The sequence below is a fragment of the Natator depressus genome, chromosome 2 (assembly GCF_965152275.1).
Source record: "Natator depressus isolate rNatDep1 chromosome 2, rNatDep2.hap1, whole genome shotgun sequence".
NCBI lineage: Eukaryota > Metazoa > Chordata > Testudines > Cheloniidae > Natator > Natator depressus.
The window spans coordinates 193,604,175-193,731,707 of record NC_134235.1 but is presented as its reverse complement, the minus strand read 5'-3'; the positions used below and the strand labels follow the sequence as shown (position 1 = coordinate 193,731,707).

Here is a 127,533-nt window from a genome sequence, read left to right as displayed (position 1 = left end):
GTATAGGTATATTCTGTATTCTATTTACAATAGTGTACAGGTATATTCTGTCACACCAAGCTTCACCAATGACTGGTAACTTGGAGGCTGGGTAAAATCTCCACTGCGTTTCTTTCTGTATCATGGACCTCACTATAGTTCCCATATATCATGGAGATGATGTGCTTCAGTCAGCATGGCAAACTGTACAATAAATAACAGTTTCAGAGTAGCAGCTGTGTTAGTCTGTATTCGCAAAAAGAAAAGGAGTACTTGTGGCACCTTAGAGACTAACCAATTTATTTGAGCATAAGCTTTCGTGAGTTAATGCATCCGATGAAGTGAGCTGTAGCTTACAAAAGCTTATGCTCAAATAAATTTGTTAGTCTCTAAGGTGCCACAAGTACTCCTTTTCTTTTTAATAAATAACAGTGTGATCATTGGAAGGACTCCAGGAAAAGTTATTGTGTGTTTATAATTGCTGACTCAGCATGTTTGAGAAAGAACTTGGTCACCCTTCCGTAACATGCCAACTCTTATAGTTGCACAGTTGCATCACTGAGTGAACCTAATTGTCAGATACCTGGGTTTTAATTTTGTGGCTTCTTTGGTGTTAAGATTTTTCATCTCTGAGTCATGACATCCATGTACTGGTGTGTGTAGCTGGTGAACTGAAGGCTACATTCACCTCTCAGTGTGCATGCATAACTCTCCTTACCTTTTAATGAAGACTATTAACATAAGAATGGCCATACTGGGTCAGACCAAAGGTCCATCTAGCCCAGTGTCCTGTCTTCTGACAGTGGTTAATGCCAGGTGCCCCAGAAGGAATGAACAGAACAGGAAATCATCAAGTGATCCATTTCCTGTTGCCCATTTCCCAGCTTTTGGCAAACAGAGGCTAGGGACACCATCCCTGTCCATCCTAGCTAATAGCCATTGATGGACCTATCCTCCCTGAATTTATCTAGTTCTTTTTTGAACCCTGTTATAGTCTTGGCCTTCACAACATCCTCTGGCAAGGAGTTTCACAGGTTGACTGTGTGTTGTGTGAAAAAATACTTCCTTTGTTTACCCCCTTTTCCAGATCATTTATGAATATGTTGAATAGGACTGGTCCCAGAACAGACCCTTGGGGGACATCACTATTTACCTCTCTCCATTCTGAAAACTGACATTTATACCTACCCTTTCTTTCCTATCTTTTAACCAGTTACCAATCCATGAGAGTACCTTGCCTCTTATCCCATGACAGCTTACTCTGCATAAGAGCCTTTGGTGAGGGACCTTGTCAAAGGCTTTTTGATAGCTTTGCCAAGACAGAGAGAAGAATATATCAGGTCTGGAAGGCAGTGGATGAGGCTAAGCCTCCTTCCCTCTCCAAAAAGCTTCTAGAACATTCCCACACATTTTCAGAATTTTATATAACATATATAACATAATTATAATATACTATAATATATGCATGTGTGTATGTGTGTGTATATATATATATCATTATAGTATATTATAATTATATAATAAAATATGAATATTTAATTTCTAGAAGACTGCAATAGAGTAATAATATCATGCTTCCTTCATCTTCCAAAGCCTGTCCATGCTCTTAGAATGATTAATAACATGGAGGCTTATGCAGTGATGAGCTGCCAAAATCTTAACAACCGGTTCCCTATAAAAAGTTCTGATTTAAGGGATGTGCCCCAGTATGTATTTTTTGTACCAACAGGGTTACCATACGTCTGTATTTTCCCGGGAGGAATTCCTCCCAGACGGCGATTTAAGAACCAAAAAGCCAGAGCTGTCCAGGAAAATACGGATGTATGTTAACCCTGCCTAAAGTTCTTTTTTAAAAAGATGGGCCTGAACTAGAAATGAGCTCCGTGTCACATGTGTGGGTCCCCGCCACTCCCTGGGGGTGTGCTAGGGTGACCAGATGTCCCAATTTTATAGGGACAGTCCCGATTTTGGGGTCTTTTTCTTATATAGGCTCCTATTACCCCCCACCCCTGTCCTGATTTTTCACACTTGCTGTCTGGTCACCCTAGGGTGTGCACAGGTGTGGGTCCCAGCTGCTCCCTGCCCCCCTCATTGAAGCAGGTGTGCAGGGTTACTGCCCTGGGAACTGCAGGGCACCAGTGGACGTGGGGCCTGCTGCAGACAGGAGCGTGGGGCAGGGCTAGCTGGAGGCAGGGGGTGCAGGGCGGGCTGCGGGCAGGGCAGAGAGTGCGGAGCTGGCTGAAGACAAGAAGGTGCGGGGTTGGCTGGAGGCAAGGAGGTGTGGGGCTGGCTGTGGGCAGGGCAGGGGGTGGGGAGCTGTCTGGAGACAGGAGGGTGCGGGGTTGGCTGGAGACAGGGCAGGGGCTGACTGGAGGTAGGGGCTGGCTGCGGGCAGGGCAGGGGGTGCGGCAGGGGCTGGCTGCTGGCAGGGCAGGGGGTGCGTGCGGCAGGGGCTGGCTGGATACAGGGCAGGGGTGTGGCAGGGGCTGGCTGGAGACAGGGCAGGGGGTGCAGGGCTGGCTGGAGACAGGGCAGGGGTGCGTGCAGCAGGGGCTGGCTGGATACAGGGCAGGGGTGTGGCAGGGGCTGGCTGGAGACAGGGCAGGGGGTGCAGGGCTGGCTGGAGACAGGGCAGGGGGTGGGTGCGGCAGGGGCTGGCTGCGGGCAGGGCAGGGGGTGCGGGGGTGGCTGGAGACAGGGGCTGGCTGCAGGCAGGGGGTGCAGCAGGGGCTGGCTGCAGGCAGGGCAGGGGGTGCGGGGGTGGCTGGAGACAGGGGTGTGTGCGGCAGGGGCTGGCTGCAGGCAAGGGGTGAGGGGGTGGCTGGAGATGAGGGCTGGCTGCAGGCAGGGGGTGCGGGGGTAGCTGGAGGCAGGGCAGGGAGTGCGGCAGGGGCTGGCTGCAGGCAGGGGGTGCAGGGGTGGCTGGAGGCAGGGGCTGGCTGCGGGCAGGGTGGTGGGTACTCACGGAGAGAGTGGCTAGGAGCAGCCCGAGCAGCAGGACACAGCCCAGGCTCAGCAGAGCAACCGGGGACCCACCAGGCAGCAGCAGGAGCCCCAGGGCCAGGGGTCGGGGGAGCAGCAGCAGCAACAGGGCTCGTGCTCAGGGCCAGGCAGCAGCCCAAATGGCTCCCACAGCGCAGCGCCCCCGGCGGCTGGAGGAGGAATTACATCACTTCCCGGCCGGAGCCCATCAAAGACTCAGCGCCCCCTGCAGGGAAGCGGGTTAACAACCGGTTCTAAAACTGCTTCAAAATTTAACAACAGGTTCGCGCAAACCAGTGCAAAGCAGCTCCAGCTCACCACTGGGCTTATGTATATACTAATGAGCTTCTTTCTATTTTAGGGTTTTCTATAGTGTACCATCATCATAATATCTAAGGCACTTTTCTTTGTTTCACTTTGCAGTTCTTTAACCCTGAGAGTAAGATAACACTCTAGATTAGTCAAGAGATGTCAAAGCATGTCCTTTGAGAGATGCTAAAAATTATCATGCTGGACTTTGGGGAAATGGGAAATAGATCTACAGTAAATAAGATTAATTAATATCTTGACTATAAGAACGGCCATACTGGGTCAGACCAAAGGTCCATCTAGCCCAGTATCCTGTCTTCTGACAGTGGCCAATGCTAGGTGCCCCAGAGGGAATGAACAGAACGGGTAATCATCAAGTGATCCATCCCCTGTCGCCCATTCCCAGCTTCTGGCAAACAGAGGCTAGGGACACCATCCTTGCCTATCCTGGCCAATAGCCATTGATGGACCTATCCTATAGCATGGTGATGGTAATACAAAGCATTATTAAATAAGCTGGTCACTGTCTAAAAATAATTGATGTGCTTTCTTAGAAATGATTAAAATATAAATGGAAAGATTAGATTAAATTCAAAATATTCAGTGCAATTATGTTCAACTTAAAAGGGCTCTAGCAGAGGCTCACTGCTAACAAATGTTAAGACAGATCACATCGCTGTCATGTACAAAACATTCTAATGGTATCTTTGTTTTACAAATGGAGACATATGTTCTTTACATTCAGTGCGCTAGTGCGTCATGATCCATTGCAATCCTATTATCATTACAAGTGGGGTTTCTTTCATTAACAAACTTTAATACTGTTTCCCAAAACCAAAGATCTAAGATATTTGCTAGAAAACAAAAACATTACTGACCCACCTCAAGAAATAAGAGCCTGCTTCCTACATAATTTAATTTTAAAACTATTTCTGTAGCTTAAACTGGTTAACCCCCCAACCCCACCCTCCAGAAACAAAACCTGGCATATGAAACATTATTTTTCCTAGACTGAAAACTTCTAGTTTTTGCAGAATGCAATGTAAACAACCAGAGAGGAAAACTGGGGTCTATAGTGGAAGGTACTCTTGCTGATACTGACTTGTGAGTAACCCATTGAGTTTTGCTTCTCCATTAAATTCTGTTAAATCTTGTCATTTTTTGTGTTTTATAGTGTTATCGACATTTTAGTTACTAATGCTTTTTGCTGAGTTTGAATATCTTTAATCTATCAGTTTACCAAAAGCTATTTGCTTTTACCAAATAGCTTGATTTTCTTGACATAATGTATTTTCAGTTATACGGTTACAATCTTCTGTTTGAATTAAAACCAAATATAGACGTGTTTTAGATAAGAGGGGAATTACAGTACATGTAGAAAAAGATTAAGCTCAAAATATTCAGTGCAATTATGAATGGATGTAAGATAACCATAAATTGAACAACAGCTTCATTATAAAGCTAAATATCAAAATTAAGCTTAAAACACAAATATAAAATCCAAACAATCAAAATATTTGCTTGCATTCCAAAGGTGGGTTCTCAAGTTTTTTATAGAAATCACAATGCGTGGGTTTGTGATTTTGCTGGAGCCTGCTTGATTTTGACTTGACTTGCCACTTTGCCATTCCTAATCCCCACATCCCAGGATGGGAGTCTGCCAAATTCTGTTGCTCTGGCTTCTTGTTGTTAGTCCTGTCTAGGCCCCCAGATCACTGCAGTGCCTGATCCTCTGGCTTCCAACATATTAATGGCCCTGAGTATTTTACTTCATTGTTTTGTATTATCTTTCAGGCTGGGCTGAGCATTGAACAATACGGTAGGTTGGGCTCACTTTTTGGCCCTGTCTGCCATTGCTAACACTGGCTCAGCTCCATCCATGTTCAACAGTGTTGGGAGTTTCAATGCAAACAGCCACCAGCATTAAGCATCATATCATCTAACACCCCTCAGAGCAGGCCTACTCAGCACAGTGCTTAAAACAGCAGTGTCAAGCAGTGACCCATCTAGACTAGGGCCTCAACCTTGCTAGCACTGATTGTGCTGGACCAATGTCCATATCATTGGGAAAGATTATAAAAATATCCCTGGTATAGATAGGATCTTGTTCTGTCCCAGCAGTTTAATAGGCTTTATCAATGGAAGTACCTTAAAAAGTACAGTGACTGCAATAGCTTGATGAGCTGGGACAGTTCCAGAGATCTTTAGAGATGTATTTGAGATCTCTAACTGAAGTTTATGGGGAAAATGTATCAGAAGTCACCAGTCTATAAGGTGCTTCTTGGTCCTCAATATGCTAGCCAGTAGTAGTATAGGTTTTTTCTAAGGTTTCACTACAGTTTTACAAGCTACCAGGTCATTTGTAGGACATATTGCCAGAATTTAAACATTTTGCTCCTTTAACTTTTAAGCTTGAAGATAAAATGGCAATAGTTGTCTTGTCAGTCTATTAATACCAAATATAGTGATTTAACAATAGCTTTAGTTAGCCTGATGCAATTGTCCATAACTTTTTATATAGGAAAATAGGATATAGGGAGAGCCAAATTAGAAGTAGAAATTTAAGACTATTGGATATTAGAGGAAATCCATGATGTTGAACCAATGCTAGGAATGACGGATTTATTTAAAAACTAATTGTATTTAATACATTTTGACGTGTAGCAAATTGGAAACCCTGTTAAACATTGAAAAAGAATATAGATTCTTAACATACGATGTATATCAGTTTAGTTTAGGCAACCCTAGTGTCAGAGATAATCCATCTCAGAAGTGCATGATGGATGTCTGATGTTGAGTGTTTGACTGTTTCTTCTAGGTACTTTGTATTTCAAGTTTGAAGAGAGGAATCCACACTTCCCTGAACTGTTGACTCCTGCTAGAGGATCTTCTCTCACAAGTAAGAGTATTTAGAAAAAGCTCTTACCCCAGAACCCGCTACACAGAGAAAGAAAAGATATTTGCTGGTGTTTAAGCAGTATAGTGAAAATAGACCAACTGGGAGAACAGGAGAAAAATGAGAGAGAGGTTGCCTTTGAAGATCTTTACTAAGGAAACTGCCCTGGTCAGCTGAAGAAACCTGAAATACGATGCAGAGGGAAGATACTGCGGGAGAAAGAGAGAAAGCTGCAAAAGCTTCTTGGAGTTTTCAGGACTATAAAACTGTGCTGCTGAGAAATTCAGTATAGATAGCAGAGGTTATTGTGAGAGAGGAGTGGTCTGCTAGGCCACAGAGTTCCAAAGCTGTAGCCTGGAACAGAACAATGTGACTGTAGATAACACAGCATCTGAGAATTTAAGGGAGCCTAGGGTAGCATCTCAAATTTGATGTTTTGTTTGGTTGTATATTGTATTTTGTTGTCTGTAATAAGAAGTCACCACAGTGTGAGAACTAGACCATGCGGTTCAGAGGCTAGGTCATCAGATCAGTTTCTGCTCCTGCTGCTACCACTAACATGCTGTGTGAATTTGCTTAAATCACTTCTACCTGTGACTCAGTTTCCTCATCTGTAAAATAGGGGTGATACTTACCTGCATTTGTAAAGTGCTAGATGAGAGTTGATGGTGTTCCTTTCATTATCTGTCTAGTTAGCATACAATCCCTGCTCCATCATTTTGATTGCAGGACTTAAGTAAAGATATTGTGACTTCGTTTCTGCCACGTCAACAATGACTATTTTTATTCTCTCAACCTCACTCACAGTTTAGATTCTGAGCTTTGACTAGACCCTTCGCTCCTAACCCTATCTTAACATGGGGCTGTACAATTCCAATATGGAAGCTGGTCCACATTAATGATCTATTAATACATTAACTGAACATATGTCAGGAGACAATAACATTGCCACAAATGAGGGCGGGGACAGAGATGGGGGGACTCCTGGTAGCTGACTGTCATCATCACTGGCCTTCAAGGGAATTTGTGTTGGTTTTCATTTCATGTTGTCAGACCTTTCCTGATCGGTGTTTCCAGGTTTCAGCAATGGTACATACAGTCTGAGTGCCTGTTTTCATGTCATTGTACTGAGGAGACAAACATAGTTTCTTTTCAGTGTTCTGTATTTCCTGATGTTCAGAATTTGGAGTATATTTCATTCTGAAGCAATGTGTGAAAAATCTTTTTCTGTTGCCTAATATGTAAAGGCAACAAAACATTATTCAGGATCAGCGGGGGTCATTTCCACTTTAGAGGATCACTTGCTTCTCTGTGTGAGCATTTAAGGACACATCTACATGACAAATTTACATCAGAATAACTACATCCCTCAGGGATGTGAAAAATCCACCCCCGAGTGACGTTGTTATACTGACCTAACCCCTAGTGTAGACAGCGCTATTTCAACAGGAGCGTGTCTCCCATCAACATAACTACCGCCTTTCGTGGAGGTGGATTAACCATGCCAATGGGAGAAGCTCTCCTTCGGGTGTAGCAGCATCTTCGCTGAAGTGCTACAGTGGCACAGCTACACTGGTGCACCGCTGCAGTGCTGTATGTGTAGACAAGCCCTAATATGTGTTAAGATCTGTTCCCTTGATTCCTGTATGCCTGAGTTTTCTCCCTGGTGAAAATTACTCAAAATAGTTAAAACCAAAGCTGACAGTAAAGAGTTACAAAGCAATCTCACTAAACTGGGTGATTGGGGGACAAAATGGCAGATGAAATTCAATGTTAATAAATGCAAATGAATGTATAGTGGAAAAAATAATCCCAGCTATTCATACAAAATGATAGTCTAAATGAGCTGTTAACACTCAACAAAGAGAGTCATTGTGGATAGTCCTCTGAAAAATATGAAGTGGCAGTCAAAAAAGCTAACAGAATGTTAGGAACCATTAGGAAAGGTATACATAGTAAATCAGAAAATATCATAATGCCCCTATTTAAATTCATGGTACATGTACACCTTGAATACCGCATGCAGTTCTGGTCGCCCCATCTCAAAAAAGATACATTAGAATTGGAAAAGGTACAGGGAAGGGCAACAAAAATGATTAGGGGTATAGAACAACTTGGAGGGATTAACAAGATTTAGGCTGTCCATCTTAGAAATGAGACAGCTTAGGGTGGATGTGATAGAAGTCTACAAAATCATGCATGGTATGGAGAAAGTGAATAAGGTAGTGTTATTTACCCCTTCACATAACACAAGAGCCAGGGGTCAGCCAATTAAATTAATAAGCAGCGTGTTTTAAAACAAACAAAAAGAAGTACCTCTTCACACAATGCACAGTCAACCTAAGTATAAGTGGGTTAAAAAATAATTAGATAACCTCATGGAGGATAGGTCCATCAATGGCTATTAGCCAACATGGTCAGGAATGCAACCCTATGCGGGTGTCCCTAAACCTTCAACTGACAGAAGCTGGGTCTGGGTGACAGGAAATGGATCACTGAAAATTGCCCTGTTCTGTTCATTCCCTCTGAAGCATCTGGTACTGGCCACTGTCGGAGACTGGGTAGATGGACCATTGGTCTGACCCAGTGTGGTGATTCTTATCTTCTTATTGCCTGCAATGGGCTCCCTTCACGTAAAGTGCCCCTGGCTTTTAATCAGAGCCCTGCAAAATCTGCAGATATCCGCTTTAAATCTGCGGATATCCACATTGGCGGATGCGGCTATCCGTGGACCATGTTTGCGGATTGTGGATCAGATGCGGATATCCTAGGAACTTACAGCAATGCAAGATATTACTTGTTATTTCTTTGGTGGCCACAAGTGACTGGCAATTCCACAGCCCAACATTGTTAATATTGTATTTTAACACAAAAAAACATATATTATTATGATCGGCTATAAAGAGAGAGGTCATACCAATAAGGCAAATATTATCCAAGAGAGAGGGACTTTCCATTCAGGTTGCTCATGTAAGTCTTTGAGTAGCAATGGCATTTAAAATTGCCATATGTTACAAGTATTAATTTGGCAATTTTTGTGCTTATCAGAAGAACCTGTTTGAAAAGATTACTTTGTTACATTTCTGTGATGCTTTGGAGGCAGTGTGGGTACGCCATGTAGCTACATATTCATTTTTGTACACAATTACACAGAATTCTGTAATAGGTTGAGGTCCTACACATATTATGGTTTGGCCTTGCAGCATTGGAACCTGTATTTTTTTTTCTTTCTGTTCACACCCCAAACTCTTAAAAAGCCACGTAAGTGGTGACTTCCATCTACACATGGCCTAACAATTTCCCCATTTAACTCAACCAAGAACACACACCACAGGCGTCACAAATTGATACCCATACTTTTGAAGCACTTCATAGCATGGAACCTTTTTACCTTACAATATTTTAAGTCCACTCCAGCATAAGGTTTTGTCACGGAATCATTGATGAAAGAAAGCAAGTGCTGTCACAGGGAGAAGCTGGCATTTAAGTAAAAAAAAATAAAATCCTTTTTAATAAAAATTGATCTGCACTGAAATGGAGATCAGAAAAAGAGATCATTTAAAAGAATTTATTTGCTAAAGAGTTCAAACTATTCTGCTTACAAAGGGTGCTTCAGGGACACAAGAGGGAGTTCAATATAATTTTTGTATTTTACTTGTATTTAATCTTTGAGTTTCCCTCATCAAGTCTTTCCTAAAATTAAGTATTTCAACTGATGGCTATTGCTATAATCAAAATGAATGTAGTACCTGAGTTGCAGAAGTATTGTTGATTAACGAGGACTACAATGTTTTAAATCTCCTCACTTCATTCAAACATTTTAATAGTGCACATTAACTGCTGCATTGCTTTGAGTTGATGGCTTTATTGAGCTATCCATAGCCACTGTTTTTAATCTGAGATGGTCTGGCCAACCCAGAGTCCAAAACTGTGTGTGAAAATTGAGTAGGCATTACTTTCATCTTACTAATATTAAATTTGATCCACTATCTGCTTACCCAATTACCAAATATGGGTAGGGTTTTCTTGAATTCCTAATAAACCTCTCTTTTGATACTGAAAAGAGAAGACTGTGTATCAATTTCTGACTTATAATAACAACCCTATCAAGGCAGCAAAGATTCCATAGTAGTAAGAGTTTTATTGTCCAGTATCACTAGATTGTCTTTTCTTGCTTACTGACATCTAGTAGAATAGATAGCCAGGAACATTCTCTGTGCTTGTTTTAGCCTCAAATCTCATAACTAAGATCTGGTAGAAACTGACTAAATGTACATGGTTACAACACTGCAAACAATTTTGTCAATTAATTTTGCACTCGCTGAGTCTTCACATTTATTTTTCTGTAAAAATAAGTAAATCTTTGGGGTTTTTTAAGAGCTCCAAAATTTCAAATTAGGTTGTGAAATCCACATCTCACTATACATTTTATTCTTGAGATTATTCAAAAAATTTTACAGAAGTACCAAGGCAGCCATTTTGGCTAACAATCACAATGATATAAATCTTAAAACTTTTGTGGGGGGAGAAGGCTACTCCTCTTACTAATGCCCCTTGAGAAAAAGCTATGTTAAATATGGACTAAATGCAGGGCTAAGAGGCAATAGGTTCCAAATTCAGAGTTACTAACTCCTGTGATTGCAAGTCTCTTTAAGGTTGTTTAAAAACAATTCATGACATCAGGGAAAGCTGAGGATTTTCTTGTAACTCAACATTAACCCCCAGTGTGTGCCCTTTGTGAGTGACACCGCACTGCTCTTGCTCGCCAGGGGAATGGAGACCTGCAGAGGAGTATGCAGTCTTCTGCGGATTATGTCTGCCTCCATAAATGAAGGAGGTTGTGAGGCTTTGCTCCCTCCAACATACACTTGGTCCTCCAAATCCATTCTGTTATGGGTCTGTTTGATAGGAAACTGTGATTTTTGGTTGCCTGAGCATTATCCTGCAGTAAAGGAATATTTCTGCTTTTTATTAGTTACTGATATAGGGATGCTTCCTCACTTCTATATCACCAGTAATCTTTTGTGTTACAAAACATTGCAAACCCTATTCAATCTTCCTTATAATAAGCCCTGATTCAGTGCCATCAAAGTCAATGGGAGCTTTGCCATTGACTTCAATGGGAGTTGAAGCCCATAATTTACAGAGAAATGGTCTTGTAACATGTCCACAAATTTAATCAATGTATTTCTCCTCTTTATTGTGTATTGCTTTGAGATCCTCATACCTACTAGTTTTCCTTATACCTTTGTAATTCTTGCTGCTCCTGCTGTTCAAGCAGAATGTAGAATATTCTACTATCAGTTTATTCCCTCTTCTTTTGCATATTTTCAATTGATTCTACTTGATAATTAGTTCTTTCAAAGTCTCCTATCTTCTGTACAAACCCTTTTTCTATATGGACTATTTCCTTACCGTTTAGCTCTGTCTTATCTTGTATTCCTCACTATTAGAACTTTTTTTTTCTTTGAAGCTACAGGTTCATCAAGCCATGATGTCACATTGTACTAGGTGAGTGCATGGGAGTATATGTGTGTATATTAATATTGTTCTGATATGTGCAATTCTGTGCATTTCATTTGTGTTGAGTTGTTCAAGTGTTCTCTACATAGGGAGTGCAGAGTATCTCTTCCTAATCCCCTACAAATAATCAGTTTAAATCCTGAAGTCTCTTCTTAGTTTGCATAACTGCATAGGTAATAAGGTAGTCCATCACTTTTTAAAATCCAACAAAGTCCCTCAGATGTTTGTTGATTGTGGGGTGGGGGTGGGGGCGGGGGCGGGGAGGAGGAGACAGTTACACAATCTCTTAATAGTTCATGGAGGCTGTTGAAACCAAGCATGCACTCTCTAGTGGCTCATTATACTGCATCCACAGCACTCCCAGGCCACGACAGGCCCTGGGGCTAGACCAGGACTGAAAATGGAAGTTTGATCTCCTGGATAGTAGTGTCGGTTGTGTTTGGGGCAAAAAGTTAAAAACTGAATTCTATGGTCTGAAAATTTTAATGCATCAAGGGGGAAAAAAAGCACCTCATGTACTTCTAGCACCAAATCTGGTGCATGTGACTCAGACTGACACAAGATAATAGCTTCTTAAAAAGTGATTATGATCTATCAGCTCAGTAAACAACTTAATAAAAAGGGGATAAATATGGATTTATATAGTACAAAAATATGTATAACAAACTAGGCATTTTCCAGCATAAAAATTATTTGTTTTTACTCAATTTTAAATCTCTATTTTACATGATAGATCATAACAGAATTTCTAGGTACATGTTGAACATGACTTTCACATAAATGTATTTACCCAGTATACTAGTATACTCCAAAATATGTTTATTACTTAGACCAATACACGCATATTTCTAGGCCATCTTAAAAACTGCCTTCATATTTATCCAAAGCTCCTGTTCTGGTGTATCATGTAAAATAATACTGTAACTTTTAAAATGCCTAAATAGTATGTAGATTTAACCACAGGAGATGTTATGGGCTAATATTATCCTTTTTACAAGTCTTTTAAAATTGAAAACAACATAACACATGCTGCCTACCAGACCATTAAGTGCAAATTTTAACTCCAAATAACAGCAGGGATTGTGAAACAAACCAGCCCAGAAATTCAAAGTTAAAACTGCTGTATGTTCCTCACTCAGTTTGCTTTCCCATAATTATTTCCCCCTCTCACTATGAAGTAAGTTTAGGATGGAGCATCAATTGTAACTCTGAATACCTTAATTTCCATGTTTGTGTTTTGGATGAAACACGTTTTTACTTTGACATTTCCATATTTGCTATAAGTTTACACAAGAATAAAACCTTCAAAATTCCAATGTTTCTTTATGGTCCATAGTATAAAAATTATTATTTTCATGATGGCCAAATTAAAACGGGCAAATGGGAAATAAAATGCCAGCAGTATGAACCATGGTAATTGACAATCAAGTCCTCACATTGTATCCACAGCATATTTTATACAATAAATCCCTGTTGCCAATAGCATTTCTCCTCTGTTTAAGTTCTCAGAGACCAATGAGTTTTATAATTATCTCCAAACAATTTTCTCCAGAGTTACTTAAGCTCTCTCTAAACAGCTGGGTGTGCTGCCATGCAATATCACCATCCCCTCCACTTAGTTCAGCTTCCAAAATAACTTCTGTTGCATCAGAGAAATCTGAATAGGAGCGAAGAATTTTATCTGTTGGGGGAGAAAAAAAACCCCAAACAATTAAAGTTCTGCCACAGATAATTTATATTGCTAGAATACATGTTCAAGAGGCAATTTATAATGAACATTAAAGTGTCTGACTTGCAGATAATCAAATATATCTTCTAATTCAAATGGTGGAAAAAGTCCACTGCAAATTATTATTTATTATTTGTATTGTGGTAGTCTCCAGAGGCTCCAGTCACGACTGGGTGCCCCATTCTGCTACATGATGTATGAATATAAAGACAATCCCTGCTTTGAAGAGCCCATATATATCCTGTATCCACATCAGGTTTTGCTAGATCCTAATTTTATTTTCCCCAAATATGGAAAAATGTGGCAGGTGAGAGCTGTATATTGATTGTTCTCACATATTTCCTTATCCTTGGCAAAAAGCTTGAGTGGGAAAAGGTTAAAATGCAACTGCATTTTAACTTTCTTTATTGCTTACGTTGTTTCTCTAACCTCCACTTCCCAGCATACTAGTGCATTGCATTTGCATTAGCACGTATACCTCATGATTTAAAAAATAAAATCAATCAGATTTCACACTTACCTCCAGTCAGATCAACTTGTGCTATGTTGGAGCGCAATCTCCACCTTATTCTTCCACTGTGAAATGTCTGACTGTTCGTTCTAATGGAAATGTTGTCTATTTTTAGACCAACTGACCCACACTCAAACTTCCAGCAGATGTAAGAAGAGGATGACCCTTCTTTTCGGGCTAAATAAACCTAAATGGAAAAACATCATGGTTAAGGTATTGAAAGATGGATGCTGAGCCCAGATCAAATGAAATGTCTTTATAAGGGCACTAAACCTTCGCGTAAAAAAACTTAGTCTTTATTAAGTCATTGAAAAATAAGTTTGTACACAATAAAACTTTGCACAGAATCTCCTTCTAATACCTTATTCCTGTTTTTACAGTGATATTGGGTAGCTGTACATTTTCAGTGGAGTTTACTTCATTGAAATAGTAGGGGAAGATCTTTAATGTGCTGCGTGGTATTTTAGCGACATAGACACATACTGTTTTAAGTATGTAGGCTTCTGCTTTTAAGTAACTACAATGGGCCAGATTTTCCATCCTGTTTTGGCTCCTTTGCCCTTCTATGGTAGCACAAATGGGATGGGAAAGCTTGTGTAACAAATAAAGAGATGTGTGGGACTCCTCAACTGGTGCAGCTGGCTTTGTGCCACCCTTTCTAGGCCTTGGCATGCCAGCAGTCAGAGAGGGGATGACTAGAGTCCACTACACTCCAGCAACCCCAATCACTGTAATGATCTTTTGGGGCCATCAGCAGCTTAGAGTACACCTGAAGTTTTCTGCCTATATTACATAGCCTCCTTATTTGTGCCTACCTGTTTATACTGCTACCCTTTACTGAAGGAATGGCAAGCAGTCTGAATCTAGAAGGATAAAATCCAGTTTACATTCTCACCCGAGTGCAATTTTTTTGGAAGATGGTTAGTGTAGACTGTAAGAAAGAACCTGAGGATACAAGGTTTTAAAAATCTGATGATTTTAGATGAGCAGGTTCTTATGTTGCTCCTTACATTGTGCTTATTAGCACCATGTGCTGCAGATGGTTCTGGGGGAATTTGGCCTATTAAATTCTAGTTTTCTTCAGCTAGTTGGGTCTAATTCTATGAAGTTTTACCTCAGGGACATGTTTGTTTACAGCACTGCAGTATAAAAATAAGGTGGTGACTACTGCTAATCAGGATACTAGCTAGAGGATCAGCAAATCCACTTTACCTGCATCAGTTTGCCTTTCTTATCTTTCTGCTTTGCACTGCAGTTCTTCTCTACAGCTTGTGGACTGAGATCCATAGTTAGCTTTAGGGTAAAAAACAGTTACCTGCCTTTTGTAACTGTTGTTCTTTGAGATGTGTTTCACATTTCCATTCCGATGTAGGTGTGCGAGTGCACCGAGCACAGCTGTCAGAGATTTTTCCCCTAGTGGTATCCGTCGGCTTGGCGCTGGTGCCCCGTGGTACAGCGCACTCATAGAGCCGGTATAAGGGGCCCCCACCAAGCCTGGGGAGGTCTATCTTTGACTTTGTTCATCACTTCCCACATGTTGTAATCGTAACGACCCAGCAATACCTGCTGGTTCACTATCCCCAACTGGAGTCCCCCCATCAAATAGACCTTCCTACCCAGAAGGTCCATTTTCCTGGGCTCCTTTGGATTGGGGGTAAATCTTATCTGACCTTGGTGGTCCTTTTTGTTAGCAGCCGCCACAATGAGGGACCCAAGAGGGGGATGAGAGAACAAGAACTCACAGCCTTTTGCGGGCACAAAGTATTTTCCTTCTGTTCTCTTTGCTGTGGGTGGAATGGAAGCAGGAGTCTGCCAAGTGGCCTTAATAGGTCCCAAAATGGATTTGTGTAAGAGCAGGGCCACCTTCGTAGGGGCTGTGGCCGACAGAATGTCTAGGAACCCATCTGATGGTTCCTTAATGACCTCTGCCTGCCAGGGTTAGAGGCCACCCACTTTAACAAGTCTTGGTGGGCCCTTACATCGTCCTGTGGGGGGGAGAGCCCCTTGAGCATGAGCTCGTCCTCTTGAGATGATGAGGAAGAGATGTGCACTGCCATAGTGTCTACTGCAGCCTGTTCCCGAGGCACAAGAACTTGGGTACTGGTACTGGTTCCAGTACTGGCATCAGTACCAGGGAGTATCCCTGCTTGGGCGCCGGTGCTGGGACCTACTCCGGCATCAGGACCGGTACAGGGGGTTGGCTCCAGAGTTTACCTGTGCGCCCCTGGTGCCACAACAGTCTCAGAGTGCACTAAGTAGGAGCACCGTGAGCTGGTCCCTTGGCCTGGGGGAAGACCCCACAGGTTCCAAAAGCCCTATTGTAGGAATGCCAGACGCCATGGGCCCAGCGCCTTGGGTCATCCATGCTCCCGGCACTCCCAATGATAGCATTGTCTGTGGAGACTGACACAGAGTCTCCTTTCAGTGCCAGTGTCTTGAATAGTTGGATCCCGAGTCTGAACTTGATGAAGATGACGATGTGTAGGTGGAGGACTGTGGTGACCATGGCGGGGCCGATCCCCCCGGTGCTGGAGATCGGTGCTGTGGAGACATCTCTGATGAAGCAATGAAGGGGGTTTCCCCCTGGAGGTTGGTCTTGAAACTGGCTTAAAGGTAGTTGATGCCGCTGTGCCACAGAGTGGTGCCACTGGTGCCGCGTCCTATCTCCCATCTGGGCTCGGTATCGACAAAGTCATCAGCTCATTAGCAGCTGCATAGGCTTCTGAGGTTGAAGGCACTGCAAACTGGTCTGCCCAGTGCCAACCACCTGGTTGGTTGAGCACTACTGGGGTCTGTGGTGCCGGTGCTTCTGCCAGTGGTTGCCGCAGTGCTGGGGAGGGAGAGCAGCCCAGCACGGATCTCACTCTATCCCGATCTGCTCACTTGTCTCCCTTCAGTGCCAGCAAGCAAGTCTTCTCCGGTGGCCTCAATGTTTCTTCTTCCGTACCAGTGAGGAGGACCAGTGCCGAGAGCTCTTAGCCATCAGCGGAGCACTTTGTACTGACGCCGAAATATTCGATGCCAAGTCTGATCTCTGCTCTGTCTCAGCGCCGCCTCCATAAGTAGGACTTTCAACCTTGCTGCTCTGTCTTTCTGTGTGTGTGCTTAAATTCCTAGAAGATGTTACAGCGCTCTTTCCTGTGACCCACTCCCAAACACTTGAGACAACTCAAGTGAGGGTAACTAGTAGGCACAGGCTTGCCACACGAAGAGCACTATTTAAACCCTGGTGCCCGAGGCATGCCCCAGTACCGGGGGGTCAGAGCACCTCTCCGGGTACGGAGAGGAGTCCCAGTCCTATACTATGACTACTTAAATGTACTGAAACTACTAAACTATCAAAATCTAACTATTTACAATGAAAAATAGTGGAAACCACTAAAACACTTAGCTCAAGATAAAGAGGGGAAGTTCCAACAGCTGAACAGGCAGTCAGAAGGGACCGAGGAGCGCGGGCTCAGCGGGGGCCCCTTATACCGGCACTATGCGTGTGTGACGCCAGCATCAAGCCGACAAATACCACTAGGGGAAAAATCTCTGACAGTTGTGATCAGTGTGCTTGCACACTTAAATCAGAGTGAACATGTGCAAAACATCTCAAAGAAGAACTTTACCTTTTGGGTCGCCTTTGTTGGTTTCCTCTCCCTTCATTCCAAATTAAAGGATGAACTTTTTTTTTTTTTTTTTTTTTTTAATGAAGGCTTCTCTTTTTCCACTGCATGCATCCGATGCAGTGAGCTGTAGCTCACGAAAGCTTGTGCTCAAATACATTGGTTAGTCTCTAACGTGCCACAAGTCCTCCTTTTCTTTCTGGACAGCTCTTTAGCTGGACTCCAACTTCTTAAGTGGTACATCTGCTTAAGTTAAAAGACTGAACATTCCACAAGGTGGCGTTCTATAGAAGTGCCATGTCACAGCTACAAGCCTGATGGGTATCTGCTGTCAGTTTTCCTACCCACCCCCAAATTCTTCCAACTTCATGGAAGAGCTGCTTACTGCTGGTAAACTCTTCTTGCTCAGTCACACATCAGTGCTCCCTGCTCCACTTGTTACATATACCCAGAGTAGAGAGCTGAGCAAAAGAGCAGATATATGTATTTGAACAGAGCACTCCCCTGATTAGTGGCTAGTTTTTTTTTACCTGGACCATATGTTTCTTGCAAAAATGGGAAGTCTGATCATATGAGTACCTGAAGGTGTGAGGTACAACCACAGTGTTAGCAGACGTGGGAAGGCTGGGGAGTGCCCAGTCTGATCTCTTACCCTTCCCTGTTCTTCTTTCCTCCATTATCCCACTCTGTTGCATCTTCTTTTACCCTTCATCTTACCCTCTAGCTGTTTCCCTCCTTTCCTCTTTGTGCACTTCCCCATCCTGTTCTTCCATGGTGCTCTGACAGGCTGTTGTATACTGGGCCAGCACAGCAAATTTCAGAGTGAAATTAACTTCTCTGGTAAGCTTAATTTTCCATTGTGGAGAGGAGGCAAAGCCTGGCCTAAGTTGGTGGTATGACTGGACAGAGGGAGCTGTCAGGCTAACAAGATGTTAGGGAGAGCAAAACAATAGTCACTAATATAGAATGCTCAGCTCCATACTTGGTGGCTGTTTGCTAGTAAATGTCTCCTTCCCCAGTTTAGCCTTAACTTCCTCTTCCTCTTTAGATTTGGAGTGCATGATCCTTCCGTTGCTCAGTGTGTCAGCAGATGGGAAGGGTTTAGGCAGGGTCTTCAATAATCTGAGTAACTGACAGCTTTTTCCCTTCTTGCAGATGGAGTGTAATGTTTAGCATAAGGAATTTCTTCCTTTTTGTCTGTGTGATGAAGAGATATGATATACTACAAAGCTATTTCACCACGGCTGAAAAAACAATTTAGACTCTTTGGAAAGAAGTATTCCTTATTAATACATGTAGTATTGTGTGTGTCCATGTGAACACAGGGAGAAGGTAGGTCTTAAACTTTAGTGCTCCAGCAGGGTTCTTGTTATCTGCAGAGAAGTCAGTCATCCCATTCTGAAAGGCAAGCTGACTTTATTTCCAATTTCTCATATCAGTTAACAATCTTATCTGAAGCAGGACAGTAAAATTTGGCAACTCCAACTGAATCCTTAAGCATTAAGAGAAATGTGATGCAAAATATGCTTAGTAATTTTAGACTTTAATAGCTAGAGGATATTAATAATCTAGAAAATTCTACAGAAATTTATTTAATTGCAGTCCTTACCATTTTCCAATCCGTTTCAACCTTTCTCCATAGAGACTCAGTCTTCCACACACCTTCCTCCCAGCCAGTGATTTTTTCATTATTATTGGAAAGTCGTGTATAGCTGTCTTCCACTATATTGTAACTGAGGTGGAAGAGTTTAGAGGTCTTCTCTTTCCCAGATGGAATAAAAATGACTTCTTTTCTCCTCTGAACAAAACCAAAAACTATACATTGGTGTTTTGCGATGTATTTGAAGGGATCATGCTAATTTTATTTTTTCTTTTTTGTTTAGCATAAACATCTGGCAAATATATATATTTGATAAAGTAGATCACCAGGCCCTTAGCTATTCTATAAGCAGTACACCAAAGAGGTCCACAGTTCTTTATGAAAAACTGTATAGTAGCCAATTAAAAAATACTAGAATGTTTTTTTCCATTGAAAAATGTTTGCCCCAACTTAGAAATTTTACATTACTTTGCTAGAATAAATATAAATCTTTCACAGAGAAAGGGGAAGTAATGTATTCTAAAATAACTGAAACCATGAGTCTGTCTACAGTAAATAGTAGTTTACAAAAGATTTTTCATGCTCATGTATGACATGGGGCTGCAGGAATTAGGTGTGTTAAACAGATTTAACACACTGAGAAAAAAGCAAATTATTAAGCTATATTAAGAGAGCAAGCATAGCTCAATGACTAATGGTGAAAGCTGCAGCTAACTATAGCAATTTACAGAACAATGTCTTTCTAAATCTGATAGGGAAATAAAAATAAAGATCGGCTTTCAAAATTAAGAGTAAGTGTGAATTTGATAAAGATAATCGGAAAACAAGGGAAAATGGAGTATATGCACTTAAAAATTGATTTCTAATCATCCTTCATATCACGAGATTCAGTAAGACAGAAATAAAGTCCCCTAAAATATGTATAGTTGAAATAAACTCTAGTATCTCAAATCTGAACATTGCTATGAAATCCATTAGTTCCATTTAACTAGCTCTAATTCAGTATTTAGATTGTCATCCTCTTTACATCAAATGACAAGATCACTAGAAAAGGATGTGCAAAATGTCAGGAATAATTGATACCTTTGTGTACTGGCCTATCTAGAGTGGTTGTTTTTAGGAAATTGTTTCTCCGCATAAGGAATTAAGAACATTAAAAACTCCATTTAGCCAAGAACCTTGAGGTGAGGGGGGATTATGTAAACATTAATTAATCTTACTTTGTGGGAGTTGCAGTTACACATTCACAGTGGGCCTTGATTTACATTTTATTCACAAAAAAAAGTTGGTAGAAAATTGCTCTCCAGCTTAATTAGATTCCCCAGAATTCTTGAGGAAATTGTCAACAACTTAATGTGTTGATTTCCCAAACACCTTAATTTCAGTTTTCTTAAATTTCCTGCTTTTGTTATGTTGTAGCTTTAATCAAAAGAATGTCAGTCATTAGCCTATAATTAAGAGACAAACAATTTAGACACCCCCCCCCCCCCCAAATGATCACCACTTGACAAATTAAATACCTCTGAACCAATTTCACCTCTGGCTACTCTCCAAGCCTTTGAACCAGATATCCTTCCACCAAGTTCACCAGGTTTAGGAGTTTTGGGAGAAATGAACTCAACAAGCTCCACAATTATCCTCTCCAGGAGCTCTCTCTTTCTGCTTTCTGACAAGGATTGTTGTCTCTGTAATAATAATTTAAAAAGTGCAAAAAACCTCAAAGAAAAAATAATCTTTCAGATTAGTTCCAACTGTATCTCAGCCCTGGAATGACACCATAAGGAAATAAACATGAAAGAATCTAGATTTAAACTGATTGTTAAAATATTAAACTGGGATCACGTGCATTAATATGCCTCAATCCTAATTGTATAGTTATTGCATGGCACTGTGCGTGACTTTAAAAAATGTTTGAGTGCCTTAACTGCATATGTCCATACCTTAATCTGTTTGGGTTTCTTTTAAGGTAAACTCTAACTGAATTTCATGGTATTATAATGCATGTTTTTTGCATCATTAAAACATCCTTGTAATGTATTGTATTCTAAATTACTGATATGTAGTGTCAATCTTAATGTATTTTTTTTGTCTGGGAATAGAAAAAAGGCATGATTATTGGGTCAAGCCTTTCTTCTACACCGTGGACTGTTCCAGTTACCAGCAGTCTTGGTTTGGTGAATAAGTCTAAGCATAAAAATCACATAAAGGCTGAAAGAGTAGATTCACAATGATGCATGCCATTACAAATGCAGTATGAGTTGCATATTTTTAAGAAGCAATAGAATTGAGTAAAATCATGCCTTTACACTTCAAGATAAATCAAGTGAGCCTAAAGAAGTCTGGTATGTAGAAAAAGAATTATTATATAACCTACTTTTACCATATGATTAAAAAGGGTGGGTTTTCTTCAGAAAATGTCTTTAAAATGCTTTTGACTGAGAGTCCATTTTTGTCTCAATGATTTCCATATCAAATATGCTAAGCTGACATTTAACACTTCTTATTTCTTCACGGACAGTCCTGCAAGCAGCCTGAGAGTTGAGTCAGGCTGAGTTCTTCTCTCACAGCCAGTAAAAAAACTTCTGCAAAATGAATTAGGCCCTCTCTTACAGCTATACAACCTTATGGTATTAAAATTATGGTCTCATTGAAGTTGTGCAAGTCAACTGTTTGCACAGGTATAATTGATTGAAATTTGACTTATCTGTTGATACACAAGAGAGAACAGAATCCAGCTCACTTTCTCTGCAGAGCCAACAGGAGTAAAAGGTAATAATTTCCTTTTCCCTAATCAAAGTAAGGAAATATGACTGACTATGCAGAGAACCGACTGGTATAACTAGGTGACACTTTTACACAGTTACTTCACAGAGGAGAACTGCACTTTAAGAATTCTCAGCTGACAAAAATGCTATGCTGTGATTGGTCCTGAAGTGGTCTTATGTAAAATCACAAAGAATGTATAAATAGCAATATTTAATTTTTTTGTAGTACACAGAGACCTTTATCAGGACTGGGCTCCATTGTCCAAGGAATTTACATAGTCTGTTTCCAATACATGTCATTTTAACAAATCAGTTGAGGTAAAGCTACGTACCAGTTTATTAAGCCTCTCTATGGTTTCACGCAATGCTGCTTCTTTGACTTGTGTCCTTCTAGAAAGTAATTCTTCGTGTTTACAGGAATATCTCCAGGTGACATCAACAACCTCAAGTATAAGTTGCAGAAGTTAAAAAAATACATATATATTCTGCCTCTTAAATATGTGTATTTTCAATAGACAATGTGATCAAGAGATTGTCTTCCCTTACAATAATCTATTGCAGATCCCATTAAAATGGTATACTTTGCACAGCTTCTTTCTCAAGGCAAATTTGTATTTTTATTTCATAGCATATTATTATCCCTACCCCTACCTCATCCTTGGAGAATGCAATTACATAGGAGAGCTTCTTTCCCCAGCCAATCTCATAGAGAAGAGGTTTATCACAGACAGTTTCACAAGGGTCACAATGAAGCCATCTCTGCTGGGATGAAGAATATACCTCAGTCCACACATGATCTGCATGAGAGACAGGCCGAGGAAAACACTGAATGTTTTTTAGATGGGTTTTCTGTTCTTACAGTTTGAGATATTTAAACTCTTCCAAATCAATTAAATGGGGAGCATAACATTACTCCTGAGGGCATTCTGAGCCAAAACATTAAATTCTGTGCCAAAAAAATTTAAAATTCTGTGCACAATATTTTAAAATTCTGCAAGTTTTATTTGTCAATAAATAAATGCAGAGGCTCCAGCATGGCAGTGGGGAGTACAGGCCACTGGCTGCACAAAGGTGGGAGATCACCCTGCAGCCTCCCCACCCCCTACCCTGGAGACATGGACTCAGTGGTGACCCTGACACAGCACAAGGCCTGGGCCTGCCCCGGAAACACCCTGGGGCCCTGCCCCTCTGCGTGAGGCACACCAGGTTCTTTTGCGTGCCGAGACGTGGGTGGGATCAACCAGGCAGGATCCAAGTGTGGAGGGGCTCAGTGTGGGGGGATCCAGGTGTGGGATGAAAGGATTCTGTGTGGGATAATCTGGGTGCAGGCAGCTCAGTGGGGGATCTAGGTGTGGGGGGATCTGGATACACAGAGTCTCATGGGGGGGTTCCAGGTGCAGGGGCAATGGGACTCAGCAGGAGCTTCTGGGTGAAAGTGGTTGGGGCTAGTAGAGGGGTCTGGGTGTGGGGATCTCATCAGGAGGTCTGGGTACTGGGGAAGTGGGGCTTGGTGGGGCAGGGGTCAGGGTGCAGTTAATTGGGGGTCAGTGGCATGGGGGTGTGGATGTGTGGGGTGGGGGTGGGGGTGGGGCTCTTCAGGGTGCAGGTTTGAGTGCAGGGAGCTCAGTCGGGAGTGATCTGGGTGCAGGGGTGGGGGTTCAGAGGCAGGGGGTCTGGGTGCAGGAGGGCTCCAGATGCAGGGGTTGAGGGTCCATGAGGTGAGGTTTGGATATGGAGGGCTAGGGGGATTCTGGGTGTGTGGTGTGAGGCATGGTGGGGGTGTCTGGGTGTGAGAGGTTTGGATGCATGGGGGTTGGGTGGATTGGGGAGCAGCTCCCTGTACAATGACCCCTCCCCTGCAGCTGAGCGATGGGGGCAGGAAGCAGGGAAGGATGCTGAGCTTCATGCAACTGGGGGAGAATTCTGAGGGTGAGTCTGACACAGCCCCAGCCACTTTTTCCAGGGGAAGAGGAAATCCCATCCTCTCCTGCCTCTAGCCCAGCTGGGACTAGCAGCTGATCCCGGCTCAGGGTAGGAGCCACTGGCTGGGGTGTCCCCAACCCTGTGGTGATTTACCTCTCCACTGGCTGCTCTGGACGCCTGAAACAATGTACCTGTGCAGCTAGGGAGTGGTGCGTGACTGCTCTTGTAGCTTCCCTTTGCTTCCCTGTCAGAATGTCATTTTTCTGCAGGGAAGCAAAGAAATCTGCGGGGGACATGAATTCTGCACACACACAGTGGCACAGAATTCCCCCAGGAGTAATAACATGGAACTGCGTAGAGGGAAGAATGCATTTTCTGTTTATATGCCTTCAGACACATCTCCTTTTAAATGTGAAAGCACAAACAATGAATTCTGCTTATTTTCATTGAAAGTAGGAGAACCTGAATGTAATATGTAATGTAAGATATAAAGATTTCATCATGTTGAAAACAGCAGCCTTACCTCATTTGTAGAATATTTCATATAAGCAGACAAAATGGAAATTTAACCTAGATTTTGTTCATAAGATACTGTGAAACTTCAGCGGTTACCAGTTAGCTAACATAAACACACAGATCCAATGATTTTGTAAGTCCCATTTTTATGCATGCTTATACTAAGTTTAAGGTGTTCTAGAGCACTGATACCTGTTGAATCCCAGACATATCTAGCTTCAAATCCTATAGCTCTGCAGCACAGTGTAAAACAGTTAGCCCACTCTCCACAACGCCCACGTCTTGTTTCCAGAAGTTTCTCAGGATTATTATACCTAAAAAAATTAAACATTATTCATTGTAAATTATGTGCTTTGTACCAGTTAATGGACTTTAACAGGAATATATATTTTCCCCTTCCAAATCTTTGAACCATTATACAGTAGAACCTCAGAGTTATGTACACGAGAGTTATGAAATGACTGGTCAACCACACACCTCATTTGGAACTGGAAGTATGCAATCAGGCAGCAGCAGAGACAAAAAGAAAAATACAGTACAATACTGTATTGAACGTAAACTACTAGAAATAAAGAAAAGTTTTAAATTTTTTTGGACAAGGTAAGGAAACTGTTTCTGTGTTTGTTTCATTTAAATTAAGATGGTTAAAAGCAGCATTCTTCTTCTGCGTAGTAAAGTTTCAAAGTCGTACTAAGTCAATGTTCAGTTGTAAACTTTTGAAAGAACAACCATAACATTTTGCTCAGAGTTCATAATTCTGAGGTTCTACTGTAGTCCTCCCATCTGTTCTCAGTGCCATTGACTTCACACTAGTTGCTGAAGATGATTGTTGCACTGGACAAAATTAACATTTGGATGACCATCTCCTTGCTTCTAAGAGAGCTAAAATTCTTATTTTAAAAAACTTGTTCTTATTTTAAAAAACTCAACTTAAGTAGGATTTGTGTACCCTAACCTCATTGACAGATGTCAGCACAATTCTGAAATTAGTACATATCTGCTGCTACAGTCAGCAGAAGTATGCCCTCTTTTGTGGGCTCCCCAAGAAAGTGCAATGGTTTATTTGTTTCTTTTTAAAAGCCACTTTGATAATGGCATATATATTAATTAAAATAATTATATACAGAAAATGTACTTGGTAAGATCAGTCAAAGATACTCAGTATAAAAACAGGGCCCTCTTTTTAAATGCAATAATTTTTTTTAAATTAAGCATTCTAGGCTGATTGGTGATAAAATATAAATATCGGCGCCCACAACAATCCCATGGTACTCTTTAAAATGATCTATGTATGTATTACAGTAGGGTTTTCAATCTATGTAAAACAAAATACAAGCAACGGTCTCCCAGTAATTCACAGAATACACAAATACAAAGTAGCATTTTAGAAAATCCAAGGTTATGCTTACCTTGGAAATCTATTGCTGAACTGGCACTGGTTACAGTGATGATTTTCAACTCTGTTTGCATTCCATCTCAGATCTTCATCATTAGGTGATAAGAGACCTTTAGGCTCTGTCTGACCACCACATTTGCTGCAAGCAAGGTTATTCACCCACTGAAAAAATTCACCCTTAAACCACTGCAAGAGCTCCAACAACAAAAAATCATCTTCATTCACATGGGTTCCTATAATATTAAAACATAGTAATTCAAACAAGATTAACCAAGTTCAGATTCATTTGACCTTTCCAATATCTACATAATTACTATATCTGGACCTTTATCATAACTAGAGTTGAAGTATCAACCAAGACATTATTATATAGATGCTATTTTTTAAAAAATAAGATTTTAAAGACTGAATAATGGTAAATCATATTTTAAAAAAAGACAAACAGCCAAAAAGAAATTTAGAATAAGGAATTGAACAGAAAAGGATTGAACACAGAGAAATTTAGCATAGAACATAATAACTCTTATATTTTTCCAGAGGTATGGAATAGCTTCTAATCAACAAATAACAATTGTTTTGACTCCAAAATCCCAAAGGTTTTTTTTACCAGAAGCTAGTGGCAGTATAGCCAAATATCTCTAGTACGAACAGACTTTTATAAATTGTACAGAACAGTGCATATTTTCCAATAATTAAGGTTTGTGAACTACGTTTTGATTTCATTCATAATTATTAAGCAAATGTGTCCTTTCAGTTCAACTTCTCCAAACTAGACATTTGCTGTCTGGCCCCATATCTTTCTATTGTCCAGCCAGTTCCCCTATGCTTGAATAACAGACTCTTCTGTCCTGTTCTTCTGTCCATTTGCAGCAGGTTGTAGAGCCTTCTCTCCTACAGTTATGAGACGGAGTAAATAACACTTCTTTATTTACTTACCATCTGGAACAGCCTCATTGCACCTAACTGACTGATTTTTAAAATCCAATTGTGAGACCCATCTCTTCTTTGTTCTGATTCCTTACCACCTTTAACTTAAAAATATTTTGAATACTATACCCTGAGTCTTCCTCTCTCCCCCATTCATAAATGTTCTCCATAAATCTGACATTTGCTCCTTCATAATCTAGATCACATCACAGTCACAGACGTTAATGCCTATACGATATTTTATTTGTTTGCTTGTAGTTTGCATTTACAAATTGGACTAGCTGTAATATGATATTTTTATAACAACATGCTATACAAAACCAAAGTTGCACTATATTTTCAACATTCTGAAAAAAAGATGTGATGTGCAGAGATAATCCAGGGTGATGAACTAGAGTGACTCGTATTAAATGAGGATCTTTTAATACAGCTCCCGGGAAGCAGACAGCATGACCCTGCTCCAGCTCCTACATAGTATGCGGAGGCACGGCCAGGCGCCTCTGCACGCTGCCCCATCTGCAGGCGCTGCCCTGGCTGCGGTTCCCGGACAATGGGAGCTGTGGGAGCAGCCCCTGTGGACAGGGCAGCACGTAGAGATGCCTGGCTGCCCCCTCCACATAGGAGCTGGAGGGCGGACATGCTTCCAAGAGCTGCTTGAGGTAAGCGGTGCCTGGAGCCTGCACCCGAGGCCCCCCTGCACCCCAATCTCCTGCCCTGATCCCCCTCCCTCCCTCTGAACCCCTCGGTCCCAGCCTGGAGCACCCTCCTGCACCTGAAACACCTCATCCCCAGCCCCACCGCAGAGCCCGCACCCCCAGTCAGAGCCCTCACACCCCATCCCATACCCTAACCCCCTGCCCCAGCTCTGATCCGTCTCCCGCCCTCTGAACCTCTCAGTCTCAGCCTGGAGCACCCTCCTGCAGCCCAAACAGAACAAAGGGCAATGGTCTCAAGTTGCAGTGGGGGAGGTCTAGGCTGGATATTAGGAAACACTATTTCACTAGGAGGATGGTGAAGCACTGGAATGGGTTACCTATGAAGGTGACAGAATCTCCAACCTTAGAGGTTTCTAAGGCCTGGCTTGACAAAGCCCTGGCTGGGATGATTTAGTTGGGATTGGTCCTGCTTTGAACAGGGGGTTGGACTAGATGACCTCCTGAGGTCTCTTCCAATCCTAATCTTCTGTGATTCTATGAATCATTAAGAAAGGGATAGATAATAAGACAGAAAATATCATATTGCTTCTATATGAATCCATGGTACATCCACATCTTGAATACTGCATGCTGATGTGGTTGCCCCATCTCAAAAAGATGTATTGGAATTGGAAAAGGTTCAGTAAAGAGAAACAAAAATGACTAGTGGTATGGACCAGCTTCCATATGAGGAGAGATAAATAAGATTGGGACTTTTCAGCTTGGAAAAGAGATGACTAAGGGGGGATATGATAGAAGTCTATAAAATCATGACTGGTGTGGAGAAAGTAAATAAGGAAGTGTTATTTACTCCTTCTCATAACACAAGAACTAGAGGTCATCAAATGAAATTAATATGCAGCAGACTTAAAACAAATAAAAGGAAGTATTTCTTCACACAATGCACAGCCAACCTGTGGAACTTCTTGCCAGAGGATGTTGTGAAGGCCAAGACTATAACAGGGTTCAAAAAAGAACTAGATAAATTCATGGAGGATAGGTCCGTCAGTGGCTATTAGCCAGGATGTCAGGAATGGTGTCCCTAGCCTCTGTTTGCCAGAAGCTGGGAATGGGCAACAGGGGATGGATCACTTGATGATTACCTGTTCTGTTCATCCCCTCTGGGGCACCTGGCACTGGCCACTGTCAGAAGACAGGATACTGGACCTTTTTAGCATTATACAAATTTAAAATGTTCCATAAATGATTCAACAGAAATAGCATCTATTGCTTATATACTGGATATGCTTTGTGTCTATTTTACTGCTACCTTTTCTCTGAACTGTCTGCCAGAAACTAAATGAGGTAATTTCAATCAAAGGACAGTTTTTCTTTCTGTTGGTTAGTGGTGAATACAATGATGCCCCTCTATGGAAAGAAAATTGCTACTATTACATAAATATTCTTCTCTGGGTTCATAAAGTACATCCTGCATGAAAGGCTCGGCACAAAAATGATGACAAATATGATCTGTTTCAACAAGAAATGATTGTTTGAAAATACCCAGATATCACAAAAGTTAAGAGTATACATAATTCTGGTCAATTTACATTGCTAATGGCAGGTGGCCAATGAGGATGAAGACAAGCATTGTAATCTCTTGTTCAAATGACCATAACTTTATCAGGGTGGTCTTTATGAGCCAAAATGTCTATGACTTTGACTTATTCTTCAAAATCCCAAAGGTTTTTTAGATCTGCCTGTAATAACTGTTCTCCAGCTGCACTGGTAATTTCTCCAGGAGGCTGTCTTAATACAACAGAGACAGATTTACAAGGAAACAGGCAAGGTAGATTATTTCTTAGCAACAGTAGATACTCCCTTCCATACAGCCCATTCTCAGTGGAGTCTCTTTCCATACAGCTTTTAAAATTAAAGTTAACACACTACCTCTGCATTTAAGTTGTCATTGCCTAACAAATGGCAAAGTTTTCCCCGTACTCTTTTACACCTGAGTTTAAGGTGCAAGGTCTGAAACCTTGAGTGCCGCTTTTGACACATCAGCGGTAGAGGCTGGGGTCACATGAACACAAGCCCCATCCCCCTTAAAGAAGAGTGGATAAAAATCATTATTTTAAAAAAATATCAAAAACATCAATTTTTTTTTGGTTTAAATCAACTTTTTAAAGTTAAATAATATTTCTTGTTTACATATTACTAGTTAGTTCTTTATCTCCATTTTAGTCTCAAATTGTTTTGTAGTAATTTCTTTAGTTTCTTAATTGTTAGAAGAATTTCAAAATTTACATAGTGATTTTTTTCTTTTAGGTAATTCCATACTTTAAATGCTCAGTGAAAACATTTTAGTATTATTATTATGAGAACACAATCTCAAACATAAAACTGATAAGTGAATACCCCATCCTATATTTGTAGGGCCCTACCAAATTCACGCTCCATTGTGGTCAATTTCACGGTCATGGGATTTTAAAAATAGCAAATTTCATGATTTCAGCTATTTAAATCTGAAATTTCACTGTGTAATTTTAGGGGTCCTGACCCAAAAAGGAGTTGGGAGGGGTCAAAAGGTTATTGTAGGGGGAGGGTTGTGGTACTGCTACCCTTACTTCTGCACCGCTGCTGGTGGCGTTGCTGCCTTCAGAACTGGGCAGCTGGAGAGCAGTGGCTACTGGCCGAGAGCCCAGCTCTGAAGGTAGAGCTGCCACCAGCAGCAGTGCAGAAGTAAGGATGGCATGGTATGGTATTGCCACCCTTACTTCTGCACTGCTGCCTGCAGAGCTGGGCTCTTGGCCAGCGGTCGCCACCCTCCAGACGCCCAGCTCTGAAGGCAGCAGCGCAGAAGTAAGGGTGGCATGGTATGATATGGTATTGCCACCCTTACTTCTGCACTGCTGCTGGCGGTGCTCCCTTCAGAGCTGAGTGCTCGGCCAACATCTGCTGCTCTCCATCCGCCCAGCTCTGAAGGCAACGCAGAAGTAAGGGTGGCAATACCATGACCCCCCTGCAACTCCCTTTTGGGTCAGGACCTCCTCTATGAGAAACACTGGTCTCTCCCATAAAATCTATGTAGTATAGGGTAAAAGCACACAAAAGACCAGATTTCATGGGGAGAGTCCAGATTTCACAGTCCATGACGCGTTTTTCATGGCCGTGAATTTGGTAGGCCCTGTGTATTTGTAACCAACATAACCTTGTAAAATACTTAACTTCCACAAGTAAAGAAAGCTGAAATTCTCTGATACTCTTCCATCAGGGTATGCAGTTTGAAGTCAATAGGACTTCGGAACACAAGTCACTATGGTACTTTTGAAAATCCCACCTTTTGGTGCCTAAATCTGGGTATAGAAGGCTAATTTTACACTCCGTTTTTTGGAATTTTTTGGCTCGCGTGCATAAAAATTCAAAATAAATTTCTTAACATCTTGAAAGTCTAACTGAAGCAATTTTGCTTTGAAGTGACAAAGATTTTATGCCATAAAGAGTAGTTTTTTATTAAAAATACAGCTTTAGATCCTGATGCTGCAAACACTTATGCACATGCTTCACTTTAGGCAGGTAACCAAAAGGATTATTCATGTGAGTGAAGTCACATACTTGTTTGCAGGATCAAGGCCTTAACTTCCATTATTTTGGTTTTTGCATATTGTATTTCTACAAAATTTAGAAAAGACACACTACCAAAAGTGGTGTTTTAAAAAAGACACAGCATTTGGAATATAGTTCATTATACATTTTAAAGTAAAGTTAAAATAGTACAAGTTTTCAAATTAATTGTACACTGGCTCAAGACGACATGAATCAATTATTTAAAAATATAAACAATTACAAATACAATCAATTATTTAAATTGCTCTGCCTTTCCTTAAAACATACATACATTTATTATCTTCATTCTACTCCAGATGCAAGCAGCTAAGTAATATGTACAGAATCCTGCTGCCTCTAATGCTATTTGCTGCTAGTTCAGAAATCTGGATTCAAGTAAATTTCCTTTGCTCTGTCTTCCCTCCCCCCTTCCCCAGCCATGAACAGATGGACAGCAGATGGACATAAAGGAAAAGCATGCAAAGGAAGAGAAAATACAAAATTTAAGATATCAGTGCACAGTGGATGAGGAGAGGAAGGTGAGAATGGAAGACAGGACAGAGGGTTAATACATTTAAGAAATGGTTCAGCTGAACTGAATTTATGAAACCTCTCAAAGACCCATCTGTACAGAATACAGGACTTTGCTTCAGCCCTGTGCACACATGAATTTTAAATGCATATGATGCGCTGGTACTCAACAGATTAACCTGAAGGACCGAAGAAATGTGATCCTCAAAATTTTATCTAATATGATTTTAAACAAAGAAAACAAACCTAAACTAAGAATTAGCATTAATTCTCCAAGCACTTTTCTTTTTTGACTAAGCAGATAAACTAATTGAATAAGATGGCATACTACATACATTCTGAATACTAGTGTAGTTTAAAACTAGTACTCTGAAGTCACAAAAATATAATGACAATCCTAGTCTATAAACATGCACATTACGTCCAAATGTTTAACCTAGTATTTTTAGTGTCTCATAAATTGTCAGAACTAATACCTTCATCCACTTTTTTGGCTTGTGCTAACTTTTCTTGAGCTTTCTCTTTCAATGCTTGGACTGGAATAGAAGCCAAAGCTTTCTTCTGAAGAGACTGGTTCTCATACACTTGCACATGCTGAAAATTTGATTGAAGGGTTTTAAAGAAGATTGTTTCAGACTCCTAATATGGAAAAAATAGAGGTATTATTACAATCTATGCAAACCATTTTCTAGTAATTGGATGATTTCAAAACATCTGATCTTGGTTCATTAATGTGTAAGCTTGTTTGCATATTTATTATAGAGTTTCTGATCATGACTCCATAGTTAAGGTTGCATTACAGATTTCAGTTAAAAGGAGTTTTAAACTGTAAAAATATGAATAACATGGCTAAAATTAAAACATAGAATGTAAACTTTGAGCATGATTTGAATTTTTCATGATGGTGTGATTGAAAAATGGACTGACAGAAAGAAGTAAGAACTCAAAAATTGCCCCTTTTGGGCAATTTTTCACTGCATTGTCTCACTTTTCTTTGTATGCCCTTTCCAAGGAATCTAAAATACTCAGATTATGGGATCTGTCCCTTGTGCATACTGTTGCTCCTCATGTGCTGATTCCCGGAATATCAGTTGAACATAGCTGTGCTTGACTAGAGAGCATTTTATAACTTTTTAGCCATAATTGAAAATTTATGTATCAAGCTGAAGCTGCTAAATTTGACAACACAGCAGCCCCGGCCAAAGAGTGGGGTGAAAGAGAGTGAGTTAGCATACCTCTATAACCTAGGGGATAATTCCCTGAACTAGGAAGGAGGAGACCAAGAATTTAAAGCTAGCTGTCCTTTGTATTTCCATGCAAGTCACAACCAGCAAAGAGCTGCTGAAAAAACCTTTATTGGAGGTAGTCATGCCTATTGTTAAGGCTTCTGAGCACTTCTTGTTATAAGAGCCTGAGTGCTGGAGTGAGACTCAGGAGACCTGGATTCTAACCCCAGATCTCCCACCCTCAGCTTGTTCACTGTAGCACACTGCCTTTAAGATTGACTAAACCAGTTTCAGTTACTGTATTTCTAACCACTATGATTGCACGCCCCTCTTGTTGGGATTCCCTCTGAGACCTCCTTCCACTTGGCTTTCCTAGAACTTAGTTTAACTTCAGAGTCTGTCACTCATATTTTTATTTGGCATACGGCAAAGCTACGCTGAGTTAATCACACTCAAGCGTAGTGGGTGTGTATAGGGCATACCACACACCCAAAGTTACACTGCAAACCTCTTCCTTTATATACATTTACACATTATATTGCATTTTGCTATACAGTGCATCACATGTTTTGGGATTGGCTTGGGACAGCACGCACTGTCCATACATGACTTACTCTTTACCTCATCTTATATTCCAGCCTCATTTTAGTTATTGTTATTTTATCCATTATAAATGGTTTCCTGGGTTTCCCCCTTGTTTTAACTAGTACAGACATTCTGCTTTCAGCCTACTGATAATACTGTCTCCCAAAAAATGAGGCCTCACCCACGTCCAATTAGTCATGTCAAGCCAGGTCTACACTTTTCAGACCCAAGAACAGAATCCAGGATTCCTGATCATCAATATTCTACTGCTGACTAGTAAACAGTTGTGTAAGCCACTCAGAAAGCACATGTCAAGTTCTCATTCAGTGGCTAATCCACAAAGTGGCTAGCAATTATTAGCATAGCTCAAACAGTAATTGGCCTAAGCTAGCAATTTGAAGATCAAGGGGTTCAAAGTCTGCTACTGATTTATGCGGGCAGATGGCTCTGTGTGGTTCACAGCGTGAAAAGACTTCTTTTAAACTTTGTACTTAAATACAATCTATACATTATGGTGGGAATCAACAAAATATACGTGTCACATTTCAGCTGTTTGTCACACATTTTGCTTGTATGATGCACTTGTCGATGTGCGGGTTGTGTGCCTCTCCATGCCCGAGGCTCCGAATCTGATAGCTCTGAACTTCAGAGGCTAGTTCTTTAGCATAAACGCTAACTGTTCATGTTTTTAGCTCTGGAGTTCAGCCCTGGTGTCAATCACAGTGGTGGCTGTCACACATTGGCAGGTTTGAAGGTTGAGGAGCATGCTTCAGGAGGGTCATCATAGTCAGGGGCACCTTAGCAGCACAGCTTCTCTTTTCAATTCGCAAGCAGGTGCAGCTCCCTTTCTCCCTACTTCTTGGTAGCTATCCACTGAGGTACCCTAAAGCCTATATAAAAAACCTAGGAAATCAACTAACAAAAGTAATTTTTAGTAGCAATTAAGGACACACCCCAGCCACTTAAAACCTTAAAAGCATGGATATAAGAAGTTAAGGTAGAATGCTCTTGTATGCTCTGCCACCTTCGTTACCTACAACACAGTTGATAATGGACTCCAACACACCATAAGGCTTTCACTTGCTCATCCAACAAATACCCAAAAGCAATATACATCCCAACTTCATCAAACTTGCACTCTCAGGGATATGCATGTTATAGGCATTAGTAACAACATTACTAATTTTCTTTCTCATCACCAGGGGGAAAGGTGTTTGACAGTTACTCTAAAAGCAAGGCTAAAGCCTACATCAAGGCCAGCATAGTCCGAGATCTGAGGTGCAAGCGATTTGGCATTGACAAAAGTGGTTCATGGCCATTGCCACAGTCACAATGGATAGGCTTTACATACTTCTTCCTTTCTGAGAAAGAGCTCAGATTAGAGGTCCATTTTGCCATATTGTATGAAGGAAATAGGAATGGGACTTAAGGAGCATGACCTTCTGATAGGGCCCCTGACCTGGCCACTATGCCCTCTGGTGCACAAATTATGGAGTACCTCAAGATTTGGTGGGGGGTCAGTCATCAGTTGATGCAGAACTCATAAGTATCAGGGCATACAGATATTCATATCCTTCTGTTTCTTCTATTTGTTGTGTGGGGTAGGGAGAAGCTTACTGGGGTAATGGTGGGACACTATCAAGCTTAACATTGCATTTTCAGCCATCTCTTTTGGCTCAGGAACTGCCAACAGGGCTTGGGGCTGGTCTCATCTGGTACCATCCAGCTGCTAGACTTGAGACTTTAATTCCCCCTTCCTGCCGTGCACATTTACTAACAATGAAGGATCAACACTGAATTAGCCTGCGTGGCAATTCCCATATTGCCTACTTTAGCCTTCCTCCCCCCACAACAACCTTATGTTTTGTGTGGGCTGTTCACATCCTTTCTCCTCTCCCAGCCCCAATAAAAACCAAACAAATAAATAACCCATACATAAATTTAATTTAAAATGTTCACATTAAAAAAAATGAACAAAAACAAAACTGGAGATGGATATTTGAATGACTAATTTCAGCATGCTTTTGGACTTCAGACTTGTGTTCTTGTGCCTCAACATCTATGGTGTCTTTGCTGAGATGCTCCTTCCTTATTTCACATTTGCTGTCAGATTGCATCTGTTGCTTCCCCTCTTTTGTATAGCTTTTTTATGACTCTGCAGGAAGGAATGATGTTGAATCAGAAGGCTCCTCCTTCAGTAAGGATTATAGGGCACGGTATGCTCTAGGGGGCTTTCAAGAGGGTAGCAATTTATTGGCCTGCATCATAGATGACCTTCACCTGGGGGAGATAGTTAATTTTAGTGTATGACCAACTGATCTACAAGTTTCAGCATCAGCTCTCGCTCATATACATTAAACCTCACTGTCCCTTGGCTTACAGACATCAATGTGGTTGTGGACAAGGACATTTATGCTACTAATTTAAGACAAGTGGGTCTGCCACCTCCACTGAAAAAGGCTGTTACATCATCTGTACTACTCTATTAGGCAATCTGCTGTTAGTTTGGTTAGATACAGGCAGACTGGTAGTTGCCTGATCAAAAATATCAAGTTATGAAAGCTTTTTGCCCATTCAGCCAGGAGCTGTGGATGTTGATGCAGAAAAGCACCCTTCCAATTACCTCCAATTATTGGGTCCAAATGAAGTACATTTCTTGGATGTTGGGAGCTGATGTCATTATTTCCATGGTCTGTTTCAGTGCAATGTTCTACTGTTTCTCTTTTTGGCTTTTATATGTAGCTACAATCCAACTTCTACAAACTTATTCTGTGTCCTATCCATAGAATTATATATTCCTGAAGTTACCTGTTTGTCCTAACTTCTCCTTAATGATTTTGTTCAGTTTGGCTGTTTCCTAGGAAAATTCTGTCCTGAGTTATTGGGATTACTTTAAACCTAAAGCCCTATGTAACAGGGTGGTTTGCTTCTTTAAGGGTCAGAGAGTCTGGGGCCAGAGGCCCTTTAAAAACAGGTGTTTGGGCCTTGTAGAGGGGATTATCAGACCCAGCTGGGAAGGAGTCAGGTGACAGTTTGATGAGTAGCTGATTCCTATAAAGGCTGAAAGAGCTCAGTTGAGGAGAACTATAGAAGCAAGTTGGTGCTTGTACTGGGGGATGCCTAAGCAGACTGCTTCTAGACTGGAGAAGAGCTGCCAGGAGGGATACCTGTAGGTCAGGGGAAAGGTTGAACTGCTTTTTTGGGGAGGTCTGCTAAAGACTGTCAATACAACCACTAAACAGTGCCCTGAACAGACGCTAGGTGGGGCATTAATCCTTTCTGGGATGGGGAGACAAGCCAACAGACTACACACTAAGACTCTTTAATAAGGTATCTAGATTACAGATGTTGTTGCTCATGTCTGGAATGTATGAGTATTCACAAAGCACTCATTAAACTCTCTGAAGTCCTGTCACAGCATGCACTAGGCTCACTGCTAAAACTAGAATTAACTTGGGGCAATCACTTCTTCAATTGTTCCGAAGTCTTGGTAAGTAATCTGGAGGGGATAGTCCCTGGACATTATAGGCAGCAGCAGTTTCTCCCTACAGAATGGAATTTAGAAGTTTACCAAAGCAAGCTAATGAGCTCTAAGTCCTGTGCAGTCAGATCTGATTCTCAGCTGCCATTCAGTGTTCCACTGACTGAGATGTAAACTTCTGGCAAAAATTACGCCAGTCAGGAGCCCCTGGCTCTAAATAGTGCTGAAGTGGATTATCTAGATTTGAGCTGTTGGACATCTTGCATTGGCTTTCATCTGTTCTGAATGACTTACAACCAGATTTGCATTCTATAGCATGTGGAAGCACGGTTGGCGCCTCCAACCATTTTGTGGCTTCTGCCTCTTGTTTTGATCAGCTTCCTGTGACTTTGAGTATGACTTATTCTTGCCATTAACATAGAGACTTGGTGTCATATGGCATCAGCTATCTTGAAGGAATTTCTTGGTGTCTCCAAAGGATTCTTAGCTCATGACCTTGGGAAAGTTTTTGATTCCTTGAGAAATACTGTGCTGCCTCAAGGAGTTGTCTTATTACCAAGTGATTGCTTGAGCAGGTATTATCTCCATGAGAGATTGTCCCTTAACTTGAGTAACTTCTAACCTCAAGGAGTGTCTCAGGTGAGCCACCAGTATTTCTGGAGTGCATCTGATTGGGGGTAGTTATATTTAGAGATGTCAAAACATTCTGGAATATTTAAGTCTCAAGATGCTGAAATCTCTTTGACATTTTAGTGTACCATATTCGGAGTGCTAGATAGCTTGTTCTCCCCTCAATGTGTCAAGCCCTGAAGGCATGCCATGGTGGTTGTTTCACTATTGTTCATGATCTGTAAATTGCCAAGTAAATTTAATGCTGAAATTTCTCTCTGCTCTTTGACCTACACACAAGTCATTCTAATAGGCAGGTGTCACAGTTTGAGTAATTTAAGATCAAGTAGCAGTTGAGCATGTTTCCTTTACCATGTAAATATAGCTAGAGTTCTACACTATTACAGCAAACAAGATATGCAAATTAGATGTCAATTGCAATTAACTGAGGAAAAGTGCCATTTCCTCCTGGCACAATATGCAGCATTGATTATGTACATTATGGCTTTCTTTCATAATGTGGGTTGTTGAGCCAACCAATTGACCTTTAGGCAGAATAGCATGCACTGCTGGTATGCCTTTCAGGAAGCTGCTGAGCTTCACTGTTTGAAATATGTAGATAAAATAGGGTTCCAATTAAAAAATAGGTACTTGTATCCATGGATGCCAGGTTTGTATAATTTTTGGTGGTGTCCAGAACGGGTCCAAGCAGAGCTGTCCCGCCCATAGGACAGACCGGGGCAATCGCCCTGGGCCCCACGTTTTGGGGAGCCCCGTGCTTCAGGGGGACATGGGATCCAGGGTGGCCTGGGGGTTTAGTGGGGAGCCTGGTGCTGGCAGCAGCGAGCGACCCAGCCCCAGCCCGCCCCAATCCACCCTGCTGGCTCCCGCATCGCTTCGGGGGGGCGGGGTGCGGAAGCTGGAAAGGATTGAGGCTTGAGGGAACGGGTGGAATGGGGGTGGGGAGGGGGCAGAGCAGGGGCAGGAAGAGGCAGGGCAGGGCGGAGTGGGGCAGGCTGGGTCTGGGGCTGGGTCACTCGCTTCTGCCGGCACTAGGCCCCCCGCTAGCCCCCAGGCCACCCTGGACCCAGCATCCTGCTGAAGCATGAGGCCCTGCAAAGTGTGGGGCCTGGGACTTTTGCCCTGGTCCAGCCTGTGGATGGGACAGCTCTGAAAATATAATCCCAAATATTGGTGTAGCCGAGCCCACGTTCCTGAATATTTGTGGAGCAAGGGCATCACAGGCACATATAACTCACCGCCTACCCTTGTATCTTCATTTTATATACTATTACAACAGACTCTGTAAGAACTGTTTACCTCTTTCAAGAAGAGGTCCAAGATGCTCACATTCCCTTTTTGATACTAAGAATGACATCATAGCTACAGATTTGGGACTGGTCAGAAGAGGTCTCAATGGACAGTTGTCTCTCTTTCCCAGCCAATGAGATTGCTCTGGAGTAGAACTACAGGATAGCAATTTTGTGAGCATTCTAACCTCAGATCACATAACTTTGATTTTAATAAGGATGTTTTTTTTTTAGTGGCTAGCAAGTTCTGCCAGTCAAACACTGGAGCCACTGGACTCCAAGAATGTAGTATTCTTGCAGCTTATAGTTTAAGACAATGGCAGGTAAATAAGTTTGTCTTCAACATGAGGAAGACTTGTACGAAAGCCTCAGAAGTTCACCAAGCAGACAAAATATCAGCAATGCAAACAGTAGGTAATATCAATCTCAGTATCAAGAAGGAAACGTTTGTGTTATTGGACTCTTCCCTTACCTTAATTTTTTGGGGAGCTGCATGTATGAAGCACTGGTAAGCCAAGGCAGTATTGTGTTATAATACCTCCTCATGACGTTCAACAATGTAACTGAAGGTGAATCTATCTAAAATGCCTGCTTAAGATAGAGTGAGTTTTCACTTTACATAGGGAAGATTGACTGTCTTGCAATGGGTGGGGAGGCTACCTGTTCACACAGGCCTAATAAGTGAATAGTGGATCAAATCAACCTGTCCTATCACTTAAACCCACTCCATTTAGCTGCTCTGAATGGCCTCTGTTCTCTAAGCCTCCAATATGACATTTGGCTTCCACTAAGCCTGGATATAAAGAAGAAGCGATTTATATGAATGTAGAAGCAAATCCCTGTATGTGCTCGGAGCTGCAGACTTTTTTTCTCCATAGCTCTATTTTCTCCTCTCTCACTAGTATGGTCTGTTTCTGCTGCTTTTTCACTCAAAATGATCATATTTTCAGAGTTATTTTATTACCTGCTGCCTAAGCTGGCATCATACTTTATGCTGTTTCTTATTGAAGTTGATTGGGTCTTGGAGAGAGTGTCACAAGTGAGCAAAACTGTTAAGGTCAAATGCGGTCATCTTGGGTCATGCAACCTCAGCATTTCTTTATTCAACTCCTGTAAGTTCAGTATGTGCATCTCTTATAGAAGAGAGGAGATGTGTGGATTCCCGCATTCCTCCTTCTGTCCCCCACCCCATTCCTCCTGTGGCTCCCATGTCACAGGATCAGTTTATTCAATACGTCAAACGCAGCCAAACAGATTTGAGTAATGACATCATAAGCACTTTCAGTTCACTTGGGCAGATTTAAGGAATGCTCTGCTGATCAGCACTCAGCTAGGTCTGAGTTTAGCATGTCTCATACAGAGCAGGGGAAATATTTTTTCCACAGACCCTTGTCTGGTAGAGGATACTCTCTGGCCAGGACCAAATGCTGTGGCTGAAGAATGCTCAGGGCGGCCACCTGTGGTCAGGTGAACTAGATCATTGTCTAACCGGCTGGTTGTCTAATTCACATGCCCTAATGGAGCTCCTGGTTAAGAAATTTTCCCTGATATCCAAATTAAACTTCCCTGTGTTTGCATTCATTCCATTACTATTAATTAGCCCCGCAACCCCCAGAGGCTTCCTACACAATTCCTTTACATCCTTCCAGTATCTGGAGATTATTTTCCTCTCCCCTTAGTCACTTGGCCGACCAAGTTATACATATCTTGTTCACTCACTCAAATTAATTACCCCCCCCCTTATTTTAATTGGTTTTCTTTTAATACTCTCCAACTTATTAACATATTTCTGGAGATAAAGTGTTTGGACCTGGACTCAACACAGTAGCTGTGGTCTCACTGCTGGTGTATGTAGTACATCCTTGGCTCCTGCTAAGGCTGATGATTATTCCGTAAGTTAGAGCACACATGGTCATTTTTTTATCATAAGTCATCTTTTACAAGTCCCTTTAGGGCAGTGGTTCTTAACCTGGCGTGCACGCACCCCCTGGGGCTGCAAGATGCCCTTTCTGGGGGTGCGAGACAGGCCAGATTTTTTTAGAAGGTAAATCATCGAAAACACAAATTAAGCACAGGTAGGTAAGTACAACTACTTTGTTTCATCAAACCTATGTATTTATTAACATTATACATTTTTTTAATGATTACTGTAATATACAAACAAAAAATATATCTAGGTTTAAAGAACTGACCTACTTCAACGATTTTTGATAAGGGGTGTGAGAACATATTTTGAGACCAATGGGGTGCAGGCTGCAGTAAAGGTTAAGAACCACTGCTTTAGGGTGACCAGATGTCCTGATTTTATAGGGACAGTCCAGATATTTGGGGCTTTTTCTTACATAGGCTCCTTTTACCCCCCCACCCCCGTCCCAATTTTTTACCCTTGCTGTCTGGTCACCCTAAATCCCTTTAATGTACTAAATTAACCGGAATAGGTAAACTGTCTGCCAACAAACCACTGCATTAGGCAGTTTAGCACAGGGACATAACTAGTACACAAGATAGGAAATGCAATAGCTATATAGAGATTGAACTTGTGAAAACACCTTGAGCATGATTAGATGCATTAATAATTTGTTACTGTGAAGATAAGAAACTGCAACTTACTAAGGTAAACTGAATTTGCTAAGGGGAGGCTTGATAATGAAGTATGGAGCTTTTTATCATTCACTAGTCAAAATCTGCCTAAATGGGCAGTGATCAAGTGTTTTTCAGGCTAAGAAAGCTTGTTAACTGAGTTGTCCATGGACCATCTACTTACTCATCAAGTATGGTTGTCTAATAAAATGCTTTTCCACTTTTTAAAGCTATGTGTATGCCCCACTTGTATGACATTGTATATATGTTTTCAGTTAGTCACTGGCCCTCCTCCCTGTCTGAAAGTTTGTCAGTAACATTCTAGGTTCTCCAAATTTTGTACCTTGTAATAAACAGAGTGTGATGTTATAGCTAACTAGACAGGGGACCAAGATGTGTTGTATGGTGAACCTTCTACTCTAATAAGGGAAGATGGGAGAGTTTTTTGGTATTGAGGTCAGAGGTGGAAGTAGGAGAGGGTGGCAGACTGCTGTTGCCTGTCATCTAAAACCAACCTGACATCTGGATGCAAGTAATATTCTTGTATGTTCCTTCCTTCCTTCTAGAGGCAGCTGCTGCTCTGACATATACTTAATGAGTGCACCCAGGATTATTATTTTTTTAGTAGCATATCTAACCAAACGGGAATTAATTCAGGCCTGTGCTATAGAGGAGGTCAGACTAGATGATCACAATGGTGCCTTATAAATCGATGAAGATGGGAATTGGCCTCCCCCAGTGAGTTTTGCTAAGTACCACCTAACAGCAATTACACCCCACTACACTGATGGCACCTTCAGAGTAGTAGCTGAGCAGACAAAAGCATTCCCTGCCCTCCCATTTAGCATAGCAGGACAAGAAAAGAGAGAATTAAGTTAAGGGTTGTCCAGCAGGCAACAAGTCATTCAGTTTTTGCTTGTTCAGACCAGACTTTTGGTTGCTCCAGTTTTCAGCCAACAGACTTTTTCCTGGTCTAGTAAAAGTGATTACTATTTGATAGTTATATGAGGAGCTACATAAAATTTGTGGCCACATGAAAAGCCTCCTCAATAGCTAAAGTTTCATGACTGGGCATGAAAACTCAACTTATGTCAGAGGCTGTTCTTCCAGAATATGGTTAAGGCACACTCAGGGAAGCATGCAACACTACTGCTGAATCTTTTCTGAGGCTAGAGCATTCTACAGTGATGTTAATCTAGCATTTTTCATTAGCACTGAGACCCCTATGTATGTACTCATGGAGGAATTCTGCGCTGAAAAGTTAAAAATTCTGTGCACAATATTTTAAAATTCTGCAAATTTTAGTTGTCAAAATAACACTACACAATCATGCCAGTTTCAATTATTTTGGTAATTTATTTCAAAATACCTGTCAGCAAGTATGTCTAACAATACAGAGACACACAAAAATTCGCCCAGGAGTAGAGAGTTAAAGAAACCCCTATGACAACACAGTTCCTGCTTCTCTGCCCCCTCCAGCCCAGAGCCCAGCCATGCCCCTCATCCCAGATACCTGTACCCCTCCCCCTCAGAGTCCAGCTGCGGGGGCCCCCTAGCCCAGACAACTGCATCACCACCAGCACCCAAGCCCAGCCATGCCCCCCCCCCCATGGATTCAGAAGGAAAAACAGCCTGATGCTGAATCCCAGACTTGAAATGAGTTTCCTGCACGCCGCTGTCTCCTTCCCTTAGGGCATGCGGGGAACTGCAGCTGCCAGAAACCCTCTAGCACTCTCCCCAGCAGTGTCTTCTATGTTCAAGCTGGGCTCTGCCAGGTACAGCGGCCCCTAGTGGCAGCCAGCAGCACTGCAGCCCATTTCTGCATGGGAAAAGAAATTCTGCGCAAAAAACATTTCTGCAAAATTCTGCAATGCGCAGTGGCGCAGATTCTCCCAGGAGTAATGTACGGGAGACCAAGAGCAAATGTGACATTGTAGGTGGGTAGGAGAATCCCAGGATGATAGCTTCCTTCATAGCATTATTCTTATACTCAGGAATGACCCTTTTGCTGCAGGACAGTACTACAGGACCAGTCCAAACTTTTCATAACTATTGAAACAGGGCGGAACTGGTTTCGCTCTTCCTGGAGCTCATCAGCTGTAGGTAACTGGTTAAATATAATAGGCCAAACTCTGCCCTGATTCACCTCAATGAAGTTGCATGGAGCATAAGTCATGGTAGAATTTGAGAAGCATGTATTCTCCACCCTCCCAGGGCTGGCTTGGTATTGACCAGAGACAGTTTTCAATCAGTAAAATCATGGTTTTTACCACCCTAGGAAAAACTAGTTAATCCCAGTTTAAAGCATTTTCTATTTTGAAAACGGTTTCGTTAATGCACACCACACTAAACTTAGTTTAATTATATAGTCAAATTGTGGTGATATAAGGCAGTAAATTCATAGATTAATTTATGGTTACACAAATAATAAGTAAAACAGCAGTGGGTGTAATACTAATATATGTAACTAACACTGAACATCTGCATGTCTGTACATTTTGGTTTGGTATTTTCTCAAGGAAGTTACATGTCATGATTCATTTCAGTTTTCAATATTATATAAACAAAAGTCATATGAAAATGACGACAATACAGAGTTGAAACTTTAAGCAATCAGAAGCATGCAGAGTTGCAGACTACCAGTCCAGGTCCATTTGGCCACATAGCAGTCTGCCACAGAAGACCAACTTTGATGTAGATAGACAGACCAAGCCTATTCCTCAGTTTTAAATGGATGTATCCAACATTTGAAAAGATTAATTCTATGCTTGCTGAACTTGCTGGACATTGATCCAATTATTTTACCAGTTTCCCTGTTTAAGCCGGTTTTACCAGTGCCCTGTCCTAAACTAATTTTCCACCGGGAAATTGCCAACCCTGCACTCCCACCTCATGGCCTCATTAGAAGGTTTTTAATAACTTATTTTAAAAAGCCTGTTACAGTCTGTAAATGGTCAAATATTGTAAAGTTTTAGCAAAAAGCTTCATTTATTGAATATTTTTTTATTGTATTCAGATGATGTTCCATCCCAGAAACAAACATTTCAATGCATTTGAACCTGGACCTATACCTGCAACTGGAAATATGCTAAATCCTATCTTAAGCCTAAGACTGGGTACTGGAAACATCAACATACCACTCTTTTGGTATGATCATCACCTCATCTAGGCAGAGATCAGAGCCATCTTGCCTTCCCACTTCAGGAGTGAGCAACCAAAACTATTCCACCCCTGAAAATTCCTGAAGTCCGTAGGTTTTCAACTCACCATAGGAAAACAAGCCACCCAAACACAAGGCAGAAAGCTAGAATGCAAGTGGCACAAAAATCATTCTGAACCCCTCTGGCAGCAGCACAAACAACACTCACAGAACTGTGTCACTGCAATAAAGGAGGCAAAACAAGCCATCCACTTTTCTGCAGTGAGTGCAACAGAACCACAACCAGCAGAGCTAAATCTGCAGTGAACTGTCTAATGAACCCATATGGCATAGCCCAGACATCAGACCCAGAACTGACCACTGTGAAGAGCTCTCAGCATATTCCACTGATAAAATCAATCAAATGTGTATAGAGCTAACTGGGAAAAAATATTCTCTGGTCAGAGTGGAATTATTTTCCCCATCACCTTTGACTTTGGCTCCATCACTCATGAAAAAGCTCAAGAATTCCTAAGAAATATTAGAGCCACAATCTGTGAAATGGATCCTTATCCATCCGAATAGAAACAGTCAAGCCTCCTTCAGAGAAACATCTACTAAGCTCCTAAAAAAAATGCAATAGTTCACCCAATCCTCAAGAAGCCAACACTCAACCCTGAAGATCTCTCAAACCACCATCATGTCCCCAACCTCCTGTTCCTGAGCAAAATAATTGAGAAAATAGTAACTACCAAGTGCCAACATCCTGGATACGTCACGATCAGGTTCAGACCAGGGCACAGCAAAAACTGCTCTTCTGGCACCAAATGATGGTTTTTTCATGGCCATGGACATACGAGTCTTCGGCTCTTGTTTGGCTCGTTGTTAAGCCCGGATGACCTGGTAATTTCCAGAAATGTCTTCTTTCACCCCCAGCTTGCTAGGAAACATCTCCCCATCTTCCCTGATGAGTACCTAGCCACAGTAATCCATCTACTTGTCACCTTCACGTAGGATTCCTGTAACTCACTGCAGCTGAATCTGAACGTGAAGGCTGTGCACAGGCTCCAACTGGTACAGAATGCATCTGCCCACCTTCTCCACGGATTAAGACACTGAGTACACCCAGGCCTGCGCTCACGTCCTTCCACTGGCTTCCCGTCAGTTTCTGATGCTAGTTTAAAAGCCTCGATCCTAATTTTCAAAGCAATCAACAGATCAAGCCGCAGCTACATCAAAGACCAAATGTCCATCTATGAAACATTGCAACAGCTGCACTCTTCTTTATGATCTACATCAGGGGTGTCAAACATGCAGCCCGTGGGGTTCTTTTGTGCGGCCCGCCAAGCTCCCTGCGCGCCCCCCGCCTCTCCCCCGCTTACCTCCAGGCCAGGGGTGGCCAAACTACAGCCTGTGGGCCAAATCCGGCTGCGGGATCGCCCCCCCGGTGGAGCGCAGAACCATGTCTCTGCGCTCCACCGGGCTCTTGCTTCCAGGCACCACCAACCGCAGCTCCCATTGGCCGGGAACGGGTAACCGCGGCCAATGGGAGCTTTGGGGGAGGTACCTGGAAGCGAGAGCAATGTGGAGCCCTCTGCCCACCCCCCACTCTGCAGGGACCTGGTTTCGGCTGCTTCCTGGAGCGGAGCCCGCATCCCGAATCCCTCCTGCACCCCAACTCCATGCGCTGAGGCCCCTGCCATATCCCACACCCCTCCTGCACCCCAACTCCCTGCCCTGAGCTCCCTGCTGCACGCCGCACCCTGCACCCCTCCTGCCCTGAGCCCCCTGTCGCATCGCTCCTGCACCCCAACCCCCTGCCCTGATCCCCCTCCTGTACCCCTCCGGCACCCCACCTCCCTGCTCTGAGTCCCCTGCCGCACCCTGACCCCCCTGCTGCACCCCAGCCCCCTGCCCTGAGCCTCCTGCCACACCCTGCACCCTGACCCCCTACTGCACCCTTCACCCCTCCTATACCCCACACCCCTACTCCCTGCCCTGAGCCCCTGCCACACCCTGCACACCTCCTGCAAGCCCTAGGTGCAGAGAAGGAGCGGAGTTGGGGTGGGAACTTCGGGGAAGGGGTTGGAATGGGGGCAGAGAAGGGGTGGGAAGAGGCGGGGCCAGGGCAGGGCCTCATGGAAGTGGTGGAGTGGGGGCGGGGGCGGAGGCAGCGAGGGGTGTGTGTCAGTGATGCGGCCCTTGGGCCAATGCACTAGTCCTCATGTAGCCCTCGTGGTCATTTGAGTTTGAGACCCCTGATCTACATTGTCTCAGATCAGGATGAAGCATCTGAGAGCTGGGGACAAAGCATTCTCTGAGAGGACCTGGCTATGGAACAATCTTGCAGAGATCAGGCAGTCTAGTGTCTGACCATCTCCTGAGGGAGCAGTCCTTGACTTCAGCTGAGCACTGCCCGCTCCAACAACAGATAGCTGAATGGCTGCGCCACAGGCCATCAGGGTAGGTGAGTAATATAAAGTGCTGCGTTCAGGGTGCAGTCTCCTCTGGAGTCATGGGTTTGTATCCCACCCCAACATGATAGGAAGGCTCTCTCGGAGAGGAAACTTTTGCACTGTAAGTGACACTTGCAAGTTGAACACCCCTGCCAACTCCTTCCCTCCCATCACCTCCATCAAAAAAAGCCTACCCAAAACAGAGTTCTAACTGTATAAAGGGTGAAGAGAAAGAAAACCCATGAATCTACCTGAGACTTTGCTAATGATTTTACGTAGAAGATGTTCAGATCCTACACCAATGGGAGGCAGTATAAAACCCTAAAGTAGGTAAGTAGATAGTTCTTTGTACATTACCTCATCTCTTTGAGAATTAAGCCATTTTGTACTTAAATTATCTAGGTCCTTTTTGTAAATAAGGTAGAACAGGAGAGCTAAAGTCAGGACTTCTTGGGTTTAGTTCTACCATTGGGTGAACTTAAGTAAGGGCTGGGCTTCTGTTTCTGGGCTTCTGGGCTTCTGGGCACTGGGCTTCTGTTTCTTCATAGGTCATTTGTAAATAGGTATAATACTTTATGCACTGACATATTATAAGGTTTAATTAACATTTACAAAATCAAATAATCTGAAATGAGCTATATTATTAACTATCATTAACCTTTTTACAGAAGCACTGAGTTTTGCACATCCTTGGGGCCTTTTCTAACTATAGTCAAACTGACTGCTTGCCATGTGAATGGACATTAGGCATATACTGACTGATAAAGCTTAAAGGTCTGATTTTCACCTGCAGCTTCCATTTACTTCAGATGGATTTGCGGGTGCTGAGCAAGGTCTTCTGAAAATCAGGACCTTAAATGATCTTTTCTGGGTTGCTTTTAATTAGTTCATGAAGAGGTTTGTAAATCAGTAGAAGTTCCCTGAACGTTTGAATGTCAAGAATGAGAGTAAAGACAATTCAGACAATTATGGTCCATCCTCTTAATCTCACATGCAAAACTTGGATTCACTTTGTCTGAAGAAAACCTATCAAGAGTAGATTGTTGTGAAAGTGAAATGGGCTATGTTCAACATTTGAATCACATCCCAGAAAAGCCTTTGGGGGGAATGAGTCTTAATGTATGAATGAGAAAAAATGAGATAGAAAAGAAAGGGGCTTTGGTTTCAGGCTCTGGAAAACTTTTAGGGAAGGTTCCCATCTTAACCAGACTGCTGGCAATGAAGTTAAAAAAGGGTGGTGGGAAGAAATTTATTAGAGAATGGATTCACCAAGGGCAAGTCATGCCTGACTAATCTAATTGCCTTCTATGACGAGATAATTGGCTCTGTGGATGAGGGGAAAGCGGTGGATGTGTTGTTCCTTGACTTTAGCAAAGCTTTTGACACGGTCTCCCACAGTATTCTTGCCAGCAAGTTGAAGGATGGGCTGGATGAATGGACGATAAGGTGGATAACAAGCTGGCTAGATTGTCGGGCTCAACCGGTAGTGATCAATGGCTCCATGTCTAGTTGGCAGCTGGTATCAAGTGGAGTGCCCCAAGAGTCGGTCCTCAGGCCGGTTTTGTTCAATATCTTTATTAATGATCTGGAGGATGGTGTGGATTGCATCCTCAGCAAGTTTGCAGATGACACTAAACTGTGAGGAGAGGTAGATACGCTGGAGGGTAGGGATAGGATACAGAGGGCCCTAGACAAATTAGAGGATTGGGCCAAAAGAAATCTGATGAGGTTCAACAAAGACAAGTGCAGAGTCCTGCACTTAGGACAGAAGAATCCCATGCACCGCTACAGACTAGGGACTGAATGGAATGTGTTACCTAGGGAGGTGGTGGAATCTTCTTCCTTAGAAGTTTTTAAAGTCAGGCTTGACAAAGCCCTGGCTGGGATGATTTAGCTAGGGATTGGTCCTGCTTTGAGCAGGGGGTTAGACTAGATGACCTTCTGAGGTCCCTTCCAACCCTGATATTCTATGATTCTATGATTAGAGAAGATTGGAAAACAGAATAAAAATTTTAATAAGCAGAAATCAAGTTACATGTCCAGTAGCATGGGAATCAGTTAGCAACAAACAGTTGCAACAGAGAAAAGGGAAGGAGGGAAACTGGGAGTAATTTTAGTAAGACTAGATATATTCAAATAAGCACATATTTACAAATAGATACCTGTTCATTTACCAATGAGAAGCCTAAAAGCCAAAATGGAGGAACTAAAATGTTTGGCATTAGGGAAAGGACCTCTACATAACTGACATTTTTGAAACACAATGGAATAAGAACCATCAATGGGATACTAAAATTCCTTGCTTCAAACTATACAAAGAAAGGTTAGTTAGGTTGTTTTTCTAAAAAAGATCCTGAAGTAAAACCGTATATGGCTATATATGTGAGATCTTAAAAATATGAATACAATAGTGAGGGTATAATGTCAGGTAAGGATACGATTTTGTTACGGAGGTCATGAATTCTGTGACTTTAACGGGCTTCCGTGACTACCGCGGCCCCCCAGGGCTAGAGCAGCAGCCAGCCCCCAGGACTGGAGCAACAGCCAATGGGGCTCAGACTGTTAGTCCCTGTCCCTTCCTCCCCACTCCCCGCCGATGGCCCCCTGGTATTTTTAGTAAAACAGTCAGGGTCAGGTGACAAGCTTCAGTGAATTTTTGTTTATTGCCTCCGACCTCTCCGTGACTTCCATTAAAAATACCTGTGACAAAATCTTAACCTTAACTATCAGTCTCTAGATCAGAGGAGCAATGATGAAGTTTAAGACAGTTTAAAGAGGCAATAAAATCCACAACAGTAACAGCAACATCCAGTCAACCCAATATCATACAATGATTGAAACATCATTTATAAACACAGTTTGGAAAAAGTTTCTTTGGACAGCTTGTTCTGAAGCATACAAGTGGAGAAGCTATTCTAAACACAGTCCTTAGAAACAGACATGAGTTAATTCAGGAAGTGTAACTGAAATTTAAAGAACGGGGATATGGATTTTTAAAGAACTGAAGTTAAAAAACAAGATTAACTGAAAAGCTAAGCATCCTCCATACTGATTCCACTAATGTTAACTTCTTAACAGTTAGTCTTAGACAATGTAATACCCAAGGGCAAAGCATTAAAAAACCCTACAGGGTACACTTCCACAATATATAGTTAACCAACTTGTGGAATTCACTGGTGGTCAGTAGAGAGCTGGCTGATCACATGGTGTTGGCTGTCTTCATTTCCTGCTGGTAATCACATATAAACCAGCTAAAAATACATAATACTTTCTTAATATTTACTTTTCCATGTAACTGCTGTACACAATTATGTATTTATTACCAAACGAATGTTATGAATGCAAATGCTAGGGAAAGTGACCCATAAGATGGATCCACACTATGAGAAAGCTGAGAATCTCTTGCCTATCACTAACAGGATTTTTTTTTAAATTTGAGTTTTCTTCTGAACTATTCTGCATAGGTCATTTTTGGCTACAAGTTACTGAGCTGGATGGACCATTGATTTGTGGAAATTCCATTGCTACTTTGGAAAAGTTTTCCATCAAAAAAACATACATTCAGTGAATCCTGTTCTGGAAATTGCACACTCAAGACCTTTTCTGTTGTGTCATTTGTTTGTGCTGGGCCTATAGCACATTCAGCTTTAAGGCTGGATGTAGATAAAGAACTTCCACAACCTCATTAAGGTAATGGGAAAAGATGTTCCCAAGAAAGATATCAAGGGAATCAAATTTTCAGTTGTCCCCAGTATTCCAGTTATTTCTACTTCTGCCATCATTAAAGTTTTTCCAAGTCTTATAAATACAATTCCTTTTACAGGATAGGTATTATAAGAGGGTTTTAAAAGGTGCTTACCATTTCAGCAGATTGTGCAGCTGATGTTTGTAGTTGCCTATTGACAGGGATTAGGGTTGAGTCAGCAGCTCTTGAAGACTGAGGTACAATATGCTGCATACTAGTTACAGTTTGAGAAGATCCTGATCTTTGGGTTTGACTTGATTCACTTAATCTGCTATTTCTCTCTCCAGCAATCAGATCTCGGATTTTGTGTAGTTGTTCAATTGAGGCTTCCTTAGGAAAAACAAGATGAGTTTCTCCCTGAAATGTAAAAAACATAGAAAAGTTAATTTTTATGTATTTAGTGCATGCAAATAAAACAATGCAGTTTAACTCTTTCTCTGCTGGTCTTGCTGCAGAGAGAAGAGGCATCCTTAACCTTAGAGACCCAGGAAAAGTGGAACAAGATCTCAATGTTTCTAAAAGAATTTACCTATCTTCAGCTTGGATTAAGAGAGGAGGAGGAAAAGGGCCTCATGTTTTTATTTGTATATTATTACTCCAGAAGTAAGGAGAAGTGTCCAGTTTCTCCTCTAAACAAGGTCTTGTGCAGTAGTTGTGCAATGGGAAGGCTGGTAAGGAAACTGCCACGCCTGAAAGGAAATCCAGAAGCAGTGAAATGACCATGGTGCTAACATGGAGAGTGCTGAGCCAGAACAGCCTTAGCGAGATGGGGTAACTATAACTCAGATTTCTTCCCCTCTCCAAACACCTGAGAAAGATGGACTAGCATACCGTGCTGGAACACACACTCCCTGGAGATGGTTACTGAAAATAAGTTTGTGACCTCCAACCTTGATTACCACAACTTGTATAGACATGAAGCAGCATACTCTCAAAGCTCTAACTCATGCAAAATACAGTAGCAGTTTACCTAGTAACACAGGTGCCTGAACACAATCACTGTGGAGTGCAGTTATCTACACAGATTCTCCATTTAATACTATGCCATTCAAGGTGTTATCCTGGACCTCTTCATGAGATTAGCCTTAGAAACCTCTTCCTCTGCAATCAGGCTCTCCCATGACAACTACTTTCCATCAGGTCAATTATAATGTGTGACCAATAGAGGGAGGCTCAAAAATGCAAAAGACAGAGCTTTCACCAGCGCTGGACTTAGATTAGAGAACTCAACTCCACAAGAGATAAGAGTGACAATGGAACTAGCCAAATTCAGCTCTGGAAGCAAAATTTGTTTTTTCAGTTTAGCTTTCCCTCAAATATTCCATACACAAATTAAAACTAGAAGCTATTTCTACTTCAAGAAACTTGGAGGGTACTCTGATGCTACAGTGATGGGGCCATATTAGCACACAAGGGGTGAACTCCTGGCTCCACTGAAATCCCTGGTAAAACTCCCATTGACTGCAATAGGGCCAAGATTTCACTCAGGATGTTTTTTTACCTTAACCCTACAGATTTATGATGATGCTTTCCTTAACTTTCATGTTATTTGGCACTAGATATTTATGGACAAAGTAAACATATGCAAAATGAAAGGAAAAGTGCTACTTAAACTGCAAGTGGCCAGGAAGTAGAATCTGATGAAGTCTCCGGTCAAGCTCAACGGATGAGCTAATCACTTGTTTCAGTCCCCACAAGACCATAGGCTAATTCTGGATCTGCAGTTCCATCTGTAAGTGCCACAGGTGAAGGCAATTGTAGATGAACATGCACTGCTTTTAGCTTTATGCCTTGCACATTTATCCTTGCTTGCAGCAATTCAGCTCATGGGCTGAAAGCTCCCAGATGTTGAAGTCAACTCTGCAAGATTGGACTTTGGTCCCTTTCAGTGTTTTTGTAACATATCTTGGTCTGCCTCTAAAATGAGTTCCAATCTGCAATTCTCTTTAAAAGACAGCCTTTGGTATTCTACTGTCAGACATACGGACCATATGACCACAGCATCTCAGCTGTGCTCTCACTATAAAAGCTTAAATGTCTGATGTTGCAACACTCAAAGACCTCGATATTTAGAATCAAATCTTGCCATTTAATTCCAGTTATCTGCTGTAGAAATCATAGAGGGTATTTGTCCAAGCATTTTATGTGACATTAATAACTTGTCCATGTATTGCAGCCATAGAGGAGAGTAGTGGTGATGATACATAGTGGTAAACATCAATTATGGTTTGCAGTCTGACATGGTGTTCATTCCAGAGACAACGCTAAAATTCTCTGAAGGCATCACTGGCTGCACCAGTGCATTTCATAATGGTGTTGTCATCATTGTATTTAGGGTTACCATATGTCTGTATTTTCCCGGACATGTCTGGCTTTTTGGTTCTTAAATCGTCGTCCGGGAAGAATTTTTAAATATCTAAAAACGTCTGGGATTTCGCCATTATTATTTTTCCCCAAAGAAGAGTTGATCATTCAAGAAAGAGAGTGAATGTTGATCATTCGAGAAAGAAAGTGAATGCTGATTACTCGAGAGAGTGCCCACTTTTTCCCCCTAGCTCCCAGCGCTTGCGCCACAAAACAGCTGTTTCACGTGGCTGGGATGGGGAACACGGCACGCTCAGGGGAAGGGGGGGCCAGGATTTGGGGAAGGGCTTGGAATGGGGGCAGTGAAGGGGTGGAGTTGGGGCGGGGCTGGGGGGGCGCAAGCAAATCCTCGCCCCCCTGTGGAGTGTCCTCTTTTTTGAATGTTCAAATATGGTAACCCTATTGTATTTCAAAAAACAACACTGTGCAGGTAGCAAAATGTATCAACAACCTTGACTGGTACATAGTCAATAGGCAACAGGATAAGTTGCAGCATTTATGAGTGGAGCCTGGACTGTCACTTCTGTCTTCTTTAGGCTGATTGTTAAGTTAAAATATTTTGCTGCACACACAAAGCAATCAGTGAGTAATTGAATGCCTCTGAGGTTATGAGCCAGTAAAGCACAATCATCAGCGATAGTAATTCATGAACAGTTATCCTCATAACTTTTGTCTTCACACACAGGCAATGCAGATTTAAGACACCTCCATCCATATGGTACTTCATATAAATACACAATCAATGTCTCTGAATGCATCTATTAGAACAGCTGCAAACGTGATGCTAAACAATATTGGGGTAAGAACACAGCCTTGTTTTACTCTTTTGATGACAACAGAGGAAGCTGAGAAGCAGCATTGGTCAAGGACACAAACCTTAATTCCTGCATGAAAAGATTTAATAATGATGACAAACTTATAGGAGGAAACTGAACTTGTGGAGTCCACAAGCCATTTCAATTTACAGAGTCAAAGGTCTTAATACGATTGAGAAAAACTACATATAGGTCTTGATTCTGCTCACAACATTTCTCCTGTATTTGTGGAGTGAAAAGATCATGTCTGAAGTACCATGCCCAGGACGGAAGCCACATAGTGCCTAAATGCCAATCTTCTCTGCAAGTTGATCAGTTAGTTAGTTTAGCATGACTCAGGCGAGTATCTTACCTGCAGTGGCAAGAAAGTGCGACGCCACAATGGTTATCGCAAGAAGCATGACTGCTTTTCTTTTGTAAAAGTGGATAATGTTGGCATCTTTCTGCTCCTGTGACATAGCCTCCTGTTCCCAAAACTTTAAGCAGAGGCCCGTGAGCTTCCTGATCAGCTCCCTTCTAGTCCTACAATTCTATATCTCTCACATTTGAAGATCTCTGCAGGAATACCATCTGTACTTGATCCGTTGCTGTTTCACATTTGCTTGACAGCTTTCCATACTTCAGATATGGAATTTGGTGGAATTGAGAGTTGGTCTTGAATTGGAAGTTGTTCAAGATCATCAAGTGCTGATGCTAATGTGGTGTATGGGCAGTTCACCACTTATTAAAGTGTTCACCTCATCATTACAGAATTTGTCCATGATCAGTCAGCCCATTAGATTGCAGGCCATACAGAATCTTCAGCTCATCAAAAACATGTGTGGAGTCTTTTTTGTCTGCCACTGATTGAAGATGGCTGGGTTTCATTTTCCACCAGCTATCGTTCATGTGGCGAAGCTTAGCTTGCACATTACACTTTGTATGTGAATAAGCCATCTTTTTAATAATGAGTTTTTATAATTTATCCATGTGTGAAGAGCATGCACGGATCTCAAGAGTTGCTTTATCTCAGCATCACTTTTGTCAAATCTTTTCTGATGCTCCCTCTTTAGATGTATTGAACACGGTTTCCTTAAAAGATGACCAGGCAGAGTCAGCATTTATTATGTCTGACTCAAAGTGTGATGAGAACTTCATGAAGTTTTTTAAACAAGCTTTGTATACGTGAGCTCAGATTTCAACACATGCACACTGACTGTGGGTACTGGAGATTGACAACATCTGCGCTGTTTCAATTGGATCAGTATCACTTTACATCTCATGACCTGATTATCAGACGGCATGCAGCTCCCTGCATTGCACAGGTGATTTTGACATCTCAATGATTGCCTTGGTATACAATGTGGGGGTGCATTCATGTTGTTTTGCACTTTGGTGCTTGTTGAAATATCACATCTGTGATGACTAGCTAGTTCTCCATGCACTTTTGTGAGGAATAGTGTGCCATTTGTACCCACACCACATTCACCAATTTCTTTTAGGCAAAGTTTTGTGATTGCAACCAACTTTGATGTTAAAATTGCCTAGGATGATTAATTTGTCGCACCAATGAGCTGAGTTTATGGCATTGTCAAAGTCTTCACAGACTTTTTCTTTGACAATGTCAGAACATGTCATCATCGGTACATGTGCACTAACTGTTACATGACATGCAGATGTCAAGCTGAGGTGAAGGACAATCAGGCAATCATTTATTCCTTTTGGTACACAATTAGGTGTGCGTGTGCAATATACATCCAAATAGCAAAGCCCACTCCCGATAGTCTCCACCCGTCTACGGACTTGCTTATCCAGGAAATGTGTATCCAGCACAGAACCCTTCAAGATGGGACCTGCCTGGGAGATGTGTCTAACTTGGTGCAGCTATATCAATGTTGTATTTGGCAAGTTCTCTTCCAAGGAGTGCAGTGTACTTTCCAAGCCCACCAACATCATCAGAAAGAGTGCAGACATTTCCAGGCTGAAAAGTTCAGTGTTCTGTGCATGATGCTGCTTTTTAACCAGATACTGCATGACCAGCTAGTCACGGCATACTAGTAAACTGATAATGGAGTGAGAGATATTTAGGAATCCATTTCTCCCCCTTCCCTGCATTAGGGAAAGCAGCACTATCTTTAAAGAGGGCTGATCTGTCGCATGAGAAGGATATGGATTCCAAGATCACTCCAAGTCAACAATAAATAACCATCACGCTGGCATTGCCTAACTGCAGGTTTGTGACTAAGGACCCCTTGTTCCCATCACCACACTTTCCTGTCACCACAGGACTTTCAAAGAACAGAATGAGTGAAGAGATAGCAAGGAATAAGGACTATGGACCTCCACAAAGAATTGTTTAAAGTGGTACTAGGTTGTACATGACTAGTCACACTCTCCTGTCCTTAAAAACAACATGGAGTCCTTGTGGCAGCTTAGAGACTAACAAATTTATTTGGGCATAAGCTTTTGTGGGCTAAAACCCACTTCATCAGATGCATGGAGTGGAAAATACAGTAGGCAGGTATAAATACACAGCTCATGAAAAGATGGGTGTTGCCTTACCAAGTGTGTGTGTGTGGGGGGGGGGGGGAGGGAGATCAGTGCTAATGAATCAATTCAATTAAAGTGGAAGTGGGCTATTCTCAACAGTTGACAAGAAGGAGTGAATACCAAGGGAGGAAAAATCACTTTTGTAGTCCTTGTTGGCTGTTTTGTCCACTGGTGCAGAAGACTGCAACGTGTGGATTGACAACACAGCTCTTTGCAAGGCCAGGTGAAACAAAATTGAGAAAATTGCTTGCAGAACCCACTGAAGGCCAAAGTGACCACAGCCCAATGCCCGGGCTTTGCAGCAGTGCCAAAGAGAGCTTGCTAACTCCACTGCAAATTGAAGCAGAAAGCAGCTGCTCCACTGAAGTCCATGGGCCATGATTGGCTAGCAGGTCGGACAACCTCAGTTTGAATACAGACTATACCTTCTCTTTAGACCAGCTGCTTACCAGGGCTAAGGAGTATCTGGTTAATCCCAATAATGGACTTTTTGTCTGATGTCTACCTTCTGACCTGTCCAGTTGGAGTGGCTCTACCAGGAGTTAAACTACTGCAGCATAGCTCTCAGGATCATTGGAACACATAAGCCTTTCCACCATCTTAAGGTGCAGCCCTAGAGAAGGCCCTATAGCCTTGCAATTGTAAAGTTAAGCATGAACCAGAAGAAGGACAAATCACCTATTACACCGTAGATGGAACACTACTGAAGTTACTACAGGATAAAACAAGCCTGGAAGACAAACATCTAGAATACTCACCTCTTCAAATCCCATTTCAAACAAACATTCAACTGCTCCTCTGACAGGTAACAACCGAGTAGAAAACGCTGGATTTCCAATCCGAATAGACCTATATTTTTCTTCATTTGGGTGTCTGATAGGAATTTAAAAAATTGAAACAATTACATCATCAGCTAAAAAACTTGGAAACTTACAGTGTGGGTAGTTACACCTCTCATTGGATTTTTCGGGGTTTTAACATTTTTTAGACGCTAAGAAACTTAGACTTGCTTTCATGTACAGAGTGTAGGCAGCACATGAAAGGTCATTTCTAAATCTACATCCTACAAAAAACTTGACAGTAGTTAGGCCACTGCTGTGCTGTCATCACTGCTCATAATGCTGACTAATATTGTCTCGTTGTTTCCTTGTCCTTCCCCATCTGTCTTACATTTACATTTGTACTCTTTGGGGGTAGGGACCCTCTTTTTGTGTGTGTTTGTACAGCACCTAGCATAATGGGGTCCCGCGCAATGACGAACTAACTTGGGATGAATGGCCGTTTACTGTACACTCCCCATCATACCCCACGTGGCAAAATACTGCACAATACATGAATACCCCGATGCTAAAATACTGCAGTGATACACACGGTTTAAACACCCAAACCGCTCAGAGACTGCGCGTGCGCCTGGGGGAGAGGTGTGAACTGCACTAGACCTGCACCCTCAGGGTGGGAAAAGCAACTGACTCATTAAACGTCAGTCTCCTGCCCTCACCCTGTCCAGCCCCAGGAGACAAGAGTAAAGGGCTGCCAGGTGGGCCCGTCTGAGCGGGTGCCAGGGCAGTGGCCGGGAGGCAGGTCACAAAGCCAGGCCTAGGCCCAGCAGGACTTGGCAGCCAGGGGGCAGCCCCCTGCGGACAGGGCAGCGACACGCTGCTCGGGCCGACACGGCGTGGGGGCGGAGGGGGAAGCTCTGCCCCTCAGCGGGAGCTCTGCTGTCTAAGGGGGGTTGCAACTGACCCAACGGGGGACAGAGTTCAGGCGGTCAGTGACTCAGGACCGGCTGAGCTAAGCCGCCGCCCCTGCTGAGTCAGCAGCTCTTCCCGCTGGGTGCCCTGCCCAAACTCAGGTCGTGCCCCCCCGCGTCGCTCGCCGCCAGGCCCCAGACCCTGAGTCAGAAGATTTATACCCGCCACGGGAACGGTGCCCTAACTGACCCCGCTCGGCGCGTCCGCCGCAGCTTCACGGGCCCGTCCGCACTGCTGACCTGAGAATATTGTCCGCGTAGGTGAGCAGTAACCGCGAGGCCTCCAGGAAGGTGTCTCGAGCGTTCTGGCAGAGCTCACTCACGGCTCGAGAGCGCGGTGGCGCGGAGGGACCCCCCGCGGCCGCCATCGTGCTACTCTCCCGGGGGCGGGGGATGGGAGGGTGTCCTCCCCAGTGAGCGGGCCCTGCTGTCTAGCGTGCGCGCGCCCGCTCGCTTGCTCCCAGATCCGGGACCTGCTGAACCACCCAGCGGCTGAACGTGGAGCGGGCGGGCAAGTTTCCCTTTCAGTTTCAACAGCTTCATCAGCGATTATGGTTTCACAGTCAGTGCCTCCATAGCTAAATTGGATTATTTCACTTAACCCTCGGATTCAACGTCTTTGTTTTGCATGAAAAATGTAGTGCATCTTTCCCCAAATGTACCGCACATAATCTGAATAAATTTTGAATTTTCTGAGAATTTTCAAATAAACCCGTTAGATTGAGCTACATTTAATTAAAAATGGGTCCTTTAAACAATCTGTCCTGGTGAGTGTCACCCTTTTTTTTTTAATCCCTTTAGCTAAAAATGTATTTTATGGTCTGATTTTCAGATGTGCTAACCTTGTGCAGTTTCCCTTGGGGTTGTGGTGTGTAGCCTCTCTGAAAATCAGGCCCTAGGTGTATGTACTGTAGTGTACAAAATACAAAATAATTTATCTTGGTCAGTTACAACATGGTGTGGTCTGACTGCTTTGCTTTTACAGTAATTTTGAAACTCCTTATCCTTTTCTAATAATGTGGTCCTATAAAGCCCTGTATTTCCACTATTAACAGGCAGAACATTTTTGCATTTTAGTCCTAAAATGGATCTTTTACCATGTAAGGACAGATCCATCCCATTTCATAAGAATTATGTAAAATGTGCAAGTACCCTGACTAAGCCCTGACTGGGATGATTTAGTTGGGGTTGGTCCTGCTTTAAACAGGGAGTTGGACTAGATGACCTCCCATCAGTATGGCACCTCATTTAATAACTTTTGCCAAAAAGCAAGTGCCAACAATGTATATTTCACTTTTTTCTGTTTGCATTGAACCTCTAGGGACAGTTGTACACACAAAGTTTCTTCAGATTCTTCTCTCAGAAAGCCAAAAATCACCAGGGTCTTTGAACTAGAGCAGCTCATTTACACACTTGAGAAATTTCTTCCTACCAAATAATGAGCATTTACAAGTGCTTTTATCCAAGAATCTCATAGTGTTTAATAAACACAGCTTGGTTTATTAATCCTTAGCACCACTGTGAGGTAAAGTGATCCCCATTTTATGGATGAGTAAACTGAGGCAAGAGCACAGGGTGAGTCAGTTATTTTATTATAGGCAACACAGATAGCAAGATCCATCATTTTAACATTGCCTGGACACTTTCCATTATAAGACCCTGTTTTCAGTTGCTTGTAACTTTACCAAATTTAACCATTTGGGCTGAAATTTTCCATGCCAGGGTGTCAGCCTCAGGCTGAACTGTTTCTGGAAAATTTCAGCAAAAACAATTCTGTTGTTTCTCAGAACAAAATTTGATGGAAAAAAGTGTTGCCCATCTTAAAAAAAAAATCTTCTGACCATTCTGATGAGCAACTCTAGTGCCTCCATACTTTGGGGTAAGGACTTGAAATTTGGCAGGGACAGGTTGCCCTGGTGTCAGGGATGTGCCTTTTTGCCATCCCCATGAAAATCTGCCCAAATTTGTTCAAATTATGAGCCTCTGAAAATCTCAGTTTGCACACGCTCTGGGGAGTTTGGCAGCTCACTTCTCTGAAGATTCCATCTGCTGTGGGCATACTCCACCAGAGGGATGCAGAGACTGAGCAGGACTTTCTCTTAGTTGGTTCCCCCAACAGTTGGAGATTGCTGAAGTGCCAGGCACAGGAACTGAGAGCCAGGATTCTGTCTTTCCTGTGCTTTTAATGCCCCCCTACTGGCATCCAGGCAGAGAGGAGGAGGAGGAAGTTTAACTACCTGACTGGATTATGGAGGAATAAATTGCCAATCCAAGGGAGCTGGTGAAGTGGTGGGGATGGGAGAGAGAGGACTGGGATGTGAAGCTCAGGGATCTGGGACTGGAATGAGGAGCTGATGCAGGTGTGGGGTGTTAAAATGGGACTGGGGGCATGGACATGCTGTGCAACCTTAATTTGGTCCCCTCGTGCATATACTTTATGATACTATGTAACTGTAATTAAAGACTATTTTTGTGACAAACAACATTAATTCTAGCATTTCCCAACTTCTGAATTTGTAACCCTAACGTTCTTTTTAATATAAATAAGATGATGTGAAAAAAATAAAGTGAGGGAAAGTGAATTTCTCTTTTAGTTTCCTTCATGTCCTCGTGATTATTTAGACTCATGCATATTTTCTAGTCATCTCGTGTTTTTGAGTTCTTGGTGCTCTCTTTTGCATGTTTTCTATTTCTGAACGTGACTTTTTGGAGAGTGCTTGACTTCTTTTTTTATTAATTTCCTTTTTAATATAACTTTATTCTCTGGGTTTTAAAAAAATCTCCATGACTCTTCCTTCTAGGGATCTGCCTTGCTGTTTTTGTTGTGATTCCTCTTTTTGGTCTCTGTAGATAACCCTAATAGCTCTTGCATTCTAGCCTCATGCTGTGCTCTAAGATAAGTAGGAAGAATATTTCCACCACCTAAGAACAAATTGAAGAAAGGCTCCGCTTATTGTCATGGGTGGGATTCTCACTGGTGTCGCAAGCAGAGACTGTGAGATAAACACACCACACGCCTTACCCTGCCGCAGCCTCGCAGACAAATAGGCAGAAATCAGAGAAGTAGCAGGTCACATGCCCTACCAATCCAGGGCCGATTTCTTGAGTGGTGCAGGAGCGTCTGACCAATCGAGGAATCGGCAGTCGATTATCCAGTCGTCGAGGTTTGAGACCCCCCTTTTTTCCTCACGTGGTTTAGCCCACCGCCATTGGAGAAGGGGAGGGAGACGGAGCTGACCACACCGGAGAGGGGGAGGTGAGATACAGACATCCGAGGAATGTGCCTGTTTCCGCGCCGATCTCAGGGGTGGAATGGAATGAAAGAGGGAGGTTTGGGAATGGCGCGGAGGGGAAAGATCTTGCCCCCCGGAAATGGGCCAGGGCTGTTTCCCTCTCTCCTAGATAACCGGGGCGGGGCTGCCCCACCCGGGAGGGGAAGGTTGCCCCCGATGGAACGCTCTGGGGTAGGGCGTTGTACTCTGACTCACACCCAGGGAGGAGCCGGGGAGAGGCGACCCCCACCCGCGCCCCCTCAGCAGAGCGCTGCCATTGCTGGTGCGGGAGGCGCGGTCCCAGTGTGTCCTGTGCCCGCCAGTCCCCACTGCCCGCCAGGCATCGCGCAGTGCGTGGAGAGAGGCCTCCGCTAAGTAGGCTGTAACCTCTTCCCTAGCCCCCAGGAGTTTACAGGCGTGAGGTTTGAAAGTCCACTGTTGTTTTCACACAGGGTGGCTAATTTTGGTTGGACGTATTCCTGGAGGTGTCATCCCATGGCATAAACTTCAATTAAAGATTAATCTTGTATTCCTGGAAACTCCAGGACAGTCCTGGAGGTTTGGCAACCTTATTTTCAATGCTGTGCCTAGGGGCTGGCAGTGAAGCCAGGGGAGGGAGCAAAAGGGTAAAATGTTGATTTTTTTTCAGTTAGAGGGCTCCACACCTTCTTTGATAAATTGTTGAGGTTTGGCCTCCTATAACAAAATAGTATTCTATGTAATAATCTCAGCTATTCTAGCAGTGTTGCCAACCCCAATGTTCAAAACAAGTGAGTCAAATGCACCAAAACCATGAGATTGGCTTTAAAATCATGCGATTAAGTAAAATAATAGCTTTGGTGTTTTACTTTGTTTTTTGTTCTGATTTATGAGCCTTTAGGGTGCACTGGGGGACACATTTTGAAGTTTTCTCCACAGCCAGAAGGGCTAGAAACTTGTTGATATTGTAACACAAATAAATAAGAGTTGTCACTTGGGTATCCCTCACTTTGCACTTTTATAGAGCTTTGTACTTTCAGTATGCTATAAAAAATATTAACTAATCTTGTGATTGCCCTTAATGTTAGTTTAACATGACTTTTTATTTCTTTTTATAGAACATTAATAACCATTAAATGAAGGTGGTGCACAAGCATTGTTTTTTCAGATCATACCTCGTTATAAGATTTATTCTGACAATATTTTCAGTGGTTCTCAAACTGTGGGTCGGGACCCCAACGTGGGTTGCGACCCCGTTTTAAGGGGGTCACTGGGGCTGGCTTAGGCTTGCTGGGGCCAAAGCCCGAGCGCAACTACCCAGGGCCAAAGATGAAGTCCGAGCCCAACTGCCTGGGGTCAAAGCCAAAGCCCAACAGCTTCAGCCCTGGGCAGCGAGGCTCAGGGTACAGACCCCCTCCCGCTCTGCTAGTGGCGGTGGGGCTCCTGCTTTGGCTTTGGCCCCCTCATCTGGGGCAGGAGGGCTTGGGCAAGCTCAGTCCCCCCTTTTGGGGTCGTGTAATTTTTGTTATCAGAAGGGAGTTACGGTGCAATGAAGCTTGAGAAACCCAGTGTATTATGCCACATCCTGAAGTCTGGCTGCCAAATATGCTGACCGTTGACCCACAGCAGAATATAAAAATGAAAGCAGCAGCCTTAAAGATACAACACACTGCTGCTGTGAATTTAAAACCAATAGCATTTTGCAGCCTGTTGTCACAAAAAATAAAATTACTTTCAGTTTTTCCTCCCACTCATTCCAACTGAAAAAGATATTCACCAGACTTTAAGAAGCTATATGCAAAATTTAAAATAGGTTTCCCTGTCCTTTCAGTGCTCGTCATTTTTGCCTTTGGCCGTATGTATGAAGGGGAAACAGTATAAGAAAAAAGTGATTAAAAGTTCTACTAGTACTTGTCCTTGGCAAAAACAACAAGGCCAACATCCAAAATATCTAGTGTTATACAATCGCATGCTTTTACCCATATAAAATAACAATTGCACCATTAAACATTTGGCACAATAGAAAATAAAGCACTAGAACCAAATGCTGTCACAGGATTAATACTCTATGTTCAAAAATAACCATCCAACTCTTTATCTAGCAGCAGGAGTACATAACAGCATTCTATTACAGTGATATTATCTCCAAGTCCAGTTACCCTTGGAAAAATTATTTGGTAAAAAAATGGCATAGTGGGGGGTTCCAATTTTATTTGTTTCTCATAGATGTCAAACCAAATTTGCTCCATTTAGAAGAGAAAATGGTTATTTTCTAATTGGAAGCCCTGCAGACTGCTTGGACACTTAATAGTCAAGTTGGGTTATTTCTTTCTTGTGTATCATCACAGGTAATAAAGTTCCTGCAAGCCAAATCATACGCTCATGAGCACATGCACAACAAGAACAGAAATTGCCAAACCAGATCAGACCAATAGTCCAGTATCCTATCTTTAACAGTGATCAATACTAGATTCTTCAGCTGAAGGTGTACTTTAAAATATAATATTAATATAATAATGCAGTGTTTTATGATGCTAGATATGGTTATTTTCAAAGTGAGAGCTATTAATCCTGTGACAGCATTATATTTCAGTGCATTTATTTTCACTATACCAATACAACTAATGACATATATGTCATTTGATGAAGGCAAATACATTTGATTATGTGACATGTAGTGTTTTGGAGACTTTTCAAATAATTGTTTAAAAAGAGCAAGTGGCCATATTTCATGGCTTTCTAAATCGTAACTGTACTACATTTTTAATAAATGTAAATTAGCTACTTCACATGTATTTTGATATATACTATATGACTTTAAATTACTCTTTTCCCCAATTAGCAACAATTTAGTTTAAATTAGGGACTAATTTATAGAATTTCATGATCTAAATCTGTGGTTAAAGCTTAATCAAACAAACTATCTCAAATGTGAAAAATCTGATTTTATTTAGTCAAAAATGGCTTGATAGAGCAAAGCAATTTTTTCACAATATAAATGGATATTCAAATACAATGTTAAACTAACATTAAGGGCAATCAAAGGACTAGTTAATATTTTTACAGTATGTTGAAAGTATAAATCTCTATAAAAGTGCAAAGTGAGGGATACCCAAGTCACGGCTCTTATTTGTTTGTGTTACAATACTATCCAAGATTGAGGCCCAGATGTAATTGGTGCTGTATGAATACATTGTAAGAGAACCCTGTCCCAGAGAGCTAACAATCTAAATAAGACAGAGAAAAGTTGTGAGGGGAAAGAGAGGCATGGAGAGATGAAGTGACTTGCCAAGGTGTCAGATCAGATCTGTGGTAGAGCTGGAAACAGAATCCAAGTCTCCCAACTCTCAGTCTAGTGCCCCATCCCCTAGAGTTGCTGTCTCCCATAAAGGTTATGATGAGGTCCTTAACTTACTGTAATAAATAGCCACAATAGGGCACTAGTCACACAGGGAACACCATTCTCTGCAATTTAGAAAATGCATGCATTTAAAAGGCAAGTCCTAATTTTACTGTACCTTAAATGCTTTTTACATCAGCTACTTCATTGTTACCTTTTTTACCTGTTACAGAAACGCATTTCAGGTTACCCTGGTCTCCACCATGATCTCACAGTGCTTACAAGATTTCTTAAAAATTGTAAATTTTCGTCCTCGGAGTTCCAAATTACATCAGTGTTTAAGAAGTAGCAAAAATGGTTTCAGCACCAAGTCACTTTCCAAACATCAAAGGCGAGTAGTTGTCACAGGTATTGGTTTAGTGTCTCCTCTTGGTGTTGGGACTCAATTCGTGTGGAATCGCCTTCTCCAAGGAGAAAGTGGGATTATCTCTCTGGATGGGGAAGAATATACAAGTATTCCATGTAGAGTGGCTGCTTGTGTGCCAAGAGGAAATGGCATGGGTCAGTTCAGTGAAGAGAACTTTGTGTCAAAATCAGAAAGCAAATCCATGTCTTCTGCCACTATCATGGCCTTGGGTGCTGCAGAGCTAGCAATAAAAGACTCTGGCTGGCATCCACAGTCTGAACTGGATCACTTAACTGCTGGTGTCGCAATTGGAATGGGAATGGTTCCACTGGAAGATATTTCCAATACAGGCTTGCTGTTTAAAACAAAAGGTTATAACAAAGTCAGCCCATTCTTTATCCCTAAGATCTTAATCAATATGGCAGCAGGTCAGATCAGCATTAGATACCAACTCAAGGGGCCCAATCATGCTGTATCAACTGCTTGTACCACAGGAGCACATGCTGTTGGAGATTCCTTTAGATTTATAGGCTATGGTGATGCTGATGTGATGTTGGCTGGAGGAACAGAGGCTTCTATTAGCCCCTTGTCTATAGCTGCATTTGCAAGAGCTCGGGCACTCAGCTCTAACTTTAACTCCAGCCCTAAACTGGCATGTCGACCGTTCCACTCGCAGAGAGAAGGATTTGTAATGGGAGAGGGTGCAGCTGTGTTGGTGTTGGAAGAATATGAACATGCTATTCAAAGAGAAGCCAGGATCTATGCAGAAATTTTAGGTTATGGACTCTCTGGTGATGCTTGCCATATAACAGCACCTAATCCAGATGGAGATGGTGCTTTTAGGTAAGAATTTGTAGATTAATTTGACAGATACGTTATTAAGCTATTATTTTCTGTTGGTCAATATTCTCTGTAAATTTGTCAAGAGAAATATCGTGCACCTCAGCATGAATACCATCCACATATCTTTTAACTGATGTGAGAGTCTTTAAAATACAATGGCATGCAGATTTTCAAAAAGCCTGAAAGCTTAATCTGAACAATGGAAGGTTTTTGTAAGGTTTTATCTTATTTTTCTTGTGGCAAGGTAGTCTCACTAGAGTCAGCCGCCTTATGTAATATTATGGAAGCTTTATTCAATGTGGAAAATATTTCACTTTTACTTTTTATGTACACAGCTGTTCACCATAAATGAGTCCCAACTACACGCAGATGTTAAAGGCTAAAGTACAATAAAACCTTTTGAACCTCTGTATTTAAGAGGAGAGACATTCAGCTATGAAAGCAGGTAATGCTGCTACCTGTGTTCTTTAGGAATACTAGTTAATTAGCCCACACTGAACTCCCAAATAGTACATTAACAATTATGTAGTAGTTGAAGAATGCCGATTCCCAGAATAATTACCTTAGATATTATCAGTGTGAATAGTCAAAATGCTCTGAAAAAGATTTAGGACTTGGTTTTAACAAGTTACGTAGATGTCTATGCAAAGCACACGGTTAAAATAAAGACATGGTTTAAGTATCTTGCTTTGTTGGGATCTTAATGCAGACTCAATGCCTTCAGTGTGGTATTGGGGGAAAAGGTTAGAGTTGGTGGATGTAGACAGCAGAAATGGACTTTGGATTTTCACTTTGGTAATGTCCTCATATCTATGTTTGCATAGAATTAAAATACTATCACACTGTAGGCTGATTAAATGTCTTATTTTTTATAGGATAGTGCCATTTTTCAGCAATCTTTTGCCAGTCTTAAAATAAGGCTGCTTTTACAAGGGATATCTGTGGAAAAGCATGCATGTTGCTCTATCCATTACTGAGATAGAAAATCTTCTTCTTTTATGAAGCTAGTTTACACACAGTTTATATCTTTTTACAGTTTCACTGTTTTGACATTTTATGTTTATACATAAGAACATAAGAATGGCCCTATTGGGTCAGATCAAAGGTCCATCTAGCTCAGTATCTTGTCTTCCAACAGTGGCCAGTGCCAGGTGCCTCAGAGGGAATGAACAGAACAGGTAATCATCATGTGATCCATCCCCTGTCACTCATTCCCAGCTTCTGGCAAACAGGGGCTAGGGACACCATTCAACCATAGAATAGAATCCTGCCCATCCGGGCTAATAGCCATTGATGGACCCATCCTCCATGAATTTATCTAGTTCTTTTTTGAACCCTGTTATGGTCTTGGCCTTTACAACATTCTCTGGCAAGATATTCCACCAGTTGACTGTGCATTGTGTGCAGACATACTTCCTTTTATTAGTTTTAAATCTGCTGCCTATTAATTTCATTTGGTGACCCCTAGTTCTTGTGTTATGAGAAGTAGTAAACAACACTTCCTTATCTACTTTCTCTACACCAGTCATGATTTTATAGACCTCAATCATATCTCCCCTGAGCCATCTCTTTTCCAAGCTGAAAAATCCCAGTTTTTAATCTCTTCTCATTCGGAAGCCTTTCCATACCCCTAATCATTTTTGTTGCCCTTTTCTGAACCTTTTCCAATTCCAGTCTTTTTTGAGATGGGGCAACCACATCTGCACACAGTATTCAAGATGTGGGCGTACCATGGATTTTTATAGAGGCAACATGATATTTTCTGTCCTATTATCTATCCCTTTCTTAATTATTCCCAGCATTCTGTTCGCTTTTTTGACTGCCGCTGCACATTGAGTGGATGTTTTCAGAGAACTATCCACAATGACTCCAAGATCTCTTTCTTGAGAGGTAACAGCTAATTTAGACCCCATCATTGTATATGTATAGTTGGGATTATGCTTTCTAGTGTGCATTACTTTGCATTTGTCAGTATTAAATTTCATCTGCCATTTTTTTGCTCAGTCATCCAGTTTTGAGAGAGCCTTTTGTAGCTCTTTGCTGTCTGCCTGGATCTTAACTATCTTTAGTAATTTTGTATCATCTGCAAATTTTGCCACCTCACTTTTTACACCTTTTCCAGATCATTTATGAATATGTTGAATAGGACTGGTCCCAGAACAGACCCTAGGGGGACATCACTATTTACCTCTCTCCATTCTGAAAACTGACATTTATACCTACCCTTTCTTTCCTATCTTTTAACCAGTTACCAATCCATGAGAGCACCTTCCCTCTTATTCTGTGGCAGCTTACTTTGTGTAAGAGCCTTTGGTGAGAGACCTTGTCAAAGGCTTTCTGAAAATCTAAGTACACCCTATCCACTGGATCTCCCTTGTCCTCATGCTTGTTGAGTCCCTCAAATAATTTTAGTAGATTGGTGAGGCATGATTTGTCTTTACTAAAACCATGTTGACACTTCCTCAACAAATTATGTTTCATAGAATCATAGAATCATAGAATATCAGGGTTGGAAGGGACCCCAGAAGGTCATCTAGTCCAACCCCCTGCTCGAAGCAGGACCAATTCCCAGTTAAATCATCCCAGCCAGGGCTTTGTCAAGCCTGTCCTTAAAAACCTCTAAGGAAGGAGATTCTACCACCTCCCTAGGTAACGCATTCCAGTGTTTCACCACCCTCCTAGTGAAAAAGTTTTTCCTAATATCCAATCTAAACCTCCCCCATTGCAACTTGAGACCATTACTCCTCGTTCTGTCATCTGCTACCATTGAGAACAGTCTAGAGCCATCCTCTTTGGAACCCCCTTTCAGGTAGTTGAAAGCAGCTATCAAATCCCCCCTCATTCTTCTCTTCTGCAGACTAAACAATCCCAGCTCCCTCAGCCTCTCCTCATAAGTCATGTGCTCTAGACCCCTAATCATTTTTGTTGCCCTTCGCTGGACTCTCTCCAATTTATCCACATCCTTCTTGTAGTGTGGGGCCCAAAACTGGACACAGTACTCCAGATGAGGCCTCACCAGTGTCGAATAGAGGGGAACGATCACGTCCCTCGATCTGCTCGCTATGCCCCTACTTATACATCCCAAAATGCCATTGGCCTTCTTGGCAACAAGGGCACACTGTTGACTCATATCCAGCTTCTCGTCCACTGTCACCCCTAGGTCCTTTTCCGCAGAACTGCTGCCTAGCCATTCGGTCCCTAGTCTGTAGCGGTGCATTGGATTCTTCCATCCTAAGTGCAGGACCCTGCACTTATCCTTATTGAACCTCATCAGATTTCTTTTGGCCCAATCCTCCAATTTGTCTAGGTCCTTCTGTATCCTATCCCTCCCCTCCAGCGTATCTACCACTCCTCCCAGTTTAGTATCATCTGCAAATTTGCTGAGAGTGCAATCCACACCATCCTCCAGATCATTTATGAAGATATTGAACAAAACCGGCCTGAGGACCGACCCCTGGGGCACTCCACTTGACACCGGCTGCCAACTAGACATGAAGCCATTGATCACTACCCGTTGAGCCCGACAATCTAGCCAGCTTTCTACCCACCTTATAGTGCATTCATCTAGCCCATACTTCCTTAACTTGCTGACAAGAATACTGTGGGAGACAGTGTCAAAAGCTTTGCTAAAGTCAAGAAACAATACATCCACTGCTTTCCCTTCATCCACAGAACCAGTAATCTCATCATAAAAGGCGATTAGATTAGTCAGGCATGACCTTCCCTTGGTGAATCCATGCTGACTGTTCCTGATCACTTTCCTCTCATGTAAGTGCTTCAGGATTGATTCTTTGAGGACCTGCTCCATGATTTTTCCAGGGACTGAGGTGAGGCTGACTGGCCTGTAGTTCCCAGGATCCTCCTTCTTCCCTTTTTTAAAGCTTGGCACTACATTAGCCTTTTTCCAGTCATCCGGGACTTCCCCCGTTCGCCACGAGTTTTCAAAGATAATGGCCAAGGGCTCTGCAATCACAGCCGCCAATTCCTTCAGCACTCTCGGATGTAACTGTATCTATATGTGTGACAATATTGTTCTTTTTTATAGTTCCAACCAGTTTGCCTGGTACTGAAGTCAGGCTTACAGGCCTGTAATTGCCGGGATCACCTCTGGGGCCCTTTTAAAAAATTGACATCACATTAACTATCCTCCAGTCATTTGGTACAGAAGCTGATTTAACTGATAAGTTACCGACTACAGTTAGTAGTTCTGCAATTTCACATTTGAGTTCCTTCAGAACTCTTGGGTGAATACCATCTGGTCCTGGTGACTTATTGCTGTTTAATTTAATTTATCAATTTGTTCCAAAACCTCCTCTAATGATATCTTAATCTGGGACAGTTCCTCAGATCTCTCATCTAAAAACAATGGCTCAGGTTTGGGAATCTCCCTCACATCCTCAGCCGTGAAGACTGAAGCAAAGAATTCATTTAGTTTCTCCTCAATGGCCTTATCATCCTTGAGTGTTCCTTTAGCACTTCGATTGTCCAGTGGCCCCACTGGTTGTTTAGCAGGCTTCCTGCTTCTGATGTACTTAAAAAAAATTTGCTATTACTTTTTGAGTCTTTGACTAACTGTTCCTCAGATTCTTTTTTGTCCTTCCTAATTGTATTTTTACACTTCATTTGCCAGTGTTTATATTGTGTATATAGTGTTTGATAGTGTTTATATTTGTATATAGTGTAAATACCGTATAATTAATTTAATTATGAATGAAATAACTTACCTTTCACTCTCTCTCTCTCTCTATATATATCTACCGCTTGAGAGCCTTGTGTAGGCTGACTATATAGGTCTTTGCTAAAGATCACAGGTATAGCTTTACTAGTCTTCACAGCTTATTGTAGTATTGTACTAAAACTTTTACATATCAGTGCAAAGTAATGGTTTTCATAGCAGCTGTGATGCCCTTTGTGCTTATGGCATATTGTTGTTACCATAGGAAATGGTGAAAGAAAAAGCGAATATGGTAAAACAATCCAAGAATACAGACTAAATAAAAAGTGAAAGCATGGATGACAGTGGCACCTAATCAAAGCCAACCCTATTTGTCGATAATCTGGGTTTGCTGAGTGTGCCCGTATGAGTCAATGCATTGCACTGACCCCATTAGAATTATTATTGTAGTGATAGTTCATAGTCAGTTCAGTTCTTCTGTTCTTAATATACCATGCCTCCCAGGATTTTTTCCTTTGTAAGGAAAAAATCCCTGGCAAGGGAATGGACTAAATGACCAAACAAGTAGCCCTCTATATTTTATGTTGTTCTGATGTCTGTGTTTAATACTGTATCTTTGGGTTAACAGATTTTAAAGTAGAAAACTAATTTACCAGTTTTCTCCTTACAGTACTTGATTCATACTTAATTGCTTTAGACATTTATTTAGACTTTTAAGACATTTATGATGAGATACTGAGATTAACTGTGAACTTTCTCTCAAATTACAGATTTTTTTCACCACTGAGCTGATATGATAATACATTTGTAACACAATTTTCCTATATGCATCTTATAATTGTGTCAGAATATGAATTAAATTCACAACAGGAAATAAAGCATTTTATATTAAACATTTTAAATTATGAATTGTGATATGTTGTACATTAGCAAAGAAATCTGAAATGTATACACTACACTTATTACTGTATAAAAAGTATTGGCTTCCCAATTTACATAATTTCAAGGGTATATAGTTTTTGTGAGATTCATAGATTCATAGGTTTCAGAGTAACAGCCGTGTTAGTCTGTATTCGTAAAAAGAAAAAAGAAAAGGAGTACTTGTGGCACCTTAGAGACTAACCAGTTTATTTGAGCATGAGCTTTCGTGAGCTACAGCTCACTTCATCGGCTATGCATCCGATGAAGTGAGCTGTAGCTCACGAAAGCTCATGCTCAAATAAACTGGTTAGTCTCTAAGGTGCCACAAGTACTCCTTTTCTTTTTTCTTTTTATAGATTCATAGATATTTAGGTCAGAAGGGACCATTATGATCATCTAGTCTGACCTCCTGCACAACGCAGGCCACAGAATTTCACCCACCACTCCAACAAAAAAAAAAACCTCACACCTATATCTGTGCTATTGAAGTCCTCAAATCGTAGTTTAAAGAGTTCAAGGAGCAGAGAATCCTCCAGCAAGTGACCCGTGCCCCATGCTACAGAGGAAGGTGAAAAACCTCCAGGGCCTCTTCCAGTCTGCCCTGGAGGAAAATTCCTTCCCGACCCCAAATATGGCGATCAGCTAAACCCTGAGCATATGGGCAAGATTCATCAGCCAGATACTACTGAAAATTCTTTCCTGGGTAACTCGGATCTCACCCCCTCTAATAGCCCATCACAGGCCATTGGGCCTATTTACCATGAATATTTAATTACCAAAACCATGTTATCCCATCATACCATCTCCTCCATAAAATCCATAGATTTTAAGAGCTACTTCAGCCTGATAATAATATATATGTAGGACATGATCCTACATGTGTTAGGCAAAACTCTCAGTAAAAGAGAACAGGTCTGGGCCCAAAACTTGTGTATATAATGCATACAGTAGAATATATGTGATATATAATATATTTGGATAATATAGTAGCCCTAAGGAGTGTAATAAGCTAAAATAGTTTAACTATTTCCCTTCTGGTTGATTAACTTTGTTGCCAGTATTCTGGCTTGCTAGTAAGTGACAAACAGGATCACTCGACTCTCTGACTTAAGTTAGAAGCTGGATGCTGCAACATGCCTGAAAAGGCGGAAGAAAGACTCAAAGTCAGAGATGTTTAAATTTATTCAACATTTGGTGTACCTAATGGAGCTCACTTCCTACTCGTCTGTTGCTCTGCAGATCTGTCATCCATATTATATTACTCCTGGAGGAATTCTGTGCCAAAAAAATTAAAAATTCTGTACCAAAATTTAAAAAATTCTTCTCACAATATTTGAAAATTCTGCAAAATTCTGCATATTTTATTTGTCAAAATAACACAATATAATCATTCTAGTTTCAATTATTTTGATAATTTATTTCAAAATATCTGTCAGCAAGTATGTCTGTAACAATATTACCAAAAAAAAAAAGAAAAAATTCTGGTAATTTTTATTTTTTGACAAATAGATTCCTTACTAGGCATATTAATACAGAACTTTGAGTAATTAGTTTAAATTACAGTACAGAACTATATTTCCTGCACCTGTCAGAAGCAGTGCAAAGGCTTGGGGGAGTCAGGAGTAATGGAGCTGCTGAGGGAGAGGGAAGGAGCCTGGGAGTGAGCCTGGAGATGTTGGGTGTGGGTGGGAGAAGGGTTTTTTGTTTGTTTTTTGGAGGTGGGGTGGGATGGTTATGGAGTTGGGAAGCCTCGCCCATGCAGACCCTGACTGACCCCAGTCCTCTCCTATTCAGTCAGGCACATCTGTCTCTGTTTCTGCACCCCCCAACCCCATGGGTCTCTGCAGCCCCCATCCCCAGGCTCAACACTTTCACACCACTAGCTCCTGAGCCCATGCCCCAGTCTGTCCCGCCCTGTCATTCTGAACCCCAGTCTGTGACACACACACATCCCCTCCCTCTGCGGCCCTGTGTGCCCCACTCTGTCCTAACCTGGCTCTGTGGGCAGGCTGCTGTGATGAACTCTGCTCCTGGGGGAATTCTGCAGCACTGGGCATAGCATTTTTTTTTTCCCCACAGAAAATACATTCTGCTCCTTGGGGCCAGAATGGAGGTATAGGTTCTCAGTGTGCTCCCAGTGAATCTCCTGTTATCTACTGGGTTTGGGGCCATAGCCCTACTTCTTCCAGAAGAAGGAAGACAAACTCTCCCCTAACCCTGAGGGAAGAATTCAAAAGAAGCTCACAAGGAGAACTGTGGAATTTCCCTGCCCCTCTGTATTTTTCCCAGGGGAGAAAGCAGTTTGCACTAAAGTTCTGAACAGTGGTGAGGATGTGTCTAGGGTTGTTGTGAGCAAAAGGGAATAATATAAACACGAGGGACAGAAAATGTAAAAGTTAGGAAACTTTTTGTTTAATTTGCTGTGAATCATAGAATCATAGAATATCAGGGTTGGAAGGGACCTCAGGAGGTCATCTAGTCCAACCCCCTGCTCAAAGCGGGACCAATCCCCAATCAAATCATCCCAGCCAAGGCTTTGTCAAGCCTGACCTTAAAAACTTCCAAGGAAGGAGATTCTACCACCTCCCTAGGTAACGCATTCCAGTGTTTCACCACCCTCCTAGTGAAAAAGTTTTTCCTAATATCCAACCTAAACCTCCCCCACTGCAACTTGAGACCATTACTCCTTGTCCTGTCCTCTTCTACCACTGAGAATAGTCTAGAACCATCCTCTCTGGAACCACCTCTCAGGTAGTTGAAAGCAGCTATCAAATCCCCCCTCATTCTTCTCTTCTGCAGACTAAACAATCCCAGTTCCCTCAGCCTCTCCTCATAAGTCATGTGTTCCAGACCCCTAATCATTTTTGTTGCCCTTCGCTTGACTCTCTCCAATTTATCCATATCCTTCTTGTAGTGTGGGGCCCAAAACTGGACACAGTACTCCAGATGAGGCCTCACCAATGTCGAATAGAGGGGAACGATCACGTCCCTCGATCTGCTCGCTGTGCCCCTACTTATACATCCCAAAATGCCATTGGCCTTCTTGGCAACAAGGGCACACTGCTGACTCATATCCAGCTTCTCGTCCACTGTAACCCCTGGGTCCTTTTCCGCAGAACTGCTGTCTAGCCATTCGGTCCCTAGTCTGTAGCTGTGCATTGGGTTCTTCCGTCCTAAGTGCAGGACCCTGCACTTATCCTTATTGAACCTCATCAGATTTCTTTTGGCCCAATCCTCCAATTTGTCTAGGTCTCTCTGTATCCTATCTCTGCCCTCCAGCGTATCTACCACTCCTCCCAGTTTAGTATCATCCGCAAATTTGCTGAGAGTGCAATCCACACCATCCTCCAGATCATTTATGAAGATATTGAACAAAACCGGCCTGAGGACCGACCCCTGGGGCACTCCACTTGACACCGGCTGCCAACTAGACATGGAGCCATTGATCACTACCCGTTGAGCCCGACAATCTAGCCAACTTTCTACCCACCTTATAGTCCATTCATCCAGCCCATACTTCTTTAACTTGCTGACAAGAATACTGTGGGAGACCGTGTCAAAAGCTTTGCTAAAGTCAAGAAACAATACATCCACTGCTTTCCCTTCATCCACAGAATCAGTAATCTCATCATAGAAGGCGATTAGATTAGTCAGGCATGACCTTCCCTTGGTGAATCCATGCTGACTGTTCCTGATCACTTTCCTCTCGTGTAAGTGCTTCAGGATTGATTCCTTGAGGACCTGCTCCATGATTTTTCCGGGGACTGAGGTGAGGCTGACTGGCCTGTAGTTCCCAGGATCCTCCTTCTTCCCTTTTTTAAAGATTGGCACTACATTAGCCTTTTTCCAGTCATCTGGGACTTCCCCCGTTCGCCACGAGTTTTCAAAGATAATGGCCAATGGCTCTGCAATCACATCCGCCAATTCCTTTAGCACTCTCGGATGCAACTCGTCCGGCCCCATGGACTTGTGCACGTCCAGCTTTTCTAAATAGTCCCTAACCACCTCTTTCTCCACAGAGGGCTGGCCATCTACTCCCCATGTTGCGATGCGCAGCGCAGCAGTCTGGGAGCTGTCCTTGTTCGTGAAGACAGAGGCAAAAAAAGCATTGAGCACATTAGCTTTTTCCACATCCTCTGTCACTAGGTTGCCTCCCTCATTCAGTAAGGGGCCCACACTTTCATTGGCTTTCTTCTTGTTGCCAACATACCTGAAGAAACCCTTCTTGTTACTCTTGACATCTCTTGCTAGCTGCAGCTCCAGGTGCGATTTGGATATGATCAAGATGGTTGCTGTAATCACGGAGGGAACTCTGCTTTTGATTGAGTACCTGGCGGCTAAACTAGAGAAACTTCAGCAGAGGGTAATTGAAGTTGTAAAATAGTTGGGAAAATAATTTTTAAGATAAAACTTATTTTAGAAGGACAATGATTGACCTTTGGATTAAAAACAGACCTCTAATGGACAACAATATCTGTTCTCTAATATCTGATATCTATTATATCCCCTTTTTCAACCTGTGGTATAACAGTCTTTCCGTTGTAGACTTTAATTCCAGTCAATATATTCTATAGAAGAATAAAATATTTAAGATACCCAAGATCTAAGTGTGTATATTATTCTTCTGTTGCTGATAAAGTGTATGGGTCTGATTCTGCTCTGCCTTGCACCTTGTGTAGTCATTTATATTGGAGCAAAGTGCCTGTGAAATGCAACCATTCTGATTTAGCATTTAACAACCATTTCCACTCTGAACAGATGGCGGTGACTACAAAAGACAGCGGGAAATCAAGCTCTCTGTTTTTCTTTTTCCTTAGATGTATGTCTGCAGCAATAAAAGATTCTGGAATATGTCCTGAGGATATAACATATGTCAATGCACATGCCACTTCTACACCACTAGGAGATGCTGCTGAGAATCAAGCTATCAAGAGACTTTTTAAAGAGCATGCATACACTCTTGCAGTTTCCTCAACAAAGGGAGCAACAGGACATCTCCTGGGGGCTGCAGGGGCTATAGAGGCAGCTTTTACTGCACTGTCCTGTTACCATGGAATTTTACCACCTACTCTCAACCTGGATAAAACTGAGCCGGAGTTTGACCTTAATTATGTTCCGCTAACAGCCCAAGAGTGGCAAAGTGAAAAACGACGCATTGCTCTCACTAATTCATTTGGCTTTGGTGGTAGTAATGCAACACTGTGCTTTGCTCATGTTTAGCTTACAGTGTGTTGTGTGTGTGTGTAAATACTACAAATGCAGATTGGTAAATGGCCTAAAAAATAATTTGTGATACTACATTATGTTTTGTTGTACTGTAACACTTTTTACATGAACCATATCCCTTTTTATCCAGTCACATTGGAGACTTGCTTATTTTTTTCTTAAGTCTTCCAGTCCTTACCTATTTATGCTTCAGACTACAAAAGAATGAGTATTACTCCTTTAGAGTCTGATCTTGCAAATGCTAAGTGCTTTCTTTGATTTCATTCACTTCACTGGGAGGTTAGGATGCTCTGCACTTGGCAGGATTTAGTCCTTAGTATGACAACTCCTGTTTGATCAACAGCCCCATTCACCTCATTCTCCTCTTTAATATATTGTTTGCATTACTTCTGGTTATTACTTTGAAATACCAAATTCAGCACTTTAATTAGGAATGTCATATTTTAAAAAGAAAGGTATTAAAGTTGAAAATGCTCTAAAATGCTTTATATTAAATTAAATATTCAAAAGTACATACCACTGTTAAAAAACCTATTAATTGCGCTCGCGCTCTCTCTCGCTCTCTCTCTTTTTTTTTTTGTTCAGTAAGGTCAAGAATGTAAAAGTAGAATCTAAATGGAATTGTTCTTGCAAATGGTTTGGTAAAGATGTGGCTCAGTTAGATAGAAAAATAAACCTATTTCAGCTATTTTGAGTGAGGGAGAATCTGTCAAAACTGAGGGCTTTATTTACATCAGTGCTATATGTTTTGCAACATCAAAGAAGTAAACTCAGCTGAATTGCCTCTTCCTCAAAAGATTTAACAGTGAACAGAAGTTTATTTGATTTGAAAGCATGATGGTTTTGTGTCTTCTTTGTATGTATTGGTAATCCTGATTTTGTTTTAAATTTTAATAGAAAGATTTAAAACAAATAAAAATTCTCCCACTGTGTTTGCAGTCCAAATATTCCAGATCCTGTCTGTCACTGACTCATCTATTTCAATTTTCCATGATAAGTGATATGCAAAGGTATATAGCATAAATAGTGAAAAGTAAATTATATTTTCAAAATTCAGTTTTACTAACCGGTGCTGTTAATGTGGGATATATTGCCATTAAAATCAATGGGTGTTAAGTGAGTTCAGCACCTTGCAAGTTAGGGTGCATAGGAACGAAGCTCCTATTTTCTAATGATATGTCATGTTTATCTTGACAGTGTTCCTTGAACTTCATAAACAGAGCTTTTTTGATGCATCAGAATGGTAATAATATTGAATTCAAATGAAGTGCTGAATTTATAGCTGCTGCATCCCTTACCTCATAACATCATTTTGAGTCTGTCAGTTTATGTCTTTATAAACAACTTAGTTGTTCAGTTAAAAATGAATCAAATATAAAATTTCCCACAGAAATATATTTACCTTAGAAACATTTTTTTACACTTGCTCCTCAAATCATTAGTACAAGATTTGAATACAAAGACCTTCATCAAGATGAAATTACTCTGGTTATACATGTGGATATTTAACCTCATATCTTCTTTTACTAAATGAATTAAACAGACTCACAGAAAAACAGATGGAAATTTGTCCTTCTCTTGTGCTATAATGCCATATAATAAGGTAGAACTTTCTTGTTGGATTAGAAAAGTGGTCCATCTAATCCAGTCCTGTCTCCAGAAGTGGCCAGTACCAGATGCTCTGGGGCAAGGTGCAAGAAATTGTGCAGTAGGCAGTTATAGGGAAAATTTCTCCCTCCCTCCCTCCACTCCCAGTTGTTAGAGATTTGTGTATGATATAAACCATCAGGGTTTATGTATCTTCCAAATATTTTTTTTAATATTTACTATTACAATTCTAAATAGTCTTATTATAAATGTCCAATCCTTTTCTGAATCATGCTAATCTTTTAGCCTCAGTGATATGTATAAAAGGACTGTTAAGTGCACAGAAATATTAACAGCAGTCATTGAAAACGAAGGCTTGAACTCATGGTCTCCTGGCTCCCATCTGAATGCATCTTTGTGCTAACCTACAGGATATTTTTATTTTAGGAGTTTCATAGAGTGCTTTTTGAATAGATCTCAGAGTGTTTTACAGTAGTGAGTAAGTATCATCCCTATTTTGTTTGGTGATAGGAAACTGTGGCACAGAAAAGATAAGTCACTTGGGTCAAGTTTACACAGTTGAGAACATAACTGGAGCTGGGAACAGAAGCCAGGTTTCCCATTTCAGTTACCGTGACCTATCTAGACTGCAACATAGTTCCTAATGAAAGCTGTATTGATTCTCACAGCTACAGTTATGCACCATGTCAAGTTATGGATAACTAATTTATGGGGAGATAAAGAGTGCTATATGAGGATGGGCAATATTTAACAGTAAAGGGACGGGGGTCCTGATTAAATGTACAGTTTTTTAAAAGTGTTAATAGTGAGCAATACAAGATATTGCTGAAAGAATAACAATGAATTGCATTATTATTTGTATTACCATAGAACCTAGGAACCTAGTCACTGACCAGAACCTGCTAAGTGCTGCACAAACACAGAACAAAACAGCATCCCTGCCCCAACGGGCTTACAATAAATGTAAAAATCTGATAGATTACTTAGAAATGTTTATACAGCTGAAGGAGGCCCCCATTAAAAAGCCAGAACCTTGTACACTGTGTGGGAATTGATGACTCTAAGATGACGGTACAAGGTATATTAATGAACTGTCCCCTCTAGGCACCTGCTACATTTGCAGCGGTGTCTTTCCTCCCTGACATTGTTTTTCCAAATATTGTAGGCTTATAGACTTTTCCGCACAGGTAATGTTCAAAAGTTTCTATATAAGGTCAGACAGATCTCTATCTTGTAGCTCCTCCTCTTCTCATCTTTGCTATATAATTTATCATTTCTTCTGAGATGTGTTACTGGAAGCACCTTAAATCAAGGCAGTGAAACTTGATGAAGAGGTACATAATTATAGGAGCTTTTTTGATCATGTCTCCACTTCTGCACTACAAGAGTATTCACAGAGCACTGATAATGCTCATAAGAACATAAGACATAAGACTAGCCATACTGGGTCCCTAGTGGCTCTCAATCTTTCCGGACTACTGTACCCCTTTCAGGAGTCTGATTTGTCTTGTGTAACCCCAAGTTACACCTAACTTAAAAACTACTTGCTTACAAAATCAGACATAAAAATACAAAAGTGTCACAGCACAGTATTACTGAAAAATTGCTTACTTTCTTATTTTTACCACATAATTATAAAATAAATCAATTGGAATATAAATATTATACTTATATTTCAGTATATAATGTAAACAGCGGTATAAACAAGTCATTGTCTGTATGAAATTTTAGTTGGTACAGAGTTCGCTAGTGCTTTTTATGTAGCCTGTTGTAAACTAGGTAAATAGCTAGACGAGTTGATGTACTCCCTGGAAGACCTCTGCATATCCCCAGAGGTGCTCAGACCTCGGTTGAGAACCACTGATATATCCCAGTATCCTGTCTTCCAACAGTTGCCAGTGCCAGATACTTCAAAGGGAACGAACAAAACAGGGCAATTATCAAGTGATCCATTCCCTGTTGTTCAGGCCCAGCTTCTGGCAGTTGGAGGTATAAGGACACCCAGAGCATAAGGCTGTGTTCCTGACTATCTTGGCTAATAGCCATTGATGGACATATCCTCCATGAGCTTATCTAATTCTTTTCTGAACCCAAGTATACTTTTGGCCTTCATAACATCCCCTGGCAATGAGTTCCACCAGTTGAGTGTGCATTGTGTGAAGAAGAACTTCATTATGTTTTTTTAAAACCTGCTGCCTATTAATTTAATTGGGTGACCCCTGGTTCTTGTTTTATATGAAGAGTAAATAACACTTCCTTATTTACTTTCTTCACACCATTCATGATTTTATAGACCTCTATCATATCTCACCTAATAGTTGTCTCTTTTCTAGGATGAACTGTTCTAGTCTTTTTAATATTTCCTCATATGGAAGCTGTTCCATACCCCTAATCATTTTTGTTTCCCTTCTTTGTACCTTTCCCAGTTCTAATATATCTTTTATCAAATGGGACGACCAGAACTGCATGCAGTATTCAAGGTAGAGATGTACCACACATTTATAGAGTGGAATTATGGTATTTTCTGTTTTATATCTGTCTCTTTCAAAATGGTTCCTAACATTGTTAGATTTTTCTAACTACTACTGCACATTGAGCAGATGTTTTCAGAAAGGATTCAAAATCTCTTTCTTGAATGGTAACAGCTAAGTAGGCCCCATAATTTTGTATGTATAGTTGGGATTTTTTCCCTCAATATGCATTACTTTGCACTTAACGGTGAATTTCATGTGCCATTTTGTTGGCTCGTCACACAATTTTGTGAAATCCCTTTGTAACTTCACTGAGCTTTGGACTTAACTATGTTGAGTAATTTAGTATCATCTGCAAACCGCAAACAATCTCACTGTTCCAGATAATTTATGATGGTAATTTAAATTTATAATTACCTTTTCCAGAGAATTTATGAATATGTTGAACAGTACAGGTCCCAGTACAGATCCTGAGGGGTCTGCTATTGACCACATTCTATTGTGAAAACTGACCATTTATTCCTACTCTTTGTTACTGTGGTGTTTAGATGTTGCTTGTAATTATTAGAATTGGGAGCACTGGCTGTTGGGGATCTGAAAGGACAGGAAACAGGAAGGAGTGAGGAGGAGTTGAAGAGGCTGAGGGAGAGCTACTGAGGGTGCAACAGCAGCTTGGAAAATAAAAATAAAGTCCTGTTTAAGTTTGTTAGTACCTTGCCTAGCTACAACAACATTTTGGTGACGAGGATGGATCTTCTGCCTCTGAACCCACCTGCACCCTTTCTGCAAAGCCCAGGTGAGCCTCCAATTGCGTTTACTGCCTGGATCCATATGTTTGAGGCTTATCTGCTTGCAATCAGTGCTACAGAGATTTCCGAAGTAAGAAAGCGTGCTCTGCTAATCCACTGCCTTGGAGCAGAAGGGCAGCGTATATTTTACACTTTTTCCCTTGCAGACGATAAATATGAGACTGCACTCACTGCATTACAGAATTTTTTTGTGCCAAAAGTGAATGTAGTAGCTAATCGCTACAAATTTTGCCAGCGTGAGCAGAAACCAGGGGAGACTATAATGCAGTATATTGCTTCCCTGAGGAGTCTGATTGTAACTTGTGACTTTGGGAATATGGCAGATGAGATGATTAGAGACCAGCCCATTGAAAAAACAACCATGCTTCGTGTAAGAGAACGTTTACTTCTAGAACCACAACTTACACTAGAAAAAGAAATAACCATTGCTACTCAGAATGAGTCAGCTACAGCTGAAGCCAAAATAACGAGCATGGATACTGGAGGCACAGTCCAGGCTGTGACTCCTTTGCAGAAAAGTTCACTACCACTGCAGACACACAATTGCAAGAGGAAAACTAATGAAAAACCACCAAATCAGCAAATTCAAAATACAGTAAAAGCATGTTTTCGCTGTGGATCCCCACAACACCTTGCAAGCTATACAGGATGTCCGGCAAAAGTAGCTCAGTGCAATCATTGCAAAAAGATTGGGCATTTTGCTAAAGTATGTCACAGCAGCCCGTTTAATCAACAGGTGCATGCAGTTACAATACCAAATGTTACTGTGCTGAGCATGGACAAAATCACTACTGCACATATTCCAGAATAGATAAAGTGCACGATAAACATTCCCGCCATACCCTCAGGCAAATCACGCTCTATTCAGCTAATGTTGGACACTGGCTCAGCAGTATCTATACTACCTGATTCCATCTATCTGCATTACTTTAAAGATGTGCCTCTTACTGAACCCAAACTTCACTTGGTGTGCTATTTGAAAAACCATATTCCAGTACAGGGGGGTGGAAAATCTACATCTCCGAGCAATGTAGTCATACCGACCTAGACAACACTATGTTGACAGGAGGGCTTCTCCTGTTGACATAGCTACCACCTCTTGGGGAGGTGGGGTACCCACGCCAAAGGGAGAAGCTCCTACCTCCCATGGGCATAGGTAATGTCTTCATTAAGCGCTACAGCGGCACAACTGCACGGATGAAGCTGTGATGAAATCTGTTACACAGGCAATTCACTGGCAGATTTTAGATTCATTACCATTTCATGGGAGTGTGGAAAAGAATCTTCGTTATGTTACAGCAGCGTCTCAATCATTGGAAGTATATTTGCCTGGTGGAAGGCAAAAAGAAAATTTTTTAGTTTTCAATTCTCTTTGAAGTAGTTTTTCAAGTTTATATCCATTTTAATGAAATCAGAAGTGGATTTGAAGATTGTCAGAGGATGTAAATATTTGTTGAAATATTTTTGGGGAATGGATTGTAGTGCATTGAAATTAAGCCCTAAGGGGAAATCTACATAATAAAGGGTATAAAAAGTTGCAATTGCTTTTGAAGTACAATGTAAAATAAATATTCTGCAGGAATTGATTTTTGGATAGGACAAAATGCACAACATTCTCGTGGTGCTGACTGACATTTAGAGCAATATGAAATAATGGATGGTACAACTTTACTAGTAGGTTAGATGTAGTGCAGATTTGTTCAATGTGAAATTTTTTACTTGGTAAAGGTTTACGTTAACTGCTTACATTAACTGAAAAATAATAAGATAATATCATTGTCATAAAAATAAAGGGAAGGGTAACCACCCTTCTGTATACAGTGCTATAAAATCCCTCCTGGCCAGAGGCAACATCCTTTTACCTGTAAAGGGTTAAGAAGCTCAGCTAACCTGGCTGGCACCTGACCCAAAGGCCCAATAAGGGGACAAGATACTTTCAAATCTTGGGGGGACGGGGGGGGGGGGGTAAGGCTTTTGTTTGTGCTCTTTGTTTACGTGGTTGTTCTCTCTTGGGACTGAGAGAGGCCAGACAGAAATCCATCTTCTCCAACCCATCCTAATCCAAGTCTCCAATATTGCAACCAGTATAGGTAAGCCAGGCAAGGCAGATTAGTTTATCTTTTGTTTTTATGTGAATTTTCCCTGTGTTAAGAGGGAGGTTTATTCCTATTTTCTGTAACTTTAAGGTTTTGCCCAGAGGGGGATCCTCTGTGTTTTGAATCTGAATACCCTGTAAAGTATTTTCCATTCTGATTTTACAGAGATGATTTTTACCTTTCTCTTTTTTTTTTTAATAAAATCCTTCTTTTAAGACCCTGACTGATTTTTCCATTGTTCCAAAATCCAGGGGTTTGGATCTTTGATGATTTTGTAACCAATTGGTTAGGATATTATTCTCAAGCCTCCCCAGGAAAGGGGGTGTGTAGGGCTCGGGGGGATATTTTGGGGGGAAGACATCTCCAAGTGGGCTCTTTCCCTGTTCTTTGTTTAAAACACTTGGTGGTGGTAGCATACTGTTCAAGGACAAGGCAAAGTTTGTACCTTGGGGAAGTTTTTAACCTAAGCTGGTAAGAATAAGCTTAGGGGGTCTTTCATGCGGGTCCCCACATCTGTACCCTAGAGTTCAGAGTGGGGAAGGAACCCTGACAGTCATCAAAGATTCCTGCCAGAGGAATTCCCATTTCTAGGGCAAAATCCTGCCCTTCTAGTTCTATTAGGAAACCATGCAGGGCCACAGTTGAACATGCCTGGTACAAGAGCCATCTTTCTGTCTCTTGAGTACCATATGGAGAGTTCCTACCTTGTTCCTATATGAAAGTACGACTTGCTATGACCTTTACTATCCCACACCACAACAAAGGGCAGGACTGGGTCCTGCAGTACATGCTTGCCTCTGTTCTGAAGGGGAAAAGACATGTTGCAGTTTTGATATCAAAGAGAGACTGAGTAAACAGGAAAGCTCCCTTTTGCCTCCCTCTGTTTTATTTTTCCATCCTCTGTCTCTCATTTCCTTCCCTGCCTGTTTAAATATTGTTACCATTGTATCTTACTGTTTGGAAAAGAAAAACTTCTTGCTGTATTTTGTCAGTTTTAGTCTCAAAGCTGTGTATGATTTTACAGCAATACAAATAATAAAAATAGCTTGGAACATAAAAAAAAGCTGCAGATAGCTGGGAGATAAATGGTGTTAAATGCTTTCATAAGGCAGGTGGAATGGCTTTTTGTGCTGCAGAGTGAACCATTAACTTTTTTTCAGGGGAAGGGAAAAAAGCCTGATCAGACTCGTTTTTCTGGATTGTCTGCATTCAGTGCATTTCCAGATCACCACCAAAGCTGCTTTTTTGCAGGCTAGAACAGGAAGGAAGGTTCAATGGTCAAGGTGCTAGGCTGGGCCTTAGAATGCTGGGGTTCAATTCCTTGCTCTTCCTATGCTTAGGTGCTGAAGTCTCAGGTCTAGCTCCACTCCGGTCCACAAAACTCATTCCAAACTCTGTAGACACCTAAACTTACTCAGCATGTATGTTTTCAGAGTGAGAGTTCCATAGGTGCTAAGTTTCAGTCTCTGGGCGCATAGGTACGAGAGCTAAAGGTGCCAGGGGTGTTGCCGCACTCCCTGGCTTGAAGTGGTTTCCATCATGTACAGGGTTTACAGTTTGGTTCAATGGCTCTCAGCATCCCCACTATACAAATTGTTCCAGCACCCCTGTCTGGGCATGCATACTGCTGCCTCACTTTAGGCAACCAGCCACCTGTCTCCCACATAAGCCCCACAGCGATTCACAAACCAGAGGAAGATAGGCATTTGGCCGCCTAAGTTGGGTGTGGGGCAAATCCAGTAGACATGCTTAGGCAGCTACGACTAGAATGGGTCCCATTCAAAATCTGGCCAAAGAAGGTGGCGCTGCCCACCTTATAACTTTTAGCCCAGTGGTTAGAGCACTTGCTTGGGATATGGGAGACTTGGGTTCAGTTGCCCCCACTCTGCCTGAGGCTGAAGGATTTCAACAAGGGTCTCCTACATCTCAGGAAAGTGCTCCAACCACTGAGCTCTGGAATATTCTGATACGGGGCTCCCTTGGTCTCTCTGTTCCACCATTGGATAACTAATGAAAGTGTAATGGGAGCAGGGAGACCTGACCCAGGGGGCTCTAACCGCTGGCCTATAGAATTATTCTCTCTCTTCCTTTGCCTAGCCAATCACTATTTTTTCACAGCAAAACAGTCATTGGGCTTGAGAGAGAATACATGTGAGACTGACTCTGAGGTCCAGTGGTAGGAGCCATTTCCTAAGGAGTAGGAGACCCCCTATTACAGGCCTTTCTTCCCCTCCAGTAGGGAGAACTGAACCTGAGTCTCCCACATCTCAGCTGAGTGCTCTAACCCCTGGGCTAATAGTTATAAAGCAGGTACTAGTTCCCCTCCTTTTACCACAACCATTTTGTGTGGAGTGAGGCAGGTTCCTAACTCTTTCCTGCAAGGCACGCTTTGTGTGCCTAAACTGCCTGATTTCAGGTGGCTGATTCCAGGTCATGGATCGCTAAGTGGACATAGGTCCCTCCCTGCACTCTGGAATTAGGTGCCGTGCCTACCTTCGAGAGAGGGGCCGAGCTTAGGACACATCCCTGTTGTTGGCCTCTCCCATTGTCTAGTTTAGGTGGCTCCCCTCCTAGCATCCTGGCTTTTGTGGATCCAATTCTAAGGCACCCGTCTCTCCCCAAGCACTATATGGGGAGCCTAAGCACCACACTCAGCTTTGTGGAACACAGCGTTGTTCCTGTGATTTTCTAGGCACCTCTGTGATGCTCAGCATTGCAACACTTCAGTCCCTTCATGGATCCCACACTTAATGTTTCTGTGGTTCAGTTCCCCATTTGTAAAATAGAGGTAATAGAGGATAAAACATTAAAGATTGTGAGGTGCTCAGATACTATGGTAATCGGGGCCAGATAAGTACCTAAGCTAGATAGATAGATTTTGCAAAGTAAAATCTATGGAGGTTGCAGTTTGCATTTGCCAGAGATAGAGAATAGTGACAAAATATCACTTTGTTGGGTTTGTACTGGATATTTCTACCTACTTGGAAAGCACTCTGAACTTCATGTGCATGGAGTTCTCTGTGTGAATAGGAATAACTGTTTCTCTGTATCACATATTAGCTATGCACTTCAGTCCTCTCTTTGAGAAGAAAATAGGGTCCTTATTGATTTCTGAAAATAGCATCACATAGATGAAAGCAGTTGCATAACCCAAGCAAAGCATATAATAGATTCTGCCAAGGCAGTAGTCATCATTCCAACTTCTGTAACAGTGGTGATTAATTTTAGCCTGCTAGAAAACCTATTTTCTACTAGCAGTCAGCGAACTGTAAAGAAATGTGGCAGTATCCATTCCTTGGAATCTCAGTGTCTCTGCATAGGAGGCACAATAATTTACTATGACAACTAATATACAGGAATACCAGCTGGTAATATAGAAGACTGTTGCAGCAAAAGATGAAAATAGGACTAAAGTAAAATAAAATAATAATAAAAGGGCTTGAACAAAGATGTATGTTTATAAAAAACACTGAAAATACAAAATGTCAAGACTATCCAAAAAGGAGAGGAATGGTTTGTGATACTGATTTTATAATTTTTTAAAGGAGTTGATGTTAAATAGCTGAACACCCAGAAGTTCACTGTTACAATTTTACAGTTTCATCATAATGTCAGCATCAGGATATCAGAAAATATCAGTGGAGAAAAAAAATTAACCTTACTGCATGTAGGTTATATTGCCATTAGTGAACTAGTATAGACAGTGATCAAGGTTTCCATTATAATTTCCTGTTTTCATGTCTGTGATGAAAGTTGCGATATTACAACAAAAAAACTTCAAATCCAGACTCCAGCAAGAGACTGCTGAATTGGAATTCATTTGCAAATTGGATACAATTAACTTAGGCTTGAATAGAGACTGGGAGTGGCTAAGTCATTATGCAAGGTAACCTATTTCCCCTTGTTTTTTCCTACCCCTCCCCCCAAACGTTCTTGTTAAACCCTGGATTTGTGCTGGAAATGGCCCACCTTGATTATCATACACATTGTAAGGAGAGTGGTCACTTTAGATAAGCTATTACCAGCAGGAGAGTGGGTTTGTGTGTGGTCGGGGGGCAGGGGGGGGGAGAAAACCTGGATTTGTGCTGGAAATGGCCCAACTTGATTATCATACACATTGTAAGGAGAGTGATCACTTTAGATAAGCTATTACCAGCAGGAGAGTGGGGTGGGGGGAGGTATTTTTTCATGCTTTGTGTGTATTAAAAGATCTTCTACACTTTCCACAGTATGCATCCGATGAAGTGAGCTGTAGCTCACGAAAGCTTATGCTCAAATAAATTGGTTAGTCTCTAAGGTGCCACAAGTACTCCTTTTCTTCTCTACACTGTTCTTCAACCCTGACCTGGAGCAACAGCCTCTAAAGGTGAGAGAATAATTCAGGCTTGGTTCATTAGTCTTTGTCCCCCCTCAGATTGTCAATGAGGGTGCCAGTTACAATGGTTATATTTTGGATATGGACATCTGTCTCCATCTCGCTGCTTACCCTCAGGGGTGCAGAAGAAAGGGCACAAGTGGGGGATCAACTGGGCATGGGCAAAGGTGCCAAATACCTGCCTTCCCACACTAAAGAACCCTTTAAATGTGATTAAAATACAGCTTTGGTTAGGCCCACATAGGTCCATTTAAGTCACTACATCTTAGCCCTTTGCTCACAAATAGAGGCTAGATCCTACCTTGTTATCACAAGATCATAACCAAATCAATCACAGTTATTCTAAACAGAGAAAACCATGTCATCTTTGGGCAAAATCAGAATGACCACATGATGGCACCAAAACCTCAGTAGTTGGGTGGCTGTATGTGGTATAGACTGATTCGTAGAAGTAACTGATCACTTCTCCCCTCAATTTAAATAATCACTTTCTTTAACACAGCAACAACCATGGAATTAGCTGTAGAGAAAGAGGAGGAAAGGGAGATGAGAGAGAGGAAGAGGGAATACTGCAGTAAGCAAATTTCATAAAATCTTCCCCCGTCCCTGAAGAAAGCTTATTTTACTCAGCAACATGAATACAGCAGCCACAGGCCCATCAGACTAACTGGAGAGGCTGGGGAGGGAGAGAGACCTGGAAAAGCGTCTAGTGCTATAAAGTGAGCAATGAGAGGTATTGGCAGAGCTATGAGTGGTGGAAACTCTGCCAGTGAACTTCTTTCCTAAGGATCAAATCCACCCATACACATAAAAGAAGGGGGAAAAAACAAGATTAAAGAGAATAGAGGTGACCTAAGGTCTGAAATATCTCTGAACGTAGGTGTTTGCAGAGAGATAAACCCCTATAGTTTCCAGCCCTGAAGGAGCTGTAAGGTTTGAAAACAAAACTTCTGCCACATTATTTAATTTCTGGCACAGCCATTGTTTAGAAAAGGAAATAATTCTCTAAATATTTGAAAGGCTCATTTTCAGAAATAGCATCCAACAGAGCATGTGGTCTAGTGCCTTATTGTGCCTCCGAATCCCCCATATTTGGAGGTACCGTGGTCTCCACGACTGTGAGACCTGGCCACCATACAAATGGCATATTAAACATCTGGAGGCCTTCCATATGCAATCCCTGTGTGCCATTATGGGGACTCGCTGGCAGGACAAAATTACCAACCTGGAGGTTCTCCAAAAGTCAAATGCCATAAGCATCGAGGTCATGCTGATAAAAGCCCAACTACACTGGGCTGACACATCATTAGGATGCCTGAATATCGACTCCCCAGAAGAATTTTCTATGGAGAATTGGCACAAGAACACCGGAATCAAGGCCGCCCCAGAAAGCACTACAAGGACAAAACTGCATACACTTTGGTGCAATAAAACCGAATGATCTTGAGAAGGCTGCATTAAATAGATCAGCATGGCAACACAGAGCACTCAGAGCTTTTCAAGCCTTGAAGAGGACAGAAATTATCAATTGTTAGTTGCAAGGGGAAAGCGTCATACTACTGCTATAGCTACCAAGACGCTCACCAATGACTTTGTCTGCCCAATCTGCTCACGAGCATGCGCGCCACGCTTTGGACTTCAGAGTTGCTCCAGAATCCAAAAAAAGAGAGAGCATGAAAACGTCATTGTTGAATCGACAGACTACACACACAGTCTCCAGGGGAGATTGAATATATATATCTCCCTATAAATTTCCTTGTTCTCTGTTTTCATCATTAATATTATTTTAGCACCATTCATTTCCTGCAGAATACTAGATCATTTGTTAAACACAAATAGAGGTAGCCCAAAAGTTCTTATCAACTAAGTAGTGAATGTGACTCCATCCTTAAAGTTACTTATTTCATACTTGTTTCCTTTCACCTCCTTCCTCCTCCCTGCTCCCCGGAGAATTTCTCAAATTGCTAAGCTTGTTGTTCTGTAATGACAGAAACAAAAAGAAGAGAGTCTTTAGGGGGACATGAAAGAAATAAATTTCAAACCACATTCACAGACGAATGATGATACATACTGCTTAATAATCAGCTAGAGGGAAAGAGAAAAGCAGAGTAAAGACAGCAAAATTGTAATAAATTCTTCCGGATCTTTCCTGTCTCATACCTGATTCTAATGGTGCTGGAGAAACAAACCTTAAGTGTTGGTTTAGAAAATCATCCAAATGTTCAGGATGGTTATCTGACTCCCTGAAAACTGAACTGATGTCTTTTAGAATTCCATTATGGGAAGTTCCGCTTTTGAAAGTAACACCACTGATTGCCTAATTCTATGATGTCCGTTCCAGAAGTTCTGTACAACTTTGAAGAATGTCTCTCCCTTCAGAAATGCTGTAGAAAATTGCAGCCACTGACAAATAATGTATTTACCATTAAAGATGATATCGTGTATACCTACCAGTGCCTATAGCAACAGATGCTAATTCTGAGTGCCTTGCAAGCCAGCAACTTTCAAACATTTTCCTCATTGCAGATGAAATCCTGGGCTTCATGAAGTCAGTCGGAGTTTTGCCATTCATTGCAATGGGCTCAGGATTTCACCCCAAGTTACTGTCCTTCTGTAAGGATGTAATAATTTCTCAGAAGTCCAGTCGCTCTCCTTCTGAGTGCGGCTACTGGAACAATCGATTTGCAGTTTGTAAAGTACAAGAAGACTCTTGCGATAGAAAGAGAAGTGAGGGATTTTTTTTAAGACAGGCAGGCTGCATTACCAAAAAGAGGACTCCTCTGCTATACTTTTACACAAAACAACATATTCAGGACACAAGCTTGACTTTCTAGTGAAAAGGGACGGAGAAGCCTTATAACTCCAAGTGCTAATTAACCCTGCTAAAAATAGAAAGCAATATTTAACAGCCTGACTTCATCATTGACAACAAGAAAAAGATTTACTTCCTCATTCATGCCTCTTTCTACCGTTAAAATGATCATAGAAATGGCAGGCGTAATCAGGGAGACAAACAGCTTCTTGTCAAGCAAAAGATTGGCTTTATTATACAGACAACTAGAGCCAATTAGAATGAGGTGAAATAGACATTTTTGTACTATTACCACTACTGCTGAAATGTCTGGGGGAGCCAAGAAGCCATGGTGTCATTCTCAGTCCTTCACCTATCTCCTCTCTTCTGCCCTTTGATTGACAGCACCAGACCTGGAGGGAAAAGTAAGCCATCATATCAACTTCTGCCTTTTGTTATTATATTTTTATTTATTGCCGTGGTGCCTAGAGGCTCCAACTGAGATCATAACTCCATTGTGCAAGGTGCTGACACACATTCATCTTCCACCCTCCATCCAGCTTCTAATGATAAATGAACTACTCAATTAATCTGCTAAAAATTATCCTAAATAAATTATTGACTCTTCTGAAAGCAGCAAATACTCTAATTCTCAGGAGAATGGCAACAGTCAACCCAACTTTTCTCAGTCCTATTTCTGTGACGGGTGGGTGAATCTTGATATTAAGAACCAATCTTCACATCTAAACTTAATATACTTGGCCTGCAGTGCTCCTCAGAAGAGAATTTTAGGACCCTACGTTCTTCCCACCTACTTCAGACATAGATGGTGCTTAGATAAGAGGTTATAGGACCTTAGTGTCTGTGATTATAATTATCTGGCTAGAGGTGCTTTTCTTTGTTACCATTATTTAGGGTTAGCACTAAGAGGCAAATAACAAAACAGATGAAGTATTGAATTCTGAATACTAATTTTCAGGGAGCTGTCTGATTTAGGCCCATTGCTGCTGCTGGAAAATACAGTAGATATTTATGGAAGTAGTCTTCAATAGGAAAATGCTTTATTACACTAGTATGTCAGACCTGAATGTACCCTGCACCGCATGTCATTCGGCACTCTAGGGATTAGAAAGGTTTCTATAGCATGGCTACATTTCTCAACATTGTTTAAAAAGCCTTTCAGGTGAGTAATTTATCTTCCCTTAATACTACCTTTTGAAGCTAATCTTCTCCTTGCTTAGTTTAATATTGCTAGTTTGAACAAAGATTTATTGGGTCAGAAAGAGTACCAAAAACAAGCAGCTAGACTTTGTCATATGAAAAACTTACTAGTTCAAATTCATCTCCTGTGTAACTCTAAATCTAAATGTGATTTACATTATGTGTGTCTGATTCTGCTCTGGTTCGCCAGGTGTAAATCAGGAGTAATTTCACTGGAGTGGCGTTAACCTAGTGTAAAACTGGTGAAATTATTGAGCGATCAGAACCAGGCCCTGTAAACCTAATGTGCTTTCCCCCAAGCCCCAGTATCTCCAGCTCAGTACTGTAAATGAGCGATTAAAGAATTTGGAATTGAATAAATAATTTTCTGACTCCACTAAAAGTCTCTGAACTTGGTTCCAGTTAATTGATTGTAGAGCAGCATGTTGCCACGAGGGAGAACCTGGGTTTGGAAATGACATTAGGATCTCCACCTGTGAAGAGGGGCTGTGTCACAGAAGGGAAGGTGGATACCAGTCACACTATCTTCTACCGTAACACTGTGGAGCAATATTACTGTCGATTTTGTGCTTATCCAAGAGGTCTGGCTGGAGAGTAAGTTCTATTATAGCGTTTGACAAAAGAGGAAAGGGGAAAAAAAACTTGTGCAAAATCAGCATATTTGCTCATCCACTGGCAATACCTCAACATTCAGTGATCTGCTGCAGAGCTCAGCTTGTCAGCACAAGGACTGTGCGCTGTCACCTGGCACTACACAGAGCAACTGCACTGGTTCTTTTAAGATCAGTGGTCTGTGCAGCTCTCACTTGGTCTGGGGATTTGGCAATATGTGCTTAGGCTATTTCGCCTGTAGCAGAAACAATCACAAGATATTTCATGTGAAAGGGAGACCCAAACTACTAAAGCCATTTGGTTGTGTTAAGAAAATTATACACACATATAAAATAGCTAGTAAGGAAAAATCATTAAAGTAATCCCACTTGTATTCCTGTGATGTGTGTGTCAGATTAATAGTGTTTACTGTGTGTCAAATCCTGGTATCTGGTCACAGCCCTTGTAGGCTATTATTATTATTTAGTATTTATATAGCTTCAACAGATAGATATGAAGAAAAAATTACTTTACTTTACAGTCTGTACAGAGGAGTGGGGGAAGGGAGCAGCAGCAAATGAAGTAATTAAGCATTGTGCTTTTCTTGCAGTGTATCAGTTCCACAATTTTTGTGGCTGGATTTTTTTTTTCTCACCACCTATTTGGTTAATTTTGGATGGGGTTGAGCTAGGGTCTGTGGCCTTCAAGAAGATGTTCAGGGAACTTGTTTTAAGAGGGAACTTGTCGGAGGAGAATTTTTCCAGGCCGGGGTGGGAAGAGGAATTATAAGGAGATGTATCCATTTGGAAGAATGGACAGAAGTGGGAGAGGACAACAAAGGGGCAATTATTCCAGTAGCTTGGGCAGAGAGATGGGAATGAGTGAAAAGTGGTGAGAGCAGAGAGGAAGTGAGCAGCTAAATTCTGCAGGGCCTGGAAGGCAAGTACAAGGAACTTACATATGAAGAAGAATACATGGTTTCCATGGGCTGTGTGCGGGGAAGCTTATGGAATCCTTCCTACTCCCCCAAAATGGGGGCAGGGTATGAATTACCTGCAGAGCCCCTCTGGAGATATCATATCAGTCTCAAGCTGCATTAGTATTCATCTTGCACTGTGTAGCCCCTACATAGGGGATTCAGTAAGTGGATTTTCTTAGGTCATGTCTACACCAAGAAATGGCACAATTTGAGCAATCAGTGTAACTGGCTATGGTTTGTGCTTGTCAACTAAGCTCAACTGCAGTCACTACCTGTTTAGCTGAACGAATTACTGACGAGCATTGGCCGAAATGGCGCTATTTCCTAGTGTAAACAAGGCCCTAGTTACACACTCACTATTCGTGCCTCCCTGACTTGCCCTGAAAAATCACATTCTCTATAGGCTCACTGGCAGGGACTCCAGGTGTAGCCTCTCTGCGATCTGGTCCCTAGCTGAACCTCACAGCCTTCTGTAGCCTGGTTTTGGGTTGGAGGATTTAGCTTTCTGTCAAAATTGCTTATTCAGTTAAACAGTTATTTCTACAATGTTCAAGGAAATGAATGTAAAGTAGCTATTGGGACATCAGACATAGGGCCTGGAAATACATATGAAAATGTACATATTCTGCAAAAATGTAACATTTCACACAAAATACCTTGAAATCCTTATCTCCAAATCTGCAATTAGGGTGACCAGGTGTCCAGTTTTCGACTGGAACACCCGGTCAAAAAGGAATCCTGGCAGTTCCGGTCAGCACCGCTGACTGGGCCATTGACTGTCCGGTTGGCGGTGCTGCGCAGTGGGGCTGGCAGGCTCCCTGCTAGCCTCCGCACTGTTTGGTTCCTGGGAAGCAGCCGGCATGTCCGGCTCCTAGGCTTAGGGGCGGCCAGCAGGGTCTGCATGCTGTCCCACCCCCCACTCACAGGAGCAACTCCCATTGGCTGGGTCAGGGCAGGGGACAAACTAGTGGAACTCGCAGGCACTCAGCGGTGGTTGAGAGGTTGTGGTATGCACCTCTCCCGCTGGTGCCGGCCCTCTTCTCCTCCTCACACTCCTCCTGTGGCTGGGATCAAGCTGCGGTGCGTGCCGTGCAGTGAACCACAGTCTGTTGTCCCATTTGCCCCCACCCAGGAGTTCGAGGTATGTATCCCCATCTCCGACTGCTGGGAATGAGGCTGCTGGAGGGGAGAGGAGGAGAATGAGATGAACCCAGTGCCCAGTCCTGCCCAGCCACCCTGGCAGCACACCGCTCCAGCACTGCCGTCACCCCAGCAGCACCGCCCCCTGGCCCAGGACAGTCCTCCTGAGTCCGCTGCTGGCCCCAGCAGCACTGGACTCTGGGCAACTCCTCCCCCCCACAGCCCTGCACCCCCATCACTGCATCCATCCCTGTCCCAACCCCCCCCGACACACACTCCATCCTCCTCAGTGCATCTCTCCCTGTCCCATCTCACCCTACCCCCCACACCTACCCGTCCCAGCCCTGTACCCCTTACAGTGCTCTCCCATCCATCCTCTCCACCTCCCAGAGCCACCACCCCCATGTCCCTCACCCCCCATTCACCTCCACACACTGCTGCACTCCCACTATGTCCCTATACACCTGTGCCCCCCACATCCTCCTGCACCTGTAGCCTTCTGCCTCCCCCTCTATCCCCATCCACCGCACATACCCCCCTATATCCCCTCCTCTCTCCTTCACTCCTTCACTGCCCCCTCTCACTCCCACCCTGCTTTCGTCCTTAGCCTCTTTCCCTCCCCGTCCTCTCTCCTCCACGCCCCCATCTTTTCTCCTCCAGCCCACCCTCCTCCCTTCCCGGCTGGGTGACTTAGGCAGTCTTTGGAAGAGTGGAGTCCTCCCGGGCACCATCATAATCAGAGAGAGAAAATAAAAAGGCAATAAAACCAAGCAGTAAAACTCAGCCAGCAGCCCGGGGCCCAGGCAGAGCAGAGCCTCCTCAATGCCAGGTGGCCAGCCTCTGTCCCCTTCACTTTGGAACCCAACCTTCATGCTGGGCCTGGCAGCGCTGCAGTCCCCTGCGCAGGGGGCCCGCAGGCACAGGAAGTCTCCTGCAGCTAGGGTGACCAAGTGACAGAGGGAGGGGGATGGACTGAGTAGGGGTGGGGCCTCGGGAAGGGGCAGGGCAGGGGCAGGGCCCCAGGAAAGGGGTGGAGCAGTGGGCGGGGCAAGGGTGTTCGGTTTTCTGGAGTTAGAAAGTTGGCACAGTGATCTGAAGCTCAATGAGGCAAAAAAAGACATTTATTTTCTTACACTACAATGGACCTGTGATAACTGTTTGACTACATCACCTGCCTGCATGTGTTCTAAATGTGGAAAACAATCTTGAAGAAAATATAAATATTTGAGCAGAAGCCTTTGGTGACTTACTGCCTTTACAACCCTCCTGCTCCTCTGGCAGACCAGGAAAAACAGGTACTTTCTTCCTATCACCATCTCTACTTTCACACCTCTCTCTCTCTCTCTCTTTTTATTTTTTGGCATTGTTTTCAGTCGCAGGTAAACCTACACATTTTATGTCAATACCTCAAAGCTCAGGTAGTTCTCTGGAACCTCTCCACACTTTTTAAGGTCTCTCTTCTTCACTTATTCATAGATTCCAAGGCCAGAAGGGACCATTGTGATCATCTAGTCTGACCTCCTGTATAGCACAGGCCAGAGAACTTCAGAATAATCCCCAGAACATCTGTTAAAAAAAAACAAACATTCAATCTTGATTTAAAAATTGTCAATGGTGAAGAATCCACCACGACCCTTAGTAAATTGTTCCCATGGTTAATTACCCTCACCATTAAAAATGTATGCTTTATTTACCTCTCATCCTTCTCCCTCTCCGATGTATATCATTCTTCCCCCCACCTGATCTCAGTCTTTTGTTACCTTTATCCTCCCAGATTCCTTCTCCTCACCCGTACTGAGCCTCTGATTCACCACTGAAAATATAACTCCTCATTTGTAGTCCTTATCTGGCTTCTGTTTCTTGGCTAGAGTTAGGGAAAAAAAGTATAAAATTTGACAAGAATTTTTCAAGGTTTTTTTAATGTTTTTTTCAAAATTTCATCTCAATTTTTCTATTGTGAAAAAAGAGCTGGTTGAACAAATGAAATTTTTAGCTTAAAGTTGTGTTGAAAATTTTCAAGTTTAATGTTTCCTTGAAAACTTGAAATCTGGGACATTGTGACTAGTTCTTGCTAAGTGATATCTTCCTGGTGATTATGGTAGGTACTTCTCAGGTCTGTTGCTCTCAGTGCTGGTAATTGACTTTTCTATACACATCTAGTGTAATCTAGGACTTCCAGCGGCCAGAATTACCGCAGGAAGATATTTACCTACAAAGGTTTAATTTCAAATACTTTATTTTATTTTTTCATATTTTTGTCAGAAGGCATAGCTCCCACAGACCCAGGAGAAGCCCAGGAATTCACAAAACTTGAAGGCAAGCAACCAGTCTTGGATTCAATGGACTTCTTATATTGTAGGAAAAGATCTGTGTGCGACTTGGAAATTCGGCATAGGTTCTGATCTAGCTTTTCCCACTTTGAATTAATTTATTTTACTATCTCAAGAGTAAGAGGGCAAGGGAGCACGAGCAATAGCTTAAGAACGGAACGTATGTAAGATCATAGGTGAAGTATTCTCATCCATGTGCAAGCCTCCAAAAAATATTGGCTGAGGCTGCTTAGCTGGTACATACAAAATCACAAGTGGCCACATGTGTGGTACAGTACATGTGATACAGCTGCCGATCCTCTTGCAGTACATGCGTGTTCTTTACTTGCCACAGGTCCATCACAGAAAGGAAACGTCACAACAGAAAAAAGAAATCTTATTTTCTTCTTTCACGGCTCTCCTGATGTTTCTGGAAGTTTTCATTTAAAGATAAGCAGGAGTGCTGAATGTCAAAGAGACAGGACTTCATCAGGCTCCCTTATTTAGTCTGGGTTTTTAATTAGAGACAGGTGAAAGAGTCTGGAAATAAGAACTGACCAGAACTTTCATCCAGAATTCAGGTGAACTTTTTTTTTTTTGGTCGGAAAGGTGTAAGTATTAGATAATATTCCTACCACTGCATATTCAGTTTGTATTTGTGTGTGCCTCTATGTTTGCTGGTCCCACATGGGATCAGAAGCAGAAATGCTGAAATGCAAGAAAGGTTTTCCATGGAGTCTTTCTGGTCCTACCAGTACAGAAAGCACTGAAAATCTTGTGAGAGCGATGTTTTTTTAGGTGCTTAGAACAAAGGCCAGAGATGGAGGAAGACACCAAGGGGGCAGGGTGCCCAGTTTTGAAATCTGGAAAGCATCTGAACTTTACAGAGCTCTTCAGAACTCTTTTGTGCATGTGCAGCTGGGACTGAGAGAGCGGCCTGGCATGGAGAGCTTTCCTTTTTGTTCTTCTCCGATCTTTTTCTCTCTCTCATTTTGTACTGAGCCCATCACTGTGGTTTCTGGGTGTCTCACAAATTTACCATTGCTTTTTTGTTCTCTGAGGCAAAGGCCAGAACACAAATTTTATTTTATTTATTTTATTTTGTATGAATATTGAATTCCCTTGAACTCTCTGTAGATATTTTTAGCTGTGTTATATGTGTGGCAATGAATCTGCATATTATGCAGCAAGTTTAAATTTAGCATGACAGTCTGGCAGGCACAAATTTCACACAGACCCGTGCAACATTGTACCTGCCAAACTGACACTAATAACTGCCAATTATTGCACGAAGAGAAGCTGCTTGTTCAAAATATAAGACTCTTTCACTGTAATAAAAATCTAAGGTGAAATCCTGGCCCCACTGAAGTCAATGGAAGTTTTGTCATTGACTTTACTTAGGTCTGGATTTCACCCTTTAGTTATAAATTTTGAACAGAAAATTGAATAGAGTAGATATTTACCTACAAAGATTTAATTTCAAATACTTTATTTTATTTTTTTCATATTTTTGTGAAGTAAATGAAGTATTATCTACTTTTCTCAGATTTACCCAGAGGAGGAGACTTTGATTCAGACTAGAGCTATTTTTATATTACACAAAAATTACACCCTCTCTCTCACTCCACAAAAAAAGATAGAGACTCTAATGTAAGGCCTCAAAGCCTCCAGCCAGGATTATGAAAGAGTGATAATATCTGTTGAATAAAAATTGCTATAATTTACTGTGATCCCTGTTTCTAATGATGCTGTTTTGTTTGACTTTTTAATGTTCTGCTTGTGCGTGAAATCCTGGTAAAACTCCCATTGGCCTCAGTCGGATTTCACTTTGTGTATTTTATTATTTTTATTATTGTATTTTAATCATGCAGTGCCTGATTGCATGTTGGCATGAACATTGGCATTATTAATTTTATTAAAATTATTTATTAATATTGGTCAAAATTTCCAAACTGGGATGCCTAACATGGTTTCTGCAAAATTAACATTTTCTGCAGGAAGATGTTAATTTTCCTGAAATTTTTCAGTTTTCCACTGAGAAAATTGAAATGAAATATTTCATGTTATGTTGACCCACATCAAAGCATTTTAGTTTGTCAGACCTAGTCAAATGCTTTGCTTCAGGCCAATTCAAAATTAATTGGTATCCAGCTGCATGGCTGTGATGCTGCGTAGGATTTGTAGTTCCGGTGCTTCTTGTCCCCGTTTTCCCTGCTGGACTGCATTGCCCGCACACAGCAGCTCAACCAGCGGAGAGTGCGCAGTGCATCTGGGAGATGTAGTCTGGCTGGGGAACCTGGTCCAAGTGGGAAGATGGGGGCAGAAAGGACCGAACCTACAATGCTCATGAATAAGGCTTCGTTTTAGTCAAGGGTATTTTTAGTAAAAGTCATGGACAGGTCATGGGCAGTAAACAACAATTCACGGCCTGTGACCTGTCCATGACTTGTACTATGTACCCTGGACTAAATCTTGGAGAGGGGGGAAGGTCAGGGGGCGCCACCGGTGCTCGGGGGGGGGCAGTGCTGGGAGGGGCGGGACCCACGCAGATGCTGGGGGGGTGGGTGATGGCACGTGGCCAGGGACTCCCGCTGGTGCTGCGGGGAGTGGGGTTGGCAGGGCTGGCAGGCTCCCTACTCGGCTCAGTGCCTCCCTGGAAGTGGCAACATCTCTCAGCTCTAGTGGAGGTATGACCAGGCAGTTCTGTGCTCTGCCTCCTCCCTGAGCGCCGGCTCTGCAGCTCCCATTGGCCGGGAACTGCGATGCCTGCAAGCGGAGGCAGTGCTCAGAACCCCCTGGCTGTGCCTCCCCCTAGGAGCCGAGGGATGTCGCCGCTTTCGGGGAGCCCCCCGAGGTAAGCGTTGCCCAAAGCCCTCACCTCCTCCCATACCCCAACCCCCAGTCCCTCCCCCCCAAACTCATGCTGCTGCTGGGGGTGGGCGTGGTGGCTTCTGCAGAAGTCACCAAGGTCATGGAATCTGTGACTTCTGTGACCTCTGTGACAAACTCGTAGCCTTACTCATGAGACATTGCAATGGCTCAGGTGGATGCAGTTTAATGTCAAACCATACCTAAACAAAGTGTTTTGACATTTCTAAATCAAAATGTTTTGAACTTTTTATTCAGTGAAAAATGTCAATATTTCAACTGGTCATCCCAATTCGAGATGAAAACAAATGTCAGCATATCCAAATTTCCCAAGGGACAGAGATTCTGATGTTTGATCAGCGCTATATGTTATGATATTGTCAAATCCTTGTTTTAATTAACTGGGCTAGTTGTGAGTGAAGCCACGAAATTAGAGCCGACACACTGTGCTTTCCCCCATATTACTGAATCTTTTAAAAAATTTCTGGTCTGGTTTTAAGTGAATTGAAATGAATGTTGATGTTATTTAACTTTTTCACCTGGAGATGCCACTTTAGTAGTCTGCTGGGGCTGCTCATAGATTAGAGTTGCAGCTAATCCCTTCACCCTCCTGTTCCAAACACATACACTCCACACACATACCCAGCCTTTAGGTTGCTAGTTCAGCACTCTCAGCATGCTGTGTTCTGGGCTCACCCCATGGCTGTCTTTCCACCCCGCCCTCTGTTCCATCTAACAACCTCTTTTCTCCCCACTCTGTTTGTCACTCCACCAGGCACCCAGCTATGCTCTTGTGTTCACTGGGCCAAATGGACTCTGTCTGGGTGTTGAGCATTGCTCTCCTTTGCAGAATTTCTAACTGTAGGTCTTATAGCCTTTGTTCCCATTGTTCTGCAAAGTTCTTGCGGCTTCTGTTATTTTAGGGTGAACTGAGCTCCTTTCCTGTCTATCTGCAAAGAGATTTCTGAATCATCCTCTCACCGAGTTCTACCCATCGCACGTTCATGTACTGCTGTGTCAACTAGATTAACTGATTTGTCCTTTTTGATTAAATGCTATATGGAACAATTCACAGATTCTCTTTAGAGCTGGTTGAAACATATGGTGTTTCATCAGAGCCGAAACCTTTCACGGAGATGTACTGGTTTCAACTAAGTTTGCATTAAGGAGAGTGACGTGATGGGGGAGAGTGTGTGAGAGAGATTCTGTGTCACACTTGATTGCTTAGTGGTTAAAGCACTGGCCTGGGCTGTGTGGAGCCCTGTTCTGCCTGATTCAGACTGATCTGAGATGAAAACTTCTGCCAGTCGCCTACCCACCAGGGTACACATATATACACCCCATCCCAATCAAATGGTTCAGGTTTTGGTCCAAAAATGGACATTTCAACACAATTCCATTTTTGCAAAAACTTTTGAAAGGTTTTGTTTTTGTTCCAATCTGGAAAGAAAACAAATTCTGAAATCTCAAAAGTAGCTGTGAAATAGAATTATCGTTCTCTGGTCAGCTCCAGTTCTTACGCACATATTCTTTTGCACAGAAATTGCTGACGAATCACTAGCCTCCTGTAGCAACTTTACTTGTGGAACATTATTACTAGAGTGTATTAAACCAGCAAACAAATCTCAAGCCTCTTTGTGAATGGTGCTATTAATGCTGAAAAGAATTTGACATTAAGAATACAGATTGGATTTGTGGTCAATTAGCTGTGGTATGTGTATCCTTGTTGTCTACAACCTTCTTGTTGAGCTGCTAGTGTGTTATTATAGTAATAGATAGGGCTGTGTGCATTTTAAATGTTGAGTGACTGAAATTTTTTGGCCCAGTAGCCATGATTGAAAATGTACTGCTCCTGCCAAAGTGTTTTTATCTTTGGAAGTGTGTGGAATATCAGACTTTTACATCACATCTGTCTTATAAACATCATGCTTTTTCTCCTTCATTATATTTCCAAAGTGAATTTAGCAGTGTCCCAGAAGATCACAAGCTAGAGATTGAGGGCATGCTTTTCAGAAAGTTGAAGCCCACATGCGTTTTCTATGACTATTTTATTTCAGCAATTTGCACAAGTGTGCTTGCAAATTGGGCATTTTTCACTCAAATGGGTATATGGAAAGGGCTAACTCATTGCTGGTGCCTCCTCATGGTCAGGAGTGGAGTGACAGCTCTCTCTCTGCTGGGGTCTTCTGACGGTGGCTGCTCCACTTCTGTGATGGGCTGCCTCTTCCCATGACTAGGCCTTCTGGCAGGGTCACTTCAAAGTCTCTCCTCTTCTGGGGTAGTCCATGAACAAAAAGCAAGAGGAATTAACACAAACTGAGTTAGTAAGAGATATAGGGGAATGACTTCCTTTCAGGGTCCATCAGGATCTGGCCCTCTCTTCCCTCACGAAGGAGCCTTCAGGCAGTGATTGTCTGGGAAGCTCCTGCCTTCTGTCAGCCCTTTCTTCAGGAGCAGAGAACTGAAGGTTGATTCTCTTCCTTGATCTGCCCACAAGTGAGCAGCTCTGCTCCCCTTTTAAGCTCCTCCCCCAGCCTGTTCATTCATTTATTGCAGGTGTGGTGGGATGGAGCTATCCGAGCCCAGAGCAGTTCCTTAACCCTTTGTTGTCCACTGTGAGGTTTGTATATCCCATCACAGTATCAAATGACAAATTTGCAGCTTCAGTGAGAATCTGCAACCTCAGAACCCTAGGGGGCTGGACCTTGACCCACTGATTTATCCTCTTACTAATTAGTGTGCAAAAATCCCTCAATGTCAAAAGTTATAGACACTTTTAAACTGTCCAAGAATCTGTTACTCCCATGGCAGCTGTAATTAAATATGCAGCCAGGCATTCAATAGAAGGACTCAATGGAGGTCTGATTCAACTGAAACTATATGCTCTGTAATTGTCTATCTTCGCACATTTTGGATAGTTAATCCAGTTTTCTAATATCTGTTGCATATATAATCCCTTCTTTTGACACACTAGAATCCTCTTATTGGCACAGACCTTGGTGGAAACAGAAATGGTCCAATTAAAAGCAAATTCCTAGATATCTCATGGAGCAAACTGTTTCTGGTGAGCAGACAGGCTACCTAGTGAAGCAGTGGCTATGTCTGAAATGTATTCATTATATAGTTTCTGCTGAAATGCACCACATTTAATCTGTTTCCTGGCAAATGTACCAACTATGCCAACCTGATATGCTTCAGGGTGCTGATGAAATTGATTTCACTGTATTACTAAAAAATTCTTGCTTAGATAGTAAGGTGTTGAGTTCTATAGAAAAACCTTCTGCATGTTAGTTTAGGTAACAGTGAAAGTCACTTGGGAAAGCTTCCTTTTGAGTCAATGTCGTTCTCTATCTCTTTTGTATTTGAAGCCTACAGCTATTTGGGATTGTTTATTTTACCATTCAAGAATGAAGATATTCTTTTCCTTGCTTCCAAGATAAGAGCTTGGAATGCCTAGAGGCTATGTTAGAGAGAATATTGAACTAACTCGCAGACCATTTGTATTGTACTCATTTTAAATCTTCCATGCTAGCTTATATACATATATCTCAAATGTCTCTGAGACATTGTCTTACAGACATTGTTGATCTTGATCCAAGTATCCTATGCAGTGTTGCCAAGTCTTGCAATATTTGGTATTTTTCTTAAAGCTCCAGCTCCTTCCGTCCTATGTTTATTGTGAGAATTTCAGGTTTCATTTTTTGTTCAAAAGATAATTTTATTGCCCTCATGATTGCAGAGAAAAAGCTTGAAAACATTACTCCAAAAGGCTGAAAAACCAGCAGGCAAATAAAAAGAAATGAAAATGAATTTTTTTTATGATCTCATGATTTGTATGCCAAGCTCTTGATTTTTAGGGCCTGACTCATGAATTTTGCATACCTGGGATTGGCAATATTGCCTATGTGCTTTGGACCTCAGGATAGCTGAATTGGTTCAGATTTTAATAAAAAGAGCTGGCATTAATTTTCACTTAAATCTCAGACCAACTATACCTTTCTCTGAGCTTGCAAAAAGTTCAGTAAACTTTATTCAAAAACATTTTTGAAACTTTTGCATTACTTGGAGTCAAATAGGACAGGAAGTGACAACATTTAAATACCAGGAGAAGATATTCTCATCATTGTTCTTACCTGTTCAACATTAGTATGTATAGGAAATCCCGTATGAGCATCTGTTCTTATCATGTTTCAGAGTAGCAGCCGTGTTAGTCTGTATTCGCAAAAAGAACAGAAGTACTTGTGGCACCTTAGAGACTAACACATTTATTTGAGCATAAGCTTTCGTGAGCTACAGCTCACTTCATCGGATGCATGCAGTGGAAAATTTTCCACTGCATGCATCCGATGAAGTGAGCTCAAATAAATTTGTTAGTCTCTAAGGTGCCACAAGTACTCCTTTTCTTTTTGTTCTTATCATATTTATTTAATCTGAAAAATTAGGGTAGAAATATATTATCTCTATCCTGATTTTTTTCCCCAAGCCAAAGTCATTTGCTTATGTGTTCTTGAGCCTTTTGAAGTTCACTCTCTAGCCATCACTATTTGGAACCCAATAAATTGCCAAGACATATGAAGAACTGTTGAAAATCGAGACACTTCTATTTGAATTTAGGTGTCATGATGATCTTTAATCTTGTGTGATTCATTTGTGAAGATTCTTTTTAAAAATAAAAAAGACTTATTTATTACCCTGCACAGTCTTTAACTGTCAGTAAAATGGGTGAAACATTGCTCTTTCTGATTTCCAGTACACAAGAACTGATTTCCAGTCTGCTGTTGAAATATTTCCTTCCACAACACACATGGCAAAGTAGCACCCTTTGTAAACATCACAATGCCTTAAAGATCTTATTAAAAATAAGCAAATTTATCTTTACAAAATTGTGTATATCTGTTTGCTTGCTTTAATCTGTAAATAATTCTCTTATTTCATTTTCCTAGTTAATAAACCTTTAGATAGTTTATTACAGGATTGGCTACAGGTGTTGTCTTTGGTGTAAGGTCCAGGGTATCAGTTGATCTGGGGTAAGTAACTGGTCTCTTGGGACTGGAGCAACCTGAATATTTTGTGATTTTTGGTGTAAGTGACCATTTGTCACTAAATCCAGCTGCCTGTGTGGCAAGACAGACTAGAGAGTGTAAGGGGATTGTCTGTGACCTCGGGGTAAGACTGTTATAGTGATCCAGGAGTTCACATTATCTATATCTATCTATATCTATAGAACATACCACCAGTTTGGGGATGTCTGCCCTGTTTTTGACAGTCTGCCCTGAGATAGGCAGTCATGGTGGTGAGCCATTCCAGACAGCATGGCACACAATAATAATCACACATTGAAATAAATTGCATCCGATGAAGTGAGCTGTAGCTCACGAAAGCGTATGCTCAAATAAATTGGTTAGTCTCTAAGGTACCACAAGTACTCCTTTTCTTTTTGCGAATACAGACTAACATGGCTGTTACTCTGAAACCTGTCATTGAAATAAATGTACTCATTTATTCGGTTTGGTTTCATGCAATATGCATTAATATGAATGAGCAGTCATGGAAAATCTCAAGCACAGTGTTGCATTGGGTATTTATTTATTTATTTAGTTTTATTTTTGTATTCAAGAACATAGGAGTTATACTTAGCACACATAACTTATATGATCGATGTATAACTTGTGCTACCTGAATCAATTTGTTGTATCCGCCTATGATGGGTTGTATAAAACCCACACTGGGGAACCAAGGGTTGGTTAACCAGGCCCCGCCAAGCCACACCTGCTGGGCATGCTCTCAGTGGAGGCAAAGATCAAAAGGGAGTGGCCCATCTCAGTCAGGGTGGACAGAGCAAGGCGCAGTCCTATGCTGGTAGCTCCTAAAGAGAGCTCCACTGGCCCCTGTGGAGACCAGGAATGGATGACTGTTACTGACAGAGAAGAGCCTCTGGGTCAGTGAGATCTACCCCAGTGAGTTCATGAGTTGGCCCCTGTTGCGACTTTGGAGGGGGCTGAGAAGGTGGTAGGAAGTGACTCAGGGAACAGGCTTGGTGGTATCTACCCTTCAGGTTGCATATCTGATCGGCCAATCATAGGACCTTGGATTGGAACGCAGTGGAGCAGGGAGGACCTGAGTTCCCCTATGGCTTGGTGGTATGGCTATGGACCCTTGCCGCTAGGTGGTACTGCTGGTCTTGGACATCAAACCTGCCAACACCACCGTATTTTGGTTATATGCTGTTTAGCTCTTTGCGGGAAGGGAGTATCTCTTTGGCTACATTAGGGTTGCCAACTTTCTACTCGCACAAAACCGAACACCTCTGCCCCACCCCTGCTCACTCCATTCCCCCTCTCTCGGTTGCTTGCTCTCCCCACCCTCACTTACTTCCTCTTTTTCACTGGGCAGGCTCAGAGGTTTAGGGTGTGGGAGGGGTAAGGGCTCCGTCTGAGGGTGTGGGCTCTGGGGTGGGTTTATATCCATTTGTTGTTGTGTTCACATTGGCACTTGTGACGTTATCAGGTTAAATATGACCATGTAGATCATTGTTTCTACCACTGTTATATAATTGCAACAAATCTTGTAGAAAGTATGTCAAGTAAGGTGTCTATGGAAAGGATATGATTTTCTGAATATGATTATGCTATTTGTATGCATGTATCATTTTTGTATCTGAATTTATGAACATTAACTATGTACCTATATTTCAAATGTGTTTGCTCATGTAGTAACACCCACAAGGTATTTAGCCAGCACATCGTGAAGGGCCTATTCAAGTTAAGTGGCCCATCAAGGAACACTTAACTCCCAATGGACCATGGAAGACACCCATCCACACCTGATGGACTTTCCTGTGAATGTTCTAACTAGAGTATAGGTGATGGCCCTTGCTATGCCTAAGCAAAGCAGGCACAGGCATGTGACTTGCCCAGGTGAGTCCAAAATCCATCTTGTTACCTGTAATTTTCCACAAACTAGAACAATGGGTTTCCCTTCACTTGGCAGAAGCTATAAAAGGCCCTGGAAACATCTCCATTTTGCCTCTTTCCAGCTCCAACCTCTGAACTATGGACTTATACTAATGGGACTTATACAAAGGACTGAGGACCTTCCAATGATTTGGAAGCAGCCAGAGACTTAACAAACCAGCAGTTTATTCCATCACTGCTACAAGCCTGATCCAAGAACCTTGCCTTTATTGTATGTATTTGAGTCCTTTAACTCTTTCTTTCTTTCTTTCTTTCTTTCTTTCTTTCTTTCTTTCTTTCTTTCTTTCTTTCTTTCTTTCTTTCTTTCTTTCTATATTAGATATAAAGGATTGGCAACAGTGTGATTATTGTGGAAGATCTGAGTTATATATTGATCTGGGTATGTGGCTGGTCCTTTGGGATCAGAAGAACCCTTTGGTTGATGAAATTGGTTTTAAAGAACCATTCATCATTAAATCCAGTGTTTTTGATGGTGATGCAAGGACTGGAATACCCAAGGAAACTGTTTTTCTGACTTCTTGTTAGCCAGTGTGGTGAAACAGAAGTTTACTTTTTGTTGCTGGTTTGGTATATTTTATGGGAGAATAACCACCAGTTTGCCCTATGTCTCAGCAGTTTGTCCTGAAGCAGTTTCTCAGTTGTGACCCACTGAGTCACGGTGACAGCACTTCATTTAAATAACTCCTCTAGCTCCCTGATATTTATCCCTCTGATGTGTGTCTGTATATATATACATTGGCAGCTGGTGAAAATATTCTTTCAGGGAGTGGAGTCAGCCTTGCACTCCCCCCAGCAACAGCACTCTCCCATTGGCTCTTCCACTTGCAGATTCGGAGGAACCCATAAAGGCATCACTTGATGCATGCATCAATGCACAGGCAGGGCCCTACCCCAGCTCCACTCCCTTCCTGTCCCTAGTGTGACTAGACACGAGGCTGGCAGAGTAGCTCAGAAAATAGATTTGGGGGCCTGAGCCCTCTCTAGCCCTAGACATCTACTGCCTATGTGTACATACTGCAGCACTATGACAGTAGTGCTTTACAAATGATTTGTTATGAGCATTAGTTAGCTCATAGTCATGTGACCTATCCTTTTCTTTTAGTTATTTCAATTGCCTTTAATATTGTTAACCTTGACATAATGTTGAATAGCTTACAATTATGGTTTTGACCCAAAGATCATTCAGAGTTTATGGTCTAATCTCTCAGGAATAGCCAAATGGTTTCCTGAAGAAAAGTCCTGAAAATGATTCTATGAAATCTAATACACTGCACTAGTCCCCTACTTTGCTCTCCATCTTTCCCTGGGGTAACCTTACTGAGAGCTCTGGGATGAGTTTCCATCTTTGTGCAAGATGACTCATAGTTCTAGTTTGGGTAAAAGAGGCATCTCGTTGGTTACTAGTCTTCAGAATTGCTTCCCAGACATGCAGAATTGGACTGCTAATATTATTCAACATCTTAATGTGTTTCAAGACTTAATTTACTATGTAACTTCACTCACTCCTGTAAAATAGAGTCATCTTGTAACTTACATTGAAATATATTCTGCCTTCATTCCCATGGACTCACTCAGATAATATTTTATATTTTAAAACAGATTTCTCTGACACATTAGTGGCCATCTATTAACATTTATGCAATATTGCAAAAGCTTGGTCGTACCCTCTCCACTAAGACGATGCAGAAACGCTTATTCACTCTTGTGTGTAGCCATTTTTAGATAATTGCTGGGCTACTTATGTCACTGCCATGACTGTATTTTGCAGGAACTGAGAGTGCTCTTTCACTCTCAGTTCCTGTAAAATACAGATGGCCAGTTATTAAGAGGGTTGCACAACTTGATTTGCGAACTTCATTGATGTAAGCAGTGTCAGGATGAGCTCCACCCTGACATCTGGTGGTGAGGTGTGGCAAGTTGTGGAAAAGAACTTCAGGGGCCGATCTCATTTGCATAGGCACACCCACCCCGCCTTGAATGAGGCCATAGCTGCCCAAATGGTCACTTTGGCTGCTGTGGGATCCCCAGTGTCTCTGTTATTGGGGCAGGAAGAATAAATTGTTATTACCCTGATTATGGGAACTGTGCTTGGAACTGTACTTGGCCTTTTGTTATGATGGAGGGACTCACCATCAACTAAGTAGCACTCGCTAGGCAAGGGACATGGGTTCCCAAACTCTGTGAATTGAGGGAGGCTGGGGACAAGTATTAATATTTGGTGGCATGGGCTCCTGGGTGAGGGCCTTACATGCTAATTGCACTTCCTCCTCTCTCCACTGTGGAATATCAGAGCTAATTTTGATTCCATTAGGAGTCTAGATACAGGCTGCTGAGCTCACTTTGGGCTAATGGTGCACCAGCACTGAGGCTCCCCTCCTACAAGCTGAATTCACCTAAGAGCTGAAATCACTGAGCATTGTGTTAAGTAGTGGGGGAGCCTGAAGATATATTGTGGAGCAGTTTGTGGGATGGCTGGAGTGCCTTGTGGACAGGCTGGTGGAGCAGTTCATAAGATGGTGGGAGCTGCTTGTGGGCTGTGGAGCGGAGCTGAGCGAAGCAGTTCATGGGGCGGCTGGCTGAGCGGAGCGAAGGCCTATGGAGCTGTGGGGCGGTCAGCTTCAGATCATGTAAGGTGCCCCTTACCTCTTCCTCCCCCCCCCCCCCATCTCCACCCAGGTTGGGAGGTAAAGCTCTGCAGATAAACCTTCGAACTCTGGGGCTGCCCTGACCAAGGACAGAGACTTTTGGGACTTTGGGTGATTTGGGGTTGCTGGACTCAAGAACCAAAGGGAAAGGGCATGCCCCAATTTGCTTGGGGTGGGTTTTTTTGCTCATGGGTTGTGTTACGAATCCTGTTGGTGGTGTTTCCCCAACATAATGCCACATTGTTGCTCTCTGTTATTAAAAGGCTTTTTGCTACACTCAGACTATGTGCTTGCGAGAGGGGAAGTATTGTCTCTTGGAGGCACCCAGCGGGGGTGGTATATATTTGTCCCAGGTCACTGGGTGGGGGCTCGAGCCGGTTTGCATTGTGTTATTGGAATGAATCCCCTAGATATTGAACCCGGCCCTTGTTGCTGCCAACTCTGACGGGCAGAAGGGTTACGTTAGCTTCTCTTTAGACCCCAGATCTAAGCTTGCATATTTCTCATATTTCATATAATTAAGCTCCTGTACTTGTGGGAATCATTTTGAAAAGTAACATGATAATCTCTCAGATCAGGATTAAGACCTTAATATATAAATTTCATTTTTTTAAGAGAGGAAACAAAATATCTTTATTGAAACTCAGATTTAAATATACATGCATCATAATAATAGGTAGGAAGATAAGGCCCAAAAACAGAGATACTAATAATGATTAGAGATACTAATTCAAAAGGAGTGTGAAGAAAAAACAAATGTAAATAAAGTATAGGGTTCAGAGTGTCACTTTAACGCTTACAAGTCTGTTTTTTTCCTCTCACACCAATGTAAATTAGTAATAACTCCACTGAGGCCAATGGCATTACAATAGGTAAGACTGAAGAGAAGGGAAAATAGACCTATAATTCACTAAAGCCTGTTCAGATGGCTTTGTACATCTCATTTGCTAGGTTTGTTTGTTTGTTTTCTTTTAAATCAGGAATCCAGAGGTATGTAACTCAAGAACTGTTTTATGACACAAGAGCAGGGAAAAAAGAAAAGGAGTGGCACCTTAGAGACTAACCAATTTATTTGAGCATAAGCTTTCGTGAGCTACAGCTCACTTCATCGGATGCATACTGTGGAAAGTGTAGAAGATCTTATTATATACACATAAAGCATGAAAAAATACCTCTTCCCACCCCACTCTCCTGCTGGTAATAGCTTATCTAAAGTGATCACTCTCCTTACAATGTGTATGATAATCAAGTTGGGCCATTTCCAGCACAAATCCAGGTTTTCTCACCCCTCCCCCCCCCACACACAAACTCACTCTCCTGCTGGTAATAGCTTATCTAAAGTGACCACTCTCCTTACAATAAGAAAAGGAGTACTTGTGGCACCTTAGAGACTAACCAATTTATTTGAGCATAAGCTTTCGTGAGCTACAGCTCACTTCATCGGATGCATCAAGCTTATGCTCAAATAAATTGGTTAGTCTTTAAGGTGCCACAAGTACTCCTTTTCTTTTTGCGAATACAGACGAACATGGCTGTTACTCTGAAACCTCTCCTTACAATGTGTATGATAATCAAGGTGGGCCATTTCCAACACAAATCCAGGTTTTCTCACCCCTCCCACCCCCTCCCCCCAACACACACACACACACACACTCACTCTCCTGCTGGTAATAGCTTATCCAAAGTGACCACTCTCCTTACATTGTGTATGATAATCAAGGGACAGTGGCAGGAGATACTCAAAACATAATGTGGACGTCCTCATTACATACCGACAGTATAGAAACTTTCTTCAATCTAGTGAAATAGGCAGGGTATTGATTCTTTTCCTGAAACTGTCTAATTGAATCTGTTAACCCAACAGAACAGCCACATTTTAGAAATACTGCTTTAAGGACTGCATTATGATACAGACAGAAGATGGATGCAGCATTACTTTTCTTTCCACATTTGATTCAGCAACTCAAATGATCAAGAATATGGTTAAACTTCAATTGATAAAATGTTATAATTTTACATTATTGTATGTGATGGGGTGGAGCGGCCCCACACTGGTACCGCAGGGGTTAACCCTTCCTTCCTAGCAGAGGAAGCCCCACCCCTGAGGCTCTGCTGGGCATGCTCCAACTGGAGAGCAGGTATAAAAGCCTGCAGAGCTGGTCAGTCGGGGCTGACCACTGGAGGGGAAGGAGGCATGCCGCCAACTCCCAGGGAGGAACAGCCTGCGCTCCAGGATCCGGAAGCCAGCTAAGCCAGGATGCGCCCCGATGCCCAGATGGAGCACTTTGGTGCAGGGAAACAGACCAGAGGCCCCCCCAACATGGAGGGCCTGGAGGTTCTGGTAGGAAGTGACCCAGGGGAACTGTAGAGGAAAACAGTGTTAGAGCCACGCAGGGGCTCTGCGTGTTTCGGGAAGGTCCCCCCCAAGCCGGTGGCCAGGGGAACTTGCCACTACCAGGGCCCTGGGTCGGGACCTGGTGGAGAGGGCAGGCCTGGGTCCCCCTCCTTTCCCCCCCCCCAAGGTTGGGGGGTGGCTCAGCACAGGAATCATACGGACTCTGGCTGCTAGGCCACGGTACCCTGGCAGTGAGGGGGATTATATCAACTCTGGCCATTGGGCCGCACTGCCCTGATGCTTGAGGCGAGCCACATGGACTACAGCCGCTAGGCCACACTACCCCACGTGAGGGGGGGGTTTATATGGACTCTGGCCATTGGGCCCACTACCCTGACTAGGGGGTGATTGTGTGGTGGGAGGCCATCAGGCTGCCCATGGAGAGGTGAGCATGGAAACTTGGGAGTGGCGAGGTTCTGACACCCCATCCCCCCGCACCTTGCCTCAAAGGGGCGGTGAGGTGCCAGGCCTGCTACACTGTGCCTGACACACAAAAGAATAAGCTAGGTAAATAGCTGATAACTAGACAATCGTCTTCAGAAATCTGTATTCCTGGCTTTCTGACCAGTCTCTCTCCAAGGACAGAAGTGCTATTACTGATAGATTTTTGTGAAACACAGATATGTTGGAATATGGATACTCTAGAGGGTATTACAATGGGGTGATAGTCTGTGTAATATCAGATGTCCTTATTCAAGAATTGTACTGTAGGCACATGAGCAGTCCCATTACTCCAGTGGAACTATTCATGTGCTCAAATCTAATCAAATCGACACTAAACTGGGAGGAGTGGTAGATACGCTGGAGGGTAGGGATAGGATACAGAGGGACCTAGACAAATTGGAGGACTGGGCCAAAAGAAATCTGATGAGGTTCAACAAGGACAAGTGCAGAGTCCTGCACTTAGGACGGAAGAATCCAATGCACCGCTACAGACTAGGGACCGAATGGCTAGGCAGCAGTTCTGCAGAAAAGGACCTAGGGGTTACAGTGGACGAGAAGCTGGATATGAGTCAACAGTGTGCCCTTGTAGCCGAGAAGGCCAGTGGTATTTTGGGCTGTATAAGTAGGGGCATTGCCAGCAGATCGAGGGACATGATTGTTCCCCTCTATTCAACATTGGTGAGGCCTCATCTGGAGTACTGTGTCCAGTTTTGGGCCCCACACTACAAGAAGGATGTGGAAAAATTGGAAAATGTCCAGCAGAGGGCAACAAAAATGATTAGGAGACTGGAACACATGACTTATGAGGAGAGGCTGAGGGAACTGGGATTGTTTAGTCTACAGAAGAGAAGAATGAGGGGAGATTTGATAGCTGCTTTCAACTACCTGAAAGGTGGTTCCAAAGAGGATGGATCTAGACTATTCTCAGTGGTAGCGGATGACAGGACAAGGAGTAATGGTCTCAAGTTGTAGTGGGGGAGATTTAGGTTGGATATTAGGAAAATCTTTTTCACTAGGAGGGTGGTGAAACACTGGAATGCGTTACCTAGGGAGGTGGTGGAATCTCCTTCCTTAGAAGTTTTTAAGGTCAGGCTCGACAAAGCCCTAGCTGGGATGATTTAGTTGCGGATCGGTCCTGCTTTGAGCAGGGGGTTGGACTAGATGACCTCCTGAGGTCCCTTCCAACCCTGATATTCTATGATTCTATGTTTAAGTGGTTTGCTGAATATGGCCCAAAAGAGGAGATGTGGAATGTATATAATATCTGGTGATCTGAAAATAAGCCAGTGAAATGTCCAAAATCCTTTAGGAGGAAAGGCTGCCAGGTAAACTACTATAATAAGGACAGTTTTTAAGTACTTGGCACTCAGTGCTGAAGTCCTTATTCAAGCCAACTCCCAGAGACTTCAGTAATTTACTTTGAGTTAGGAGTCAGAAACTGACTATAAACACTGGAATGGTTCCTTCCCTTTTTTCCCTAGCATCCTTGATGCGGACACAGCATCAAAATGATGACAGACACATGGATGGATTTAAGTGGCAGGCTGCAACTTTTAGTAAACTTTAACCCAGGAGAGGGGCACTACATGCCCATCACCCATACTGTCCTATATCAGGCATCTCATTGGTTCCAGAGCAGGGGGTACAGGGCTCTTACCATATAACCTGTAACTCAGGCTAGGGTCTCCTCAGTCTACCCCCCAGGACGCAACTAATGAAAGAGCTCCACATGGCCCCTGTGCCAGGTTAAATCCTTGGAGCTGGAGAATGCTGGCCAATCAGAACCCCTTCCCCAAGCGGGCCAGTGGGTACCAGCTCTTCCCCCACCCTCTTGGGAGTCTCTATCTGGTGTCCCTCAGCAGTGTTCCTTCCTCACTGCGGGACTGTCCCCTTTCATTGCTAGCCCCACCAAGCTCCCCATCCAGTGAGGCAGATGAGCGACACTTCCTTTTGTGGGAGTTCCCAAAACAATACTCTACTTTGGCTTTCTCAGCTTGTGCCTCTTACTAAGTTGGGGTATAGACTTTTCTCAGCCTTTAGTAGAAAGGGAATGAGCTGCTACTGCTCCTTCTGACAGCTGAGGGAGACTTCCCATTACCCCGAGAGGCAGAGTTGCTGTTTTGGATCCAGTTAGTTCAAGTTCTAGAAGTGACTGATTCCTTGTACATTCTAATAGCTTATTATAAATTTAATGAATACATTTGCAAAGCAATCCATGGGGACTTAGCCACACAATCGCTATTAATTTCATTGAAAGCCTTCTGGCTCAATTCCTACTTCCACATCATATCTTGTTTGCAAACACATACAGAAATATTTACATTATTTTTAGATTTCTGCATTCTGTATTTATTTTATAGCATTTTGTTATCTCATTATAGATGTGTCTTAGGAATAAAACTGGAAGGGGAATCTAAAATGAAATACATCATAATTATTTCATATCCCCAAGTCCATACTGGAGATACTCACTGTTCAGTTTGCTTTGCTTAATAAAGCATTTCATTATCTTTTTGCAGTAAACATTTACTAATCAGGCCTGAAGTGTTTGTAAATTACAGCAATCTAAAATGAAAACAATGTGTGTTTTAAATGTAATCTTCCTCTAGGTCTGATTTTTGTCCTTTTTCTTTTCTAACTTCAGAAGCTAGATCAGAGAAATTCTGTGAGGTACTTGAAAATCTTTCACCAATAGTGCAGGAAGAAGTTATTCAGATTCTTTACTGATGTCTCATCTGCTTCTAAAAGGTAAATTTTTAAGGGTGAAAAATAATAAAGAAGTTACCTATTGGTACAAGTGTAACAGGGGGCCACCACTGCTCCAGTCTTCTCTGCTTCCCACAGACCACTCAGAGATCTTCCTTTTTGTAGACACCACCGTGCAGTTTATTTATAGTGTTTCCCTCCACCACCTTTACATACTAGAACAGTCATGGTATTTCCAATGTTATCCAGCTTCATTACCCCTTCTCCTTAAGTGGGTCGGGGAGAAAGAAAGGTAAAGGCAGTGGTGCTGGAACTATTTTTATAGTGGGGGTGCTGAAGGCAGAAACTATGTATTTGGGTTATTACAACTGCAAGCTAGGAAGTGCGGCAGCACCCCCAAATCCCTAGTTCCAGCATGTGTGAGTAAACAGTCTCTGCCCAGAAATTCTCTCTCTTGCTCTCTCTCTCTCCTGCTTTCCCCTTCCTCTTCCACTTCTTGCCTGTGCTCTTTTATCTAATCTCCTTGTTAATGGGCTAACTAGTTCATTAGCTTCCTAGCCCCAATCTAATCTGGTAATTAGGAACTCCTCTCCTTAAGCAGGCCCTCCCTGGGGCCTAACTGGTTAACCAGTGACCAGAGTGCTGGTTCAGTTGCTGATTCCCAGCACTCCATCACAACAATGCTACATCTACACTACAGCACTTACAGCAGCATAACTGCGCCGCTGTCGCACTTGTGGTGGAGACGCTCTAAGCCAATGGGAGAGAGCTCTCCTGTCGGCTTACTTACTTTACCTCCCACAAGCAGTGGTAGCTATGTCAGCTGGAGAAGCTCTCTGACAGCGCTGTCTACACCCATGCTTAAATCGGTATAAGTTATGTCACATAAGGGTGTGGATGTAAGTTATACCGAAGTAAGTTGTAGTGTAGACAAGGTCCAAGACTATCAGATTTAATGGTTCTGTTACTATTGTAGATCATGGATAATGCCTATAAAAGAATACAATTATAAATTACTATTAGAGGATTAACATTTCATGAATTTAACAAATGCCGTCATTGTTACTATAAAATCTGATTCTCTGGCCTAATAGGTCACCCATGTCTGCTTGTCAGGTAAATATATATCTTTCAGTTCAGTAATGCTGGAGGAAAATGTTAATCAAGATTCAATCTGAGTTAAAAAAAAATCTGAAATGTTGTAATATTGTAGTGGTGCAGGGTCTAAATCAATTAGTTGACTGCATCTTAAAGAGAATAACGTACTAGTTCCACAAAAAGAACAGGAGTACTTGTGGGACCTTGGAGACTAACACATTTATTTGAGCATAAGCTTTCGTGGGCTACAGCCCACTTCATCAGATGCATAGAATGGAACATCTAGTAAGAAGAGATAGATAGATATACAGAGAACATGAAAAAGTGGAGTAAGAGGCTAATTAATTAGGATGAGCTATTATCAGCAGGAGAAAAAAACCCTTTTCTAGTGATGATCAAGATGGCCCATTTAGACAGTTGACAAGAAGGTGTGAGGATACTTAACATGGGGAAATAGATTCAGTATGTGTAATGACCCAGCCACTCCCAGTCTCTATTCAAACCCAAGTTAATGGTATCTAGTTTGCATATTAATTCAAGCTCAGCAGTTTCTTGTTGGAGTCTGTTTTGAAGCTTTTCTGTTGCAAAATTGCCACCTTTAAGTCTGTTACTGAGTGGCCAGAGAGGTTGCAGTGTTCTTGCCATCACGGGCTCATTCACCTGCACATCTACCAATGTGATATATGCCATCATGTGCCAGCAATGCCCCTCTGCCATGTACATTGGCTAAACCAGACAGTCTCTACGCAAAAGAATAAATGGACACAAATCTGACATCAGGAATCATAACATTCAAAAACCGGTAGGAGAACACTTCAACCTCTCTGGCCACTCAGTAAGAGATGAAGTTAGCATCCTATGAAGTGTAGCCCACGAAAGCTTATGCTGAAATAAATAAATTTGTTAGTCTCTAAGGTGCCACAAGTACTCCTGTTCTTTTTGCGGATACAGACTAACACGGCTACTACTCTGAAACCTGATACTAGTTCCAGTGAGCAGGACTGGGGATGTCAGGTGATTAAGAACAGACACATTGGATATTTAACAAAGTCAGTGTATGATTTTACATGGTACAACACCTGTTTTGGTGCTTTTTAAGAAGGTCCTCAATGGTGTCCACTGAAGACTTAGGGGTGCCAGTTTTAGGGGCTTTATTAAACTATGGTTCTACTCTGAGCAGCCAGTTTGTGAATGTAGTAGTATTGTCTCTCTAGCTCCATACCACATTTACTCACCTTATAAATAAAAAATGATTTTTCTAATTGCCAGCTTGCTGAAACTAGAACTTGAAAGTGCAGCCAGGTTCTTTTTGTCTCCTGCATCAGCATCAAAAAAATTCTGTGTTCTGAACAAAGACACTCATGCTACAAGGGCTGAATAAATGGGACTATTTGTGCTTGAATTTAAGCATGTGTGAAAGTCTTTGCAGGACTGGGGCCAAAGTTCTTGATTCAGCAAAGAATTTAAGCATGTATTTAAGTCCCATTGACTTCAAAAGGACTTAAGCACACACATAAAGTTAAGCATGTGCTTAGCTGCTTTGCTTAGTGAGGGCCTTTGTTAACAATTCTGTTGACATGAGCCAGTAGAATCTAATTCACTGCATTGGCTCTGCAGTGCTAACAAGCAAAAATAGTAATGTTTCAAACGGACTCGTAAAATAAAAAGAAATATAGTCATGTTTCAGAGTAGAACCACATTTTTAAAGATCAATGTGGTTTCTCTGGGGCTATTGCAATGTTTGGGTTAACTAGTTTGGGTAAAGTTAGTAAGAACTATTCCAAAATTTCATCTGTCTCTTGAACTGAACTTTTTTGAGCTCAGAAAGGTTGGGTACATTTTTTTTTTTTTTTTTTTTTTTTATATAAAATTGCTTTTCTTGAGCATATAACAAATCAAACGACCAAAGTCAAAACAAAAAAAGGTCTCTAAAGGGCTGCACACACAGGAAGGAGCTGCCAGTGCAATTCCTTCAACAAACTCTTTTCACCATTCAAGAAATTCTACATTTTCCATTACTGCAGGTTTTCATGGAAATCCCTACACTCTCATTTTTGCTTCTTTGGACTTTTGACCACTGTTTGTCTGCTTCTTCCATAAACTAATCTGTGCTTTCTTCCATTCTGCTCCTTGGAACACCTTCCCTAAATGATCCACAGGGCCACTATCCTCTCCTTCAACTCCCTCCTCTAGACCCACTTCTGTAGGGAGGCCTACAAGAAATCAACCACCTAATAATGGCTTGGTTGAATAACACTCAGGGATAGCTGGTATTTATTTATTTATTTTAAAATAACTTTCAAGAGATTCAGAACGATCCACTTGTGCATATAGTTGGATTCCATAACTGCATGATCTTATTGCTATTATCCTCATGTGAATTTCCCCACACTTTACTTCTGCTGTTTGCTTACAATTATTTTGTTCCATCTTGTTTCAAATTAGACTTTTTATAGCACCTGGGATAATGGGGGCCCTCATTCTTACTAGTGTGAGAGCAATAGTCTGTCTGAGAATACAGACCCTATATAAAAGTGAAAATCTTATATTTTAAATTAAGATTTACAGTAATTTCCCTCTATCAAGGTGAAACTTCAGGAGATATTTGATCTGTATCCCAGTTTCAAATGTTAATGTACATTTGTCTTATTCTAAAACAGAAAGATTACTGTAAAGGTCATGTTTTTTCACATTTATTTTTAATTTTGTTGCCAGGTGAGTGACTGTTTGAGTGAGTGGTTGTTGCATAGGGTGTGTGTGTGTGTGTGTGTGTGTGTGTATACATATATTAATATAGTTTTGTAAATTGACATACTGTCACCTTAAGACTTTTTATAAAGATAAGATTATACTAGCTTCCTCAAAGGTAGTTTCATGTCTGGATTTTTGATATTTTGCAGGGTCATAGATATTTTATCTCTGTGAGATGTAAAACCCCAATGATGTTTAAAATTATTATATTAAATCAGACTTTTACTCCCTGTCTCAAGATGACCTAATTCACAAGGCTCTATGGTAAACCTTGCACCTGATTTGTCCAAAGATCTTTGAGGAGTCACGACAGGGCAGAGTAAGCAAAGTTTGCTGCAAACTATAAAAACCAAGGGTAGAACTGAGAAGTTGTCTTTTGGGTCAACAAGCCTCCTGCGAGAAGACTGACATTCCTGTAATCCTGAACCCAGCCATCTTGGTGAGAAGAAGTGAAGACATTGACAAACGGGCTACATCAGCCTTTGACTAGTGTCCCTGCACCTGAAGAGGTCCTGCTAGTGGGAAGCACTGTGCCAGCAACGACATTGTTTAGTTTCTTGATCACAGTCCCAGCTCATTCTCTGCAAGAGTCCAGAAGACTGCAAGAGCTGAAGACTTTGTGAACTCCTTGGCATCTTATTTTTGTCTTCTGTGTTTGGCCTGGTCTACTCGAGGGTGGGGGTGGGGGGGTGAGAAACAAATCCCTGACCAATGTAGCCATGTCCTTCCCACCCTGCCCCCCTCCAGTGTAGACACAGCTATGTCGACAGCAGAGGGCTCCCATTGACATAACTAACTTTGTTTGGGGAGCTGGTGTTCCTACATGGACAGAAAAAAACCCTCTGCTGATGTCGGGATGTAGGCTGTGTCTGCACTATGGGGCTATGCTGACATGACTATGCCAACCATAGCTATGCCAGTATAGTCTCAGTAGTGTAGACATACCCTGTACTAGGGGAAAATGTTTCAGCAGAGCTACAGCATGTGAATGGGAATACAAACATCACACTGCTGGTGTGAATGTACAACAGATTTATTTGGCGGCTATTTGGCAACTGGTGAAAGCATTCCTTCTGCCTGAATTGTCTGATTACCTCTATTTTAAGATAGTTTTGATGTTGTTTTTTTGGTTCCCACGCATCTCATTTATGTATTATAGAATAAGAAAAGTGTAATAATAGCAGCCTCTCTCCAGCACTGGAAAAGTTTTATTCATTTTTTAAAGCCATTATTATTTTATTTTTGGAGGGAGCAGGGGGACTAAATGCTGACTTCTGCTGGCTTTTTTTTTTTAATAAGGAGGGAAAATGTTCCACAGCTCAGGCTGTCTAAGGACTTGTCTACACAAACATTTAGTTTGCAGCAAGCTGGAGTGTAAAGCTATCCTGCACTAGCATGCTGCACACTAAGTATCTGTGGGGACCCTGCTGTGGCGCACTGACAGTTCCTTAGTGCACTTTGATTTACCCTGCTTTGAAATGGGACTAGATCAAAGCGTGCTAAGGAACTGTTAGTGCACGTCAGCAGGGTCCACATGGACTATTAATGCATGGCAAACTAGTGCAGGGTAGATTAACACCTCATCTTGCTATGAAATAAGTGTGCATGTAGGCAAGCCCTAAAATGACCTTCTCTGTATTGTAATTGGCAAGAAATTAAATGAATTAGAGTTATTCTTTGCCCTAATTCCCCGTAAAAATGTATGGAGGGGAATAAAAGACCACAGAAGACTTAGCTGGGAAAGGATGGGAACTTTGTAATGTTTGGAGCAGGGACATTGAACTCCACATTGGGAAGCTGCAGGAATTTTGGGGGCATCATTTCCTCCCATGGGAAAAACCTTGATTTGGTCAGGGGGCAGGCGGCAGCTTCGAGGCTGCTCCCTGTGGAGCAATGGTTCTGTCTTTGGGAGCTGTTGGACATAATCTGTGCCTCTGCTCTGACTTTTCAGCTCCTGTTTACCCTGTGGGTCTCTGACAGGATGCTCCAATAAAGCCATATCACAAGTGTGTTCCCCAGCTGGCAGATCACCCCTTACAAAGGGAACCTGCTTAGACTGCATTAGCTCTTTTGCAGGCTTTTCCTTAAGGGAGCCTTAAGAGAGCATGATATGTATTTGCCGATGTGTCATCGCCCTGCCCACACTTGGATCCCTATACAACTATCTGTGGAGTTTAGAAAGGACAACAACCGGCTGTGGAGACTGATAATTCTTCCTGCTCTTTGAAGGTCTTAGGAGCCCCAGGAACCTAAAGACTATAGTGTGGTTTTTTAAGAAAAAGAATTTTAAAAATAGAAAAATTGTAGGGAGAACTCTTAGTTCTTTTCTCCACTCTTTGGGTGTTTTCTGGGAGTATGAATATGAAAGGATGATGAGGCAAAGGTGTTCCAAACTGTTGAGTCATGTAGGCTTATATACGAGCCAGGCCTTTTCAGAATCATCAGTTTTCTCTATTTAAATAAAAAAATGTTTTTAAAAACATGTGACTGAACCAATAATTTCCCCAACTATAAATACACCATTTGCCTTTAAAAAATTAGATTTTATTGTAATGCATTTTCCATCTGTAATAGTGCTTTCTTTTTATGAGTCTCTTGGTCAATCCTCTCTACTGCTAGGACACTCCTTTGTCAAACTCAAATAACAACTTGCCCATCCCATTCAACTGATCTAATCAACAACTATTTATTCTATTTGGAATTAGCAGATGGCCTTATTTTCCTGGAGGATGTTCTCTCTCTTTCATTATCCGGCAGGAGCCCTTTTGATTGAATAAAGTCAGAGGTTCTGGCAATCTTGTTAGAAAAGAATCTGTCTTCTCCAAGATAGTCTTAATTTTGCAGAATATGTAAAATGGCTAATACTACTGTTGGCAAGGAATTTTTTTTTACCTAACCAAAAACTGATTTATTCTAAAATGCCCAGTGGAAAAACTTCGGATTTTTTTAAAAAATAATAGTTTTTCCCTCCCAAAGCCATTTAAAAACTGGCCTGTGAAATTTAACAATTTATAAAGAATACTCAACAGGGTTAGGCAAGCCAAGTCTGAGCTCTTTCTAAAACTAGAGATCCAGGGAAGAAAGATTTCCCCATCCTGGATAGCTTTATAGTTAAGGCTACATTTTAGTCACTGGTATTTTTAATAAAAGTCATGGACAGATCATGGGCCGTAAACAAAAATCCAAGGCCCGTGACCTGTCCGTGACTTGCACTATATACCCCATATTAAATCTTGGGGAGGGAGGAAGCCCAGCCCAGCCGCGGGTGCTTGGAGGGAGGAGGTAGGCCATGGGTGGCTGGGGTGGGGCAGGACCCCCGCTGGTGCTGGGGGTGGTGGGATGGGTGGCGGCATGTAGCCTGGGACCTGCGCTGGTGCTGGGGGGGAGGGGAAGGGCTGGCGGGCTCCCTACCCGGCTCTACGCCTCCCCGGAAGTGGCAACATCCCTCAGCTCCTAGGTGGAGGCAGAGCTGAGCTGCGGGGATAGTGCCTGTAGGCAGAGGCAGTGCGCAGAGCCCACTGGCCACACCTCCCCCTAGGAGCTGAGGAATGTCGTCGCTTCCGGGGAGCCCCACTGAGGTAAGTGCTGCCAGAACCCTCACCCCCGCGCCAAACCCCCAGTCCTGAGCCCCCCACCCAAAACTGCTGCTTGCAGGTCGGGCGGGGGCAGTGGCCCGAGACTGCCCCAGCAGTGGTTGGTGTGGCTGGCTGCTGCAGAAATCATGGTCACAGAAAGTCACGGAATCTGTGACTTCCGTGACCTCCATGACAAACTTGCCGCCTTATTTATAGTGCAGTGTATTATTCAGCTACTAGCTGCCTCTGGGAGATGTAGAGAGACAAGGTGAGTGAGATAATATTTTACTGGACCAGCTTCTGCTGGTGAGAGAGACAAGCTTTTGAGCTTACACAGAGCTCTTCTCCAGGTCTGGGAAATTTACTCAGGGCTGGTCTACACTACCATTTAAGTCGATGTAACTTATGTTGCTCAGGGGTGTGAAAACTGCACCCCCTTGAGCGATGCAAGTTATATCAACAAAGTGGCATCCACACCGCGCCATGTCGGTGCGAGATGTTCTCCTGCTGGCATAGCTTCTGCCTCTCGCAGGGGTGTAGTAATTACGATAATGGGAGAGTGCTCTCCCATTGGCATAGTGCATCTTTACCACACATGCTACAGTGGCACAGCTTCATCGGTGTAGCTGTACCGACGTAGTGCGATAGTGTAGACCTGCCCTTAGAATGTCACAGCTAAATAGAAGGTGGAACTGATTGTTTAGCAAAAGTGCTTAACACACACATTTGAAGGGACCATTCAAGGTGAAGAGGCCTGTTACACAGTTTCAGACAGGATGTAGTCTCTGGTAAACAACGGATTCAACTTGTATGCAAGCCTGTTTGTTTGAGTGAATAGTTTGCAGTTTTCTTTAAAGAATGCCACCAGTTTAAGACTGATAGGCATTCCATATATCATGACCACTCCAGGATCTAACTTTTCATGTAAGATGTGTGTATATATAAAAGTGCCAATTTCTGCACGCTCATAACATTCTAGTATTCTATGGTAGCTTTCTCAGCATTTATTTTTGCCTACCATCAGAATTATTTTTTTTAAATCATTCATTTCTTTATTTTCTTGGAGGCTTGCAGTGACACCTGCAGCATTACTGATTCTGTGTTCTTTCACACTGGTGCTGGCATTCAGGTCAACAAGCTTTTGTTTTTTCTTTAATGTCTGCAAATCGTTTAGTATTAGAGCAGTAACTTACCTTTTCCTATTTCCTTCAGGATTACTATGGCCAAATCAGTTTCTTCATCTTCACTTCTTTCCAGCTCAGTTATCTGAGGATTTGCGGGACTGAGGAAGTGGAGAGGGTGCTCTCTCTCTGTGACCTTTGTCATCTTGCTCTGCCTCCTCATACTTTGTGACTATGTGGAACAAGTTGATCTGTTGCTAGCTATTTCAAGACCAGGTAAAATGCTCAGAAAAAGTGTTTGAATAAGTTGTAGTGAATATTTCTTTTACACAAGTGGCTAGGCAATAAGAGTTTATAAACCTTTCTGAAAGGAATGAGAGCATGTGATCCCACTTAATTAAAGGGCAGAAGGACCATCTGTGCTAAAACTCACTCAGCATGGGTGTACTGTAACTATTTGTAAAGACCCTGGATACTGCGAATCGTAAAATGGTTTGGATTTGATAACTTTAAGTGGTCTATGAGTGACATTTTAGCCTTGAACAGTAAAAGATCTCCAGCCATGCTAAATACAGAAGTCATATTTTACCTGTGGCTTGCAACAATGACATTGTTAGATCTAACAATCTCATGCAAATGATGGCTTTGAAGCCTTTCATTGCCTCTATTTTGAAACATGTCGAAGTTTCAGGCCAGGTCTACACTACACACTTACATTGGATGTGTGAAAAATCCACCCCCCTGAGTGGTGCAGTTATACTGACCTAACTCCCGGTGTACACAGCGCTATGTTGCAGAGGTGGATTAATTATGCCGACTGGAGAAACTCTCTCATCAGCCTAGTAGCATCTTCACTGACGCGGTACAGAAGCGCAGCTGCACTGGTACCGCTGCGCTGCAGCAGCATTTTAAGTGTAGACCTGCCCTAAGTTTCTTTTCTTGCAAATGCCTCTTGGTGTTTTTTAGCATTTAGGCCCTGATCCTGTAATGAGAAGCACACAGCTGGACCCTGTGCTCGAATGGAGTCCGGTGAACGGTAATGGGCCTCTGTGTGGGTGCAAGACTGCCTGTCTGCACCATATTACAGGAATGGGGCTTATATTTACTTTCCCTTGCCCCCCAATGAAGAAGTGGTGTTGCTGTTGTCTCTGCTGTTATTGGCTCTGTGTCTGTGGGGAAAAGATATAACTGAAGGGTAGAGCTGGTTGGAAACGAAAATTTTTGAGGGAAAATAGAACAAAATATTTGAAAAAAAGTTTGCTAAAAATAGTTGTTTCTGAGTTGCTGTGTTGAGATGGCTGAAATCACAGAAAGGGGAAAAAGTAGAGCTGGTCAAAGTCGTTCTTGTTTTTTGTTTTTTAACTTTTCAAAGTAAGCCAACATTTTTGCTTTTCTTGCAATTTTCCAGTTTTACAATGACATGAAAATATTGTTTTTGTTTCAAATAGAGAGATTAAATTTTGTTTTGCTTATAAAAACTGAAAACATTTTCCAGGTATTTTTTTTTAAACTGGAAAAAAAAAAGGTTTTTCATATTTTTTTGGTCAAGAAACTGAAAATTTGAGAAATTTTTGGTAAGAAAAATGAAATTTTAAAATTTTTCTTGTGGGAGGGGACAGAACAAGCTTTCCTGACCAGCCACTTTGAGGACGTGATCCTACTACTCTATTGACTTCAATGGACGCTGCATTAATCAATCAGATTTTTCATTTGTCATGAAAAGAGAGAAAGTAAGTATAAGTTTTGCCTAAATTTACTGACTTGGATCCCAGTCAGGGTAGGTGCAAAGAGCCTGCGCCTGCCATTGATGCCAGTGAGAGCTGAGGATGCTCAGCACCTGGCAGGATCTGGCCCTTAGATATTTCATCAAACAGAGAACTTAAGGTTCTTGTGACTGCTTAGCATACTTACAGCTGAAAACCATTCTACATGTTAACTTCACAAAGCAACACAGTGTCCATAGGTGGTTTTTCATCATGTGAAACATAACATTTGTTTTATTCTTGGGCATTTCCTAATAGTTAGCCTTTATAATATCAACTGTGTGAGACATCAGTGTAATGGCCTGACACTACAAACTCTTACACACGTGCTTAACTTCAAGCACAAGTTGGAGCCAGTGAATCCAGTGAATTATTTAGGACTGCTCATGTTCTTAAACACATGCATAGGTGTTTGCAGGATTAAGGTTTAAGATTGTAAAGTAGCTTTCTTCCTTCTTTACTACTTGAATAATCAGAAATATGCTCGTATTTGATATTCCAAGTTATTTTAATGCAATCAAAGATACTTGGACGGGACGCAGATATTTGAGAAACTATTTTAATGGGCCAAAGCTCTCGGGAAATAGGTAATTTTTCTCCTGTTAAATGGAGTAAGTTTTCAATCACTTTAAACAAATTATCAAAATTGTTCAAGCTGTTCTTTTTGGGACAATTATAAAGATGCTCACGCAGTGCTTTAAAGCAGTCACAAATGACACAGTGGAACGTAGAGAATGTGTAGACCTGTGAGTATATATTATACATTCTCAGATGGAAGACTGCAGTTTAATCAGAATGAATCCGAGTCCATTTGTGGTGCCTGACTGAGCATCTTGTGCAGCTCTTCTCAATGGCATCGCAAATGATGTCACACATCAAGAGAAATGTCACTAGTTACAATTAAATTCTTCTCATCATGTGGAAATTCATTCGCTTAGCAAAATGGGTGCAGATTGAACCTAAGGCTGAGACCCCTTAAACTTTTGATAAGTATAGCTGATTCTGTTTTTGAGCAGGTGGAGTCTCCCTTTGTCCAGTGTATGGTTTCCCAGCCTCACGCTGCAGGTGTCTGGCTTTTTTTTTTTTTTTTTTTTTTTTGCATAGGTGTATTTTTTTTTTTTTATTCACAAGACTAAAAGGGCCTTTTCTGTGGCATAAATATGTCACAAGGCAGCTCTGTAAAACCAGATATTATAGTGGTTATAAGGGAATAACAAAAAGTATGACTTGAGGCCATTCTAATATATCATGTAATGCATATCTAGGCTCTGTGTTAGGTGTACCAAACATCCTGTGAGAATCTATGAACAGAATTTTAATTTCCATTTGTAGCTGCCTGTTATAAATTTTAGGAATGTTTTGATTGAATTCAAAGCCAAGGGAATGAAATGCCACTTTCAGTTTTTTGTATATGAAATAAGAATATCACGCAAGTTGAAATTGTCTGCCTCTGGGACAGAGAAAATATACAGTGGTCATGCATTGGCAAACCAGACAAATAAAATGAGCCTGAAAGGTTTTGAGCCCAGATTTCACCCCCCCCCACCCCGAAACAATTTTCTCAGCTCCCAACCCTTTGATTTCATGATAGCTGGGTTTGGAAACATCATTAATGGGGCATAGGATGGAGGCTAAAAATGGTCCCAACCATACCACATTTATTCATGTAAATAATCATTACTCTTGTAAGCAATGTCATTGATTTTAAAGTGTTGCTCTGGCTTCATGGGACTACTCGCATGAGTAAAAATCTGGTCAAAAGTTCCCTTCCAGATTGGAGGATCTCTTGATGATGCATGCAGTTACTTTCAGTGTTTACTTGATATATGTGGTGTGGCGAGGCACCTTCTCAGTCTCACCAGCCTGCGCTGTTTTTAGCCTTGGTGAGACAGGCTTGGAGTAAAACAGTTCCCCTGGCTGCACAGGGGCAGTCCGTTCCTTCTCTCAGCCAGTGTTTTGGGCTTGTTTTTCTCCCTTATAGGAGGGAATCCAGCCTCCTCTCCTGGAGGAGCTTGCTCCCTTACTGCTACTCACCTACTGGTAGCTTGATTTCTCCCCCACCCCATAGGGGTGGGTTTAAAAAGGTCTCAGGCAGCCCTTAGTTGGAATCAGC

At 42.1% G+C, this 127,533-nt stretch overlaps 2 protein-coding genes across 2 annotated transcripts; one reads left to right on the top strand and one right to left on the bottom strand.

Moving 5' to 3' along the window:
• Positions 1–11,938: 11,938 nt before the first annotated feature.
• Positions 11,939–58,469, bottom strand: NGLY1 (N-glycanase 1). Its single transcript, XM_074945640.1, has 12 exons — positions 58,269–58,469; positions 57,037–57,151; positions 50,685–50,927; positions 31,916–32,078; positions 25,754–25,973; positions 24,537–24,658; positions 22,557–22,702; positions 22,238–22,348; positions 20,661–20,825; positions 19,150–19,338; positions 13,939–14,116; positions 11,939–13,370 (listed from the first exon to the last, which is right to left on the bottom strand). The coding sequence occupies exons 1-12, from the start codon at positions 58,394–58,396 to the stop codon at positions 13,195–13,197; spliced, it is 1,956 nt and encodes a 651-aa protein (XP_074801741.1). The 5' UTR covers positions 58,397–58,469; the 3' UTR covers positions 11,939–13,194.
• Positions 58,470–61,185: 2,716 nt separating this feature from the next.
• On the top strand, positions 61,186–77,596 carry OXSM (3-oxoacyl-ACP synthase, mitochondrial). Its single transcript, XM_074943304.1, has 3 exons — positions 61,186–61,284; positions 64,852–65,868; positions 76,282–77,596. Exons 2-3 carry the CDS (start codon positions 64,883–64,885, stop codon positions 76,682–76,684), a joined length of 1,389 nt encoding a protein of 462 aa, XP_074799405.1. The 5' UTR covers positions 61,186–61,284; positions 64,852–64,882; the 3' UTR covers positions 76,685–77,596.
• The last annotated feature ends 49,937 nt before the right edge of the window (positions 77,597–127,533 follow it).

Coding starts and splice junctions, on each gene's coding strand:
- NGLY1 (XM_074945640.1), bottom strand. CDS start 58,396: ATGGCGGCCGCGGGGGGTCCCTCCGCGCCACCGCGCTCTCGAGCCGTG. Junction 57,152..58,268: donor TACGCGGACAATATTCTCAG/GTCAGCAGTGCG, acceptor AATTCCTATCAG/ACACCCAAATGAAGAAAAAT. Junction 24,659..25,753: donor TTCAGCAATAGATTTCCAAG/GTAAGCATAACC, acceptor TAATTTTTTTAG/GTATAATAATCCTGAGAAAC.
- OXSM (XM_074943304.1), top strand. CDS start 64,883: ATGATCTCACAGTGCTTACAAGATTTCTTAAAAATTGTAAATTTTCGT. Junction 65,869..76,281: donor GATGGAGATGGTGCTTTTAG/GTAAGAATTTGT, acceptor CTTTTTCCTTAG/ATGTATGTCTGCAGCAATAA.